At 49.5% G+C, this 111,710-nt stretch overlaps 3 protein-coding genes across 6 annotated transcripts; 2 read left to right on the forward strand and 1 right to left on the reverse strand.

The window, feature by feature from the left end:
• Positions 1 to 997: 997 nt before the first annotated feature.
• On the forward strand, positions 998 to 31,805 carry LOC125440026 (broad substrate specificity ATP-binding cassette transporter ABCG2-like). 4 transcript variants are annotated; one of them, XM_048509541.1, is made up of 16 exons: positions 998 to 1,062; positions 7,760 to 7,977; positions 11,568 to 11,627; positions 12,993 to 13,107; positions 13,401 to 13,553; positions 15,468 to 15,625; positions 16,428 to 16,579; positions 17,361 to 17,462; positions 18,365 to 18,609; positions 20,864 to 20,946; positions 21,358 to 21,447; positions 23,862 to 23,986; positions 24,938 to 25,092; positions 28,839 to 28,928; positions 30,031 to 30,131; positions 31,653 to 31,805. In XM_048509541.1, the coding sequence occupies exons 2-16, from the start codon at positions 7,781 to 7,783 to the stop codon at positions 31,798 to 31,800; spliced, it is 1,974 nt and encodes a 657-aa protein (XP_048365498.1). In that variant the 5' UTR covers positions 998 to 1,062; positions 7,760 to 7,780; the 3' UTR covers positions 31,801 to 31,805. The 4 variants fall into 4 exon arrangements, with proteins under 4 accessions (XP_048365498.1, XP_048365496.1, XP_048365495.1 ...); XM_048509539.1 differs by lacking the exon at positions 998 to 1,062 and adding an exon at positions 3,341 to 3,563 and having other exon boundaries at positions 7,744 to 7,977; XM_048509538.1 differs by lacking the exon at positions 998 to 1,062 and adding an exon at positions 3,341 to 3,563.
• An 11,019-nt stretch (positions 31,806 to 42,824) lies between these two features.
• Positions 42,825 to 72,238, forward strand: LOC125439636 (broad substrate specificity ATP-binding cassette transporter ABCG2-like). The gene is made up of 15 exons (XM_048508752.1): positions 42,825 to 43,027; positions 44,214 to 44,273; positions 46,407 to 46,521; positions 47,872 to 48,024; positions 49,277 to 49,434; positions 52,065 to 52,216; positions 54,365 to 54,469; positions 57,597 to 57,838; positions 62,284 to 62,366; positions 63,814 to 63,903; positions 64,870 to 64,994; positions 66,212 to 66,366; positions 67,857 to 67,946; positions 70,942 to 71,036; positions 72,091 to 72,238. The coding sequence occupies exons 1-15, from the start codon at positions 42,825 to 42,827 to the stop codon at positions 72,236 to 72,238; spliced, it is 1,974 nt and encodes a 657-aa protein (XP_048364709.1).
• Positions 72,239 to 75,497: 3,259 nt separating this feature from the next.
• PKD2 (polycystin 2, transient receptor potential cation channel) lies at positions 75,498 to 104,726 on the reverse strand. Its single transcript, XM_048508753.1, has 13 exons — positions 104,216 to 104,726; positions 88,883 to 89,133; positions 87,895 to 88,119; positions 86,654 to 86,882; positions 85,365 to 85,535; positions 84,273 to 84,454; positions 82,739 to 82,859; positions 81,490 to 81,588; positions 80,370 to 80,491; positions 79,845 to 79,962; positions 78,804 to 78,967; positions 77,389 to 77,536; positions 75,498 to 76,670 (listed from the first exon to the last, which is right to left on the reverse strand). The coding sequence occupies exons 1-13, from the start codon at positions 104,657 to 104,659 to the stop codon at positions 76,431 to 76,433; spliced, it is 2,514 nt and encodes an 837-aa protein (XP_048364710.1). The 5' UTR covers positions 104,660 to 104,726; the 3' UTR covers positions 75,498 to 76,430.
• Between the last annotated feature and the right edge of the window lie 6,984 nt (positions 104,727 to 111,710).

Genomic DNA, 111,710 nt, shown 5'->3' on the forward strand with positions numbered 1-111,710 from the left:
CAGTAACACATTGCTAGCATAAAACTCTCCTGCCATTGTCAACATGGTCTTGCTCCTGCCCAGTCATCTCTTCCTCAAAGCAAAAGTTCCCGAAGCTTTCCTTTTCTGCAGTGGAAAGATGCTTGGGAACCATCCAGGATACTTTCTAGGGAGCACTCATTTAGGAACGGTTGCCTCATTTAGAAACGGGGGATACCTACCCTGGAGGCTTCCAATATTTTGAGACTGGCCCTGTACCCCAAGACAAAGACTTTGTGCTGGCATCTACTCAACGTTCCAAAAATTCTACAAGTGCCTACAGACTCCACAAGGTTAGGAACCCCTGTGGAACTATATCTTATGAAACAAACATAGGTTAGTTCAGTGTATACACGAAAGCTTGGTTTAGCGTATATTTATGAATTGAGCCAAGCAGCCAGTGGTGGGATTCAAACATGTTAACAACAGGTTCCGATGGTGGTGGGATTCAAATAATGACTGTCAAAAAGTATTAAAAATATATTTTAATATCACTTTTTTATTTTAAGTATTAAAAATATTAATACTTAATAAAAATATTTTAAGTATTAAAAAAGTGATATTTTGAATTTTAACAACAGGTTCTACAGAACCTTCGGAACCCCCTGAATCCCACCTCTGCAAGCAGCCGTTTGCTCTCTGTTGTCTGGAGATCAGTTGTAATTCTGGGACAACTCTAGCCCTCCCCACCCCCCCGCCGGAGGTTAGCAACTGTAGGGAACTGATGTGGATGGGCTCTGCATTTTGTACTACAAATCAAAGGGCTTAGGGAGAAAACGGGATGGGATCAAGCAGATGAAAACAGATTTAGCCAGGAAGGGGTTACAAGGCTCCATATGGCTTGCAGCTGGCCCCTCCTCCATTCCTTCTCAGGCAATAAGACCAAATATGTACATTTCCCATTACAGGGGGGTCTCCAATGTGGTGCCTATCAACTATTTTCCTGTTTCCTGCCAAGTGTTTATATAAACTGAAGGGGGCCAAGTTGGGCTTTTGCTAAGCAGAGCTTCTGATCAGCTGTTAGCAGACCTGACATACTGCCAGGTGAGTGTTTCTGATCTACCTCAATACTTGAATGTATGCAAGGAAATATCTTCTAAACAATATGTTCATTTCTGAAACCATCCTGTTAAACAAAGCTTCTTCCTGAAACGCTGAAGGGCTACAATCAGTGTTGTGCATCTTCCCTCCTTGACTTTTTGGGCTTGGCTTTGGCTCAGTGGCAGCCCACCACCCTGTATCATATTTCCACAGGTGCCTGCTATCTCAGAAACTTTGAGGACTCCTGTCCCATTCAACCTCCAGAAGCAAAAAGGCTAAAGATGGCAGCTGGATGGAAAGAACTGATTATGTGCTAGCCCCTGGGAGGAGCCAGAAATTTGTCATGTTTAACATCCACTTTCTGTTTTTCCTCAGTTGGGGCTTGGGCTGCATGGGAGCAAGACCAAGAGAGCTCTGCAAAATGGTTAACATAAACTTCAAAGTTGGTTCAAAAACAGATTGTGTTTTAATATAATGATAGAAACAATGCACTTTGAAACAAAGAGAGTTCTCCCCCCACTTTTAAACGAAAGATTGAAATTCAGAGGTGAGGTATGAGGTTTTTTGTAAGGCTGGGTGGGTTGCGAGGTGGGGGGGGGGATCTGGAAATGCTGGGAGTTAGTTCAGATGCTATGAATTAAATGAAAGATTCAGTTAAGAATTTCAAACAGATTGGGAAGGGCAGCCATGAAGGAGCTAGAAAAGATTCTTAAGTGTAACCATGTGTTGCTGGCAACCAAGACGAAGATAATTCATGCCACAGTATTTCCTATTACTATGTGCATGTGTGAAAGATGGACAATGAAGAAAGCTGACAGGAACAAGGTTGATTCCTTTAAAATTTAGTTTTGGAAATGCTATGGACTGACAAAAAGATAAATAAGAGGAGGGTTAAGAACATAAGAACATAAGAACAAGCCAGCTGGATCAGACCAGAGTCCATCTAGTCCAGCTCTCTGCTACTCGCAGTGGCCCACCAGGTGCCTTTGGGAGTTCACATGTAGGATGTGAAAGCAATGGCCTTCTGTGGCTGTTGCTCCCGAGCACCTGGACTGTTAAGGCATTTGCAATCTCAGATCAAAGAGGATCAAGATTGGTAGCCATAAATCGACTTCTCCTCCATAAATCTGTCCAAGCCCCTTTTAAAGCTATCCAGGGTTCTAGAGCAACTCAAGCCTGAACTCTCCCTAGAAGCTAAAATGACTTAGCTGAGGTTGTCGTACTTTCTTCACATTATGAGAAGAGAAAAGTTGCTGGAAAAAATGATAATGGATGCCATGGTCCTCAGTATGCCAAATCTGAGCAGGGGTGTTAACAATAGGACATTTGGGAGGATATTAATTCATGGGACTGCCGTGAGTCCGAACTGACTTAATTGCACTCAACACAATGCCAAATACCGGAATAACCATTGTCCTCAGTAAATATGATGAGAGTGAGATCTGGTTTTACTCTCTCTGCAAGCTCTTGGTCCTTTGAGGTGCCAATGGCCAGAAGCCTTATCTCAGGGCCTCTTGTGTCTCTGTGTCTTCAACACAGAAGAAGAAAGACAAGGCCATTATAACAGAAACTCTGCTACTTTGAATAACTTATTATAGTTTTCCAGTTTTTATTGACTAAACCAGACAGACACATCAGCTTTGCCAGTCATTCTACAGAACTTAGCCTGAAAACCTTTAAAAGTTCTTACAATCATTTTTGCTTTGCAACAGGTGCCTTTTACCATCTTCGCTGTATTTTCCCCTCTTGTGCTGACTGACCTAGCAGTGCAGCCTCGTGCTTCTCTAACTTCCAGGGTGGACTAACTTCCCATTTTCTTTTTGGGGCTGTCTGTGAAGGTATATGGGAAACTGCAGCTTGCACAAAATGTGGCAACTTTTGTCTGATATTAAATGTCAATTGCATGTGATACTGAGCTTACAACAATTGCTCTGGATTCTCATTTCATGGCCTGGATGCTCCTTTGCTTTATCTGGCTGGTGGGAAAGATTTAAACCATGCTAGTGAGCTTAGAGGCAGGCGTAGATAGCTAATCTAATACAGCGTGTTCGTTATTAAATGTATATCTCTCTGGTGCAAGACAGAACTGAATCCAGTTCTGATCACCAGTGAGTTTCACTTCCTATGGAATGGTTCTTGCAGCACTGTCAATTATCAGCTATTAGCATAAGGCTAAGAGAAAGTCGGCCTCTGTGCTTGCCCCTCCCTAGAAGAGACCTTTCACCCTCCCTTAATTGGAGCTGGAAAGGGGAGGACTGAACAGTCTTCTTTACAAGGCCCTTTAAGAAGACTTGTCCGCTGTCCCCTCTGTGGATTAACTCTTTATGCTGCTGAAACTGGTCCCTTGGATGACCCAGGTGGTGGAGTGGGGAATCTGTGCCTTTTTTCAAGTTGTCCCAAAGTTGGCAATTGCAACTTCTCCACTTAGTCCCCCTCCAACAAGCTCCAGTTTTGTTTCCAGTGTACTCTTCTGTCCTGTAGCTGCCTCTGAGATCATTAAAAGGGTAAGTCCAAATTGGGAATTTTGGGTGGGGTGGGGCAGGGGTTGCTTGGTAGTTTCGTCCTGGATTACATCCTTGTATGAAGAGCTAGATCAGGTCCAAAGTACTCTAGTTGACAGTTTTAAATGTCTACTCAGATTCCACAGCTGTTCTGTTCGGTTGCCGAGGAAGCCAGTCTGAGCAGTTGTTACTGGTTACTCTTCACACATACATTCTGTTTTAATTAAAAGGTAATTTTTCAAATGAGAACATGATTCGCCGTACGCTTGCAGCCAGCCTTTAAAGATATCCATGTAGTGAGGGAGAGAGCCACACCATGACTTAAATAAGAGGGATATACACATTTGTGTAATTGGGATAAGCTTATGCAAAGACAAGGTTTCAATGGTCCAAGTCTGTCTGAGGCTGATACAACCACTGAACTTCGGCCGTGCTCTGGTTTCAGTGGAAACCAAAGAACGGAGCTGAATCCAGAGGTCCCATTGGTTTCAGCACAATTTAAGGGCAATTGGCTCTTTATTATTGAAAATCCCATGGGGGAGGAAAATAACTACAACAGAGCTGGTGGCTTTCCCCCCCAAAGTCATTTCAAGGTTGACATCTGGCTAAATGCCTTACGTTTGAAAAATGCTTTATATTTCCCACAATTGTGCTCTTTGCACAGGTAACGCGAGTGTCCTGAGAAGTGATCCACAAACTTTGTCACATGGAACCCATTTCTAAACTTGCTTTACTTTTTGGATCCATTTGCAAACTGCATCCGTATTATTTTCCCCCGCCCCAGCATAAAATCAAGAATAAATATGAATTTAAAATGTACAGCTTCATCTTTATGAACACTTTATGAACACTGTACACCGCCCAGAGCCCCTAGAGGATGGGGCGGTATAAAAGTTTAAAAATAAATAAATAAATAAATAAATAAATAAATACACACACACACACACACACACACACACACACACACACACACACACACACCAGTGGTGGGATCCAAAAATTTTAATAACAGGTTCCAATGGTGGTGGGATTCAAACAGTGGCGCCGCCGCACACACGCACCTCCAGTCCATATTGGGCAGGGAGGTTGCTTTAGTAAGCCTTTCTCGGCACTCAGAAAAAATTAGTAACCACTTCTAGAGAAGTGGTGAGAACTGGCTGGATCCCACCTCTGAAGCAAACCCAAACAGGTCATAAGGCTTCTCAGAATATCTTCTCTCATCCTGTTTCTTTTCCTTTCTCCCGGCCTTGCAATGCACAATTTGAGAACCATTGTGTAAAAATCTCTGTCTAAACTGCTGCGTCTGTTGAACGGTAGCCACACTTCCATGTTTTATTTTGTGGATGTTATTTACTTAATTTATATCTCATCTTTCTGCCCAAAGTGGAATACATTTTTCTCCTCTCCTCCATTTTCTCCTCACAACCCTGTGAATTATGTAAGCTAGGCTGGGAATGTGTAACTGGCCCAAGCCATAAAGCACGTTTCCACGGCAGAGTAGCGATTTGAACGGAGGCCTGCCTTCCAATTGCTAGTCTGGCACTCTTAACCACAGCATTATATTTGCTCTAAAATAGTAAACTCAGTTGTAAACAACCTCATTGATTACACCAGTATAGGCAACCTTTTTTGGCCTGAGTATTGAAGATGCTCTGGGAAACAAAATTGGGAGGGTGGAATTGAGGATAATTATTTATTAAATTGCTTATAATCTTCCTTTCACCTGTGGCTCGTGGCTTATGTTTCCCAGTGTGAAGCCATGCAAAGTGCAATGAAATCCCATTGAAAACTCCCTTTCCCAAGAAAATCTCTGCAGCCGATGCCCCATTAGAAGCCACTGTGCTAGGTACAGAGGCTTCTGCTATTCTGTGTATTATTAACTATCTAAATTCTGGATTTTAATTTTCGCCTCTACATCTCCATGATTCCTTCCCTGCTGTAGCATGCTTGATGTGTGCTTCGTACAGTTTTTAGAATAATAAGAAACTAAAATGAAAAAGTAGCAAGGGAATTAAATGTTCTCAGTTTTTTCTTGACTGCCCAAAACCAAACTTGTCTATATTTCATCTCCTCTCAGAAATAATACATGAAGTTGATCTGCCTGTATTTTGTCATGGAAGTAGAAATGTATCTTGGTCTCAGAGAAACAATTAGAGAGGGGGAAAAATGGCCCAGTTACAGGACAAAACATTTTACAATTTAACTAACCGAATAACAAAACCAGCCGTTGAAACCATCCCACCCATTTTAAGAAATTTATACTGTTTGCCAATTTTTTGAATCTGGTTCATGGTCTTGGTTCTTAACCTTTATAGGTCTTCAACAGAATCTACTTAGGGACAACCTAGATGTTAAAAAGTATATAAGTTTGTCATAGGCAGATTCCGCATGAGCCAAAAACAGCAGAGTGAAAACGGTGTAAAATGGTTTAAAACGGTGTAAAAGGGTTTACACTGTTTTCACACCGTTTTCACACCACTGTTTATGGCCCATGCGGAATCTGCCATAGTGATTTGCAGCCATGTTGTAGCTGTGAGTTCCTGGTGGAAGCTTCATTTAAAAGTGTGTGGGAGCCTGATTTGTACTGGGACCAAGACCATGAACCAGATTCAAAAAATTGGCAAGCTTTTGAGTTTTTCAGAACGCTTCATCAGACTGGATTTTGAACTCATGAAGCTGCCTTGTATTGAATCAGAATCTCGGATCGTCAAGGTCTGTATCTCCTACTCAGACTAGTAGTGGCTCTCCAGAGTCTCTCGGGTCAAAGTCTTTCACATCACCTACTACCTGACTCTTTTAACTGGAGATATCAGTGCTTGAACCCGAGGCCTTCCACATACCAAGCAGATGCTCTGCTACAGCACCACAACCCTTTAAAGTGTCTTCGTCAGCATCATGTGTAGAATGCTCTGTTGGCTTCACTGAGCACAGGATGTGGCTGTCTGGTGTCATGATGAAGGCACAACCTGATTCTCTCCTCTTCATCATCCCAGAAGTCTAAAGGCATAACTTGATATCAGTTTCACCTATCTAGTTACTGGATATGATACAGTAGCAATTTCGTTATGGTAATCTAAAAAATGTTATCTCAGGCTCATTCCGCACATGCAGAATAATGCACTTTCAAACTGCTTTCAATGCTCTTTGAAGCTGTGCAGAATGGCAAAATCCACTTGCAAACAGTTGTGAAAGTGGTTTGAAAACGCATTATTTTGTGTGTGCGGAAGGGGCCTTAGTTTTTGGTTGCGTTTCCTTTTACGTCCAAATAATGTATTTTTTCCACATTGATAATCTATCTGGGGAGCGGAGAAAGGTATAGAAGGTGCTCCAGTTGTTGTTTTGTGCTGCGCTTGCTCCACAGAAGAAGAAAAACCACGACAAGACGTAACTGTCCACACAACTATATTATTTTTTGGCTGGGAGTGGCAGTGGCTCAGTGGGAGAGCATCCATTTTGTGGGCAAAAGGTCCCAGATTTGATCCCTAGCACTAAAGGATCAGGTGATAGGTGACATGAGAGTTTTCTGCCTGCCAGATAAAGATATTTTGAGTCCTCTGCCTGTCACTCAGCATAGACCATAGTTGACAATTAAGTCACAGCCAACTTGTGGCACCCCTGCGAAGTTTTACCTCACGGGGGTTTTAAGGCAAGAGATGCCATTGCTTGCCTTGGCACAGCACTCCCAGTTTTCCTACCATGGTTTTGCATCCAAATGCTGACTGTGGTCAACCCTGCTTAATTTCCAGGTTTGGACCAGATTGGGCTAATCTGGGTTGTTAGGACTGCTAAATTTTCATTTCATTTCATTATCCGATTTATACCCTGCCCTCCCCTGTAGGGCTCAGAGCAGCGAAAAACAGCCATAACAGCAAAAATAATAAGCAAATATCAAAACAGCAATAAACATAGTATCGTAAGCATAAAAAACATCAGTAATCATGACATAACATAATAATATTTCATAACATAATCACATAATGACATCATAACATAACAGCAGAATAACAGATTATAATATAATAAACATAATATAATCCAAGGTCTGCCACGGTATAAAGCAAGATCACGTGTACACATTTTGATTTACAATGACAACAATCCTTTGAACTTTGCTTACACCAGTTGGCCCATGTACTGAGGGATTCTGTGAAATTTATTTTTTTCATACATGTCGATCACTCAGGTTTTGTGATTCCCAGGGGTAAAGAAGAGCCTCAGGGATGGCTCACAAAGAACAAATCAGCATTCCAATATCAGAGGCCAATGCAAATGGCGTCCCAAGCAGGAAGCAGTCATCCCAAGACATGACAAGAGCCACCACTGTGACTTTTCACAACATCTGCTACACGGTGAAGACCAAGAGTGGCTTTGTATGCTGCCGAAAAACAGTCAACAAAGACATTTTGAGAGATATCAAGTATGTATATTTAAACATGAATCTCGTGCTCCTTTCCTTGATGGTTCTTAGTATTTGTTCTGGGCCTTTACGGCTGTGGTTCTCAACCTGTGGGTCGCAACCCCTTTGGGGGTCGAATGACCCTTTCACAGGGGTCGCCTAAGACCATCGGAAAACACATATTTCCGATGGTCTTAGGAACCAAGACACAAATAATTTTATGGTTGGGGGTCACCACAACATGAGGAACTGTATTAAAGGGTTGCAGCATTAGGAAGGTTGAGAACCACTGCTTTACGGTATATTAAGCGCTTCTTTACAGACGTCTTCTTGGGAATCCTCACAACAACTCTGTAATAACCCATATTGCAGAATGCTTTGTGTGGCTGGGAGTGGGAGAGAGCCAGAGGATGAAACAGTAGTTTATTTTAAATGTGTTTACACACCTGCCATGTTCTCAACTGAAACCACAAGGTTTAAATACAAACATAACTGTTAAAATGTAGAATAACCAGTTATCTGAGCCATCTGGTGAGTTCGTGGGAGCATGATTGAAATTTGAGGCATGGGCTTTGCTATATCTAGACAAGATGTGAAAGATCCTTAGTGAGAATCTTCTGTGGAGTTTTTTTTAAAAAGATAATAACTCCTGGTGATTATTGTGAAGATCTGGGAAGGGTCGCTAAGGGAAGAAGGTATTTAATAATTCCTCTCCATGTGCAGTCTAAGCATCCCCTCCTGTTTGGCTCCAAAGTGACAAAAATACCTCTGCTTTGGAGGAAAAGCTACAGCTTGTTCTTTGGCCCTTTCCCCACTTACCTTTGTGGGCCCTTTGCTGCGTGCTGTTGCCTTCAGCGACGGGCATCTCTGGCGCAGTGCCCGGATGCCAGCTATGAGAGCGGCAGAAGGCCGTTGGCATCTCTGGCGCATGCCAGGGATGCCGCTGCTGCTGAGGGGGGGGGGGGCGGGAGAAGCTGCAGCTGCCGGGCAGCTGCGCCTGTCACCCCTGTAGTGGGGAGTGCCCCAAGACCCCGCGCTACGTGAGGAGAGTAGCGCAGGGCTTAAGGTAAGTGGGGAAAGGGCCTATGTCTTGTCCATGGAGCTAATTGCAGCTTAACACGGGGTTCTTTAAATTGTGGAAGAAGCCCAAAAGAAGATCCTTAAACTCCTTATTCTCCTAGTAATTCCCTGTGATCTTCTGTGCAGACTCCTGGTGCTGCTAACTTGCTATTTAGGATCTTGCCTGTGTGTATATTTGTGTATATGCTTTAATTCCACAGTCTTCCATATTTTGTCTAGTTCAACCCTCAGTTCCCTCAATACACAAGTTTTCTCTAAAAAAATAATAAGCCCGGCTCAGTAAATGTTGCAGCTTACGTTGCACTCATAATCAGCCTTGCGCCTGATGTTTTATATTTTTTAAACTGAATTTGCATCCCGCCCTTTCCCCACAGGGCTCAGTTAAGGTGGGGCCCATCTGTTATCTGTAGTGAACAGTACCATGTTGACAATTGCTGAAAAAAGAAAAAGGCACCGCCCAGTTTTAACAAGTGTCTTGTCTTTTTCAGCAATTAGAATTGCTAGTGGTAGGGAACCCTCAACAAGAACAAGAAAACTCCCAATACCTGCACGTTTCCCCCTTCTGCTTGTGTGTTGCTTCTTTGGATCTCAGCCAGGGAGTTTTATTTTTCTTCATAGCTAGGTCTTAGGCGTCTATTATATGACCACCATTTGTAAGAGGCCTATAAATAATTAACTGAATTATATTGCCTTGAGTGCAAAAGGTAACAGGGCCACCCTGTAGCATTACGGACATCTTATAGTTCAAGTTAGCCCCGTGGTATAGAACAGCAAGCTGCAGTATTGCAGTCTAAGCTCTTCTCATGACCTGAGTTTGATCCTGATAGGAGTCAGTTTTGAGGGAGCCAACTCAAGGCTGATTCAGCCTTTCATCTTTCCAAGATCAGTATAATGACTCCCCAGCTTGCCTGGGGTAAAGCATAGCTGACTGGGGAAGGCAACAGCAAACTACCTGTAAACACAGTCTGCCTAGTAAATGTCGTGATGTGATGTCACCCCATGGGTCAGTAATGAACTGGTGCTTGCACCTTTACCTATGGTTTGAGAATTTAAAGTGAGACAAATGCAGCAGCTACCAACATACAGGGCATACAGGAGCAGCAGTGGCGTAGGAGGTTAAGAGCTCGTGTATCTAATCTGGAGGAACCGGGTTTGATTCCCAGCTCTGCCGCCTGAGCTGTGGAGGTTTATCTGGGGAATTCAGATTAGCCTATGCACTCCCACATGCCAGCTGGGTGACCTTGGGCTAGTCACAGCTTCTTGGAGCTCCCTCAGCCCCACCTACCTCACAGGGTGTTTGTTGTGAGGGGGGAAGGGCAAGGAGATTGTAAGCCCCTTTGAGTCTCCTGCAGGAGAGAAAGGGGAGATATAAATCCAAACTCCTCCTCCTCCTCCTCTTCTTCTTCTTCTTCTTCTACAGTGAAATTAATGTTCATGTTTAAGGAAACGTCTGGTGATTTTGCACCCAAAGCAATATCTCAGCTCAGTCTCCTGCTATATTTTAAGATTGGCTTCGCCTCCTTATTCCCTTGATTGTTTTTCAAAATACTTTTTCAGGGATGTGCACAAATTCTACATTGCCGTATTTGGGCTTAATAGATTTCAAACGGTAAAGGTCACAAGTTAAACACTTTCAAATAATGGTATCTAATGGCTTCTATGTTCTGGAGAAGCCCTGGGTTTTCTCGGAGGCTTATTAGGAGTTCTTCAATAAGGAGAGACAAACTTCTGTGACAGACAGCTTGCCCTCTGTTACAGCTTTTCCTCAGTAAAATGTGGCTGCAATGAAATTTACTCTGCAGCTTCAAGGGAGCATTGGATATACAAGGCCCACATTTAATTTCTTTCTCTGTATTATTATATATCTAACGATGCAGAGCTGGCCTCAATTTGAATAATGAAGCCCATTCAATGGGGCCAGCTGCAACAACCAGTTATAGTTCTGCAATTCTGAGGGAACCCATGGATTTGCATGAAAACCATGCTTTGTAAAACAAAACATATATTTGGAGTAAATCATTCAACTGAACTTAACCAGTGATGTTCCACATGTGCAGATGTCACAAAAGGCAAACTGCTAGACATAGTTTTCATTTGTTAGCCACCTTGGCGGTCCTTATAAAGGCAGAAAAATTGGGTATACATTTTGTAAACCAAGTATGTTCACGGCTGTTGTTAAAACTTCAAATGTACGTTGGGAGATTTAACTGTGGATTTGTACTATCTAGTTGCAACCTTTGCCTTTCCTTCTGCTCGTTGCAATACAACTGTGGCCTGCGCAAGTTATTTTCAGCCGTTCTAGGTACAACAAAGCATTTCATTTTGTGACAGCTGGTACAGAGGGACAGACTGCTTGTCCAGCTGGGTTTCACCTCTGCTTGACAGTTGCAATTCCTTATAGAGTATAGTGTACTTAAGAGAAAAGGGGAAGTGTCAAGTTGTTGGACATTTGTGTTAGCGGGCTCTGATGATTAATGGATGTACTTTAATTGAAGTAATGAATGAGAAATATGCTGAGCTTTACTTTACAGTGGGATAATGAGGCCAGGACTGAATGCAATTCTTGGGCCAACGGGCGGTGGAAAATCTTCGTAAGTATTGCAACAATTAATCTATCTACCTTTAAAGCCTTCGCAGCATGGGACCCACTCACTTGAAAGACTAGGCTGCTTTCGCACATGCAGAATAATGCAATTTCAATCCACTTTCAGTGCACTTGAACAATTATTTGCAAGTGGATTTTGCTATTTCGCACAGTAAAATCCAGCAGCAAAGTGCATTGAAAGTGGATTGAAAGTGCATTATTCTGCATGTGCGAAAGTGCCCTATCTCTTTCCATAAGTCCCTGTGTGCCAACTAGTTTTCAGGCAATCATCTGGTGGCTATCTTACTACATAAAGTGGCTTGTCTGGCATTGAGGAGAGATCTTTGGGTCCTGCTTGCTTGCCAGAGGTTCTGAGAGGGTTTGAATTACTGTGCATCTTTTCAGGGTTGGGAAGGAAGGAGTTATTTTGTTTGTTATTTTAATTTGGTTCTAACTGGAAATGTTTTCAAGCTATTCATGTAAGTTGCCTTAAAATTAATTAACAAATATTTATTTCATCCTTCCTCCAAGGATGTCAAGGCTGTATATATAGCTTCCACAATTTTATCCTCCCTATGACCCACGAAACAGGCTAGATTGAGAGACTGTGACAAGCAAAATGTTTAGGATTGGGGGTTTTGCCTTTTGCTGGTAGTTGTGTCCTCAGCTGTGCTTTTCTATGGCCCCTTTCACACATGCAGAATAGTGCACTTTCAATATACTTTCAATGCACTTGCAGCTGTGTGGAATAGCAAATTGCGAAAGTGGATTGAAAGTGCATTATTCTGCATATGCGGAAGGGGCCTAAGTGTAGTCCAGCAGAACTCTGGCTACATAGATCCCTACTAAAGAGTTGGGGGTAGAGTGTGGAGGAGTTCAAATCAATAAAATGACAGCACCCTTGTGGCTAGGTAAACAAATGTGAAATTGTTTCAAACAGGAAAAAAACATTTCAGGGTAACAAATATTTACCATGAACAAAACATAACTTGGCAACTAAAAGTAAAACTAAATCATAACGGCTGTGAACATATCACAACTGAAATAGACAAGATCTTCAAGTCCCCTTAAGGAAGGGCATTCAGAACAATGACAAACTGCAATCAGTGCCCAGTAATACAAAGAAGAGGAAGAGGAAAAAGTCCAAAATGTTAACTAGAAGTGCAGGTCCGCTTCTTCCACATCTGCTCTTCTGTGGCTCCGGATGGTCTACACCCTGTCGTAGCTATGTTCTGTTCTGGATGAAGACTTCAGCCCTGTGCAATTTCTGTTCCTTATGAAAACTGTGCAGGTGTATCTTTCTGCAATTATAAATGTTATGAAGCTTTGGTGCGCAATAGCAAAATGTGATGCTTCTTAATTCCTCTTCTAGATTGCTGGATATTTTAGCTGCAAGGAAAGATCCTCATGGGTTGAGCGGAGATGTTCTGGTCAATGGAGCTCCTCAGCCTGCCAATTTTAAATGCATCTCTGGGTATGTGGTGCAGGTAGGTCATTTCCAGTGCAATCCTACGCAGAGTTTCACCTTTCTAAACCAATTGAAATCACTGTTGTTGTCTCTCCGTTTCTTATTTTACCATTCACAGAAACTCATGATCTATAGACTGATTTTCTTAATTAAAATATCGCACTGCTTCTGTTTATAATGTAGCTTGCCTCATTTTTCTGGCCCTGTGAGTTCTACTTGTTTGGAGCTCCGTGTACGCTCTGGAGGAGCATTGGAGTTGCTGGCTAGGGCTGCATATCTGGAAGTAGCCTAACTTTATTTTCTTTCCATCAGGATGATGTGGTGATGGGAACGCTGACTGTGAGAGAGAACTTTCAGTTCTCAGCAGCCCTCCGCCTTCCAAAGACCGTGAGGTCTCATGAGAAGGAGGAGAGAGTGAATCAGATCCTCAGAGAACTGGGCTTGACAAAAGTGGCAGATTCAAAGGTAATGGCTTATTATCAAGCATCCCTTTTATACTTTTATGCAAAGTAAGCCTATTTAAACCAGACTATAGCCTATATATTACTAAGAAGAATAAGAGTTTGGACAGTGGTGGGATCCAAAAATGTTAGTAACAGGTTCCCATGATGGTGGGATTCAAACAGTGGCGGTGAAAGCACCACTGGGGCTAAGCGGGGCACTCCATCGGGAAGTGGGCCGGCATTCCTGGGAAGGGGCTGTGGTAAGGGACGCATGGCCATGCGCTAATCCTCCCAAGGGAAACGAATGCACGCAGGCTCAGGCTGCCATGCACGCCAGTGCACCTCCTGCTAGACTGCTTCAAGTTCTGCCCGCTACTGCTGAGGAGCGGAGGAGGGGCGTAACTAAGGCAAAAATCACGTGGCAAAATCACCAATTAGTAACCCCCTCTCAGCACACACAAATAATTAGTAACCTACTCTTGGGAACCTGTGAGAACCTGCTGGATCCCACCTCTGAGTTTGGATTTATATCCCCCCCTTTCTCTCCTATAAGGAGACTGAAAGGGGCCTACAATCTCCTTTCCCTTCCACCCTCACAACAAACACCTTGTGAGGTGGGTGGGGCTGAGAGAACTCCAAAGAACTGTGACTACCCCAGGTCACCCAGCTGGCATGTGTTGGAGTACACAGGCTAATCTGGTTCACCAGATAGGCCTCCACAGCTCAAGCGGCAGAGCGGGGAATCAAACCCGGTTCTCCAGATTAAAGTGAACCTGCTCTTAACCACTACACCACGCTGGTTCTCTAAGAGTAAGAAACAATATTTTGTTCCTTGGTCTATAGTAGTGCTTTATTTCTTATTGGCTGATTACACAGTGTCAGATTACCCCGCACTGGCAACTGAGCCCTAGCACAGCAAACTTCCTTGAACTGATGCAAAAGGAAGTTGCTGCGTGCAGGAAGCAGCAGCAAACTTCCTTACGCCAACATACAAGGAAGTTGCTGCGTTCCTCCTGCTCTTGCTCTTGACTTTCTCTGCGGAAAGCGAGAGCACTGCAGTCACGTGGTTGATGCTGCAGCGGGGCAGAGTGGAGGTAAGTTCCACCATCCATAATTGGCCATGGGTTACTTCCAAACTGATTATAAATGGATGAACTGCTAAAACATCTTCATACAGTTGAGATGTTTAGATTAAAACTATTGATAATGCAACAGGAAGTTGAGGCCCGAGTTTCTGGGGAAGTGCACAAAAAGGGACAGAAATCTTGATTCGACTTTATGAGGCAATGGAATTGTACAGGTTGTACAATGACCAGAATTAACATATTCGTAATGGAACCAAACAAGATGCTATTGATGGAATAGGTGTGCTTGTGCTCTGATTTTTTAACAGAAGGAAATAAGTTTCTGGTGGTTCTGCTACTTCCGCACTACGGCCAGAATGAGAGACATTGCAAGATGGTGGGCCAAGTGTGTAATTAACATTTTCTGTGATATTTGTCTCATTTTTTTTGAGCCCTTGGGTTTCTTTCATCAAGGAAGTATTTAGTGGAAGACAGTTATTGGGTCCAGCTATAGGTTTTTGTATCCATTCATTAAGGAACTTCACGAGTTAAAAACGGTTACATAAAATAAGAGTGGAATAATGTCATTTTCACTAGTCATTCTGCTTTTGGGAGTGAGAAAACCATAAGTATCAGTTTTCAAGAAGGAGTAAGAAAACACTACTGAGCAGTTGAGTTGTAGGAAAGCCTGGTTGTGGTTGATAGGGGAGTTCAGGTAGATCTTGTTCCTAACGTTTTGCCTGCACCTGCATCAATGTTAGGAACAAGATCTACCAGACCACGGCCACACAGCCCAGAAAGCCCACCACAACCAGTTGAATCCGTCTGTGAAAGCCTTCAACAATACAATGCATGTTCTTGTTTTGCATTAGGTTGGAACCCAGTTTATTCGTGGTATATCGGGGGGAGAGAGGAAAAGGACCAATATTGGAATGGAGCTCATTACTGACCCTTCAGTCTTGTTCTTAGATGAACCAACCACTGGATTGGATGCCAGCACAGCCAATGCTGTTCTTCTGCTCCTGAAGAGGTAATCAACTGGGCATATCGTCTTTGACAGGGTGTTAAACTAGTTGTGGTAGTAAAAGGGTGCTACCTTATGCATTTTAACAAGAAGAATTGCGTGACTGTTAGAAATTCTTGCGTGAGACTTGAGCTCAAATCCTTATGCAGCCCTGGTGCTCACAAGTGGACTTCAGGCTGTTAAATGCATGCATACTAACATGATCTCCATGAAGAAAGGGTAGGGATCCACGTGTGGTCAATAAATCCTATGTGTCCAGTACAGTCATCTTCCAGAACCCTGTTTTGGATGCCCCCCCCCATCTTCTGAGGTGGCAATTGGGAACAGGGCCTTCTTAGTTGCAGCCCCCCAACACTCTGCAACTCTGTCTCCCAGAGAGTCTCGCCTGTCACCTTCTGTTGTTGTCTTGTGCCATCAGATGAAGACTTTTTTGTTTTGTGTAGTGTTCCTTCAGTGGTTCCTTTTGTAACTTGTCTGTCTTTTAACTTAGTTTTTATTGTTTAAATGATGCTTTTTTGTTTAGTTTTAACAGTTTTTAAAGACGTGTTTTTATTATGTGTGTTCTGGTCTGTTAGTTGCCTTGTTGCCCCTGGTGAGGGCAGAAAGGTGGGGCTATACTATTTTATAAAGAAATAAAGTCTTAACGAAAAGGTTGCCATTGAAATACAACATTTTTTTTATTTTGCAGTATTTTTTAATCTGGGGATTTTGAATGTATGTTCAATCCCTCCTTTATGCATTGCAGTGTGTTATATGTACATTACATAATATTAAGTCCATTGATCTGAGTAATATCTGCTCTGTGCAGGATGTCCCGGCAAGGAAAAACAATAGTCTTGTCTATCCACCAACCTCGCTATTCTATCTTCAGACTGTTTGATAACTTGACCTTACTGGCTGCAGGAAGACTGCTGTATCACGGACCTGCACAGAACGCCATAGAGTACTTCAAATCCATCGGTAAGCTTTTAGAAGACTCCCTAGCAAAGGCTGTTCAGAGGTTCAGAGGAGAAGCAGCTGTGCCTGTCAATCAGTGCGCCAATCCAGTTTCATTTGTTTGGAACTGTAGCCGTTTGTTGACTCTGTTTTGCCAAGGATGTCTGGTGACATTTGGCACAGTTGATAGCCTCCCACTTTGAGATAGGAGAACCAGAGTGACATTTGAGTTAACTTTCATTTCTTAATGGTGACAGGTGTTCGTTTCTTATTTTGATTCTTGATTCAGTTACCTTGTATGTTGCGAATTCAGGATAAGGCCATTGGGGGAAACAACTGTAGAGAGTGGGGATCTGAACAGGGCTGTTGTTAAATGTGAGAGAATTCACACACTTCAGCATGCGTGAGGGCGCCGCTTTTCGCATCCCCTCCACTCACTTCTCCTTCCAGCACCGCTCTGATCCTGGAGGTCAGAGGGTAGCATGGTGTGTCCCTCCAGAGCAGCCACCATCCCCCCTCAGCCATCCCCACAGCCACCATCCCCCCTCTGCCCCACGGAGCAGGCGGCTGCTCCATCAGGCAGAGGGGGTTTCCCTGTCTGGTGCCGCTGCCTCCCAGCACTGGAAGGAAAGGTGAGTGGAGCCGAACTGGAGCCGCCTCTCTGACTCGGTAGATCTTCGGGGCCGTGGAAAACGCGTCCAAATGGCTCTTTGGGTGATAAAGGTTGCTGCCTCCTGCCCTAAGTATTTGTCAATAGTATTTTTCCTCTACATTTCCATGACCTGGGAGAGCTTTTTCGTTGTAGGTTACGAGTGTGAACCATACAACAACCCTGCTGATTTCTTTCTGGATGTCATTAATGGAGATTCAACAGCTGTGGCTTCGAACAATGTTGAAACAGATGCAGGTATGGAAAATAAATCTTTCATTTTTCTCCTTCCTCTAAAGAGCTCATGGTAGCATACATAGTTGTTTACCTACTTTCTTCTGCACAATAACCCTGTGAGGCTGAAAGAAGGGAACTAGCATAAGATCATCTAACGAGCATGTCTGAGTGGGGACTTGAATCCAGGTCACTCACTGCAGCAGCACAATGGCCCTCTTTGCTTTCAGTGTCTCTGTACAAGCCGGTGCACCTCCTGCTAGACTGCTTCAAGTTCTGCGCACTACTGCTGAGAGGAGCGGCGTAACTAAGGCAAAAATCACATGGCAAAATCACCAATTAGTAACCCCCTCTCGGCACACACAAATAATTAGTAACCTACTCTCGGGAACCTGTGAGAACCTGCTGGATCCCACCTCTGGTTGGCTCCATCATAGAGAAGTCACTCCTGGTGATACAAAGTTAACAGAAATAATTGCATTGGCTACTGCAGAGGCCAGGACACCAGAAACTGCACCCTCCACTAGTACAATAACTATACAGCCTGCCTAAGTTTCCCTGATGTTCACACGGCAGACCCGAAGCACCCACTGTTTAAACAAATGTTAAGATGTGCTAGCATAATTTAGGTTCTGTCTGATAAAAAAGCTGAATTCTAGGAGCCTAGGACAAGGAGTAATGAATTTAAGGTACAGGAAAGATGATTCCACCTAACCAAGCTGATCCAAGATCTTTATTGGTATCTAGGCTATAAAATAATACATAACATACAATGTACAGAGACTTAAAATAAAGACATCATACAGTACAACACTGGATGGAGTTAAAAAGAAACGGGTAAATACAATCATAAGAAGGAGCACAGTAGTCTGGAGAAGGTTAAAGGTTGACTCTCTGTTTCTCTTCCTCCTCTCTTTGCTTTCTAGAGAATATCGATGACCACCTCAGCCGTGACAGGACATTGGCAGAGAGACTAGCAGAGGAGTATTCCAATTCTGCTTATTATAAGGAAACCAAAGCTGAATTAGAGAAGCTGTCTGTGGGGAGCCCACACAAAACTGCCACTTTCAGAGAAATCACATATGCGACATCCTTCTTTCACCAGTTCAAATGGGTCTCCAAGCGCACTTTCAAAAACCTGATAGGCAACCCACAAGCCTCCATAGCGCAGGTAACTGTAACTTGAACTTGCCTGTTTCACAGGTTGTATTTCATGACAGTTTTGCCCATTGTGTAGAGCCAGTCTCAAATTTACCCTCAAGCCTCTCCCATCTTCTCCCAGTTCATCCTATATCTCCTCCTGCCTCCAAGCTTTGTAACTTTTACCTGAGAAAATGCTGTGGTATGGTTTTAGCTCAGACTCCACAGCTGGAGAACCCCTGGCTTAACACTTCCTTCATATTGCTTTTCTCCCTTATTCTCCTTCCCCAGATGTTTTCTCCTAAAGCCCTGACAGAGGTGCAGCTGGGAAGAAAAAGATGAGGAGAGAAACAAGTACAGGGAAAGTGGTGGGCAAGGAAAGGGTTAAGATGTCCCTCCACTTTCAAATATCCAGAAGAAGTGTGGCATCCCAGCCTTGAATGTGTCATTGGTGGTGGAAAGGGCCCTCAATTCATAGCTGATTTATGGCAACCCTGTAGAAATGTCAAGACAAGAGATGTTTGGAGGCAGTTTGCCATTGCCTGCCTCTTTATAGCAACCCTGCATTTCTCTGGTGGTTTCCCATCCGAGTAGCAACCAGAGCTGATGCTGCTTAGCAACCAAGATCCTGGATGGCCAACCTGGACCATCCAGGCCTGGTCTGAATCTCTCATGAGACCCATCCATTCTGATCCAATATTTGTTCACACTGTTTCTAATATTATTTTCTTGACATTTTTAATGTTTGTGCTGTTTATTACTAATAAAATAATTCTTAAAGAGAGAAAGAAACGAATCTGAAAGAACATGTTAGATATAGCTGCTTTCCCGTTAAATCTTTCTTTACAGGAAAATCTCTTCAGAGTACTGATGATTACAGACTTTGATTCTCTGTGTATGTTGATATTATGGAGATCCCTAATAATTGCTTTGTAAAAGCTTGACCTTGTGACAAGAATTATGGCCTTTCAGAACTTTATAATCTCCCAGGGTTAAGGGCCCTGACTAATTTCTCCCCTCAATCGTTTTGATCTCCCTAACGTCATTAGGGACAGATTTGAAATAGGGACTCTGAGCGGCCCCCAGTTCATGTCACCTTTTGGGCTAATCTCCTCAAATTGGTCTTGATGTGATCCTCGTTTTCCACTGCAATTGGCTTAGTGGCTGGATTATCCCTGACATTTGGTCCTTTCGGCAGGTTCTTAGCACTATGGTACCATGTGTGAAGTGCTCTTTAATGTTAAGGTTCAAGGCTTTCTCCTTCTTTGAACAGGGGGGGAAAAGAGGGGGGGGGGAAAGACTCAGCTGTCTGACACCATCATCTGGGCTGCAATTTTAAACATTTCTACCTAATTCAGGGGTGCCAAACTGATTTGTTACGAGGGCTGGACATGACAGAAATGTGATTTGGTCGGGTGGGGTCCTGGGGATGGGTGGGGGGGCTGCCTCAACTGCGGCTGGCCTCTACTCGGGCCAGGGCCTTTACAGCCCTGGCCCCGTCCTGGTGGAATGCTTTACCATCTGAAGTTGTCCGGAACCACTCAAGCAAGTGGACCTTGGTGAGTTCCGCAGGGCTTCCGGTGGGAGACCGGAAGAAAGTTATTCCACCGGCTCCTTTGGGGATGCTACATGCCAGCAGATCTGCCTGCCCCCCCCCCCCCCCGAAGCCCCCATGACAGTTTTGCCATCTTCAGCATTGCCTGATTGCTGATTCCATCTATTTTGGGGCAATGCTGGCCCCCCTAGCCTTTGGGTTGGGCGCCATCTGTGCATGCATCTGTGCATGTATTTTTATCTGTAATTTTTGGAATTGCTGCTATAATATATTTTAATGACTTTTAATGTGTTATCGCTATTGTATTTATGAGATCTTGTATTGTATTTGTTTTATGTCTCATTGTACACCGCCCAGAGCCCTTCGGGGGTTGGGCCGTCTATCAAGCCTAATACATAATAATAATAATAACTGGTGAGTCCCAGCAGGCTCGCCAGTCCAGATCATCAAGTGGCCAACCTCCAGGTGGGAGCTCGTCTCTGAGCTACAGAGATCAGTTGCTCTGGAGAAAATTGCTGCTTGGGATGATGGAATCCATATGCCATTATTCTCTACTGTGGTCCCTCACCAAACTTTGACCTAAAACCTCCAGGAATTTCCCAACCCAGATTTGGCATCCTTAGTCCCCACTGAAATATTTATCTATCCATAGTCGATAACTGATTCCTTTTGCAATGTGTTGCCATAAAACAAGGTCACTGGATAGTACATTGGGTCATTTGTTTTTCAGATGTGCGTGACGGTTTTCCTGGGATTGGTCGTAGGCGCCATATTCTTTGGGGTGAAAAATGATGCTAGCGGCTTGCAAAACAGGTCAGTCAGCTGGCTGCACCCCCAGAATGTACTGTTCTGCACAGTAAAGTCCAGCTTGAAAGTGCATTGAAAGTGGATTGAAAGTGCATTATTCTGCATGTGCGGAAGGGGCCTGAGTGTCACAAGAGCCCTTGCTTTGCAAACCTGCAGTGCAGTAGAAACACAGGGAAGCCAGGATGGGAAGCAGGGTAATGGGGGAGCCAAGTGGCCAAGGAAGGGCAGGATTGGTCCTCTTGTTAAAGAGGGTGTGGGGTTTTTGTTTGTTTGTTTATAGTCCGCCTTTCTAACTTGGACTCAAGGTGGATTACAAAATGTTTGCAAACTGCCAATACCAAACTTCCTTGGTGGTTCGATTTTGTTTAATGGATTTTTACAGTGGCAATCTTTATTTTATTTGCTCTTCCTCTGTAGAATCGGGGCTATGTTCTTCATGACCACCAATCAGTGTTTCAGCAGCATCTCTTCCATCGAGCTCTTTATTGTGGAGAAGAAGATATTTATGTAAGTTGAATGTTCAGCTGCGTGGTAAGGACCACTCTTGGGTCACAGGCTAGTGAGTGATGCTGGTGTTGCTGCATGTGGATTGACATTTTTTTTGTCTGCAGTCTTAAACATGCTTCGTTGTGATGTGGAATGAGGCTCCTGTACGTGATCGATGTCTTCGCTACAGTGCAGTATCTTTCTGAGAATGATGATCCTGTTTCTTAACTCACTTATTGGGTAGAGGCTGTGATTTTCCAGGGCTGCGAGGTTTCATCAGTCAATTGATAGGACTAATCATTTGAAGTTTTAATTGCAGACTAGAAGTGTAATAGTTGGTTAAAACAAAGGTACAGCAAGAGGGAAACAATTAGCAAGGGTTGGTAGAGCCTTCGGTCATAACAGAATTTAGTAGCTTATCAGGTTGGTATCTTTCAGAGATTCCGATGTTAGCAAGTGGAGTATATATCTGTTGGAGTGTCCAGGGTGGGTGGAGAAACCTTGTCTGTGAGTAACAAAGAAGGCAACCAGGTCAATAGTCTTCATTGTTACTCATACTTCTATTCAGATGCCCTCAACTATTGACCTGGTTGCCTTCTTTGTTACTCACAGACAAGGTTTCTCCACCCACCCTGGACACTCCAACAGATATATACTCCACTTGCTTTCCCAACATCAGATCCTCTGAAGATGCCAGCCACAGATGCAGGCGAAACGTCAGGAGAGAATGCTGCTAGAACACAGCCATACAGCCCGGAAACCACACAGCACCCAAGTGATTCCGGCCGTGAAAGCCTTCGACTAAACCAAGAAAGGGTTAGCACGTTTGCAGGTATTGGTAGTTTCTGAGAACACGTAGCTTATACATTTCATGCAGTTCGTATATTATTTACATTTCATAATGAGACCGGTTAGTTATGAAAATGCTGTTTCTGGCTTCTCCTTTAATTACTTCTGTGACATACCAGTTCAATTGTCATGCCCCTCCTTGCTTAAACCTTAGGAATTGTATGTCAGTGGAGCTCTGAGAATTCTGTAGCAGAATTCTTGGTCGTCTGCTCCAGCCACTGTTGCTCAGCTCCCTGGAAAGAAGGAATGACTGTTAAGCCAATTTATATTTGTGGTATGGATATATCCAAAGTCTGTGTTTATTTAACATGTCTTTGTACCACCCAGGAATGGATGTTGAAGGTGGTTTTCCATAAACTTAAAGCCAAAAATGATATTTTACAACAAATGAAAAGAAGTCAGTGCTTATCTAGTTCCCAAATTCAGAGGGCGTTTCTGCATATCAGCAAAACACCTTAATAACCAATGCCACAAGCAGTTTGCAGAGAGTAAAATGGGAGTCTTCGTAGACCACAGACTGAACATGAACCAGCAGTGTGATAGGGCAGCCAAGAAAGTCAATGTAATACTGGGATGCATCACTAAGAATATAGTGTCTAGATTGAGGGAAGTAATTGTACCACTCTATTCTGCATTGGTCAGACCTCACCAGTGTTCAGTTCTGGGCACCGCAATTTAAGAAAGATATTGACAAGTTGGAATGTGCCCAAAGGAGGGCAACCAAAATGGTAAAAGGTCTGAAATCCATGCCCTATGAAGAGAGGCTTAGTGAGCTGGGGATGTTTAGTCTGGAGAAGCGAAGGTTAAGGTGGGGGACATGATTGCTATGTTTAAATAGTTGAAGGGATGCCATGTCAAAAAGGAAGCAAGCTTGTTTTCTGCTGCCTCAGAGACTAGGACACAGAGTAATGGATTCAAGGTGCAGGAAAAGAGATTCCACCTAAACATTAGGAAGAACTTTCTGTCAGGGCTGTTTGACAGTGGGATTCACTGCTTCGAAGAGTGGTGGGGTCTCCTTCTTTGGGGTTTTTTTATCAGAGGCTGGATGAACATATGTTGGCAGTGCTTTGATTGTGTGTTCCGGTATGGCAGGGGGTTGGACTAGATGGCCCTTGTGGTCTCTTCCTACTCTATGATTCTGTGAAATTCAGTCTGTGGGCTTAACAGCTTAAGTCCACAGACTGAAACTACTTGCATACCAAAAGCCTTCTTAAAGAAATCTGGCAGTCAGTGGAATGCCAGTAGGGATGTGGCCAGGCAAATTAAAATAAGAAGGTGCTCTCTTTCATGGCTGCCCAGCATATTCCAGACAATTGGAGCTTCTAGAAGAGAACCTCTGTTGCTTATCTTGGCATTCAGGCAGGAGGATCTCTTCAGACAAATTGTTTGAGAAATGTTTTAGTTTATGGCACAACATGCTCATAGAAGACAGAATAGTTATATGCACTTCTTGCAAATACATTTATTCTGATCATAGTAACATCACGCAACTTGAGGCATGCCTTCAAACTTATCTGAATGATTCCTGTGTGCAAAATGTATGCTTAGTTCGAGGTGACTGATTTTATTCCATCGTTGTATTACAGACACGAATATATCAGCGGATACTACAGGACGTCTGCATATTTCTTCTCAAAGCTAACGGCTGACTTAATACCCATGAGGACTTTACCCAGCATCATTTTCACATGCATCATTTATTTCATGCTAGGCAAGTATACTGTAGACACAGCTGTGGGTAGGATGTGGAATCTGAAGCGAATAGAGCTGAGTTTTGTTAATCGGGTTTGTGCTGGCATTGTTTGACATGGTGAGATAAAAGCGGACCTTGAATTCATGCCCACCCTCCATTCCCCACAACTAAAAGAGAGTGAGCAGACCAGGCAACTCTGTGCTTACTGGGGTGTGGAATCTTGTGGTTGGGTCGTTTAGTTCCTCCTGTGGTGAGCAGAGCAGGTGAAGGGTTGATGGTGTCAGGTCTTAAGATTGAAGTCAATAAGAGGACTCTTGTATTTCACAGGGAAGTCGTTATTGGACCCAGCTAGTACCTGGCTTCAGCAAAGCCAGCTCTGCTGGGCTACTGGAGAACAATTACATTTATCCCTCTCAGAATTCCCACCACAAAACCCCCTCCCGGTTTCCCATGAAATGTGAGAAAGAGAGATGTTTGGGAGTCGAACAAATCAATGACAGTGCAGTGATAGTTCTTCGCCATCTGCCACCTACCCGCAGCTGGTTTGGCATCAGGGTTGCCTCTAGTTCCACTACAGTTGCAAGTATCAAAGGAAAACAAAAGCATAGGAAAGGTCCATTAACATATCAGAGATTAATACGCTTCCCCCCTTCCCACAGGCAGGTGTGAGTCCTTGCACCTAGCCTCGCTGTTGATGTCAGGCTCCATCCTGACAGATGGAGACCAAGGCCTCACTTCCAGTCTTGTCCTTGGTGGGATAGACCTCAAGGACATGAAATGGATGAGGACTGAACTCACACAGAACAGGTTTCCCATAAAGCAGGAGTAATAACAAAATACCTCATGGGGCTGCTGCCGCAGCATATGATTAGAAACGATTAGAAATAAAAATGCATTGTGTTTTGAATGGAATAACTGCAAATATTTAATAGAACATACAAACACTCCCTTCTTTTCTTGTCCTTCCAGGTCTGAAGCCAACAGTGGAGGCGTTCTTCATCATGATGTTCACCCTAATGATGGTGTCTTATACAGCTACTTCCATGGCTCTTGCTATTGCCACAGGACAGGACGTGGTATCTGTTGCTAACCTTCTCATGACCATTGCGTTTGTCTTTATGATTGTGAGTATCCTTGCTTAGTGGTAACTTAGGGCTGCTTTATGAGTTATCACAGCTGGCTGCTAGAATGCTGAACTGGGTGGGTTCAGTCACGCAGCTGGCTGTAGGAAGGGCCAGACTGAGGGGGTTTTGTGCCAACAGAAATGATATATTGGACATCACATCTTTCCTGGTGGCACATGGGAGTGATTTCAAGACTGTGTGCAGGGATACAGCAGTGAGGAACAAGAAGTGTTGAACCCTGCTTTGGAGAAAGAAAATGCCACCATGTTCGATTCACTGAATACTCTCTGTCCTCTGAACAGGGAGTTCTATATAGCAGTGATACGTCTCTTTGTCAAGGCACAGGCTGCACCACTGGGAGCATAATGACAATAAAGTTTTATCTTTATTTATCTTTACCTTTAAGAAACAAAAGGGAAGGAACAAAACACACTTGGGAATGATCTTAGGGCTAAATGCAACGTGACAGTATCCTTGTGTTTGCCACAGGGATGCAGTTGCCGGTTTAAAGTCTAAAATGGGCAGTTTAAAAGTGGCCCCCGGCACTTGAGTGGTTTTTTAAAATCTCCCATTTTAGGCTTTAAAGTGGAAGTGGCATCCCCATGGTGGACATGAAGATGGAGTCATATCTAGTTAGGCCCTTGGCCAATAAAGCAACAACAGGGGCAGCTGCCATGGGCCCACACAGGAGAGGGGCCCTGACCATCCATGGACCTTTCAAAATGGGGGGTAGAAGTGTGGGGTACTGCTTTCACTCATGCCTACTACTTCTGGGACTAAGGTAACAGGCTTCTGGTGGCAGCAACTCCTGTCCGCCTTGCCCAGGGTGAAGGCTATCCCTTGATTGGTGCTAGGGTGACAGTGATTCTGGACTTTTGCATAGGGCCCCAGAATCACTAAGACTTGCTTGGACTCCCTGATGCAGCCTACGAGCTTGGTATGTTCCCTGAAGGATGCTGGGCTCTGCAAATAGCAATCTACTGGGGATCCTTTGCCTGAAAGACCTCAACCCCAGGCCAGGGCATTTTCAGCTCTGGCTCCAACCTGGTGGAACACTGTGTCCATTGAGACCAGGGCCCTGTGGGATCTGGTGCAAATTCGCAGGGCCTGTAAAATCAAGCAGTTCCATCAAGCATGTGGTTGCTTCTATCATTCAAATGGCCTCTCTATCATCTAACCCCCCCCCCCCTTTTATTTCTGGTTATTTGAATCTTCTGGTATTTTGAAATTTTACACCTATGAGTTGTTTTAGTCACCATTTAAGTTTTTAAGAATTGTAATGTAACTTATGTTTTTCCTGTTTGTAATATATTGGAAGCCTCCCTGAGCCAGTGTGGGGAAGGGCAGCATACAAATTATTAATATTATTATTATAATTACTACTAATAATAGGAATCTCAAAAGGATCACTGTTGACCACCGAACACACCCCCATTGCTTAGTCCAGTGATGGCGAACCTATGGCACGGGTGCCAGAGGTGGCACTCAGAGCCCTCTCTGTGGGCACGTGGGCACAGAGTTCATCATCGGGGGGGAATCCCCCCCCCACATACACACACATCTAGGCTGGTCTGGGCTGCTGGACTTGATGTGCGTGCACCTCAGCGAGCAAGGACTCGGCTGGCAGGCCTGGTCCCTGTGCTCCAGGTGGCTGCTTCCTGGGGGTGGTGGGGCAGAGGCGGCAGAGATGCTAGAGAGGCGCAGAGCGGCACATGTGGGACTTGTTGGAGGCTACAGCAGGCTGGCCCCTTCTCGAGAGGGTTATTCAGGTTAAATTGCCACGTTGGCACTTTGCGATAAATAAGTGGGTTCTGGGTTGCAATTTGGGCACTCGGCCTCAAAAAGGTTCGCCATCACTGGCTTAGTCTGATCAAAGGGTAGGACAACTGAAAGTAATCTGGAACAAGGCTGCCCCGTGGCTTGCTTCCCTGTTATGCTGGGAATGTCATGTTTTACTGATGGGATCAAGACAGCAGGAAGCAGCAACTACTTAAGCACAAACAGAAGCTTTTCCTACACGGCTTGGCTCAGTGGTTCTTAACCCTTAATCCATTCCTACCCCACAAATATGCAACATTATCATCAAATTCCCCACCCCTGAGCCACAAGTAGAGAATTAGGACATGAAAACAACACTCTAGACAAAGGTAACTTGTGTCTATTTATGATATATGATTACAGTACACAGATCTTGGGCCGACGTTCAATGAGGCCATTGTGTGTGATGGCTGCCAGCCAACTCTTTAGTCTTTGGCTTGATTCTTATCTGCTGTCTGCCCCGGTTTTAAGGGGCTGGGGTTTTATCCTTGGGGTGCGGTGAGCTACATGAAACAGGCCTTTCCCCTGCTGGTTGTCAGAAACCTTTTCAGGTAGGGAAAATGGGCTGCTTGAAATTCACAAAAACCTCCATATGTGTCCAAGATGATTGAATGCCTTTCGAAATTTGCAGATTGTACTTGCGGGCAGGTAGAGTTAGGATTGGCCCTTGTTGAGAATCAGTGGCCTGGTTTGTGAAACAGCTAACTCCCGTGGCTTTATAAAAAGAAACATTCTTCATAACAGTATGCCATCAATTTTAAATCTGGAAAACAACAATTTTGTCCCATGTATCAAAAGCTGAGGAAATGCTTGGTGTGGCTGCTTTCACTCCCAACACACATGACACTTCACAAATACAGTAAACTGTGTAGCATGAAACCCACGTGATTCGGCATGGGCTAAACAGCGGTGGTTATAGAAACCTAGTGTTACAGTGTACTATAGATCATATACAAATCTAATGTTTTTAAACTAGATATGGCACTAGATTACTGACTAAGATTTAGTTGCCCACAATGTTCCTTGTAAGCTGCATGGCTGCACAAATACAGTATTGGCGCTGTGGAGATTGGCCAGCTGTCGGCAGGGGAAGCTCTCTCGGGCAGCTCAGTTTTGCACAGAGGTTGGGAACATCTGCACAGAGGTACGGAACAGTTATCAGGACTACTGGTTGCAAACCCCTGTCCTAGCCAGTATTTGAGCCATGCAGTATCAAGTGCATTCCTGCTTATTGTTTTTAGAGAATTCATACTTCTTTCCACGTGTTTGGTCAATCTCTAATCTGTCAGCAAAGGTGTCCAGGCAGCGGTGGGGTTCAAATAATGTAACAACCGGTTCCGGTGGTGGGATTCAAATAATTTAACAACTAATTGCATACAAGCACCATTTTAACAACCGGTTCTGCCGAAGTGGTGCAAACCTGCTGAATCCCACCACTGTGTCCAGGGTATTTTCAAGTAACTTTCCACATTCTGACAGCATGGCTCAAGAACCACACACATTCTTTTCCTCATTTACCATAGAGTACATGACAACAGGAATTTAAAACTTTTTAGGTTAAATTATGTAAACAAACATAACATATATTTTATGGTCCACCGCCTATGTTGCTCAAGCGTCCCTGTGCCAAACTACAACTTGGGGATGAGTTTCTGATGCTGTCTAAAAAAACTACAAACAGTAAAAGTTGTGGATATGGTACCTCATTATGACCATCTTTGTTTTCTGCCTTGGTTAAAAGGGGTTTGAGCTTTCTAAAAGCACTACTGCACCTTAGAGGAGAGGAAATGAGTTTAGAGGAGAACCCATACGAGTTTAAAACTGTGGTGGCTGCTGCTCATTGAATCATTGGGAATCGCTGTAAAATAAACCTCAGAATTTTGCTGGAGATTGGATTTGGAGTTTAATTGTGCTTTTGTGGGTTGCAGATTTTCTCCGGCTTGTTGGTCAATCTGACCAGTATTCTACCTTGGCTTTCCTGGCTTCAGTACTTCAGCATTCCTCGCTATGGAATGGCAGTAAGTGTTACGGTCTCTTTCTATATGTGTCATCGTCCAAAAAGGAACATTCCCATTGGCATCGGAGTATTGCTGGACACCTTGACCTGGATGGACCAGGCAATCCTGATTTTGTCAGATCTTCTCAGAAGCTAAGCAGGGTTGGCCCTGGTTAGTACTTGGATGGGAGACCACCAAGAAATACCAGGGTTGCTATGCAGAGGAAGGCAATGGCAAATCACCTCTGTTGATCTATCTATTGCCTTGAAACCCCTACTCAGTTGCCCTATGTCAGCTGTGACTTGACAGTACTTTATACACACATTGCTGATGTTAGTGAAATCAGCTCACTTGCTTTATGATTCTGTCCCATGATTTTGCATGGTGACAGGGGGAACAGTTCAAACCTCCCTCTTCAGGTTTCTGATGTGGAAATTGCCTTTTTCTCTTTTATCTGACTCTCCCCTGTTTGCAGTTTGCAGTTAGAGTGATTAAGCAATGGATCCACCAGGGAAGGATGAAAGGTTTGGAAATCCACACTGGAGGAGACTTCAGGTTTTGGGGAATAAAAATAATTTATCTCCCATGCAAATCTTTCCTTCCAGGATATTATAAGCTTTCTGAAACTTGAGCAGCCAATTCCTGTATCTCTCTGGTTATGTTTAAAATATTTAACTGACTTTTAGTATTCTGTGTTTTCTGACAATAGCTGGTCCTCATCAGGCTGGGGTTTTGGATAGGAGGTGTCTTTTGGTTAATTTACAAATAGCCCAATCGGGGGGGGGGGGGCGGGCAACAGCTTTGGGAAGCAGCACTGCCATGCACTCCGCCAAGTCAAGGGGGACCCTCCCTAGCAGAGGGGGCAAAGATGCTTGTAGCTGGCTGCCAGAGGCGTAGCAAGGGGGAAAGCGCCCGGTGTACCAGTGCGTCCTCCGCGTCCTCCGCCCCGGAATGCCCCCGCCACACCCTTGTTCTGTCTCACTTTGCTCATTGTTCATCCTACACAATCCAGAAAAAGAGAAAAATACAGTGTTGTGCTTTAACATCACTGTAACAATTATACCCAAAATATCTTGTTTAGAGAAGTCTTTGTATCATTTTGTTTTGCTTGTTATCATCTTAGGCCCTGCAGGTAAATGAATTCACTGGACTACAATTCTGCAACATTAGCACAAACTTTAATGTGAGTGATCCTAACTGCATGGAGATCAGCAAATTGCAGCCGTAAGTATTAGCTCTTTCTTTTAACCAAATTGGCCTCACTCGGTTAGAACCACGTGCAGTCTCCAATAGCCACATTCATATATTGATTAGAAGGTCTCCAAAAAGACACTAGAAGATGCAAGTCCACATCTTTCTTGTGATTTTCCACAGCATTATTATAACTGGATGCAGTGTGGAACGAGCAGTCTGCAACTGGAAGGTCTTGGCCCAAATTACACTCCCTCCTCCTTTATGAACATTGCCCTATGCCATTGATGGTGAACCTTTTCGAGACCACGTGCCCAAATTGCAATCCAAAACCCACTTATTTATCGCAAAGTGCCAACACGGCAATTTAACCAGAATACTGAGGTTTCAGTTTAGAAAAAAGGTTGGCTCCAAGGCATGTGTTACTCGGGAGTAAGCTTGGTGGTAGTCGGTGGCTTTGCTTTGAAGCAACCATGCAACTCTTCCAATGGGTAAATCATGACCCTAGGAGGGTTTACTCAGAAGCAAGCCCCATTGCCAGCAACCGAGCTTACTCCCAAGTAAAGGATTGAGCTTTAGTTCTTCGCATGAAAATTAGTGGGGTTTCACAGTGCTTAACAGGGTTACCTACACTGCTTCCCCAAAACTAGGTCTTAGGTTTAATGCTAATAATCGAGCCCAGCGGCCCAGGCCAGCCTAGATGTGTGTGTGGGGGTGGGGGGGTGGGGGGGTGGGACTCTGTGCGTGCCCTGCTCTGGCACCCGTGCCGCAGGTTCGCCACCACTGCCCTATGCGGAAATGCCAAAGAATAATGCAACATTGAAAGGCATTTTCAAAAATATACTGAATGCAATAATTGGTGTCAAAGAGGAGGTATTGAAGTGCTATGGTTAGAGTGTTTGAGGAGGACTAGAGAGAAATGAGTGGAAATCCCTGCTCTGTTGTGAAGCTCATGGGCTGCTTTGGGACCGTATCACAGTCTAACCTACCTCACAATGTGGTTGTGAGGATAACATGGAGGAGGGGGAGAACTGATCTCTGTGCAGCGTGGTGTAGTGGTTAAGAGCAGGTTGATTCTAATCTGGAGATCCGGGTTTGATTCCCCACTCCTCCATCTGAGTGGCAGAGGCTTATCTGGTGAACCACATGTGTTTCCGCACTCCTACATTCCTGCTGGGTGACCTTGGGCTAGTCGCAGTTCTTCAGAACTCTCTCAGCCCCACCTACCTCACAAGGTGTCTGTTGTGGGGAGAGGAAGGGAAAGGTGCTTGTAAGCCACCTTGAGTCTCCTTACAGGAGAAAAGGTGGGATATAAATCTAATCTCTTCTTCTACTACTACTACTTGCCAGCCCAAGCTCCTTAGGCAAAATAGTGTAAAAATAATAAATTAGTAGCCACAATACCGAACTTTCTTCCCTCAGCACATTTTGAGATATTTATTTTGTAATTTTGCCTTCTCCAGGCTGCAAAGCTTGTAGAATTTCTATTCAAATGACAGTAATATACAGAATAGCAGACAGATTCCCAAAATGGTGTCTTGTGTTTCTTTGCAGGTGCACTGGAGAGCAGTATCTGGAGAGCCAGGGGATCGATGGAACATCCTGGGGCCTTTGGCAAAATCACCTGGCGCTGGCTTGCATGTTCTTCATCTTCCTTACGATTACATACTTGAAGTTGCGTTTCATGAAGAAGTTCTCTTAAACTGTACATGGAAATTAGGATAGACCAGGGGTGTCCAACTCTGGCGCTTCAGATGTTCATGGACTACAACTCCCATCAGCCCCTCCCCTGCTGGCATTAGGCCATGACAGTTTGAAGGGAGCGGGGGCTGATAATTGTAGTCCATGAACATCTGAAGCGCCAGAGTTGGACACCCCCGGGATAGACTCTTTCTTTTTGGTTTTGTTAAATAGAATTTGGTAAACTAAATGGAAGAAGCAGCTATATCGTTAGGAAAGAAACAGTGTGGCCGTGCGTCTTCTTGTGTAACACATCTAATGATTAATACTGTGTTTAGTGGCACCTGAAGTCTGAACCAGCAGTGTTCTTCAGAGTTTGCTGTTTACAACTGATGTGGATGACTCAAATTAAGAACTTCTTACACTCCATACAATTCAATGGAAGAAAGAGGCTTTAATTTTCCCTTTGGAACCAAAGGGACATAAAATGTATCACCCAGTCTTGGTTAAGTCTGCCCCCCCCCCCCCCCCCATAGTTGGTATCCCAGTAGTTGCTAAAATGCAAAATAGTTTTGTGGAAGTCTTTTTCAGAAGTTGCCATCACAGATATAATTTAATAAGATTCTTTTTGTTTGGCTTTTTTAAAAAAACACCTGTTTTTGTACATCCACTAGTTATATTAAGCACGGAAGACGCATATCTCTAGAGTATTTCACATTGTTATTGCTTGGCTGCTTGTGAGGCATTATTAAGCCTGATTGCTGCCATTTGGCTCTGCTCCTGCTCAGACTACTTGCAACCAACTCTAGATGCCCAGCCATTACGGTCCTAGTTAAACTCTGCCAATCCACTTTACTGAGCCACTCCATTTAACCTGGTTCTATTTGAGTCCACCTTAGAGACCAACAAGATTTTTCACGGTATAAGCTTTTGAGAGTCAAAGCTCCCACCAGGTACCTGACGAAGGGAACTTGGACTCTTGAAAGCTCATGCCCTGAAAACTGTGGGTTAGGAAACTGTTGCAGATTTGGGTGTGGAACCTGGCGAGGGAACTCAATAATTCACCCTCAAAGCAGCAATTTTCTTTATAATATGGAAGTCAGTTGTGATATTGGGGGAACTTCAGGCTGCACCTGGATGTTGGCAACCCTGTAGGTAAAGGTTTTTTGCATCACCTGATGCTTCTAAGGGATGGCACCCGGGGCATTATGAACCATAGTCTCTTTGAAGACCGACACAGCCATTATCATAGAAAGGTTAGCAACAGCCACGTCAAGCTTAAACATTATGTGCAATTATTACAATAGAGTATGTTTTTTAAATAGCAGCTGGTTTGGGTGGGAGCACAAGAGAATGGAGAAGAATTTTGAGGAAGGAAAGAAAAGGATCCCTGTTCTGATCCATTTCTAAACTCTAAATCATCTCTTTGAAGCCTCACTCACAATCGAGACATCAAACACGTTTGCTCTTTGGTCCCTATATCATTCCAACGCTAGCTCGTATGCAGCATTGTATTACTTTTTAAGCTTAGAAATCAATCAACGGGTTCACTCTTGAAATATTATCTGGAAACAAATTTGTGGCACTGGTTAACAGTGAAAAGGTTTAGCCTGAAGTGCAATCTGTCGTAGGCAGCCAGTATTAATGCTTCTGATTTTGGGGAGGATTTAAAAAGACTCACGGCTAAGTCAAAAGCGAATCCCACTTTGTGCAATAATTTTACTCCCTGTTAAGTGGTGTGTATGATTTGCAATCTTTGTGTAGTTTCTCTGCTGCGTTCTGAGGCCAGACCTGGGTGCGACATCAGACCATGGAGGGTGGGGGGGTGGAGAAGGGGGGGCTTCAACCTTCCCTGTGCTGTTTCTGGAGATGAAATGTCCTCTGGAGCTGCATGTACCATTTCTTGCAATTGCTGTTGGCTGTGGGGAAGGTGAGTTGGGTCAGAAAAACCTGGACACAACCTGTGTATTGCCTTGTTCAGCCCTGTGTGCAGAATGAGTGCAGATTTTCACATGCTCTGTTAAGATATTAAGTTAGCATGTGTGCATAACCTCAGCTGCCCTTCTGTCTGTGTTCACTCGTCTTCGTCTGCTCTGTTCTTCCCTTATGTGTCCAGTCTCTCATTTGAATTGTAAACCTAAGGACAGAACTGGCTGTGTCTGTTTTTGTTTTATGTACAGTACACCATTTCTGTAGATGCACTAGAAATAAACATTGGATATACTGAATTAATGCCTCCAGTCCCATGAAAAACTTTGTGCGCAACAACGAACGCATTCATGCAGAATGCAGCAGCAGTGGTTAAAGAAAATGTGCCAGTACTCAGTTGTAAGGCTATAGCAGTTTGCCCCTCAGGACTTGGGACAGCCCCCTAGTGAATATGTAATTTAAAAACCCTGCTAGAGAGAAAACATCTTGACCTGGATAGCCTAGGCTAGCTCGATCTCATCACATTCTAGAAGCGAAGCAGGGCTGGCCCTGGTTAGAACTTGTGTGGGAGACCACTAAGAAGACCAGGGTTGCTATGTAGCAGCAGGCTATGGCAAACCACCTCTGAAGACCTCCTGCCTTGAAAACCCTATGAGGGTGCAGTACGTTGACCATGACTTGATGGAACTTTCCATCACCATAACAGAGACTCCAGGCATCCACGCTGGCCTATTTGTGCGACCGCAGCGGTCAGCGTGGAGCGAGGCAGACGGAGATAACATCTGGTGGAATGCGCCAGCAGCGGGGAGGCAGTCCGTGTTCCTAAGCGAGTCTCGTCTGCGGTTCCTGGCGCTTTGTGTTACTCTGTCAGTGTAGGAGGGAGGACTGGGGAGTTCGAGGCGGGGAGGCGGAGGAGATCATCATGTGATGCATGATCTCATCTGGCTCACGTCGCGAGGAGGAAGGCGTGCGTCTGGAGCCTAATCCTCACCTGGGGGCAAGACCATTGTCCCAGCGCCGGTGGTGAGCGAACAGTTCATGACCCGTGACGCTTCGTGGGGGGGATGAGGTGGGGAGTGCGTCGACCCGGCAAGGCCATGTGGCGTCCCGCGTTCTACTCACGGTACTGCTGGAGTGCGGCGGTGCACTACCCATCTCCTCCTTTTTTTACATTTTAAAGCGCGGGGCAGCTAAGGCGATTTAAAGGGGCCAGCTTGTCTCCTCCGCCCGTTTAGTCAAGTTATTTGACCAAGCTGCTTGTGTAACATTAGAACTTGGTTGCGGGTAAGGAAATTCGAGGCTTCTTACACGTTGCAGGCAATATTAGACGCGCATTGGAGCGAAACAAGATCGATAATAAGGCACACAATTAAACCAATGCAGAGCTGTACAATAGCACTCAACCATCCTCCGGCAGCCAGCTCAGAGGGCTGATGACCACCAATGAAAGGGCAAAACATCATACTTCAGATTAGATACCAGCTGCGGCTCCGCTTTCATGTGAATCAACTGGGAATTATCAAGAAGATTAAAACAACACGCCAATAGCCAGCGCATTCTCACAACCTTGGTGGTGTAACAACAACAAGTAATCCAATAAGCGACACGATTGTCTGGGTAAACGAGCGAAGTTCCTGCTGCTTTCGGTAGAGAGGGCGTCCAGAGCGTTGGAGGTAAGTTGATGTGGACTTAGCAAAGGCACAGGCCAGCCCGGTAATAGTCTCTTAGCATTGTAGGAGGCGAGTCGGGGACTCCCACTAGAAGTTGCGAGAGCGAACTCGGCAGGAGGCGACAGCGTGCGTACTCGACAGGAGGGTTGAAAGGCAGGCGGAGGCGGCGGCGGCGTCGGGCTCGAGGTGGAGCCTGGGGTAGGACAATGGTGGCGACTGAGGCAGCAAAGAGTTCCGGCAGGGAATTGGTGAATGTAGTTAAGCGTCCTCTCCCGCGGAGTCCAGAACCAGCCCCTGCGAGGCAGGATGTTTCGAACAAGGGAATGTCACTCCATGTATTGTGCGGATTCCAACCGGCGAGCGAATGGGCCGGAGTGGTTCCCGTTGACTCTGCGCCCGATTGATCGCGAGCGCGGAGTGTTGGAGCTTCGTGGTTAGCGACAGTCGTGACAAGGAAGGCGCCAGCGGGAGGTTTGGGCGGCGGGTCTGATGCGAGCTCATAAAATATCTGATGGATGAGCATTCATGAAGGGGCTCAGCCCAGACTCCGCTAAAGGCTCGGTGCTTGCAGGCGAGGCAGGCAGGAGCTTAGCAGGCTCCCGACTCTAGGTACTGACAGGCAGAAAGATGAGGCGTTGGCAGCGGCAGCAAACTGTACTCCAGATGTTGGTCTGGTGAAAGCTTCGCCAGGGGTGGCGGTCGCCATAGAGCAGGGAGGGCAGCAAGAGCAGGCAAAGGATGGTGGTCGCTGAGTTGGTGGTGATGATGATGTCGCCAAAGAAGCTGGCGGCACAGAGGTTCTCGAAGGTGTCGGGGTGGTCTTGCTGGGCGCCTTTGGCGCTGGAACCTGGCTGGTGATGCATGTAGCGTCTCCCCAGGTCATTCGGGTCTTTGAAGTTGGCGGCGGTGTTCTGTTGGGATGGCTGGTGGGATCCTCTAGAGATGCGTTCCATCTCGGGATGGGGTTGGTTTCCTCCTGCCGCCATTCCATGGGTTGGCCTGTCATGGCTGAATCCCGAGTCCACGGGAACCTGTAGGAAAGAGGGACTGAAACCACCCCCTTTCCCAGGTTACGGGGGGGTGGCGAATCCCGCCAGAGCTCAGTTCTCAGCCCGGATAAGGTGGGATCAGTTAGTGTTTTAGATTTAAATATGGAAGGAGAAGAAGGCTTGTTTGCAGCCTGTGAAGGTTGCTGTCTGGCCCTCCTGGGGGCATACACTCCTCTTTCTTTTAGTTGTTTGACAGGAGGGCAGGAGGTGGCGCGACCCTGGTGGAATTAGCTTCAAATCATCAGAGATTAGCGTCAAGGCCGAGGTCGAGCCTTGAGGAACAGAAGTCCTGGGGGGGGATTGTGGAGTATGCATGCTTAATCAGCAACACAAAGGGGGCTTTGGAAGCACCTTTGGGGGGATGGAGTGCATCGAGGGGGATGAAGCAATCCGGCAATTAGAGGCCAAATTCCTCGCACACAAAGGAAAAAAAAAGAGGAAGGGGGGTTTCTTTGCAAGGGAGTTGCACCTGCATTGACCTTGGTGGCTAATGCAGAGCTGGATGGTGCTAAATTTTGTGTCCAATTATCGGGGGTTGCGCCCGCCCGAGACCGCTCGCAGAGCCCGGCGGCGTGGCAACACCCACAAATCTTGAGGAAGGATCTGTGTTTGCAGCAACCCCTTGTGGGTATTAAGGGGGGGCATAATAGGCGGCAGCCTTTTTTTAAACTGGGGCCTGTCCTGACAGTGCTACGGTATCAGGGCGGAGCCCAGATTTTAATCAGGGAGGCCAGTCAGCCAATTGGCCCTCCGCCTTTACTGGTCAGAAAAACAGAAGGAAAAGAGAGGAGGAGAGGAAACAGATTTCCTGCGGAAGTAGAAAAATAATTCGGAGGAGCAGGTGGGATCAGCGACCTGGCCGGCTCTACCGTCCAAACCAGAGTCGTTTTGACCTGACTCATGAGGTCCCTTCCCAGAGATTGTATGGATGTCCAAAATGATGGGGCTGTGAGCTACGCTTCGAAAGTCCTAGGCTGTTGACCGTGATGGCGGGATACTCGTCTGGCGGTTTGTCTCCCCACCCCCCAGATGTCGCGGGCAAGAAGCCTCGATTAGAAGCCACTGGTCGAGACCCACTTTCGGCTACTCTGATAGCCAGTAACATCAAGCGCCGGTGTCCACCAGGCCCTTGAACTTACATCCCTTCTATAGCGAGCTCCAGATATGGGCGGGGAGCTCGATAAGCGTCTCCACTGCTGCGGCCGGTGGTGTAGGCTGCGCCATGTTGGCTGCCTGCTGGGGCTCGTAGCCTTTATTGGAGTGCGGCTTGGCGGGTAGCGCATGGGGCAAGAATCAGCTGGCGCCAGCTGGCTCAGCGGAGCGCTCCTGTGGGATGTTGTCCAGACCTGGAGGTGGATGGGTCTTAGTGCGTCGTCGATCACTCCGGGGACGACAGTCCCTGTTCAGCGGCAGGGCCTTTAACGCTTGCTTAATTGTCGAGTAGGGATAGACTCGTCATACTGGGTTGGGAGTGACAGAACCTGGGTGGGGAACTTAAAGGAGATGGGCTACAGGTGCATCTTGGCGAGATACCCTGAAGGGGGTGGTTTTAGTAGGGAGCCTTGGCGTTGCAGGTCTGCTCTAGTACTCTCCTCCTTGGTCCTGGGCTGGGGAGGCGCCGGGCGGGGTACTCTCCCCGGCCGAGGCAATCGTTTCTCCCAATGGAAGCCCTTCCACAGCAGGGCACCCGGGTTTTAGGTGGCCTTCTCACTCCTCGGGGAGGACCCTCCTCCCGCCGAGTTGTAAGGCCCCCCACGGGCTGCCTACACTCCCTTCCGGGAAGTGTCGGGTCTGCGCCCAGTTAAAGCAGTCATCCTGAGACTGTCTCCCACCCGGTGGAGAAGTGCTGCGGCCGAGGAGGCTAACAGTGGGCGGAGGACCCGATGTCCTGGCAAGCCTTAAGCATGTCGGCCAGTTCAGGATTTTTGAGCCGTGATTGCTCTCGCGGCACTCCATTAGAGCGTTCTCTTTCGCGGCGCATAGAGGCTCCCGTTTTACACGGAGGCCTCCATAAAGCTATCTACCTGCCTCTTGGCGCTTCCTGGAGCCTGTTCTAAATTGGCATAGGGCTCTGGGGTTTTGCGGATGGAGGAAAACTCTGGAGTTGGCTGGCGGCATTAGGACTTTGACAAATGCCTTATAGAAGCACTCAGAAGGCGACGTAAAGGTGGCCTCAGGCAGGACAATCTGATAGTTAGGATTGGCAAAGCATCGAAGCCCGTAAGCTGGCGTGATTGTAAGCGCCGCCAGAGGTGGCTGCTCTGTTGAAGCATTGCTGGCGGAACTCACTTTCCCCAGACCACAAGTGCGCGGGGCTCAGGGCATCGCGAAGGTGGTCTTCAGTCATCTGGAACCATTAGGTGGTTCCCTTCGCGATAACTTCCAGCATGCCTCTCCGCGTGAGCTGGTAATCCCTCGTCCGCATTGCTGGGCTTCGGTAAGAGGATGTTATAGCTTAGGGGCGGTACTTCGACAACCCGCCGGATATACATCCTCCCCTCAGTATCTGTAAGTGGATGGGGCACAATGCAGAATATCGGCGTCGTCTTCCGTCAGGGTTTCTTTCTTCTGCAGATGCATTGGTATCGTTCAAAGAGTTTTGAAAACCAGCGCCGTGCGGTGGCTAATGGAGGTGCAGTGGCCCGGAAAATGAAAGCGGGCAAGGGGCGAGCAGCGGAAGTTTGGTGGGTGAAGGCGAGGGGCAGAAGGAGGACGAAGCGTCCAATTTAGTGGATAGAAATTCGAGGTTGAAATTGAAGGTGAAAGATCGAAAGAGGCCTACAGCAAAGGGAGCCGTAGGTCTGCGACTGATGGCGACAAACATTGTCTCCGATCAGTAGCAGCGACGTGAGGCTCTGTTGTCGCGAAGAAGTCGCGTGATGTTTTTTCCCAGTCATAAGATTCAATGTCCCCTCTGGAGTACCATGGACACTGAGCTTCAATCTCCTCAACCAATTTCGCGCTCCCTTCTCTTCTGGGGACCCTGCAGCATTTTAGGTGCGCTTTCAGTTAGATCGCGTGCTTGTCACCAGCCCTGCTTTGCAAGCTCCCATACTCACGGTGTTCCGTCGGACTGAAGAGAGTGTACAGGGCCAGCGTGTCTCTGGATCGCGCCCGATCAGAAGGACAGCGATACCCGGCAGTGTGGTCCCTGGATCGCCCGATCCAGCGGACTTCCGGTATCAGCGCGACCCTTCAAGCGGCGGTAGGCAGGGTGGAGGTTCGAGATTCCGGGTTTTGAAGCACCAACATTTATGCGACCCGCGGTCAAGCGTAAACGAGCGAGACGGAGATAGCATCTGGTGGAGATCGCCAGCAGCGGGGAGACCCGGAGGAGTCCGTGTTCTAAGCAGTCTCTCGTCTGCGGTTCCTGGCACCTTTATTGTTACTCTATGCTCGAGTGTGGGAGGGAGGGACTGGGGAGTTCGAGGAGGCCGGGGAGGCCGGGAGATCATCATGTGATGCATGATCTCATCTGGCTACGTGCGGAGAGGAGCGTACGCGTCTGAGCCTAATCCTCACCTGGGGGCAAGACCATTGTCCCAGCGCCCGGTGATTGAGCCAGACAGTTCATGACCCGTGACTCGTGGGGGGATGAGGAGTGGGGGTGCGATGCGATGCGTCCGGCAAGGCCGCAGGTCCGTTGGCGTCCCAACGTTCTACTACGGCACTGCTGGGTCGGCAGTGCACTACTACACTGGCCCAAAGCGCCGGAACCAAAGGCCATGACATAATTTTCATTTGGATCAACCAGAATAGCATGAGCTTTTGTGGTAGATAAAATGCACCCGGGAGGAGGAGGGGGGAGATGTTTCAGACCTAATCTTGTCCACATCCTGTGCAGAATGGCAGACAGATGTGAAGAGAAAAGGGATTCTGAGTAGAAGGAAAAAAGTCTCCCTCCAACTGGAAAACATCTTCATTAAACTCTACCAGACACACAGATCTCTTAAAAAGCTCAGATATGAGGAAACAACAACATTGGAATGTGATGTAGGGAAAGTGAATGGCAAGAACTTATTCCTTTTGCTCCCACAATTCTGTAATGTGGGACACGCCCAATGGACAGTAGAATCTCAAACAACACATGATTAACTTGTGGAACACGTTGATGCCCAGCATACAGTAACTGACACTAGCGTAAAAGAGGACTGTACAAATTCATAGACTCATCAACAATGACTAGATGGAACCTCCCATTTCAAGACAAGGTATATTTCCGAATGGTTCTGGATGGTCCAGATTAGCCTGATCTCATTAGATCTTGGAAGCGAAGCAAGGTCAGCCTTGGTTAATACTTGGATAGGAGACCAACAAGGATCTTCAAGGTTGCCTCTTGTCTTGACATCTCTACAGGGTGGCCATCAGTGCACTGTGACTTGGTGGCACTTTCCACCACCAGTTGTGGAGGGGAGGAAGGGGAGCATTCAGGTTCTCACAACAACCTTGTTGGGCACAAACATTCCAGACTGCCAGAGAAAGAGTGTCCCAAGTTCACCTGCAGAGGATCATGGTAGAACAAGGAGTCAGACCTCATCATTACAGACCCTTGCCTGACACTCTCCACTCAAAGGCTGCATTAAACGATAAACTGATCTCAACTCATAGGGGATTTACGGTAAGGGTTTCAAAAATCCAAGAGACTTTCAGAGGCAGTTTGGAATGGCCTGGATTTCTTCCGCACATGCAGAATAATGCACTTTCAATCCACTTTCAACGCACTTTGCAGCTGGATTTTACTGTGCGGAATAGCAAAACCCACTTGCAAACAATGGTGAAAGTGGATTGAAAGTGCATCATTCTGCATGTGTGGAAGGGGCCATTGTTGCCCATTCAAGTACTAACCAACTATTTAATCCAAGGGCGGTCTCCACTTAGCTTCTGAGATCTGATGAGACCAAGCTATCCCTGGTCATGAGACAAGGTTCCTACTAGCAACAAGTACCCATGCTGAGGTGCACCAGTGACACAACTGCAGAAAATGCTTCCAAAGCCGCCCACGCAGCGCCAGCCTGGCGCTACCCGCGGTCTTTGGGGCAGCAGCGCCCCTTCACACGTGCGCTTTGACCCGCGCCTGCCTCCGAAGCCCCGCCCACCCTTCCTCCGCCCCGCCCACCTGTGTACACGGGAGTCTGATGGAACGCGCCGGAGGGAGCCGTTGCTCAGGGAGCGCGGCCAGATGGACAGAGGCGCGCTGGGCGTTCCAGAGCATCCTCGGGGATGGTGGCCGGACGCACCTGAGCACCTGCCCTGCCACGCTCACCTGAGCCCACCTGAGCCCCTTTTCGCCTTTTCCGACGCACGCGCAGCCCTGGCGTGGTCTGTTTATATCCTTCCAGCAGCATCTCCGCCGGGTAAACTGGGGTTGGAGTGGAAGAGAGGAGAAAGCGGTGGCTGTCTATGGGGAACGCTTCCGCCTCCACGATTTGTCAGTAGATGGGAATTTTCCTTTAAAGACGGGAAATCAGGAAGCTGCAGAAAAAGAAACCTGCCCATGGGTGGGTGGTCCTATGAGATACGCTTTATGTTTTTCCTGTATTCAGTGGATCTGAAATGTACAGGTGGGCTAAAGGTTAGGAGCTGCCCATAGGGCGGCCACGTTTTCGGCAGGTGCAAGCGATTGGTTTGAAACTGCTTTTTTAAACGATACAGTAACGTTAAGAGGAGATTTTCATTTGCAGTGTGTGCACCTGTGCACATATGGGTTTTTTAATTCACCATCAGGGAGACTGGGGTCGCAAATCTGGTTTTCTTTCCAAATACGATCCTTACATGGTAGGTTAAAAATAGTAATTAGTCCAAGATAATCCCTGACGTTTTGTAGCTGATTGGGGGGGTGGGGGTGGGATTTGAACCCAGGTTAACATGACAGTAGCATCCTGTTTATTTGTACTTATTTATTTACAAATGTACATCCAGTTTCTCTTTCGATACATTCAAGGCAATTAACAAGGCTACTTTGAAATCCATCACTTTAAAATATAATGTATTAACAATGACAAGTGCATTAGAAATGTTATGTATATATGTTATATATTAGCCCCAGACAGATATTCTTCACCCCCAGAAGAGCACAGTTTTCCATTGCCTGCTGCAAACAATGAGGGCTAGGTCCTTATGGTTCCTCTTACAAAGAACTGGAGCCATGACTCAAAAGATTCTTAGCATCACTGAAGAAACCTTCACCTGTCAGGTGGAGGGTTCTGTCATAGGAGGTTGGTCTGGGGACCAATGGAGTTCCTTTCCCACCTCCACATTGCCCCCATGTTCCTCAAGAACCTGTTTCTACTTTTGGAACTAGTACAGTAACAGACATGCCTCAGTCTCTTCTCAATGAAATTATTGTGGGCTCGCTGTGATTTTTTTCATCGTTTACACAGTAGCACCATTCTCCCAGAATGAAAAGGTTTACGCAGATCTTGAACGAAGACCATGCAAAACATGCAGATGAACCAAAGAAAAGAACAGTGACGGTTTCAGAAAACATGGTGGCCCCTGGAAGCACCGTGACATTTTACAACATCAGCTACAAAATAAAAGTAAAGACAGGCTACTATGGCTTCCGAAAGACCGTTGGAAAAGTGATTTTAACAGATATCAGGTAAGAATTAATTGCTTGCTGATGCTTCCTGACCTTGAGTACCTTTCTACTGTTTCCTTGCATGGAACAGAATGGGTCTGGTATAGTCCTCCTTTCTTCACTATGATTCTACAATGCCCAGCTGGTGATATCCTCTCCATACATATTACATTACAGCCGGAATGGGCACTGAAAAATAAACCCTCCTGTGTTCTGCACTGAAACATTCAATGACATCTACCTCCCCCAAGCCCTTTGAGTTGTACTCAGGATATAGGCTTTCTTGGAGCTCATGATTTATAAAAATATCATGTATAATCAAATCCAAAAAGAAGATCGGAACAGCAAACTCACAATAAAAAGAACACTCTATCTGATCAACATCTGCACAAAAAAGGAAGGAAAAATGCAAAAGTAATATATATAAATAAACATGTATTTATTTGTTGGGGGGTTAACTGTACATAATCACTTTTATTAAGTTGTATTGGTTCACATTATTGTTATTTCCTTTTTTTGTGCCAGTTATGTAGATGATGTTCAGACAGATTGTTCTTTTTATTGTGAGCTCATGATTTATGTTCCATCCATAAATGATGAACTCTTAAAAGGGGATATGTGAATATGAAAGTTAGCTGGAATTCAGATCTAGCACTAATAAGAACACCTAAGATCCTTGTAAAACAGAAAGCACATGTAACAAGGACACAGTGGCACTTCCGTTAGCAAAATTCCAGGCCATAGCTACACATTACATTGCTGTCAAAGCAGAAAAGAGTTGTTAGCATCTTAAAAACTGGCAAATTTGTCATGGGAGGAGCTTTTCATGAGTCAGCACCTGGCTTTAAGGCTCCCGTGATAGTAAATTTGTTATTCTTTGAGGTTCCCAGAATTCTTCATTATATTAGCAAAGCTGGAGATTAATTTTAAGTGTTGCATTAGGTTCGTTCAAGATATAGAATGCCATCAAGAGACCATTTCTGAATTCTTAGGTTCTGTTTTTTTGTTGAAGAAACAAGAAACTTTTTTGTGAATAACCTTGGTTCCCATCAAGCATCTCTTGAGGCAAAAATCATTCTGATAGATACCTTCAAAGTAATGAAACAAAGTAGTGAACTCATAGCAGTATCTATAGGAAGGGGATTTGATTAGTTGAGTGTGTTTAGATTAAGTAATGAACTTGCGACAAATTCATTTTATTTTACAGCGGCGTCATGAAACCTGGTCTCAATGCAATTCTAGGACCCACAGGTTCTGGCAAATCATCGTAAGCAATTAAATAAGAAAGAAAGACAACTTGGTTTCTTGTTAACTGTAAAGTGTAATATTATTACATTCAATGCCAACAACTGAAGTTGTGCCACAAATGTGAATGTGTATATAGGTGAAATGTGAGATAGATTTTCAGAAGAGTTTTAAGCAAAAAATAAAGATAAAAGTGTTTTGTTGTGTAACAAACTCTCTGAATTCAATAGTTTTTGCTTTGGAATGTACAGGTTATCTTGCCTATATAAATTATATAAATTAAAATCTGAGTTGGTTTGACTTAATTTCTTACGAGAAAAGTATCTTTTATATTTAAGGTCTCACTTGGACATCAGACTTGTTTGGGAATTTGTTTATCTAGTGATCGTGATGTCCTGTATAATAATAACCATTTAAAATTATGGTACTTTTAAAATAAAGATTTGCCAAATTGGTCTAGTTTGTATATATACTGTCTTGTCTAAACTTTTATACCAGTTTGAAAATGTACCAATTGCTTTGTCCTAGAAAACAATACATAATTGGTGAAAACAACTAGCAAGATTTATATAGCGTGATGAGAAAGGTCAGGTTGTGCTTTGTGTTATACAGAAACAAAGAAGGGTTGGAGGATTATCTCTTTTGAACCTGATAATCTATTACCAATTCTCGAGAGGTTGAGGATATTGCATAAATAGCTTTGCAATAGTGAAGCTATATCACGGTCTCATATAGGAGGCAGTTTTGAAGGTGTTTATTGCATGGGGGTGGGCTTGTGCGTTTCCCTGTTGTTGCTGCAGTGGCCAATTCAGTGCAGTGACAACACAGGTTCCACAAGACAGATTTCCCGGTATTTTGTAGCCTCAGTCTACCAGCAATAGCCCCCTGCCCTGGGCACCAGTGGCCCTTTTCAGGTTTTTTAAAATTGGCAATTGAATATTTGTTATATCATAATATTATGCAGATCTGTCCACGAAGTTCTCTGAATTCTCAGTTATTTTCAAATAAGTCAGTCTCTAGCTCCCTTATTTGCAGTGACGTAAGGGGAAAGGAGTATCTCTGAAATAAAACTGGTTAGATATATATGTATGTGTGTGTGTGTGTGTGTGTGTGTGTGTGTGTGTGTGTGTGTATGTATGTATATATATATGTATGTGTATATATATATGTATGTATGTATGTGTGTATATATATATATGTATGTATGTATGTATGTATGTATGTATGTGTATATATACATGTATGTATGTGTGTATGTGTGATGTGTGTATATATACGTATATATATATGTATATGTATATGCATATGTATATATATTTTAAAAAATAAAGCTGGGGATACAGAAAGTTTCATATATAGATTGTTATAACCTTGTGACCATATTTGAATTTGGTTTTTTTTAACTCACTGGTGGCAAGGGAAGTGGTCACAGGGGAGGGTGGAAGGAAAAATTGTGCCCTTGTTGGTGGGACTAGGAAGATCTGAAGTTTCCCAGGGTCCTACCCTGGCTCTGTTTGATCAACCACCACCACCCTGCCCCCAAAACCAGTTTGGGAAAGATCATAGGAAAAACAGGGAAAATTCAGCAGGTGTATGGAAATCTTAAGATGTTTTGTTGAAGCAGGAAAAGCTCACTACCCAGTAGTATCCAATCTGGGGCAAAAAACACACATTGAAATTGCACTAGAGTGCTAAATTGGGTTAGTCACAGTTCCCTCAGAACTCTCTCAGCCCCACCTACCTCACAAGGTGTCTGTTGTGGGGTGAGGAAAGGAAAGGAGTTTGTAAGTCACCTTGAGTCTCCTTACAGGAGAGAAAGGTAGGGTATAAATCAAAATTCTTCTTCTAAATAACTTAACTATCAAAACTGACAGAAATGGTCTGAGACGGTAGACTGGGGAAACCCATCCTTCATCTAAAGGTAGATACCTTCCTTGATTAACAACTGACAGTGAATTGGCAATATTTTTGTAATTATGAGTATATTTTTAAAAACTTTGATTACTATTTATTGTTGAGAGTCTTCTGGTGTATCTTTTTCTTCATGATGTAAATTTTAAAAAATCATCTTTCAAAAAGATTCAGATGTCTGATCTGTAAAATGTATATATGCATAACAGCTTCTTTCCACCAAGTAATTTTGTCTGTCTTCTAGCCTATTAGATATTTTAGCAACAAGGAAAGATCCTCATGGACTGACTGGAGAGATTTTGATAAATGGGTTCCCTCAACCTCCACAGTTTAAATGTATGTCTGGATACGTAGTACAGGTAAATGTCTTTTTTTGTGTGTGTGCCATCAAGCCACAGCTGACTGATGGTGACACTGGACCCTTCCGCACATGCAGAATAATGCACTTTCAATCCACTTTCAATGCACTTTGTGGCTGGATTTTACAGTGCGGAATAACAAAATCCACTTGCAACCAATTGTGAAAGTGAATTGAAAGTGCATTATTCTGCATGGGCGGAAGGGGCCACCGTAGGAGCTCCCCTTCCTCCCAAGGCAAGACATATTTGGAGGTTGTGTGTTGTTGCCTGCCTCTGCATCATACCCCTGGTATCCCTTGGAGTTTGCCCATCCAAATACTAAAATAGTGACCCTGCTTGTCTTCTGTGGTCTGAGGAGACCTGCCTCACTTGGGACTATCCAGGTTAGGGCAAATAATGTCTTAATTTTTTAAACCTTCCTTTTCTGTCCCACATTTTGCACCATTTACTGATATCATCTGATGTCTTTGAGTGGACTGTATTTTGAAGTTCATTATTCTATTACATAAATATTATTGTTTAATCAGATTTTAGCCAATTCATTTTCTTAGGACAGCTCAATCCTAAAACCCGAACGACTGATCACTGCCAATGATGGCATAGCTCATAGCATCCTGTGCTTTCTCAGTAGAGGAGGAGGAGGGAATTTGAAAACTTCTGGGTCTGTTTCCTCATAAGGAAAAAGTGCAGAAAGCATATTTGTTTACAAATATGCAAGCAGACCAAAGGAAACAGGCATTTCTCTCTTTGCAAATGGCATATGGTTAAGTATGAGCTCTGATCCGGTTAGTCTAGGTGGCGTCTGCAACCTGCGGCTCTCCAGATGTTCATGGATTACAATTCCCATCAGCCAATTGGCCACGCTGGCAGGGGCTGATGGGAATTTCAGTCCTTGAACATCTGGAGAGCCGCAGGTTGCAGACCTCTATGCTTGATCTTGTCAGATCTAGGAAGCTAAGCAGGCTTGACCCTGGTTAATATTTGGAGGAGTGACCACCAATGAAGATCAGGATCATGACACAGAAGAAGGCAATGGCAAACCACTTCTGTTTGTCCCTTACCTTTAAAACCCTGGTTACCATAAATCAACTATGACTTGAGAGCACTTTCCACCAACAGCGGTAGCCATCGACCACCAATAACAATTTTGTGAAAAAGTCCGTTAACTGTCAATCATTTGGGAAACTGGGGGAAATACAGTCACCTTCCTTCACTTGGTTCAGCAACACTGTTATGCCTGCCATGGTATCCATGCGCACGAACAAGGGTGTAATAGTGGATGTGGTGTAGAGAAATTTCCAGGTGAAAGCTTATTCTTTTGATTTTTACTCTTACTGTTTTGTCTGAAAGGATGATATCGTGATGGGAACCTTGACAGTCAGAGAAAATTTAGAGTTCTCTGCAGCGCTTCGGCTGCCTTCTTCTATGAGCTCAGAGGAGAAGAAGGGGAGAGTTGACCAGGTCATTGTGGAACTGGATTTGACTAAAGTTGAAAACGCCAAGGTATAGATGTTACATGGCAGTGCTGAATAAATGCCGAAATGTCAGTTTCTGATAGCAGATTTGCCTGTTGTAGAAGGAGATGGCTTTCAATTGTGCCTGTGAAACGTTATTCACTATTTGCCTTTGAGGAAAAATTGAGAGGTGTCCTGTCGCTGATTGATGGAGGCTGTATCAGAAATCTTATAACCTCTGGATGTATATATCCAAGCACAATTCAAAGTGTTGCTACTTACCTTTGAGGCCCTTAACAATATGGGGACCAAGGTGCTTGAAAGAGTGGCTACTCTTGTACCATCAGTTAATATCCTGTTTCCAAGCTCTGCTCTCTATGTCCATGCCTGCAGAGATCAGATGGATGGCAACCCAAGAAAGGACTTGTTATGCAGTGGCGCCTTACTTACTCCGCCACAAAACTCACTGAGCACCTTCCTGATTGTCCTTGGAGCATGTGCCCAGGGGTTCTGTCTTTGAAAAATGTTTTTATAGTATGCTTCTAGACTAGGAATTGTTTATCAATGCAATTTTATGCTGCTGAATGTTCTTATGCCCTGACTTGTTTACTGTTGTTGCTATTGTTAGTATTTTATTTTATTGTTTTTAATTTGGGAGCCACCTCAAGCAGGTCTCTGGGAAAGGTTCTGCAAGACCTTTTTGTTTTTAGTTTCCACTCTAATTCCCTTTGTCTGGATCAATTTCTAACACATTAAGCCTTCTTGGGCACCAGTACTAGTAGAAGGATGGGATGTCTATATACTCTGAATCACGGGTCCTCAACATGGTGAACACTAACACCTTTCCCAGCAGCTACCAAGTGTTTTTAGAAAGTGGGTGGGGCCAGTTTGGACTCCTGTCCGTCAGAGTTTCCGATTGGTCAATGGAAATCTGACTGGTTGGGCAGATTAAAATAATTTGTTTCAGTGGCAGCTGCCACCACAGTGTTGGTTTTATCCTTTCTCCGTTTCTCTTTCTCAGTGTATTTTTAAAAATCAGATATCTTGGGCCCTTCACTTGAGCTTCATCTCTGTGTATATGTATGCACGTGTGCCTGTGGAGGAAGAGGCTCCGCCTCCCAAAGCAGCCATTTTGTGGTTGCACTCAACACCCCATTTTAGAATTCCAAAGGTGCCCACAGACTCAAAAAGGTTGGAGACTCCCAATCTAAATCATACTACAATGAAATATTTCCCCAGTTTTTAATCGTTTTGCTACAGGCCAAAGAATTTCACTTTTGAGATTTTTTTCTCCTGCATAGGTTGGCACTCAGTTAACTCGTGGAATATCTGGCGGGGAGAAGAAAAGGGTCTGTATTGGACTAGAGCTTATTACACACCCTCCAATATTGTTTTTAGATGAACCAACGACTGGATTGGATTCCAGCACGGCCAATTCTGTCATGGAACTCTTAAAAAGGTGAATTGCCCTAGATTTGTTGGGGGCTATAGGTTTTCCTGAGAAAATGCGTATACATCTGTTACAGGCTTTTTTTTAACCAACTGAGGGGACTCACACAGCCTCCTATGATTCTGGGGAAGCAGGTTTGTTTTAACTATAAACCTTCCCCTCAGTTACCAAGTGTTCTGCAGGTAGCAAATGTGTGGGAAGGGGTTCGCTGCTGTGAGGTATGTTTTATTTATTTATTTGTTTGGCTCGCTACCCTACCTTTTTCCCAGCCGGAGCTGAATTCAGGGTGGCTCACATACATAATAAAATTCAATTTGTAGTGCAAACATTGAATATGGCTTTTTATATAAACACAGAAGATTTGTGGCTGGCTGGTTTCAAAGAACAGATCAACAGCACAGGTATTCTGGTAGACAAAGGAAATACCTGGCTGAGGGACATAGGTTTAAGATAGTAATGGCTTCAGAGCATGATTTGAATTTTTCATTAATGCTTTCAGGCACAAATAGCCTTTAGCTGACTAGCAACTAAGCTGGATCGTCTCTCACACACTATATTCCCCACAAACCAGCCTGCCCTTTCCCAAGGATCAAACTGAATTGTGCAAGGTCTATTCATTACCAAAGACTGGCCTAACAATCAAACACTCTCTTTTCTCCCAGAGATAGAGGTAAACCACTCTACCACTGCACCCGTCAATCTGTTCTTTTTCCATTGTCAGACCAGAACTGTCATTTCCGTCTCCCTGAGGCAGATCTCAACTCAACCATTGCATAAATGAGAACCAAAAAGGCTGTGCCGGGATCTTGGACAAAAGCCATTCATGGCAAGAGCTGTAATAAGTAGGGGGATTAGGTGGAAGTGAGTGAAAATATTAGCTAGATCCAATCCGTAATTTTTTCTGTTTCCTCAAGGCAGTACTTTTTATATATATATAATTTTTATTGTATCATTTGAATATTACATTTTATATTAATGCTTTTCTTCATTCGTTTTAAAACAATACATTTTTTCCCTTTTCCCCCTCCCCCCTATATTTTTTCATAGTTTTATCAAACAAACAGCAGTAAGTTCATTCTTTGTAATCTCTTCTCCCATTTCTCCTCATTGACTCCAGCTTCTTTCATCCAGTCAGCATATATGGTCCATATCTTCAAGATTTCGCTCTGTTTATCTTGCCACAGTTTATTCTTTGTTATTATTTCGAAAATGTCCAGTGTCACTTGTTCCCAGATGTATTCCAACCGTTTCTGGATTGTCCATTTTTTCTTTTCTTTCCAGCCTAAAGCTATTGTTACATGTGCTGCTTTGATCATTATTTTTTATCTACCTCCTATCCTCCATTACACCCATGAACATTAAATCATTATTTATCCCAATATTAATATTCACCAGTTTCTCGATATATAACATTACAGTTGTCCAAATTTTTTTCACTTCTATGCATTCCGTCCACATATGACTATAATATCTCAAGGCAGTACTGGTTGTTAATGGATATATTGGCTTTTTCAAGCATAGAAAGTACAATATATGATCCTTGAACAATATATGATTCTGCAAAGACAAAGCAGCCCAATATATGTCATGTATAATTATGTCACTAGTGTTTATCGATAAGATATGCCGTGAAAAGCTTCCACTGGCTATTTCTGCATATTAAAGCTCTGTTTCTCTGGTCATTTGGTAACCTGAAAAAAAACCACAGGGAGAGAAGAAGAGCCTTTAACCTTTGTGGCTGTTTTCACGCTGGATAAAGATATTCCAAAGATGCTTTTATTCCTACTTGGGAAAACATACAAGTCTGACCATTTCAGAGGATAGCTGCATTGGTCTGCAGTAGAACAGTTAGTTTTGAATCTAGTACTACCTTGGAGGCAAGCAAGATTTTCAGGGAAGGAACCGTCTAGAATCTAAGGTCATACTGAATTCAAATCAAACCTGCGAGTACTGTCAGGTTTCCCCAATGTTAGGTCTCGAACCTTGAAGAAATAAACGAACTCTGTATCGTTGATCAGCAGCTTTTATTGATAGGCATCGAAGAACCCAGCTGAACAAAGCCAGTTCTGGGGAACCTGGCTTTTACTACCCATTTTATTCCGATGTTAATCCCCCCTCCCATTTTCCCAAAGAATGTGAAAAAGAGTTAGTTTAGAGCAAAGGCACCCCAAGGTCGGTGATAGATAGAAATGGAGAGCCACCTGGCATCTGGCCCCCAAAGGACAACAGAAACAATCCCATTTCCCATGAGTCCAAAGTGTCAGGGGAAAGCCTAGTTATCTACTCAGTGTGTGAAGCCATAAAGCAAAGATCAATGAAATAATGTCCCAGGATGGCAGTGGTAACAGACTGGTTACCTATATCTTGTAGCTAATACATTGAGCTAGGAATGCAGCTCAATCAACTAGATACAATCCCCCTGACACCCAGGCAGGAGTAAAAACAGCTGAGGGTTGTTGTTTTTCCTAGTGAAAGGATTTTAGGGGAGGAGAGATTTAGATGGCATCCCTTCCTGTGTATTCTCTACCTGAAATGTAGTATTTTTATTTAAAGTCTCACATAGATATTATGAATGGTTCAGAGTGTTAAAAACAAAGAGTAACTGCATCAGTTAATTATCTTTCCTGTGTTGCATTTAGGATGTCGGTGAGTGGGAAAACAATTATTTTTTCAATCCATCAGCCTCGGTACTCTATTTTCAAATTGTTTGACAGCTTGACATTACTTGCCGCTGGGAAACTTGTATATCATGGCCTGGCTGATAAAGCTCTGTCATATTTCTTATCTCTTGGTGAGTTTATGATGCACTGACTGGGGTATGTTCAATAAGAAAATGTTGCATAAATGTCGTTTTGTTGCAAAAAGAAAAGAAAAGAGAAACCCAAAGACTCACCTGTACATAATCTCCATAATGGTGAGAACTGTGAGAAGAAATGTGTGATTTCTGTGTGATTTCTAACCAAAAGAAATTCAAGAATAGGTTCAGTGTAATGATCAGAGGGTTATGAAGGTTACTGGCTGGCAATGAGCCAGTTAGGCCCTTTCCGCACGGGCCAATAAACATGGGTTAAGGGTGGGATAAAATCGCAGGGATCCCACTCCTAAAGTGAGTTTGCTTCGTGTTTCCCCCCACCCCCAACCTGGAATTTTCAAGAATCATGTTATGTGCGATTCTTTTGTTTTAATGCACTTCGCAGCCGAGCAAACAGCCACGGCGGTGAGGCACGTTAGGCGGCTGCGATCCAACAAGAGAATCGCAGTCCCTGTCTCCCATCTGCACAGGGACAGGAGGCTGTTTCATGGCCCTGGGGCTCAGTCATGCGTGCCTCAGAAGCTGTGCTTCAGAGGGAGGCAGGAAACCCTCCCCAAAATGCGCCTCCGTGTGAAGGCGCACACCCCGTCCATGGGACAGACAGCCATCTGAATGTGCCAGGGCGAGGACTGGTTCGTGTAACCTGCCTTTCACACATGTTTATAGGCCTGTGCGGAAAGAGCCTTCGTCTATCTCAGCGTACCTTTGTAAATCCTGGAGAGAAGCTAAGATTCAATTATTAATATTTCCTTCTGAAGTAGCTTTATTCTTTCCTATCATATTCAAACAAGCATAAATTGGACAAACCTTAGAAATTATCCCAAACTTATATTTGTCCCGTGACTGAGATGCAGTCTTTTCAAAGATGATTCAGAAGTTTTTTTTTTTCTTTAGAAAAAGGAGTATAACAGATAGGGAAAAAACCCTAGAATTTAAAAATATTGATCTCAGAAAACTGAAAACCCTTTGCGCACATGGAGAACATGGATGGGGGAGAGGGGAAGAGAGATGTCTTTTTAGTAGAAGAGAAATAAGTCTCCTGGTTCATTAGAGCTTACTCCCAGGTAAGCAAGACCACCCTAAGCCAGCTACACACACAGAGATGCATTCACTCACATACACACACTAGGGCAGTGGTGGCGAACCTATGGCACGCATGCCAGAGGTGGCACTCAGAGCCCTCTCTGTGGGCACGTGTCACAGTTCGTCGTGTGTGTGTGTGGGGGGGCAGAAAATCCCCTCCCCACACATCTAGGCTGGCCTGGGCCCCTGGGCGCAACGTGTAGGTAACCCGGTTAAGTGCTGTTAAAACCCCACTGATTTTCATGGGAAGAACTAAAGTGCGATCCTTTACCTGGGAGTAAGCTCAGTTGCTGCCAATGGGGCTTGCTTCTGAGTAAACCCTCCTAGGGTCGTGATTCACCCATTCGAAGCATTGCATAGTTGATTCAAAGCACAGCCACCGACTACCACCAAGCTTACTCCCAGGTAAACACTCGCCTCGGAGCCAACCATTTTTTTCTAAACTAAAACCTCAGTATTCAGGTTAAATTGCTGTGTTGGCACTTTGCAATAAATAAGTGGGTTTGGGGTTGCAGTTTGGGCACTTGGTCTCGAAGAGGTTCAGCATCACTGCACTAGGGTGGCCAGGTTCTCTCTAGCCACCAGTGGGGGATGAGGGGGATAGGATTTCCAGATCCAGGTTGGGAAGCTGCTGGAAATTTGGGGATGGAGCCTGGGGAAGACAGGAATCTCTGTGGGGTACAGAGCCATATGCACCCCCCAAGGCATCTCTGTGGTCCCGAGACTGGGTGAAATTCCAAGGGATCACCATGTCCCACCTGGCGGCTGTCATACCTAACAGCTGGCCCAAGCACACTGAGCCGCCAGCTGGCCATCCAACCCCACATGAGAGCTCTGGCGTCTCTGCTCTGTGGTGCCACTGGTAATTGGCTAAGGGTGCCTAGTGGACAGGCCGCCTCTGCTGGTAAGTGTGTGAAGGATCATAGCCGCACTCCATTAGCTTTTCAGAAGAAGCTTCGTAAACATTAAATGGTGCATATTTATGTTTTCAGGACAGGCTTCCACAACATGCTGTTTGAGGGATGACCTGCCATTTCTTTACAGGTTTTGACTGTGAGGCGCATAACAACCCGGCAGATTTTTTTATGGATATCATTAATGGAGACTCTACCGGTTCTTCATCTGGTAAAATTGACATTCGCTCTTCAGGTACGGATGCCAAAAGCCTTTGTGACATCTTTTGGAAGAAGAAGTTGATTCTGTGTGCATCGTCAACTGCCGTAACTATCACCATAGCTAGCGGCGCACAGGGGCCTTGCTTTGAGGCAGGCACGGGTCCAAGCAGGTTTAAATCAAGAATGAGGCCATGCTGTGCTTTTGTTTATCCTCAAAGATGGCTGGAGAATCTCTGCCCAAGGCCTCTTCCGCACATGCAGAATAATTCACTTTCAATCCACTTTCAATGCACTTTGCAGCTGGATTTTACTGTGCGGAATAGCAAAATCCACTTGCAAACCATTGTGAAAGTGGATTGAAAGTGCATTATTTTGCATGTGCAGAAGGGGCCTAAGAATAACATGCTATTCTGCCTTAATTACAACTGATCTTCAGGCAGAGCTCAGTTGAAGAAAATTGGCTAATTTGAAGGGTGGACAATATGGCATTAGACTTAGCTGATGTCCCTCCCAAATCCTGCCCTAGAGGTTTCTCACCCAAATCTCCAGGAATCTCCCGACCTGGAACTGGCAACTCCAGAAGATGGGAAAGTGTCATCGGATGGAAACTACACATTCCAGACCCTGGGAGGTAGAACAAAAGAAGAAGAGTTTGGATTTATATCCCCCCCTTTCTCTCCTGTGAAGAGACTCAAAGGGGCTTACAATCTCCTTTCCCTTCCTCCCACAACAAACACTCTGTGAGGTAGGTGGGGCTGAGAGAGCTCTGAAGAGCTGTGACTTGCCCAAGGTCACCCGGTTGGCATGTGTTGGAGTGCACAAGCTAATCTGGTTCACCAGAAAAGCCTCCACAGTTCAAGTGGCAGAGCAGGGAAACCCGGTTCTCCAGATCAGAATGCACCTGCTCTTAACCACTACACCAAGCTGGCTCTCAAGCAGATTTAAAGCAAGCAAGCAGTGGGTGGAGAAGGAAAATGTTTACTCCGTGAACATGTGTCTGGAAGAAAAGAACTGGCAGGAGAAAATACTGGGGCTGATTCACAAGTTACAAAATTGTACCCGTTGAGGAAAATTCCTTATCCTGGCAGCAATACATCCATTTCCTCAGATAGTGGCTTCCCAGACCCTTTTCAGATCAGGTAGACAGTGGGGGCGGGGGGCTGGCGGCAGCTCCAACCTCCTCTTTCTATCACAGACTCCTGATCTGAATCAGGAGGCCTTCCCACAGCTAGGAATTAAGTTCCCAGCCACAAATTTGCACAGCATGTTTCAAAAGTGGAGTTTCCAATTAGGATTGCCAACCTCCACATGTGTTGCCTGGAGATCTTTACAACTGATCTCTAGACTACAAAGATCCTTTCCCCTGGAGGAAATGACTTCTCAGTTGTGTAATGTCCGGTTGAAATCCTTTCCCTCTCCACTTCAGACTTCGCCCCAAATCTCCCAAGATTTTTCCAACCCAGAGTAGGAAACCCTATTTGTAATGGATGAATTGCCCCCCATGGTCTTTGGACAACTCTGTAGAAGAATAGCAGCGTTGGGGACCAGGGACATATACTTCTCCGTTTCCTATCCCAAGCCCATATTTTTAATTACACTGAATTATTTCAGTATGAAAATATTTATGTTTCCAAAATCCATAAACCACCAACTGTTCATGGAAGAGCCAAAGGTTTTCAGTGAGTGTTAGGTCTCGGACCTTCAGTCAATAAACAGACTCTGGATTCTTGATCAGTAGCGATTATTGAAAGACACCGAGGACCCTAGCTTGAGAAGGGAACCCTTTCTGGGAACCCTTTATCCCCAATTGATTCCCCCCTTCTTGTTTCCCAGAGAAAGTGTGAAGAGAGTTGTTCAGAGAGTTGAAGAGAGTTGTTCAGAGGCTTAGGTGCCTCAAGGCTGCAACATAAATAGATCCAGCCACCTGGCTAGCCTCCCCTCTTGAGCAACGATTACATCCTGTTTCTCTTGAATCTGTGTTAAAGCTATAAAGATCAGAAGAGAGAGGAAGAGAAAGAGAAATCCCTTTTTGCATATCAAAAGTTGCATATCAGTCAGTTTACATGAAAGGTACAGTCAAGTTACATACACCAGGCTTTGTTCCTGACAGTGAGTCATGTGCTAATGCACGAGCGAGCATGCTGTGCAACTATCTAGTGTACATGGAAATTTCTTTCAAGCCATTGTCTCTTCCTTCCCCTTTCAAAGGTCTCCACAAGGGATTAAAAAATTAAAAATTAAATCATCTGATTACAGAACAGGTGGTGGTGGAGATAGACCAGTCTGGTGCAGCGGTTAAGAGTTGTAGACTCTAATCTGGCAAACCAGATTTGTTCCCCCTCCCCATGAAGCATGCTGGGTGATCTTGGGCTAGTCACAGTTTTCTTTAACATTTCTCAGCCCGAGCTACCTCACAAGGTGCCTGTTGTGTGTGGGGTGGGAAGTTTGAAAGGCAGTTGTAGGCCACCTTGAGATTCCTTATGTCAGAGAAAAAGCAGGGTATTTAATCCGACTCTTCTTCATCTTCTCGAGGGATAGCTCAAGAGGTATCTACAAGAGGTCATGGTAAAGTCTATGGAGGTCATCATGCTTGGAGCAGGGTGCAAACCTGCCTGCAAAACCAACTGAACCAGATATCATAGGCAGGAAACTGCTCTCCACCGGCATAATTCATTCCAGTGGAGCTTCATAACCGCTTGCATGGTAACATGTGGGCGGCCCCAAAGCTGCTGCGACCTGCAGAGGCGGCTCGTTCCTTTTACTTACCTCTCCTCCTTACGTAGCTCTGGACTGCTGGAGGGACACGCCCACACTGCCCTCCGATGTCCGGGGGTCAGAGGGCAGCGTGACCATGTCCCTCCAGCTGTCCAGAGCTGTGCAGGGAGGAGAGGTAAGTAAATGGGAAACCAGAAGGGCCAAATCGGCGCCCTCACACTGGTGCAGTTTGCACGGTGCCTGCGGGAAGACACCGCTTTTGAAAAACCTCGCTCAGCTGCTGTTTGCTCAGCAGCGCCAGCTGTGCAAACTGCGCCCCAGGGACAATGTTTCTACCATCCCTTGGGCGCCGTTTTCTGGCTGTGCAGAAACAACCATACTGTCTATCACTGACTTGCAACATGATAACCTGTTGTTTTCATTCCTCCCCTCCCAATTTCAATCAGACCTGGAAGAAACCGAAGGAGAAGCTCCGTCTATTGCAGAAATATTAGCCAAACAATATTCTCAATCTGCTGAATGCATAAAAATGAAAGAAAAATTGAAGCAGCTGTCTTTAGAAAATAAAAATAGAAAGACCTCTTTCAATCTTATTCCGTACTCCACCTCCTTCTTTCATCAGCTGAAGTGGGTGTCTAGGCGCACATTTAAAAATTTGATAGGGAATCCACAAAACTCCATAGCGCAGGTAGGCCTTTCTTTTCATCATGTTTATTACGAGGAAGTAATACAGCTGGGTTCTGTATGAAAATGCTTTGAATTTAAATAGCAAAGGGTTGTGAGAAGAATTGTGCTCGATATGTTATGAGATGCACAATGTGTTTTCTCTGAACTGTGTTTGGGGCATGTCTACACGAACAGCGTGAACCCATGTCAAACCAGTTTAAATGTCACAGTGTTCAGGGCCACAACAGTTGATTTGTGATAGGATCTGTAATGTTTTTACTCTTTCCTGTGTGATCTCTTATATGTAACACATGTCAAGGTACCTCTTTGTCGTATTGTGTGTTTTGCTGCTTCCTTGCCTTCCTTAACGTCTCCTACTTATAGTGCTGCTGCCAAAGGCCAGAGCCTTAGAATTCTTAGTTGGACCAAGAGAACAAAAGACCAAAAGAATTCGCCACACCCTCTCTGTTCCCTCATTGGTTAAGGGTACTTAGAGTCACAACTTTCTGTTCCTCCTATTTACATGTTCCTCCTTAATATGTGCCCCTTCCCATATTCTTCCTGTATGTTCATTTTAATACCGTTTGTCATCAGAGCAGGAGGAGAAGTTAATATGCATTAGCCTATTAAGCATGTTCAATAAATACAATCTGACACAAGTTTTGCCCTTCAGCCTAGTCATCCAGCAGTCTTATCTTGTCCTCCCTTATGACTCATCTCCTCATTCCTAGTAGAAAACACATTTCTCGTTTATCACACTACTTAGAGACTGATAGCTTCCATACAGAGCACAGATTTCTCTCACATTCTACAGCACCTTACTCATCTCTCATCTCTCCACGCACACTCTACTAATGGTCTCTCATACAAAGACTTACTGAACAAACCAGTCAGCTCCACCCCCTAGGTACAGCTACCATCCATTCATAACATATTTCATTCACCCATCCAGCCCCTATCTTTCTCAGTCTATAGAACTGCATTTAAAATCACAACGTACCATACATAAAATGCCACGGTTAAACACCGAAATAAAACACACACGAAATATTTACATAGTAAAAAAAATCGCTTTGAAAGAACACATTAAGTTGGGTGGTCTCTGGTTTGGATAAGGGCCATCTGCAGAGGAGAGAAAGAGTGTTTAATATTCTCATCCATGTGAGGGTGAGAAAATTAATCTCCCCTTTCTCCTCCCTGCATGGCCACACTCTGAATCACCATCCTGTATAGCTGCAACTGTTCTTAAACAATTAGGAAGATCCAAGATCTCTACCTGTATTCCAGTATGTTCCCCCATTCAGAGAGTTTGGGGGATTCTGGAAAGGCCCTGGACCTCCAACAAATCATGATCTATATAATATATTTTAAATGTACCATTTCATTATATTTTATGATTATTTATAATTTTGAATATAATTATCTAAATTCATTATTTAATTTAAATAATCTACATTCAGAATGGATGTGCGCCCACTGCAACTTGTCAGCAGGGCTGGTATGAAAGAGATTTAAGCACCCAAAACATGAAAGAGATATTTACACAATGTCATACTTCTTTGGCACCATTCATTTTTGAGCTTGCCTCATCTCTGATCAAGGGAGTTGGAAAAGTAAGTTGGGCTGGCAAATCATGTCTGTGTTGCAGTCTGCAACATGCAGAGTCCTACAAAATCTGTGACAGTTTGAAACAAAATGCCAGGTGATAGCTGACCATCTCTTCAGAGTGTGTGAAGTTAAAGGCTTTTTTTGGGGGTGTATGTTGATATTATTGGGATCCCTATTAATTGCTTTGTAAAAGCTTGACCTTGTGACAAGGATTACGGTTTTAATAGCAGTACAAACGCCCAGGGTTAATGGCCCTGGCTTTTTTCTCACCATAATTCATATCTCCCTAACCTCATTAAGGGTGGATTTGCAATGCAGTCTTGAAAGACCCCACATTTCATTAAGCCCTGTTTGCCAATCTGCTTAAATTGGGATTGATGTGATCTTTGTTTCCCACTTCAATTGGTTTAGCCGCAGAATTATCCCTGACATTTGGTCCTTTCAACAGGTCCTTAGTGCCGTGGTACCATGTAGGCGAATGCATTGCAGTGTTAAGATTCACGCAATCCCTCGTGCCTTAAACAATGCTGAACAGCCTGTTACCATCCTCTTTTCTGAGATTTCTATCACTCTTCATTACTTTTAAAATGACCCAGAATCTGGTATAATATTGTCAATTAAAGCAATTTCATACAGTGAATAAGATGGGGCTTCTTGTGAAATTCAGCAAACGTTCTATTGGAATTTTACTTTTTCAGATATTTGGATAACTTTATGGGGGGTGGGTTGAGCTCAAATTAAATTATAAACATTTTAATTTAAACAACATGTACGTTACATTTTCAAGATAAAAATCGGTTTAGAACTGATCTTTATATCCTTTTTTATCACTTAATTTGCAATCCTGAACAATGACTATTTGCTGCTTCCATTAAATTTTGACGATCTGTTTTTAATACTGTTTAAAATGTTTATGCTGCCATTTATTTTTGTATCTGCGATAGATAGGATATACCGTATATACTTGCGTTTAAGCCGAGTTTTTCATCCCTGTTTTAAGGCTGAAAAATGCCCCCTCAGCTTATACACGAGTCACCACTTACCAGTCGGCTCTTCAGGCCTCTGCCAAGGCTGGGGGCGTGGCCGGGACGACCTCCCAGCGGCTGCACAAGCCGCTTGTTGCTGCCCCCCTTGGAGGGTGAAGGGGGAACCCCGAGGCACCCTGGCTGGCTGGGCTTCGTCAAACTCAGCCGGCAGGCAGAGGGAGCTCCTTATTTGGGCAGTGACTCCCCCTGATGTCACTGCCCAAATAAGGAGCTCCCTCTGCCTCCCGACTTCCCACCCTTGGCTTATACGCAAGTCAATAAGTTCCCAGGTTTGGGCAGTAAAATTAGGTGCCTCGGCTTATAAACGGGTCGGCTTATACACGAGTATATATGGTAATTGTGTCATTTTGATGTTTGCCTCCTTGGATAGTTTTGGGAAGACAGAATATAAATGTTTAAAATAAATATCACATTTTTTAAAAAAAATCCTGTCAATTCATCCAAAGATTTCAGTGTGGTATCCCCCCTGCCCAACTTTAACCTCATGACAACTCTGAGAGGTAGGTTAGCTGAGAAACAATGACTGTACCCAAATTCCTCAGCGATCTTCATGTTGTATTCCTCAATAACAGCTTCGCTCATGAGAACAATTGCTTGTTCATGCAGATTCTTTGTGGTGGCTCCAGCAGCGTGGAAGTCTGTCAAGACTACTTGGAAGGCCCCCACGCTTCCATCATTTCACTAAATGTGCCGAACAGAATTGTTCAGGAGGGTATTCTTATAGAGCAGGGGTAGGGAACCTGCGGCTCGAGAGCCGCATGCGGCTCTTCTGCCCTTGCACTGCGGCTCCACGAGCCAAGCTGCCAGCTTCATCCTTGCCTGCCCTGCAGGCAGCAGGGCGGGCACACCAACTGCCCGCGGATGGCTGGGCTGTGCCATGGGCTTCCCCTCTCGCCCGCCCCGTTGGAGCGGGGCGGGCACTTTCCCGGTGGCCGGCAAGGCCGAGCCGCCGGCTTCATCCTTGCCCGCCCTGCAGGCAGCAGGGCAGGCGCATCAATTGCCCGTGGCCGGCTGGGCAGTGCCACAGGCTTCCCCTCTCGCCCACTCCGTTCGAGCGGGGTGGGTGCTTTCCCGGCGGCCGGCAAGGCCAAGCCACTGGCCCCATCCTTGCCTGCCCTGCAGGCAGCAGGGCGGGCGCATCCATGCGCTTCTCAGAATGAGTGGAGTAAAAGGTAAAAAAACCCAATATATACAGTGTTATCTTTATTTTAAATGTCAAAAATTATTTGCGGCTCCAAGTGTTTTCTTTTCCCATGGAAAATGGGTCCAAATGGCTCTTTGAGTGTTAAAGGTTCCCTACCCCTGTTATAGAGGGAATAGAGCTATGCTGTCATGGGTTTTTTCTTCCCTTCCAGCTCTTCAATCCCAGCCTCTGCAGTATATTATCCAGAAATCTCTGTTAGACGCAAACTTTGTTTCTACCGCTTTAGTGAAAACAGCTGTTGGCCGTATGGTACAGCACCACACATTCCACTCCACAAAAGTTGGGGCCACAACTCCATGGTAGAGCAGCTGGTTCCACAGAGAAAGACCTGGTGCCAGTCCCTGGGATCTCCATCTAAAAAGAACAGGAAGTAGATGTTGTGAAAGACTTCTTGGGACCCTAGAGAGGCACTGCCCGTTAGAGGAGACTATACTGCCATCCACAGGCCAATGGTCTGTCTCTGTATAAGGTAGTTCCATATGTTCAACCTTTTCAGAAGTTTAGCTATCATGGTAGCAGAGGAATAGATGCTGATTATGATGCTCTCACAAGTTATGGGCATTTTCAAAGTTAATTTTGTTAATTTGATTTTTTTTACCCCCTTCCTAGATTTGTATTACAACTGTTCTGGGAATAGCCATTGGAATTCTTTTTGCAAATGTTGAAAATGATGTCACTGGCATTCAGAATAGGTTAGTAAATGCGAGGAATGCATGACCAATAAATTAACATTTGCAGTGTAATTTAGCTGGTATGTTTTTTAAATTAACATTTGCAGTGTAATTTAGCTGGTATGTTTTTATGTAACCTTTCCTCCAAAGAAGCCAGGGCAAAAGGTGCATGATCATAATAATATCATAACACTATAATAATCTATTGCAAAAATGTATCAGTTCCACTTTTTAAAAAGTATGGCGGATTCCGCACGGGCCAAAAACAGTGGTGTGAAAACGGTGTAAAATGGTTTACACTGTTTTCACACCATTTTCACACTGCTGTTTTTGGCCCATGCGGAATCCGCCTTTTGCATTGTGGAGTTATAAGGAGAAAGGTATGAAAAGTTTGGAACTGGTCCATTGTTGAGATAGATTTGTATAATAGTATCCTGCTGTAGCAATCTACTTACATTTTTGAATGCCTGGAAAAGCTTACTTCGGCAGCAGGCAGGAAATGGTATTCATGGGAACTGAGGTAATGAAAATGGTACTGATGTGAGTGGGACCAGCCAAAATTCTCATCTTTACAGTGTCCAAGGCTACTTTTCCTGTGTTTTTTCCCCTCAAAAATGTCATACCTAACCAGTTTGAGAGAATCTTGCAGGAAAGTGGGGGGGGGGGGGGGGCCACTGACACAAGATTGGCTGACAGCAATAGCATGTGGACTCTCCCAAAATAGGGCCATAGAAAGGAACCAAAATATCAGAGTGCAAGCATTCGAATTAGGGCTCTCTTTTGGAAGGAGCAAAATATCAGTGGGAACGATTTAGTGTGGAGTAGTGGGGAGATGGTTAAAGTGTTGGACTAAGCTTTGGGGAATCCAGGTTCGAATCCCAACTTGTGCCGTGGAAGGTTGCAGGGTGACCTTGGGCCAGTCATAGATTCTCAGCCTAACTACCTCACAGGATAAAATGGCGACGAAGAGAATGGTGTAAGCTTTGGGGCCCCACTAGGGTGAAAGGCGGGATATAAATAAATAAAATTTCCTTGGCGGATTCCACATGGGCCAAAAACAGCAGGGTGGAAATGCTGTGAAAACGGTGTAAAGGGGCTTACACCGTTTTCACAGCATTTTCATGCTGCTTTTTTCACACCGTTTTCACACTGTTGTTTTGGGCCCATGTGGAATCTGCCCTTCCCCCACAATTTCTTCTTTCCCTTTTCTGAAAGCCCCATATAGCCTCTTCCCCTTTCCTGCTTCCTTCTCTCCTCCCCACACACCAGACAACCTACATTTCCTTAATTGCTCAGGACAGCTTTCCAGTGGATGGTGGCCTTCGTTTTCACAGTTCTGTTCAAAGGGTTTCTAACAACTGTTAACAGTTCTATAATGTGATCCGCTCTCTATTTTGTTAGTTAAAAGGTCTGTGTCACAGTTTTTTCTAACCTTCGGTTTATGTTTGTGTGTTGTTTTTTCCTCTAGAGTTGGAGTTTTGTTCTTCTTGACAACCAATCAGTGTTTGAATAGTGTTACGACTGTTGAACTTTTTATCACAGAGAAAAGGATATTTATGTAGGTAAATTTGTTTGTAGCAGGATGCCATCCTGCTGCTGATCGATCTTTTAGTTTGTTCTTTTACCGTACATCAACACTCAAAGGGGGTAAAGTCCTTCTTTCCCCTTTTCAGGGTGACAAAGATGTCCTAGGTCAGTGATGGCGAACCGCACTCGGAGCCCTCTCTGTGGGCATGCGCGCACAGAGTTCGTCATGTGGGGGACGGAAAATCACCCCCCCACACACACACATCTAGGCTGGCCTGGGCCACTGAGCATGACGTGCACACACCACGGTGAGAGCAAGGACTCGGCTGGCAGGCCTGGTGCCTGTGCTCCAGGTGGCTGCTGCCCGAGGGGGGGTGGGGGGCGCAGAGGAGTCAGAGATGCTAGAAAGGCACAGAGCAGTGCGCACGGGACTTGCTGGAGGCTAGAGCAGGCTGGCCCCAGCTCAAGCAAGTGGGGCGGAGGAAGAGGGAGCCAACTGTTTTTTTCTAAACTAAAAACTCAGCATTCAGGTTAAATTGCCGGGTTGGCACTTTGCAATAAATAAGTGGGGTTTGGGTTGCAATTTGGGCACTTGGTCTCAAAAAGGTTCGCCATCACTGTCCTAGGTGAAAAAGTGCACCCGGGGTAGTGTGTGTGTGTATTATATCATTCAGAAAATGGTTGCATCAGTGGAAATACAAGTGGGGGGCATAATACTTTTGACTGAGTGCTGTGACAGTCTTTCTCTGATATTCTGCTTATGACTTTCTCTGCATACGTTTCATAAGAACGCGTTTATATTGTATTGTGTGGTACCAGAAGCAAGCAGATATTTTACCTGTGGCTTTGTCAGCAAAGCTATGTTTGGAGAACAGCTGTCAGATGATTCAGGGTCTAAATAGGATTGAGGGAATTGATTAATTGATTGACGGGGTGATTGGATTTTTGTATTCCACCAGTCCCAGTCCTCAGTATTGTTATGTACTTTGTATTTTAGGCATGAATACATAAGTGGTTACTACAGAGTGTCTGCGTACTTCTTCTCAAAGATACTAGCTGATATGATACCTATGAGGACTTTACCTGGGATCATCTTCACCTGTATAAATTATTTCATAATAGGCAAGTATCCCACCAAAATAATTATTCTCCTACCTCCTTGTGATTTACCTTAGACTTCTCTTTCTCCCTTCCCTGTTCTCTGTTTGATACTTTAATTCTGAACCAGTGAGTATTCTAGCTCTGATCTAATGGGCCCCCAAAGCGGCTTATACCATTCTTTTCTCGATTTTGTCCTGTGAGATAGTTAGGCTGATTGTCCATGACAGGCCCAAGGTAACCCAGCAATCTTCCATGGCACAAGTTGGGATTCGAACCTAGATTTCCCAGAGATTTAACCATCTCACCACTACTCCACACTAAGAGAGCTTGATCTTTCCAGGGCCCTTGTCTTCCAGAAGGAAGACAAGGGAAGACTGTCACACATACCTGTTGGGTAATTAAAACTAATGGCTGGATACTTGGCTTAATGTTCTAAGCCTGGGAATGCCTGAAGATGGGACAAAGTTGACTTAATCACAACTTCTAGACAAAACTGATGTAAATTAAAGTGGTCTTTTGGAGGAGTTAGTCAGAAATTAGAAAGATGGGATAAGTTTTTTTGAAGAATGGCTGAAAAGAATTCCTCAATGAGTTCATATTAATATACTCTTTGTTCCACAGAAACATATCGACTAGGGCTGGAGATGGGAACTAGCTTTCCCAACCTGGGGTATTGCCTCTTCCTAATCTCTTTAGGAAGAGAGAGGCAGGTCATTTGCAAGGCTGATGTTGGTGGGGGCACTTCCAGGCAGGTTCTTGTACCTGTGGGTGACACTGAGCTAATGTGGAGAATGGGCAACTCCTCTTGGCACTGCACTTCTAGGACAACCTGCAAGGTTGGTGGGATGGGTAGGAGCACACACTTCGAAACCAGAGCCTCCCACCCATCCACCTGGTTTGAATCCCCGCTCTGGCATGGAAACTTACTGGGTGACCCTGTGCCAGTCACATATTTCTAGCGTCAACCCTGGCAATTATTTCCATGGAAGACCACCAAGGTTGTGAAGTGGAGGTAAGCAATGGAAAACCACCTTGAAACCCCAACTGGGTTGCCAAAAATCAGCTGTGACTTGACGGTAACAAAAAAAAAATCAACAATATCAATCAACAATACGACATGATGAAGTTACTCTAAACCCACTGGCTAACTCTGCAGAGGATTGCATTGCAAATGGGTATCAGCGCATGCTCAGAAACCCCTTCTTTTGTGAATTATGCTTTCCCCCCTGTTTGTTTAGGATTCAAGCCTACCGCAGAAGCCTTCTTTATCATGATGATTACCCTCATACTGATCGCCTACGCCGCTAGTTCGCTATCTCTCGCCATTGCAACCGGACAAAGCGTCTCCTCCGTCGCCAACCTCCTCATCAACATTTGCTTTGTTTTTATGATTGTGAGTGCCCTCCTGACAAACTAGAGTGTGTTGTTGCCTGGCTTAAGGATTCGGGCGTTGCTTTGCTGCTGCTTAACAGGGTTCTGTCCTCAAGGGTGGATTGCTTGTTTAACCCTCTGAAGAAATTCCTAGTGGGCCTCTTCCCTGGAAGGCCACTGGCCACCAGGGGCAAGCAGAGCCAAGGCCTGGCAGCGCCACCAGTGCTGCAAGAGTCGCTTGGCTTCAGGGGCAGTGTGGTATAGTGGGTAGAGTGGCAGGCCTAGGACCCTGAGTGACTCAGGTTCAAATTCCCCACGACTGCCGTGGAAGCTCTCTGGGCGATTTTGGGGTCATCCCAAACTCTCTGCCTGGCCTACCTCACAGGGTTTTGCTGTAAGAGAGTAGAGGAGTAGCGAATGATGTTATGAAAGTTGCTGTGTATCCCACCTGAGGAGAAAAGCAAGATACGAATAAACACATAAAATACATGCAGGTATGCAACAGTCAGTGTCAGCTCACCAGCTAGCCAGTGTCGTGGTCATCTTGACTAGTTCCTGACCCATTTGAATTTCTCAGTTTGCCCCTGTTCGTTTTAATGTGTTAGTGTTTCAGTTCTTAAAAACAGTTTCAGTCTATGTTCACGTTAGATGCATCCTGTGGAAAGTCAAGATTTTTGTCCTAATCCTCTCCCGCCCCTGCCAAGTCTCCCAGCATTCCTTTCGTTATCCAGAATTCTGCTGCGTTCAGATGCAGCCAAGAAACAGAATCAAGTATGCAGCTTTGTACCTTGGAGCATGCTTGATGCTTCATGGCTGTGGCCACCAGGGGCAGCCAGCAAGTATAACCAGCACCCTGGTAGCACACCAGTCTAGTTTCTCTCCTGTAAGCAAAGCACCACCCTTCATTCCTGTAGGGGAAAGTAAAGTGCTTTGCCTTCTGGTGCAGGCAGAGCAGAGGTGTATCTTGGGAAAATATAACCCGGTGCAAAATCTGAGTCTCTCTCTCTCTCTCTTTCTGTCTCACAGACACACACACGCACGCGCACAGACACACACACAGTGTATGGGAAGTCGCCCTCCCCCTTCACGACCAAACAACTTTTTTTTTGCACCAGGTCTTGAAGTCAGTGTATTGGACCAGGGGGAAGCAGGAGGAGTGTGGGGACAATTTTCTACCCCCACATGACTAAATGGCCACAGCCCAGAGACATTTAACCCCATATGTCCCCCTGGGCCGTCCGCCACTGAGGCGGAGCCTTCCCCGCAGAATAGTCCTTGCCATGTGTATGCAAGTGGATGGCACAAATGTGACTTAGTTGAGTCAGGAAATATCGGTCCACCTAGCTTGCTCTGGCCTCCTCTGGCTGGTGGCGGCTCTGTGGCAGCTCTGATATGGAGAGGTCTTTTCTTTGAAGCCTTTGAGCTAGGACTACCAGGGATTGAGCCTGAGGGAAATTCTGTGTTCTGAAGAGTTCTGCTCCCCCCCCCCCCACCTTTTTCCTGTGTTTGCAGCTGTTCTCTGGCTTGTTGGTAAATATCACAACCATTTCTCCTTGGTTGCTGTGGCTACAGTACTTCAGTATCACTCGCTATGGGTTGAACGTAAGTATTTCATTTGTTCGTTTGCCTCCATTCTACCTTACAGGAATTCAAGGCAGCTTAACAATGTATTATTAAATTACAATCAAATGCATAAAAATCACTACGTAAAATTGAAAGTTTAAAACCGGCAGTAGGCAGAAGAACAAATCCGACGCCATCACAAGTAAAACTGTATTTTGCTGCCTCTCAATTTGTCAGTATATGTAATTTTCAAGATGGCTCCATTTGTGGTTACATAAATCTGCAGATGGGGGCCACAGACAGATTGGGAGTGAAGTGGCCAGGTTCATGTCCCTCAGAAGGCTGCTCCATAATCAAGGGGCTGCCACTGAAAAGGCCCTCATTTGTTTCCCCACCAATGGAGCTTCTTTGATTGATGGGACCGTCAAGAGGGCCTCTCCCTGTTACCTTCATTCCTGGGCAGGAACATGTGGGAGATGATGGTCCTTCAGATTCCCTGGCCCCAGCCTGGTCCCAAGTATTGAGAGCCTCCCCCGTCCTGCCATAAAAAAAAGTTTTGCAAGAAATAATCACTGTAGCGATGTCCACCAAACAGTGTCCAGCCTGCAACATCCTATCACTGAGAGGGACAAGTTTTCCCTTGTCCATGGGAAAGGTCATAATTGTTGTTACTCTTCTGTACTCCCTTGAGGTTATCCTGTGGCTTTAAAAAAACCCAGGAAAAACTTGGGAAGAAACTGGGAGAGCAATGACTTGCAAAAAATACTATGTTTAAAAGAGAAGGGACCCCCCCCCCCCCGATGCAGCTAAGAAGATGAACTGCAGCAAAAATGTGGTGTGGGAAAACCCTCCATTATTCAAAACTTTCTGTCTCCAGGAAAACTTTTCAGACAGCTGCCAAGCCAATCCTGTAGTCGGGTTTCACTCTCACTTCTTGTGAATCATTGGCGTGTGTAATTTTCAACATGGCTCCATTTGTGGTTACTTAAATCTACAGATGGGGTCCACAAACAAATATTTCTACACACTTGGGGAAACCCCCAGGTTTGAAAAAAAAAAGTACAAAAAGTTTTTTCAAAAACGGAAGTGGGTGAAATATCTTCCGAACGTGCCTTGGCCCAACCTTGCCTATTCATCCTCTTTACAGATGGATTACCATACCTGGCAGATGCTGCTGCAGGCGGACAGGTTAACTGAGAGGTGAAGAGGGCACCGACACTGGCCCCCTTGCCATTTGAACTGCAGAGTATGATGCCAGTGGGCACCACTCCCTGTCACCATAGGAGCTGTGGAAGCAGCAGTGAGGAGTGTGTGTGTGCGTGCGTGAGGGGGAGTGGTAGCTGCTCCAACCATATGAACTAAGAGGGTGGCCAGACTGGAGGAGCAAAAGATAGCACTGCCCCGTTCCACTATTGCTTGAAATGCAGACTCAGGGCTAAGGCAGGTAGGTGGGGAAAGAGCAAGACCCAGTGATTGAGCAGCCTGACAAGCCAACCTGAGGAATAGGAATTCTCCCCTACCTGTCTGGCAGGTCCCCATTTGTATTCTGTAAAGGACCATCCAGGCCCCTTCCGCACACGCAGAATAATGCGTTTTCAAACCACTTTCACAACTGTTTACAAGTGGATTTTGCTATTCCGCACAGCTTCAAAGAGCATTGAAAGCAGTTTGAAAGTGCAGTATTCTGCATGTGCGGAAGGAGCCCCAGTCTCTTCTGCAGCTGTGCATTGCAGGCCCCAGGAGCAGGAAAAGAGTCCTGCTGGATCAGACCAGTCAACTTCTTGTTTCCCACACAGGCCAACTATTTGCCCAGAAGCAGCAGCCCGGAGGCGAAAGGCTCCTACCATTGTTGCTCCTTCCACATGTGGCATTAAAGGACTTAATGCTGCTAAACACGGAGCTTCCATTTAGCCGTCCTGGCTGAATAGATACTGGGTAGACTGCTTTTCAGTGAAGGTTGTCTGCTACAAATGTAGTTTCCTACAGAGGAGGCTCTCACTCTAATAAGAATCTCCATTTTGACATGAACCACAGCTTCGAAGAGATCTGTTAAACATTGACCCCTAGTGGGTCATTTTTTGAACTGCATCCCAGTATCCGTTTCTAGACCTCAAATTCCATTGCTTGATGTGTGCTGTTATTACTTACTAGCAGTAAAGCCTGTTGTACGAGCAAATACAATGGGCTCTAGAAAACTCTTGGTGGGTTAATGGCACCCACCAAAGGGGCCAACCCCTCCTGCCTTTCCTCCTTCCTTGGGACAACATCACAAGCTCCCTCCTCTTCCTCTTTTTCCTGGATGTCTGCATCGGCATACAAGGGGTGATGGTACCCACTGAAGAGGGCAGCCCTTCCTGCCTTTTCTCCCCTTCTCGACCCTGTGTCACCTTCTTCTTCCCTTCCCGCATTCCTGTATCACCACACAATAACAGTGGAGTTGAGGTCACCAGCAGACACAGCCCTCCTACAGGGTGAGGCCAATGACTGCTGCTGCTGCTGCTGCTGCTGCTGCTCCTCCTCAGGAAGCTGCAGATGGTACAGTGACTGAAGGAGCAGCCTGCTGGGCAGGGCCGAGGGGAGGGGTGGGGGTGATTCTCTGCCCCCCCACATGACCAACTGCCATGCACCTGGGAACATGTGGCCCCCACATGTCCCTGTGACTGCTCCGCCCCTGCCCTGGAGGCACTGCTATTCACCGAGTGACAGGTTAGAAGTCAACTCGTTTTCTGAGTCTCCCACACCCCTGCCTTGCAGCTGCATACTTGGTGTGACCCAGGGGGCAGACCTTGGCTTGCACACTTCACAGCCAAACTGGGGAAGCCTGTGGTTATGAGTTTGGGATCTCCTCTCGCCATGCGGTATTGAAAATCACAGTGGTCTCCAGAATATGCTGGGTGGCACTTGAGTCTGCAAGTGATTCGCTTTGTCTGCCTCCCAATCCTTTGCTTTGTGAAGCCACAGAGTTTAGGAATAAGGAAGCCTTTTCGCCTACATGCAGACGTAAGCAGGTAATTCAGTCTGTCTCTCCCCAAAGGCTCTGCAGATCAATGAATTCACTGGCCTGAAGTTTTGCAAAAACACCACAGCCGGGCTCAACGTGACCTGCATCACTCCTAGTCCGTTCACAATGTAAGTGTTTATCCAACTGCACAGGGAAGCTAAGAAACTGAAACCTAAATGTCTTTACAGTTTTTTTTCTTGTGGCTGTGATGTCTTTATATGCTCATCACTGTCCTATAGTCTTGTGTGATGTGCAGCGTTGTTGCCAGACCTGGGTTGGGAAACAGCTGGTGATTTGGGGGCTGTAACCTGAGCAGGGCAGGGTTTGGGGAGGGGAAAGACTTCAGCGGCTTTTAATGCCTTAAGAGTCCACCTTCCAAAGAAGCCATTTTCTCGGGATGAACTGATCTCTGTTGTCTGGAGACAGGTGTACAGGATGGGGGTGGGGAATGGTGCCCAGGGCAACCCCTGCTCTGGGCACCCCCCCCCTGCACTTTTTGACTCTCTTTTACCCTTGAAATCTTGGTCTTCAAGGTGCTATTGGGATCGACGGTTTCTCTTCTTCTGCAGATGAGTGCAGATGCCTACCTAAACTTATTGAAAAGGAGAAGAGTTTGGATTTATATCCCACCTTTCTCTCCTGTAAGGAGGCTCAAGGTGGCCTACAAGCTCCTTACCCCTCCTCTCCCCACAACAGACACCTTGTGAGGTAGGTGGGGCTGAGAGAGTTCAGAGAGAACTGTGACTAGCCCGAAGTCACCCAGCAAGACTGTAGGCATGTGGAAACACATCTGGTTCACCGGATAAGCCTCTGCCACTCAGGTGGAGGAGTGGGGAATCAGACCCAGTTCTCCAGATTAGAATTCACCTGCTCTTAAGCACTACAGCAAGCTGGGAAACCGCAGATATAGTAAGTCTGGTAGTGAGAATTGTGGGCTGATAAATCACCTGTAAAGCAAGGAAATGAACAGCTGCGGGAGACGACACTTATTGGGGAGAAAGCTGCTTATAACAACTGTAGTGGGGAAATGGCACTTGGATGGGAAGAGGAATTCCATCTCTGCAGATTCTGTATTATTCTTTTGAACTGTCCCAAGCACCACTATTTGCAAGAATATTTTTTAAAAATCAAGGGTTGTGCATTTTTAGTAATCGATTTTTTTAAAAAAAATTCTCTTGTTAGATGTACCGGAGAAGAGTATCTGAAAATACAAGGCATCGACATAACTCGTTGGGGCGTTTGCCAAAATTATGTGGCTCTTGTATGCATGACAGTCATTTTCCTTGCAATCGCATACACGAAGTTGAGACTTCTGAAAAAATATACTTGAGCAAGTTAGGAAAATTTTTTTGCTAACTTGGCACTATGCTGTACTTTTATAGTAAACACCTAATATCTGTAGTGTTGAGTGGTTTATTTTATTTACTTATGGAAGCACACCGCATTCACTTCCAGCAGTTTCTAGTGGGACAGGTAACTGGCAGAGCAGAAGGTGGAAATTGGGTGAAGAGAAACCCCCTCCTTTTGGTCTCGTTTGAGGCTGTGTCCTGCAGCACTTATCCAACTAAAGCCATCCTGGGAGGTGAGGCAGTTCTGGACTCAAACCCAACTCCAGTTGAACTGAACAGCAACCCTTCCGCTTTAGTCCAAAAGTGGTACAGGCAGGACGCCGCTTCGTCGCCTTCTCAAATGCACCTGTGAAACTGGTACATTGTCATTCTCACTTGCCTTGGAATGGTTCTGGCTCTTACTCCCTGGTTGCTCCTAGGCACACCTTTCAAACGCTTCCTCAAGGGAGTGCCAGCCCTGGGCTCAGCCAATCCTCCCTTCCCGGCCCAGCCCTGGGGAGTGACTTGCTTTGGACACTCGCTTTGGATTGGCCAGCTCACCGACTCTTCTCCCTGAACATTTTAAAAGATCTGGATGCTCCGCCCAACCTCCTCTAAGGTCGAATCCCCACTACCGTCTTAGCCAGGTTTCAGAACACAAACTAACCAGGTTTGAGGGACGACCTCCCCAGTCGAGTCCCCACTACCGTCTTAGCCAGGTTTCAGAACACAAACGACCTCAAACCTGGTTAGTTTGTGTTCTGAAACCTGGCTAAGACGGTAGTGGGAATTCGACCAAAGAAGGTCAATGCTGGTGGCGCTCCCTATGCCTTTGCCAGAGCTCTCCTGTATCTCCCTGCCAGGGTGACCTCTGGTAGGAACTTGGGTGGGTTTGCTTCTGTCACCGAGCTCACTGCTAAGATCTGGCTGGGCTCCTTCAAGCACGCTGACTCCCGAGTAGATTCCATCAAGGTCAACCTTTACTGTGACCTGAAAGACAACTTCTCCAGTCCCTGAATACAGGGCGTTTTGTTGCTGTTTCTGCTATGAAGGGACATTTTGTCAGGCAAGTGATACAGGCCAGGCCCAAATTTTCACCACTTCATCGGTTGTTTGTAAGCCCTGTGTGTAAATATGAGCTTCTCTGAGGTGGAAGCTGCATTTTAAGCACGGAAGGTCCCAGATCAGAAATGACAATAGGAGCCTCAGTGATCCTCAGGAAGATGAAGCAGGCACACGACCACAGAGGACAAAAGGCCTTCCAATCTGGGCATCTGATTTATGCCATCCAGGAGGAGAAACTGGTCAACATATTCAGAGCTTTTTCACACCTTACAAGAACAGCAGTGATAGCAAATGCAGTAAGGAAAAATCTTTGCATTCTACTGTATTTTAGCCCAAAGGACATCGTCCTGGAATGTCAGATGACACCCCCCCCCCCCAAAAAAAAACCCTGAACTCCATCTGTAGAATCCAGTATTAAAGGTTTATTAGGTGATGACGCATTCACTATTAATTCATTACATGTTTGATCGTTAAGGAAGACTTGTATAACCAACTTCCTAAAACAAGCACTTGTATTTTTTGCTCAGAATCAGCATGATTTTTACAAGTTCATGCTTACGCTGCAGAAAGCAGAAAGGATGCAAAAGAGGTATTTTGGTGGCCATACCTAGTATGGTACGTTGTCAGTATGCACGGATAACCCATGAACTCTTATTGCACTTCAAAATGAAGCTTGTTATTAAGTAACAACATGTTACAGAAATATAAAGACGTATGATTATGAATACAAACATTCCGATTTTCATACAACATACTGCAAATTAAAGATGATGTTTGTGCTGTCCCTTAAAGACCAAGAAGGTGCAACTTAAAAAATAAAAGCGTATCAAGACATATCACAGCGGCGGATTCCAACCGCATCGGGTGGGCAACGTAGCACTTACAAACGTTTCCCTGGGGGGCTTCCAAGTTCCACTGTGGAAAGCCAGGGGGATTGGCCCTTTAACTGACCAATTGGATCACTGTCCTGGAAGATAGCTGGAAGATAGCTGGTGGCCAGAGGCGAGAAGCCGGCGACTCCACAAGGGCTGCTTGGCTCAGACAGACACGCCTCAACTCATCCTCCTTGCAGGCTTGATTTGCGCCAAGTGGCCCTTGTGGGGGATGCTCAGTTCAGCTTCCTTCTAAGCTTTATCCCTGGGCTGAGTTATTATTAATAATTTATTTTGATGCAGCTCAGCTTCTTCGCTGCACTGGCTTCCCCCCCTTCTTTGGGACAGTATCCTTTGCTGGTGCCTGTATTCCCAGTTTGTTTCCCCCCACACCACTGTAATGATTTTAGTGTGTCTGTGTGACTTTAAGATGAGAACTGAGTCTGAGAGAGAATGTTATGACTGGTTGATTCTGGAGGGTGCGTGAGGGATGTCTGCGCTGGAGGTGACAGGATTTCAGGGTGAAAGGACTGGGAGTGTCAAATCTCTGGTCAGAGAGAGTTAAAGCTCTGTGTGAGCAGGACAGATTGTGTCATGGCTTCTGAGTGAAAAGACCCAATGTTGAGAGTATTAGCCAGTGAGTCAGAGGGTATACAGGAAAAGTCAGAGCCTCAATGAACTGTTAGACAAAATGAAGACAGAGAGTCTGAGACAACTATGAGAGAGAGATGCTGTCAGAAAGTGTCAGAGTGAATTCATGTTGAGTGAAGTCCTCAATGTATTTGTTGCCTCAGTTTGATTTTATTTTGTAAATATTTTGCTTGAAACTTTGAAGTTACCTATCAGTTATAAATAAAATCTTACCTTGAAGAAACATTGGAATCCCACCCTATTTTCCTTAGGACCACATAAACCATCCACTTTGTCTTACGAGCTTGCACACATGACTGAAAGGAATAATAATAATAATTTGGATTTATATCCCACCTTTCTCTCCTGTAAGGAGACTCAAGGTGGCTTACAAGCTCCTTTCCCTTCTCCCCCGCCACCCCACAACAGACATCTTGTGAGGTAGGTGGGGCTGAGAGAGCTCCGAAGAACTGTGACTAGCCCAAGGTCACCCAGCGGGAATGTAGGAGTGAGGAAACACATCTGGTTCACCGGAGTGGGGAATCAAACCCAATGCTTCAGTTAGAATCCACCTGCTTTTAACCACTACACGACGCTGGCTCTCATATAGGACATAAAGGTTTTTTTGGGGGTGGGGGTGGAATTTACATTCCTGGTGGCAGCTATCACATGGGGAAGAATTAAGGGAATAATATTAATTGGCACTCATATTTTTATTTATAAACAAAAAAAGAGTGGACATTGCTTCTGGTGGCTGCAGGTAGTAGGGTCACTGCATTTCGTGGCGGCTGTGGGATCAAACATTCTGAAGAGAGAAACATGTTTTGGATGGGATAGCATCCAGAGGACAGAAACCTATTGAGGGGAGGGCAAATGGGCTGGTGCATGGTTGTTGCCGCTCCCTGAAGCCTTTTTGGCCCACTTTCCCATTGGATGGGGCTGTAAGACTACAATCCTAAAAACACTCTCCTAATTGAATAAAATGGGACATACTTCTAAGAGCATGCGTCCTCTTCTATAATCCCCTTATCATAGGTGCTTGCTGTATGATTGTTTTTTTAAATGTCATAATCCGCCTGGAGTCTCAGCAAGAAGGCAGGCTGTAAATGAAGTCCCATAAAATATAAAAATAGACCGGTGGCTTTGGGGGCACCTCGAGGCGGCCACAAGCAAGCCCCCGGGGTTTGCCTTGCTCCCAGCAGGCGTTGGGATCAAAGGACGTGGCCAATGTAGCTTTGCCGCCCAGACCTGTGCCACTGGTGAGGTCTGAGTGGAGTCCCTGAGGGATGGAAAGCCTCCAGGACCTGCGCCACCAGCTGTCACTTCTGAGCTGAGACCTTGCTGCAGCGCTGTCACCTCGGACTTCACTTGCTCCCGCAAGAGGACGCAGTGGGTAATGTAGCTGTTGAGATTCACAAGGACTGGAATCATATGAACACTTTCCTGGAAGTAAACCTTGGTGACTAAAATGGGGCTTACGACTGAGCCTGTTGAGGATCATGCCCACAATACCGTAAATTGCAACTTTACAGTCAAACAGTTTTTTCTGTGAACTGAATCTACTGCCTCCGACCACCAAACTAGTTCGCTAAATGTCCATCAGTTTGGAGGCAACAGAAACCTGCTTCTAGATGTGGACGTTGCTCCCGCCATTTCCAGCCCCTCCCCCATCCATGCCTTCTGTGGACTGGGAGGAAGGCGGCCGGGAATTCCTAGCCCGTGAGTGACCGTTGAGTCCCATGGGAGTCTCCAACCGGTGGCTCACTTGGGATGCCGTGTCGTCCGATTCCCAACGCTCCAGCTCCTCCCGGACAAGTCTCTCCATTTGATCTCTGTGGATTTCATTGTCATGGCCCAGCCTTTCATCCTAGGCACAAAGATCGTGGACCAGAGTGAGGTTAATCTCTACAAAACTTGTAAAAACACTATGTGGCGGTAAAGCATGACAATCTTCTTCAGTCAACCCCGCTGGAGAAGAAGACAAGGGGCAGAGGCATATGGGGAAAAGGCACGCATCGGCCCCAGGCTGCCTGCTGCTGACCTCACCCTCCACTAAAAGGAACAGCAAAGGAGAAGAAAAAGAAGAGGAGGAGGAGGAGTTTGGATTTATACCCCACCTTTATCTCCAGTAAGGAGACTCAAGGTGGCTTACAAGCTCCTTTCCCTTCCTCTCCCCACACAAACACTTTGTGAGGTGGGTGGAGCTGAGAGAGCTCCGAAGAACTGTGACTAGGCCAAGGTCACCCAGTAGGAGTGCAGAAACACATCTGGTTTACCAGATAAGTCTCTGCCACTCAGGTGGAGGAGTGGGAAATCAAACCCGTTTCTCCATATTAGAATCCACCTGCTCTTAACCACTCCACCCTGCTGGCTCTCAAGCATAGAGCAGGGGCAGAGGCGCATGGGGGAAAGGCATGCACCAGCCCCAGGCGGTCTGCTGATGTCCTCATTCGCCACTAAAAAGAACTGCACATTATTAGAAATCAGGAGTATCCACTTGTCTGAAGAAAACAAAAATGTCCCAGCAGCAACATTAAGCGACATATTGCACTGGCTTATCTGCCTTACAAAGCGAGCGAGTTTACCTCTGTGACCCCATCAAGTAGCCTCCCCAGCACGTCTCTCCTCTTCAGTTTCACTCGCTCCATCGCTTCCAGCTTCACAATGACAGCGTCTATCTTAGAAACAATGCTGCCTATGGAATGCTCCATGCGATCCACTCGCCGCACCAACCTGGAAACAAAATATTTTAAAATGGTGAATAAAGACACACACACACACGCACACACATTTTGCCTGGTTCGATCTCTAGACTATTCCACCACAAAATTTGCTACGGAACATATCTGACTGAGACCAGGGAGAGCTGAAGCCAGTCAAGGAAGACAGGACTGAAAGCAACTAGTATGGTGTGACGGGCTACAGTGAACTATGAATCAAAGAGTCCTGAATTCAAATCTCACCTCTATTTAAACTCACTATGCACTCTCAGACTCAGGCCCAATCTGCAATATGAAGATAACATCATTGGTCTGTTTTGTGGGGTTGTTTATAAGCATTTCAGCCAGCTAATACGCATGAAGTGTTTTGAATGCTCTGAAGCACTACATAAACTCAACATATTTCCATCCAACAAAATACCAAGTTAGCAAAGACATCATAGACTTTAACAGTAAAGTTAGTTAAATACTTCCAAAGAGCTGAAGCATTTCTAATGGTATTATATGCAACCCTATATACATGAGTTTATATCATTGTTCATATTTTTTATATTTCATTAGCTATAAATACAATCATTTCTTGTCAACAACATCCAACAGGTAAGTTCAACTTATTTTTAACAATTATAACAGATAGATTCAGGGTCATCCATATTAGTTCAGGTAAGTATTTAGTTCATACTCTCCCATCAGTTCAACAGCCATAAGGTAAGTATTCAATCAATGCGAAAACATATACACATAAATATATATTCAGTCCATCTTGATTCATCAACATTTTATATAAATCCACTCAGGTAAGTATTCTGTATGTATTCATTAATAAGTCCAAAATTATGCACAGGCATATGTTGATGAATCAAGATGGACTGAATATATATTTATGTGTATATATGTTTTCGCATTGATTGAATACTTACCTTATGGATGTTGAACTGACGGGAGAGTATGGTAAATACTTACCTGAACTAATATGGATGACCCTAAATCCATCTGTTATAATTGTTAAAAATAAGTTGAACTTACCTGTTGGATGTTGTTGACAAGAAATGATTGTATTTATAGCTAATGAAATATAAAAAATATGAACAATTATATAAACTCATGTATATAGATATACGCATTTGAAAAATTAGTTATAGCCAGAGTGCAACAGTAGTTGTGGTCCTATTACTAATATTTACTGCTGCACCCCTTTTCTTATGTGATTATATGCAACCCTACATATCTACATATCTGGGGAAAGGGAATGAAACAAGTTAATTGCTGCTGCTGCTCACACTTGGAATTCTTCAAATGAAACTCCACTGGAGCTGTTCCCTCTCCTCCTTGAGCTATGGCCGCTGTCGTCATCATCGTCCTCTTCCGAGTCATCCAGGCTTCGTGGGAAGCTGCGGCCGCTCAGTGGGCGTTTCAGAGAACTTCGGTCTAGTTCCAAGTCCTCCTTGGTGAAAACAACCGAGGATGTTAGACTTCCAGGTAGGCACAAGGTCAAACCACACAAACTCTGCTCTCTCTCACCCCAAACCCATTACAGCTAAGGACTTCTGACAGTTGTAGACTGTATTTTGTATACATTATTCTTTGGCCTTTCCTATTTCAGTGTTCTACACTGCGCTTTACCATTCTTCTTTATTGTGAAAATAAGAAAGTCGAGTTTATAGTTGAGCAAGATCAACCCAACATTTGTACTGTTCTGCTTGCAAATCCCTCCAGGATTCAAAGAAATATCTGAAGCCACAAACATTTCTGGAGCCTCTGTGGATATGGTGGGGTAAAGTACTGTCAAGTCACAAGAAGAAGAAGAAGTTTGGATTTATACCCCACTTTTCTCTCCTGTAAGGAGACTCAAGGTGGTTTACAAGCTCCTTTCCCTTCCTCTCCCCACAACAGACACCTTGTGAGGTGGGTGGGGCTGAGAGAGTTCCAAAGAGCTGTGACTATCCCAAGGTCACCCAGCAGGAACGTAGGAGTGTGGAAACACATCTGGCTCACCAGATAAGCCTCTGCCTCTCAGGTGGAGAAGCGGGGAATCAAACCCGGTTCTCCAGATTAGAATCCACCTGCTCGTAACCACTGCAGCGCGCAGGCTCTCCTGACTTATGGCGACCTCAGCAAATAGCTTTCAAGGCAAGTGATTAAGTAGACGTGATTTGCCATTGCCTGGCTCTGCAAGGTTTCCCATCCAAAAATAGACCCTGCTTAGCTTCCAAAGTTTGACAGTTTGACATGCTGCTTTTCTTCCCTTCTGTGTTAAGTAGCAGCCAATATAGTAAAAAATAACCTCTATTCCAGTCAGCAACATCTAAAACACAGCTCACCCTCTCCTTCTCCAAGTCATCTCTCATTTGTTGATGCTCCAGCTCTGTCAATTCCTGATCCCCGTCTTGGTCATATTTTGTAAAGATGGCTTCAATCTCTGCATCAGTGTGCCCCTTCCTAAGGAAAATAATATATAACCCTCTTAGTTTTAATCTAATTGTCTCAGATATCTGAACAAGAAGTTGCCAAAAGATACCACAGGAGAGGACACCAAGAACAGAATGAATCCTCATTTTAATACTGATTTTATACTCCTCATGATGCTCAGGCACAGATGGCCGTTGGGCCGTGCATCTTCACCCTCTCCCACACTGATTTCAGTTTTGGGAATGCCTTTTATCTTCCAGGTAACGGCACTGCTACAGGTACTTGTGTGGTCTCACGGAACGAAAATCTCCAGACACGTTGGAGCATCCTCTGTGGTCTACTCACCACCAGCGTTCTTGAAGTGGGTCCACTGAGAACCTCTTCGGGGCAAAATATTTTGTGCGCACAGGAATACAGATGAATCTGTCCGGACTCACCCCTTCAGATCTTGTCGCAGTTCGTCAAAGTTTAATTTGCCTCCACTCTGTCGCAGGCTCTCCGAAATGTCATCGACGGGTGTTTTTTTCAGTTTTAACTTCACCATGGCTTTAGTGTATCCCTTAAAAGAGGAAACAATTCTCTATTTAGGGGTATTCAATGTTGCTGTTAATATTATTTAAGAGCATTTCATACTGGCATTTTGCTGAATACCATCAGCCCTCATATGTAAACGTACTTGCAACTTCAGTAGGCGTGTTAAGAAAGTGCTCGCATCCACGCCCAAGGCAGCAGGAGCAAGAAGCCTACCAGATGTACTCAGGTGGACACACGGGCAACATGCTGTCAACTGACAACTTGCAGCAACTGCAGCTTCCTAGAATAGCCACATTCATGGCTTGCACCGTATAGCAGATCCGCCTGGTGCTAACTGTTGCTAGGAACCTGGGTTGGTGCGTGCATGCAGGTCAGCAACAACTGGACAGCCCAATACGAGGGGGGGCGGGGGAATCCCTTTCTGGAGCCTGCACAGCCCAGGACCTGCGTGGGTTCCCACCCTGCTGGCATATGGGGCAAATGTGCCGGTAGAGGGATAACCTCAGTGGCTGGGCGCCGTAGCACCTGACCCGGAAGACGCTGCTTTCGCCCAGGCCTGCTGGTGCAAAATGCTAGCATGGCGGGGACCAGGCCACTTCCTGGCTGGGCCCAGTGTGCCTGTAGAGCCGCAGGCGGAGATATGTCACATTTTCTGTGGCATATTTTTATTTTCCCCTAGGGGGGAATCACAGGGCTTTTTTCCCCTTTTTAAAAAAATGTTTTTCGACTTTGAATCATTCAGTCATTACTGAACTAGGTGGCCACTCTGCCTGTCTACCTGGAAATATTTCCAGCCTCCACTACATGACCCCTGGAAGCAGCAATCCCAGGGGAAACTGTGGGACTTTCCTTTCTGCCAGGTCAAAAGGCTACATTCATTCCTGAGGGAATATAACTGGAAAGGGGCTAGTTACTTATCAGTTACTTATTCACAGAGGAGCTGGATTTTACTCAAAAAATTGTAGAACATAATAACACAGGACAGCTAAAACTCCGGCTTAAGCAGCCCATAAAGGTTTTTACCTTTTTAATAAGATCAGACAGTTCCATCTCGGGCTTCTGCTGCGCCATATCTGATTTGACTTCTGAGTAGGTATCATTGATAATGGCCAGGAACATGTTCTGTTTAAGGCACAAAAATTCAAAGGGCAGCTTTAAAAAAATATGTTCAACTTCAAATCTGAAAGTGTGTTAGAACTTCTGCAGCTATTTTTGGATAAAAGGAACAGGGGAGGGGGCACAAACCATGCTGGAGAAACCGAGCAGAAAAACTGCAGGGAAACCTGCTCTCGAGAAGTCCCACTGTCCTTTCCCTGCAGCAGCAATGGGGAAACCATATATGTGCCTCCCCAAACAGAAGCCCCCTTAGAATGGAATACAGGATGTGTTGTAGACTTAACTGGATTAAATAGTGCTGTGTGTTAATAGATTTCAAGCTCCATTAAAGCCTTGGGTTAAAGGGGGAAATGGCAGTCTCCCACAGCCCTAGGCCGTTTCCGCACGGCCCAAGCAGCGGCTTCCCACCAGTTTAAATAAAGCCAGTGGAGCTCACACAGTCCCTTGCGGGCAGTCGTGATGCCGACGCTGTCTGCAGGGGCAGCTCCGCAAGGAGCCACCCAGGGTGTTTGCGAGGCACTTACCTTTCCTTCCTGTGCAGCTCTGGATGGCTAGAAAGACACGCCCACACTGCCCTCTGACCCCTGGGGGTCAGAGAGCAGCGTGGGCGTGTTCTTCCAGTTGTCCAGAGCTGCGCAGGAGGGAAAGGCAAGTGCCTTGCAAACACCAGAGGGGCCAAAAGCGGCGCCCTCACGCCAGTGCGGTTCACACCGCGCCAGTGGGAAGACGCCGCTTTTGGAAATGCCGTCTTCCCACTGTTTCAGGGGCGGCAGTGCCAGCTGTGCGAACAGCACCCCAGGGTCGGCGTTTTTTCCATCCCTAGGGCATTGTTTTTTGGCCGTGTGGAAACGACCCTAGAGTGCTTATTCACGTGTTCTAATAGCTGTATAAATCCTTTTGCTGCTACACCCAAGGGTTTGTACCCCAAGGATTGTGTGATGAGGGCCTGATAAGGTTGACAAGATTTAATTTCCAACTGCACTGAGAAACCAGAGACCCTTAAAACCGTAAGCCCATTCAAGTTGATGGGTCCATTATGATTCTGGGGTCTTCTAGGGCTCTGGCATAGGGAAGACGACAGCTCAAAATAAACAAAACTGACGTGACGTGACAATGACAAGCAAACAAAAACTTCCATAAATAAATGTTTACATACCAAAAGAATGAAGAACATAAAGAACACAAATGTAGTGAAATAAATGGGTCCCAAAACTCTGTTAGCTTCTTCAACCTCTGTAAAGTCAAAATCTCCCAACAGGATGCGGAACTGAGAAAAGCTTTAAAAAGAACAACACAGTTTAAGCCAACTGCACGGTTTAGGCCAAGTGAGATCCTGCTCAAATGTGGACATGATCTATGCTTTCAATGCATTCAGAATACCCTGTTCACTGCAAACTAACAAAAAACACCCCAACGGTAGAAAGCAGGTCTGCTTCACAACTTCTTATAGAGCCTATAAGTTTCTCCTTGAAACAAATTCTAAGCAGATATTATGATATCAACTCAGATTATGGCTGCATTAGTGCATCTCTTTTGTTCCCCAAGACAGCCCCACCATTTACTGAAAAATATCATCTGCACGATTGTAGAAAGATATGGTGAAGCTGCTGAAAGGTTACTGCGTTGATGATGGGAGATGCCATAGCCAAGAGATGACAAGACGACCTTTTGGAATTCCTTTGAAATGCGGGATGAGTCATACAGAGATAAACTGAGAGGCTCACTAGTGAGCTGAATCTACCACTTCTGGACTTCCTCAGTATTGAAATACCACTCTGCGATTGCCTTTTTAAAAAAAGCTGCGTTTCTTCATTTTAAGGTGTAAGGAGGCAGCTCCCAGGTATCACAATGCCTTGGCAAAACAAGCAGAGGCCATACTGCACCCACTGTGCACTCTTTGTTTTCCCCCCTGCAGCGCCCTGCCCCACCTCCCCCACTTACCTTAGTTCAGCCTGGAAAAGCGGCCTGTTCCCTTCAGGTTGAAAATGGCCTGGTGGGAACTACACTTCCCAGGAGACCTTGGGGCTCGCAAGGTCTCTTGGGAAGTGTAGTTCCCACCAGGCCGTTTTCAGCCTGAAGGGAACAGGTCGCTTCTCCAGCCTGCACTGTTTCACTAAGGTAAGTGGGAAGGGGGCACCACGACAGGGGCGATTTTCACGCCCCCAGGAATGCGCCCCACCCCGGTAGCTCCGCCTCTGAAATCAAGACACTATCTCTACGTTCATCTGTTCACTCTTTCCCTGGACTCAGCTATACTATCTGCCCATTGACTTTCTCCACCATTACACACCTGCGATTAAGCCCAAGATCAGTGGCTGTTTTCTCATCATTGTGAAAAAGGGCTGGGAAGCATTCGTGGTTCAAGTTGGAAACTTCCAGCTAGCTGCCTCCCTCCTGCAAACTTGAAAGAATCTGAGCTATATTCTCATGATCTATGACTGCACACAGAATGACAGTCTAGGGGGAAAGCACCCTGAATTTTACTCCTTACAGATCTAGCTTCTCATCTAACATACTTTTGCAATATGTCAAGGAAACGAAACATCTCTGCACATCCACCCACACACCCAGAAATTTACTAAACTGGTTCAGATTTTAAATTGCAAACTTGGTGCAAATTTCTCTTTGCATGGAGGACATTTGGCAATTCAGTGGTGGCCTTTCAAGCATCATTTTATTGTGGTACTTACAGACTGTCTTGGAAGGTACTGAAATCACTGACTTGAGTTCCAAACACAAGATACGCTAGCTGAGCATAGGCTATGAAAATGATGAAGAACATAATGGCAAAGCCAAGGATATCTTTGGCACATCGCGACATAGTGGTAGATAACTGGTTCATTGTCCGGTTGAAGCTGATGAATTTGAAGAGCTGTTAAAGACAATGAAAAAAAGATTCAGGAGATGGGTAATTCAGCTGGGAGAATAAGAGCGCTGACTTCTTTGCACTGACACAAGCTATGAGCAGGAATGTTAGAATACAGCAAGTGATATATGGCCAGAGCCATTCTAAGCAGAGTTGTACCCTTCTAAGCCCAATAATCCAATGGCCTTGGAATGCTTTGGATGGCACTTTGAGCAGACAGGAGCAAGAGGAAGAGGAAATCACAGCCAGAGAGCAAGAAAGATACAGCCACAGAGTAGCCAAACACTGTTTACAAAGGATAGGTTCTCTGAATCAGATGATTCTTTGACAATGCATTTTCAGCTTCCCAGTGCAAAACATCAGCGACATCCATTTTACTAGAAATTACATTTAAGATAATGAAGAAGTAGCGTTGGATTTATATCCCCCCTTTCTCTCCTGCAGGAGACTCAAAGGGGCTTACAAACTCCTTTCCCTTCCCCCCCACAACAAACACCCTGTGAGGTAGGTGGGCCTGAGAGAGCTCCGTAGAGCTGTGACTAGCCCAAGGTCACCCAGCTGGCGTATGTTGGAATGTACAGGCTAATTTGAATTCCCCAGATAAGCCTCCACAGCTCAAGTGGTCGAGCGGGGAATCAAACCCAGTTCCTCCAGGTTAGAGTACACCTGCTCTCAACCACTACGCCACTGCTGCTCCTCCATGAATGTTTAATTAATCTTGTTTGGAAATCCAAATTACGATGACTTTTGCTCATTTTTCAACAAGCCTCCTCATTTACTTCCTATCTTAAAACAGGAAGTTTCAAATGAACTCTGGGTGATGCACGAGGGATATGCCATACCAAAAAGAGTCAAGAAGTCAGGATGCAAGCCTACCATTATACTTATATAAGTATCACAATAACGTTCAAATTACCTTAATCCATACAAAAAACATCGTGACTGCGGCAATATTGCTGAACTCTGTTTGCCAGTATGCCAATACCTCAAAATTTGGGAAATGATTTTGATTCTCTAGCAGTCTCTTCAGTAATTTGTCCACAGTGGATGTTTGATAGATGTTAACTCCTATTGCAGCCACTGACAACTGAATACCCCCCCAAGAAAATATGATTAATCTCAGTTTTTATTTATTATGATCATAGAACAGCCAAGACTGACACAAAAGATATATAAACAATATGGAGCCTCTTAGTCAGTTTCCAACTTCCCTATACACGGATGTTGTAGTTCTAAAAACAATAAGTTCTGACCAATCCAACTTAATTTTTCTATTCGTATCAAGGCAGCACAACGTACAGTACAGAATTCTTAATAGTATCTTCAGAACTATAAGAAGAAAAGATCTCTTGCAGGCATTCCTGCCATTCCTCCTTGAACCACACTCATTTGGTTCTCATGTCTGAGGTAATATTCCTAGCAGGAGTCCCCCTTGGAATTCTGGCACCGCATTGTGGGTGTAGCCAAAAAAGGTGGGTGTGGCCATAAAATGGCTACTGAAGGTGGAGCAGGCACAAAATAGCTTATCTGTGGCTTATCTTCAGTCACCCTGTGAAGACTGTTGTGAAGTGGTGGCAGCTGCAGCAAAAGCAACCTTTTAAAAATCTGCACAGCCAATCAAATTTCCAATGGCCAATCAGAAGCGCTGCTGGGTAAAAGCCCCTCTTGAGTCCTACGATTTTCTAAAAACACTCGGCTAGCACCATGGCCCCCACGGGCAGCACATCGGGAACCGTTGCTTTAAAGCAGAGGTCTTCAAACTATGGCCCTCCAGATGTTCAGGAACTACAATTCCCATCAGTCTCTGCCAGAATGGTCAAGTAGCAGGGCTGATGGAAATTGTAGTTCCTGAACATCTGGAGGGCCATAGTTTGAAGACCTCTGCTTTAAAGAAATGTTTTAAACTCAGTTCCTTCTACCATGTAATCACACAAATTCCACAAATATTATTCCATTTTGTACTCAATTCGCAGGAAAAAATGGTGCCACTTAGTTATTCAGCCACCACAAATGGACCTAATGGACATGCCCATTTGAACTAGTATTACGGAACTCGAAAAACTGCAAGTTAGAATCATAGAGTTGGAAGAGACTGCAAGGGCCCTCAAGTCCAACACCCTGCAATGCAGGAACACACAATCAAAGTTCAAAGATGTTCCACCAAAAGTGGCTGCGAAGAGCTCATAGTGATTAGATTTCACTCACCACAATGATGAGCACATCAAGACAGTTCCAGAGACTCCTAAAATAATAAAGTCTGTGAATGTGAATTTCCAGGATTTCTTCCACCACATAATACAGGATAAAGAGACAAAATACAATTTTGCAGGCAGCGAGGAAGAAATCGAAAGAGGAAATATAATGAATCAACTTCACTGGCTGAAATTGCCAAGAGGTAACCAAGCCTCCTGTTGGTGCGAACTCCACCAATAACCTGCATTTGGAAAACAAATGAATGCACATTGTTAAATAGAAAAAGCTGAAAATGTGCTACAAGGCCATTCAAATGTTATCAGTAAGAACATCTACAGGGTTTCTAACATTTTCCATGGTGGAAATTATTTTATAAAGGGTTGTTTGACAGGACTCTCAGGATTCAAACAAGTATCTAATGTACTTTTCAGGAATGCATGTTATATATGCAGAGATTTATCCTCACAATAACCCAGTGATGTGGATTGGAAACTTGCCCAAGGTCATATCACAGAGAGAAGTCTGTTGGATAACGTTAGGAACAAGATCTGCCAGACCACGGCCACACAGCCCGGAAAACCCACCACAACCAGTTGAATCGGGCCATGAAAGCCTTCAACAATACATTGTCCTGAGAGAGAACAACTATCACCCAGTAAGTTTCATGAGTGAGCAGAGTTTTGAATACAAGTCTAAAAGTCTGCAAAGAACTACAGAACTGGAATTGAAAAATTTACAAAAAACAAGAAGCACTCTCCAGTCACTCTCAGGACTTTCAAGTTGTTCTGATGAAAAAATCGAGAGATTTTGGGAATCAGTGAATACAAAAACTCCTAAGATTTGTTTTTCTTTTAGAATGAGTGAAATGTTTCTTGAGGCAATTTTTTTTTCAGATTCAAATTTATGAAATTCAAAGTGTAAACAGTCCAAAGGGAAATACTGAAAAGAAAACCTCCCTATGAGAGACTTTCTCTTTTGAGTGAGAAAAAACTCCCCCACAACAAACACCCTGTGAGGGGGGTAGGGCTGAGAGAGCTCAAGGTCACCCAGCTGGCACGTGTTGAAGTGCACAAACGAATCTGGTTCACTAGATAAACCTCCACAGCTCGAGTGGCAGAAGGGGGAATCAACCCGGTTCTCCCGATTAGAGTGCAACTGCTCTTAACCACTACACCAGCGTTAGGCTGCAGTATTTTCACAGTTATGCAAATGTACATGAACACAGTATTCAGGTGGAAAAATTTGGAACATACCTTATAATACAGAAGAGGTTGATATTTGCATTGTACACTGAAAAATCGATGAATGTTGCTCTTGTGCCCCTATCAAGCCACAGGTTGTTCTTAAGGACACCGAGCAACGCAGAAGTTTCCTCTCTACTTCTGGACAGATCCTGGTAATATCCCCCTCCGCTGTATGTTGCAAGCAGCCCCCAGTGGCTGCTGCAATTCATATCTTTTTCACTGGTGTAAGTCCAGCTGAAAATATCAAAGGTACATCAGTGATCCCACTGGTGAATACAGCTGTTCCATATGCAAGAAGAAACTCTTGAGTAAACAATTCCTAAAGGTCTTTAGGAAGAGGCATGCACGTATCTGAATTGCCTGAGCAAGATCATCTTCGGGTCATACAGTCAAAGAATGAAAAATAAGTAATTTAGAGATGTCAAATGAAACGGAATACTTTCCCGTGCACATTAGCACACCGAATGCAGAGAAGTCAGAATTCATCAGGAATAAGCATAAATAATTCTCAGAAGAATGGGAAGTTGGTACTGTTAGGTCTTGGACCTTAAGACAATAAACAGACTCTGGATTCTTGATCAGTAACATTTATTGAAAGGCAGCAAGCACCCAGCTTGAGAAAGCCAGTTCTACTCGACCTGGCTTTCCTGGGCCCTTTATCCTTGCCCAGTTCCCCCCTCCCACTTCCCCAGAGAAAGGGTGAAAAGAGTTGTTTGGAGGCTTAGGTGCCTCAAGGTTACGATAGGGATAGATGCAGCCAGCTGCCTCGCCTCCTCCCACAGGGCACATCCTGTTTCTCCCTGGCAGAGAAGCTCTTCCGGGTCACTTAGCCTAGTTATCTACAATCGGTGTTAAAGCTATAAACATCAAGGAGGATGGAAAGGAAAGAGAGAGAAAGGCCCTTTACATATCATTCAGGTTACACTGGAGCACCCTTTGCTCGCCAGGTTCTGTTCCTGACAGGTACTGGTTACCCGCATGCTGGAGAGATACCTACGCAGTCCCATTGCGGAGGCCAAACGGAGCAGTCTCCTCATTACCCACAGAGTACATATCGTAACACTCCTTGATGTCATCCTTTAAATCTTCGGGTATTGAACACGAGCCGTTCCTCACTTTAAGCTGTCTGATGCGAGGCACTCCCAGAAGCAGGTTCTCATAGTAGATTAAACTTCTGTTTTCTGCCATTGTCTTATTGTTGTACCACATTTCCCAGTAAAGTCCGTCCAGCAAGGGACCCTCAGTGAACTGAGACAGAAAACAGGTTGAAAGAAATTTACTGTATAACTTTTTGAAAAAAAATACAACAGACTTTCATAATTTCCTACACGCAGCTGAAGTCGGAAGTTTCTAGAAGAAGAAGAAGAGTTTGGATTTATATCCCCCCTTTCTCTCCTGTAGGAGACTCAAAGGGGCTTACAATCTCCTTGCCCTTCCCCCCTCACAACAAACACCCTGGGAGGTAGGTGGGGCTGAGAGAGCTCCGAGAAGCTGTGACTAGCCCAAGGTCACCCAGCTGGCATGTGTGGGAGTGCACAGGCTAATCTGAATTCCCCAGATAAGCCTCCACAGCTCAGGCGGCAGAGCTGGGAATCAAACCCGGTTCCTCCAGATTACTGTATATACTCATGTATAAGTCGAATTTTTCAGCACATTTTTAATGCTGAAAAAGCTCCCCTCGACTTATATGCGGGTCATTAAAAAAATTGTGTTTTTACTTTGCTGGCCAGCAGGGGGCGCGGTTTTTATGCTAGCGACACCAAATTTTCAGGGTACCCTCAGAAGACACTCCTGATGATACCAGCCAGGTTTGGTGACGTTTGGGTCAGGGGATCCAAAGTTATTGATCCCCAAAAGGGTACCCCATCCCCCATTGTTTACAATGGAAGCTAATAGCAGATTTTCTATTTCTGATAATATCCCTCTTAAAAACTAAGTTGGGTTACATTTGGACATACAGATGATGATGAGGAATCCAGTTTTGAAGGTTTTAACTCTTGTGTTTTAGCTTGGTTGCTGATTGAGCTAAGGTTTTTGTACTTTTAAAGTTATTGTTGATACCATATTTTTCTTGTTGACCCTCTTTTCCACTTACAGAGCCAGTTTACTGTTTTTCTTTGAAATAAATATTCAAAAGCATTTAACCTACTGATGCCTCAATTGATGTAATTTTATTGGTATCTATTTTTATTTTTGAAATTTACCAGCAGCTGCTGCGTTTTCCTCGACTTATCGCCGCGAGTCAGTAAGTTTTCCCAGCTTTTTGCGGTAAAATTAGGTGCCTCGACTTATATTTATTTATTTATTTATTTATTTATTTATAATTGGTTTTATATACCGCCCCTCCCCCGAAGGGCTCTGGGCGGTGAACAACACAATAAAACAATAGTTACAATAAAAACCCCATTAAAACAACAATCAATAATATTATATTGGCATCCAATCATAAAAACAGAACTTCATAGATCCACCCCGGAAAATAAAACAGAGAAGCCGAGGAGAACCCAGAATGTAAAAGAAAAGGAGGGGGGGAGGGGCATCAGCGGCCCGGCCCCTCAAGCGCCCGGTGGAACAATTCGGTCTTACAGGCCCTGCGAAGACTCTCCAAGATCCCGCAGGGGTAAGATAGTAGCGATAACGTGTTCCACCAGGCGGGGGTAAGAACAGCAAAAGCCCTGGCCCGGGTGGGGGGGGGGGGGGGGGGGGGGGGGGGGGGGGGGGGGGGGGGGGGTGGGGGGGGGGGGGGGTGGGGGGGGGGGGGGGGCTGGGTGGGGGGGGGGGGGGGGGGGGGGGGCGGGCGTTGGGGGGGGGGGGGGGGGGGGGGGGGGGGGGGGGACGGGGGGTTTTTGGGGTGGGGGGGGGGGGGGGGGGGGGGGGGGGGGGTTGGGGGGGGGGGGCCGTGGGGGGGGGGGGGGGTGGGGGGGGGGGGGGGTGGGGGGGGGGGGGGGTGGGGGGGGGGGGGGGTGGGGGGGGGGGGGGGTGGGGGGGGGGGGGGGTGGGGGGGGGGGGGGGTGGGGGGGGGGGGGGGTGGGGGGGGGGGGGGGTGGGGGGGGGGGGGGGTGGGGGGGGGGGGGGGTGGGGGGGGGGGGGGGTGGGGGGGGGGGGGGGTGGGGGGGGGGGGGGGTGGGGGGGGGGGGGGGTGGGGGGGGGGGGGGGTGGGGGGGGGGGGGGGTGGGGGGGGGGGGGGGTGGGGGGGGGGGGGGGTGGGGGGGGGGGGGGGTGGGGGGGGGGGGGGGTGGGGGGGGGGGGGGGTGGGGGGGGGGGGGGGTGGGGGGGGGGGGGGGTGGGGGGGGGGGGGGGTGGGGGGGGGGGGGGGTGGGGGGGGGGGGGGGTGGGGGGGGGGGGGGGTGGGGGGGGGGGGGGGTGGGGGGGGGGGGGGGTGGGGGGGGGGGGGGGTGGGGGGGGGGGGGGGTGGGGGGGGGGGGGGGTGGGGGGGGGGGGGGGTGGGGGGGGGGGGGGGTGGGGGGGGGGGGGGGTGGGGGGGGGGGGGGGTGGGGGGGGGGGGGGGTGGGGGGGGGGGGGGGTGGGGGGGGGGGGGGGTGGGGGGGGGGGGGGGTGGGGGGGGGGGGGGGTGGGGGGGGGGGGGGGTGGGGGGGGGGGGGGGTGGGGGGGGGGGGGGGTGGGGGGGGGGGGGGGTGGGGGGGGGGGGGGGTGGGGGGGGGGGGGGGTGGGGGGGGGGGGGGGTGGGGGGGGGGGGGGGTGGGGGGGGGGGGGGGTGGGGGGGGGGGGGGGTGGGGGGGGGGGGGGGTGGGGGGGGGGGGGGGTGGGGGGGGGGGGGGGTGGGGGGGGGGGGGGGTGGGGGGGGGGGGGGGTGGGGGGGGGGGGGGGTGGGGGGGGGGGGGGGTGGGGGGGGGGGGGGGTGGGGGGGGGGGGGGGTGGGGGGGGGGGGGGGTGGGGGGGGGGGGGGGTGGGGGGGGGGGGGGGTGGGGGGGGGGGGGGGTGGGGGGGGGGGGGGGTGGGGGGGGGGGGGGGTGGGGGGGGGGGGGGGTGGGGGGGGGGGGGGGTGGGGGGGGGGGGGGGTGGGGGGGGGGGGGGGTGGGGGGGGGGGGGGGTGGGGGGGGGGGGGGGTGGGGGGGGGGGGGGGTGGGGGGGGGGGGGGGTGGGGGGGGGGGGGGGTGGGGGGGGGGGGGGGTGGGGGGGGGGGGGGGTGGGGGGGGGGGGGGGTGGGGGGGGGGGGGGGTGGGGGGGGGGGGGGGTGGGGGGGGGGGGGGGTGGGGGGGGGGGGGGGTGGGGGGGGGGGGGGGTGGGGGGGGGGGGGGGTGGGGGGGGGGGGGGGTGGGGGGGGGGGGGGGTGGGGGGGGGGGGGGGTGGGGGGGGGGGGGGGTGGGGGGGGGGGGGGGTGGGGGGGGGGGGGGGTGGGGGGGGGGGGGGGTGGGGGGGGGGGGGGGTGGGGGGGGGGGGGGGTGGGGGGGGGGGGGGGTGGGGGGGGGGGGGGGTGGGGGGGGGGGGGGGTGGGGGGGGGGGGGGGTGGGGGGGGGGGGGGGTGGGGGGGGGGGGGGGTGGGGGGGGGGGGGGGTGGGGGGGGGGGGGGGTGGGGGGGGGGGGGGGTGGGGGGGGGGGGGGGTGGGGGGGGGGGGGGGTGGGGGGGGGGGGGGGTGGGGGGGGGGGGGGGTGGGGGGGGGGGGGGGTGGGGGGGGGGGGGGGTGGGGGGGGGGGGGGGTGGGGGGGGGGGGGGGTGGGGGGGGGGGGGGGTGGGGGGGGGGGGGGGTGGGGGGGGGGGGGGGTGGGGGGGGGGGGGGGTGGGGGGGGGGGGGGGTGGGGGGGGGGGGGGGTGGGGGGGGGGGGGGGTGGGGGGGGGGGGGGGTGGGGGGGGGGGGGGGTGGGGGGGGGGGGGGGTGGGGGGGGGGGGGGGTGGGGGGGGGGGGGGGTGGGGGGGGGGGGGGGTGGGGGGGGGGGGGGGTGGGGGGGGGGGGGGGTGGGGGGGGGGGGGGGTGGGGGGGGGGGGGGGTGGGGGGGGGGGGGGGTGGGGGGGGGGGGGGGTGGGGGGGGGGGGGGGTGGGGGGGGGGGGGGGTGGGGGGGGGGGGGGGTGGGGGGGGGGGGGGGTGGGGGGGGGGGGGGGTGGGGGGGGGGGGGGGTGGGGGGGGGGGGGGGTGGGGGGGGGGGGGGGTGGGGGGGGGGGGGGGTGGGGGGGGGGGGGGGTGGGGGGGGGGGGGGGTGGGGGGGGGGGGGGGTGGGGGGGGGGGGGGGTGGGGGGGGGGGGGGGTGGGGGGGGGGGGGGGTGGGGGGGGGGGGGGGTGGGGGGGGGGGGGGGTGGGGGGGGGGGGGGGTGGGGGGGGGGGGGGGTGGGGGGGGGGGGGGGTGGGGGGGGGGGGGGGTGGGGGGGGGGGGGGGTGGGGGGGGGGGGGGGTGGGGGGGGGGGGGGGTGGGGGGGGGGGGGGGTGGGGGGGGGGGGGGGTGGGGGGGGGGGGGGGTGGGGGGGGGGGGGGGTGGGGGGGGGGGGGGGTGGGGGGGGGGGGGGGTGGGGGGGGGGGGGGGTGGGGGGGGGGGGGGGTGGGGGGGGGGGGGGGTGGGGGGGGGGGGGGGTGGGGGGGGGGGGGGGTGGGGGGGGGGGGGGGTGGGGGGGGGGGGGGGTGGGGGGGGGGGGGGGTGGGGGGGGGGGGGGGTGGGGGGGGGGGGGGGTGGGGGGGGGGGGGGGTGGGGGGGGGGGGGGGTGGGGGGGGGGGGGGGTGGGGGGGGGGGGGGGTGGGGGGGGGGGGGGGTGGGGGGGGGGGGGGGTGGGGGGGGGGGGGGGTGGGGGGGGGGGGGGGTGGGGGGGGGGGGGGGTGGGGGGGGGGGGGGGTGGGGGGGGGGGGGGGTGGGGGGGGGGGGGGGTGGGGGGGGGGGGGGGTGGGGGGGGGGGGGGGTGGGGGGGGGGGGGGGTGGGGGGGGGGGGGGGTGGGGGGGGGGGGGGGTGGGGGGGGGGGGGGGTGGGGGGGGGGGGGGGTGGGGGGGGGGGGGGGTGGGGGGGGGGGGGGGTGGGGGGGGGGGGGGGTGGGGGGGGGGGGGGGTGGGGGGGGGGGGGGGTGGGGGGGGGGGGGGGTGGGGGGGGGGGGGGGTGGGGGGGGGGGGGGGTGGGGGGGGGGGGGGGTGGGGGGGGGGGGGGGTGGGGGGGGGGGGGGGTGGGGGGGGGGGGGGGTGGGGGGGGGGGGGGGTGGGGGGGGGGGGGGGTGGGGGGGGGGGGGGGTGGGGGGGGGGGGGGGTGGGGGGGGGGGGGGGTGGGGGGGGGGGGGGGTGGGGGGGGGGGGGGGTGGGGGGGGGGGGGGGTGGGGGGGGGGGGGGGTGGGGGGGGGGGGGGGTGGGGGGGGGGGGGGGTGGGGGGGGGGGGGGGTGGGGGGGGGGGGGGGTGGGGGGGGGGGGGGGTGGGGGGGGGGGGGGGTGGGGGGGGGGGGGGGTGGGGGGGGGGGGGGGTGGGGGGGGGGGGGGGTGGGGGGGGGGGGGGGTGGGGGGGGGGGGGGGTGGGGGGGGGGGGGGGTGGGGGGGGGGGGGGGTGGGGGGGGGGGGGGGTGGGGGGGGGGGGGGGTGGGGGGGGGGGGGGGTGGGGGGGGGGGGGGGTGGGGGGGGGGGGGGGTGGGGGGGGGGGGGGGTGGGGGGGGGGGGGGGTGGGGGGGGGGGGGGGTGGGGGGGGGGGGGGGTGGGGGGGGGGGGGGGTGGGGGGGGGGGGGGGTGGGGGGGGGGGGGGGTGGGGGGGGGGGGGGGTGGGGGGGGGGGGGGGTGGGGGGGGGGGGGGGTGGGGGGGGGGGGGGGTGGGGGGGGGGGGGGGTGGGGGGGGGGGGGGGTGGGGGGGGGGGGGGGTGGGGGGGGGGGGGGGTGGGGGGGGGGGGGGGTGGGGGGGGGGGGGGGTGGGGGGGGGGGGGGGTGGGGGGGGGGGGGGGTGGGGGGGGGGGGGGGTGGGGGGGGGGGGGGGTGGGGGGGGGGGGGGGTGGGGGGGGGGGGGGGTGGGGGGGGGGGGGGGTGGGGGGGGGGGGGGGTGGGGGGGGGGGGGGGTGGGGGGGGGGGGGGGTGGGGGGGGGGGGGGGTGGGGGGGGGGGGGGGTGGGGGGGGGGGGGGGTGGGGGGGGGGGGGGGTGGGGGGGGGGGGGGGTGGGGGGGGGGGGGGGTGGGGGGGGGGGGGGGTGGGGGGGGGGGGGGGTGGGGGGGGGGGGGGGTGGGGGGGGGGGGGGGTGGGGGGGGGGGGGGGTGGGGGGGGGGGGGGGTGGGGGGGGGGGGGGGTGGGGGGGGGGGGGGGTGGGGGGGGGGGGGGGTGGGGGGGGGGGGGGGTGGGGGGGGGGGGGGGTGGGGGGGGGGGGGGGTGGGGGGGGGGGGGGGTGGGGGGGGGGGGGGGTGGGGGGGGGGGGGGGTGGGGGGGGGGGGGGGTGGGGGGGGGGGGGGGTGGGGGGGGGGGGGGGTGGGGGGGGGGGGGGGTGGGGGGGGGGGGGGGTGGGGGGGGGGGGGGGTGGGGGGGGGGGGGGGTGGGGGGGGGGGGGGGTGGGGGGGGGGGGGGGTGGGGGGGGGGGGGGGTGGGGGGGGGGGGGGGTGGGGGGGGGGGGGGGTGGGGGGGGGGGGGGGTGGGGGGGGGGGGGGGTGGGGGGGGGGGGGGGTGGGGGGGGGGGGGGGTGGGGGGGGGGGGGGGTGGGGGGGGGGGGGGGTGGGGGGGGGGGGGGGTGGGGGGGGGGGGGGGTGGGGGGGGGGGGGGGTGGGGGGGGGGGGGGGTGGGGGGGGGGGGGGGTGGGGGGGGGGGGGGGTGGGGGGGGGGGGGGGTGGGGGGGGGGGGGGGTGGGGGGGGGGGGGGGTGGGGGGGGGGGGGGGTGGGGGGGGGGGGGGGTGGGGGGGGGGGGGGGTGGGGGGGGGGGGGGGTGGGGGGGGGGGGGGGTGGGGGGGGGGGGGGGTGGGGGGGGGGGGGGGTGGGGGGGGGGGGGGGTGGGGGGGGGGGGGGGTGGGGGGGGGGGGGGGTGGGGGGGGGGGGGGGTGGGGGGGGGGGGGGGTGGGGGGGGGGGGGGGTGGGGGGGGGGGGGGGTGGGGGGGGGGGGGGGTGGGGGGGGGGGGGGGTGGGGGGGGGGGGGGGTGGGGGGGGGGGGGGGTGGGGGGGGGGGGGGGTGGGGGGGGGGGGGGGTGGGGGGGGGGGGGGGTGGGGGGGGGGGGGGGTGGGGGGGGGGGGGGGTGGGGGGGGGGGGGGGTGGGGGGGGGGGGGGGTGGGGGGGGGGGGGGGTGGGGGGGGGGGGGGGTGGGGGGGGGGGGGGGTGGGGGGGGGGGGGGGTGGGGGGGGGGGGGGGTGGGGGGGGGGGGGGGTGGGGGGGGGGGGGGGTGGGGGGGGGGGGGGGTGGGGGGGGGGGGGGGTGGGGGGGGGGGGGGGTGGGGGGGGGGGGGGGTGGGGGGGGGGGGGGGTGGGGGGGGGGGGGGGTGGGGGGGGGGGGGGGTGGGGGGGGGGGGGGGTGGGGGGGGGGGGGGGTGGGGGGGGGGGGGGGTGGGGGGGGGGGGGGGTGGGGGGGGGGGGGGGTGGGGGGGGGGGGGGGTGGGGGGGGGGGGGGGTGGGGGGGGGGGGGGGTGGGGGGGGGGGGGGGTGGGGGGGGGGGGGGGTGGGGGGGGGGGGGGGTGGGGGGGGGGGGGGGTGGGGGGGGGGGGGGGTGGGGGGGGGGGGGGGTGGGGGGGGGGGGGGGTGGGGGGGGGGGGGGGTGGGGGGGGGGGGGGGTGGGGGGGGGGGGGGGTGGGGGGGGGGGGGGGTGGGGGGGGGGGGGGGTGGGGGGGGGGGGGGGTGGGGGGGGGGGGGGGTGGGGGGGGGGGGGGGTGGGGGGGGGGGGGGGTGGGGGGGGGGGGGGGTGGGGGGGGGGGGGGGTGGGGGGGGGGGGGGGTGGGGGGGGGGGGGGGTGGGGGGGGGGGGGGGTGGGGGGGGGGGGGGGTGGGGGGGGGGGGGGGTGGGGGGGGGGGGGGGTGGGGGGGGGGGGGGGTGGGGGGGGGGGGGGGTGGGGGGGGGGGGGGGTGGGGGGGGGGGGGGGTGGGGGGGGGGGGGGGTGGGGGGGGGGGGGGGTGGGGGGGGGGGGGGGTGGGGGGGGGGGGGGGTGGGGGGGGGGGGGGGTGGGGGGGGGGGGGGGTGGGGGGGGGGGGGGGTGGGGGGGGGGGGGGGTGGGGGGGGGGGGGGGTGGGGGGGGGGGGGGGTGGGGGGGGGGGGGGGTGGGGGGGGGGGGGGGTGGGGGGGGGGGGGGGTGGGGGGGGGGGGGGGTGGGGGGGGGGGGGGGTGGGGGGGGGGGGGGGTGGGGGGGGGGGGGGGTGGGGGGGGGGGGGGGTGGGGGGGGGGGGGGGTGGGGGGGGGGGGGGGTGGGGGGGGGGGGGGGTGGGGGGGGGGGGGGGTGGGGGGGGGGGGGGGTGGGGGGGGGGGGGGGTGGGGGGGGGGGGGGGTGGGGGGGGGGGGGGGTGGGGGGGGGGGGGGGTGGGGGGGGGGGGGGGTGGGGGGGGGGGGGGGTGGGGGGGGGGGGGGGTGGGGGGGGGGGGGGGTGGGGGGGGGGGGGGGTGGGGGGGGGGGGGGGTGGGGGGGGGGGGGGGTGGGGGGGGGGGGGGGTGGGGGGGGGGGGGGGTGGGGGGGGGGGGGGGTGGGGGGGGGGGGGGGTGGGGGGGGGGGGGGGTGGGGGGGGGGGGGGGTGGGGGGGGGGGGGGGTGGGGGGGGGGGGGGGTGGGGGGGGGGGGGGGTGGGGGGGGGGGGGGGTGGGGGGGGGGGGGGGTGGGGGGGGGGGGGGGTGGGGGGGGGGGGGGGTGGGGGGGGGGGGGGGTGGGGGGGGGGGGGGGTGGGGGGGGGGGGGGGTGGGGGGGGGGGGGGGTGGGGGGGGGGGGGGGTGGGGGGGGGGGGGGGTGGGGGGGGGGGGGGGTGGGGGGGGGGGGGGGTGGGGGGGGGGGGGGGTGGGGGGGGGGGGGGGTGGGGGGGGGGGGGGGTGGGGGGGGGGGGGGGTGGGGGGGGGGGGGGGTGGGGGGGGGGGGGGGTGGGGGGGGGGGGGGGTGGGGGGGGGGGGGGGTGGGGGGGGGGGGGGGTGGGGGGGGGGGGGGGTGGGGGGGGGGGGGGGTGGGGGGGGGGGGGGGTGGGGGGGGGGGGGGGTGGGGGGGGGGGGGGGTGGGGGGGGGGGGGGGTGGGGGGGGGGGGGGGTGGGGGGGGGGGGGGGTGGGGGGGGGGGGGGGTGGGGGGGGGGGGGGGTGGGGGGGGGGGGGGGTGGGGGGGGGGGGGGGTGGGGGGGGGGGGGGGTGGGGGGGGGGGGGGGTGGGGGGGGGGGGGGGTGGGGGGGGGGGGGGGTGGGGGGGGGGGGGGGTGGGGGGGGGGGGGGGTGGGGGGGGGGGGGGGTGGGGGGGGGGGGGGGTGGGGGGGGGGGGGGGTGGGGGGGGGGGGGGGTGGGGGGGGGGGGGGGTGGGGGGGGGGGGGGGTGGGGGGGGGGGGGGGTGGGGGGGGGGGGGGGTGGGGGGGGGGGGGGGTGGGGGGGGGGGGGGGTGGGGGGGGGGGGGGGTGGGGGGGGGGGGGGGTGGGGGGGGGGGGGGGTGGGGGGGGGGGGGGGTGGGGGGGGGGGGGGGTGGGGGGGGGGGGGGGTGGGGGGGGGGGGGGGTGGGGGGGGGGGGGGGTGGGGGGGGGGGGGGGTGGGGGGGGGGGGGGGTGGGGGGGGGGGGGGGTGGGGGGGGGGGGGGGTGGGGGGGGGGGGGGGTGGGGGGGGGGGGGGGTGGGGGGGGGGGGGGGTGGGGGGGGGGGGGGGTGGGGGGGGGGGGGGGTGGGGGGGGGGGGGGGTGGGGGGGGGGGGGGGTGGGGGGGGGGGGGGGTGGGGGGGGGGGGGGGTGGGGGGGGGGGGGGGTGGGGGGGGGGGGGGGTGGGGGGGGGGGGGGGTGGGGGGGGGGGGGGGTGGGGGGGGGGGGGGGTGGGGGGGGGGGGGGGTGGGGGGGGGGGGGGGTGGGGGGGGGGGGGGGTGGGGGGGGGGGGGGGTGGGGGGGGGGGGGGGTGGGGGGGGGGGGGGGTGGGGGGGGGGGGGGGTGGGGGGGGGGGGGGGTGGGGGGGGGGGGGGGTGGGGGGGGGGGGGGGTGGGGGGGGGGGGGGGTGGGGGGGGGGGGGGGTGGGGGGGGGGGGGGGTGGGGGGGGGGGGGGGTGGGGGGGGGGGGGGGTGGGGGGGGGGGGGGGTGGGGGGGGGGGGGGGTGGGGGGGGGGGGGGGTGGGGGGGGGGGGGGGTGGGGGGGGGGGGGGGTGGGGGGGGGGGGGGGTGGGGGGGGGGGGGGGTGGGGGGGGGGGGGGGTGGGGGGGGGGGGGGGTGGGGGGGGGGGGGGGTGGGGGGGGGGGGGGGTGGGGGGGGGGGGGGGTGGGGGGGGGGGGGGGTGGGGGGGGGGGGGGGTGGGGGGGGGGGGGGGTGGGGGGGGGGGGGGGTGGGGGGGGGGGGGGGTGGGGGGGGGGGGGGGTGGGGGGGGGGGGGGGTGGGGGGGGGGGGGGGTGGGGGGGGGGGGGGGTGGGGGGGGGGGGGGGTGGGGGGGGGGGGGGGTGGGGGGGGGGGGGGGTGGGGGGGGGGGGGGGTGGGGGGGGGGGGGGGTGGGGGGGGGGGGGGGTGGGGGGGGGGGGGGGTGGGGGGGGGGGGGGGTGGGGGGGGGGGGGGGTGGGGGGGGGGGGGGGTGGGGGGGGGGGGGGGTGGGGGGGGGGGGGGGTGGGGGGGGGGGGGGGTGGGGGGGGGGGGGGGTGGGGGGGGGGGGGGGTGGGGGGGGGGGGGGGTGGGGGGGGGGGGGGGTGGGGGGGGGGGGGGGTGGGGGGGGGGGGGGGTGGGGGGGGGGGGGGGTGGGGGGGGGGGGGGGTGGGGGGGGGGGGGGGTGGGGGGGGGGGGGGGTGGGGGGGGGGGGGGGTGGGGGGGGGGGGGGGTGGGGGGGGGGGGGGGTGGGGGGGGGGGGGGGTGGGGGGGGGGGGGGGTGGGGGGGGGGGGGGGTGGGGGGGGGGGGGGGTGGGGGGGGGGGGGGGTGGGGGGGGGGGGGGGTGGGGGGGGGGGGGGGTGGGGGGGGGGGGGGGTGGGGGGGGGGGGGGGTGGGGGGGGGGGGGGGTGGGGGGGGGGGGGGGTGGGGGGGGGGGGGGGTGGGGGGGGGGGGGGGTGGGGGGGGGGGGGGGTGGGGGGGGGGGGGGGTGGGGGGGGGGGGGGGTGGGGGGGGGGGGGGGTGGGGGGGGGGGGGGGTGGGGGGGGGGGGGGGTGGGGGGGGGGGGGGGTGGGGGGGGGGGGGGGTGGGGGGGGGGGGGGGTGGGGGGGGGGGGGGGTGGGGGGGGGGGGGGGTGGGGGGGGGGGGGGGTGGGGGGGGGGGGGGGTGGGGGGGGGGGGGGGTGGGGGGGGGGGGGGGTGGGGGGGGGGGGGGGTGGGGGGGGGGGGGGGTGGGGGGGGGGGGGGGTGGGGGGGGGGGGGGGTGGGGGGGGGGGGGGGTGGGGGGGGGGGGGGGTGGGGGGGGGGGGGGGTGGGGGGGGGGGGGGGTGGGGGGGGGGGGGGGTGGGGGGGGGGGGGGGTGGGGGGGGGGGGGGGTGGGGGGGGGGGGGGGTGGGGGGGGGGGGGGGTGGGGGGGGGGGGGGGTGGGGGGGTGGGGGGGTGGGGGGGGGGGGGGGGGTGCGGTGGGTGGGGGGGGCGGGAGTGCGGCACGGGTGTGGGGGGGGGGGGCGGCGGGGTGGGGGGCGGGCGGGGGGGGGGGGGTGGGGGGGGGGGGGGGCGCGGGGGGGGGGGGGGGGGGGGGGGGGGACGTGGGAGGGGGGGGGGGGGGGGGGGGGGGGGGTGGAAACCACACAGCACCCCAGTGATTCCGGCTGCGAAAGCCTTCGACAACCCTCCAAAGGTTTTGTGTATGAGCCCAGTTTCCCCTATTGGACAATGGCCAAACCAGGATGCAATATCTAACAGAAATGAAATATACAACAGGCAGCACAGAGTTCTTCAGTATTACCAGACAACGATTAACACACATTTTAGCAACAACTGCCCCCCTAACTGTATGAACAGGTGGTCTCAAGCTCATATCGCAACACTCCTGTCGGATCTTGCATACATTTTCCAAATTCGTATAAAAGGCTGGCCAATTTTAAACTATGCAAGTTTTGAGGTCAGTGTTGCTGCAGCAATGTGGAAAGTTTTCTTAAAAAATACAAAGTGGACCGTGGAGAAGAAATTTAGCACTATTTGCTGCCAGATCAAGCCTTCAGCCAGAAGCAAAAGCTTTTTTCAGACTAGTTAATGATATATGGTGTACTGGATTGGCTCTTGCTCCCAGCCTCCATGTGCTGATCTGCTTTATACCGAGAGCCAGACAGTCTGTGCATTTGGCAAATACTAATATTTTTCCACCAGCAGGCACTTTTGAAAATACAAAAATTCTACCCCAGCAGTTTCTTAGCTACAGGAGCAAACAGAACATCGGTCTGACGTAATGCAAAGGCAGTGACACGGTACTAAAAATAGCTGTGTGATTCCCCTTGACTAGATGCAGAGAACCATACCAAAAGGAAGAGAAAAGAAAAAAATCTGAAAGCCTACTTTGAACGCAAGAGGCCACACTTTTAGGACACATCTCATTTAGCTATAAATAATAAAGATACCAAACTTCTCAAACCACAAGGGAAACAGATTTACAAAGTCACCCTAAATAGAGGCTCATTCCGCACATGCAGAATAATGCACTTTCAAACTGCTGTCAGTGCTCTTCTTTGGAAGCTGTAGTAGGAATGGCAAAAAATCCACTTTGCAAACCAGTTGTAGAGAAGTGGTTTTGAAAATGCACATTATTTTAGCGCATTAATGCAGGAAGGGACCCAGAGTTATAACCATTAAGTCCACAAAAGCCAAAGTAGCTAGAACAGTGTACTTCTGTTTAGGACAGCACTGTTGGATCTCGAGACACTTCGGACGTGATTTATACTCTTGCAGAAGTTTTTTTAGCACCAAAATATGTGAAGTGTGTTTTAGTGAGGGAGGGGCTTTGTAATGATTAGGGCTGTGACACAAAAGAAAGGTGGGAGGGTTAATTTTTCATGTAATTTAAAAAAATTAAAAATAGTTTTATTCCACTTTTCTCTTGTAAAGCAAAACTCAAAGCAGCGTACCAATCGAAAATCCCAAACAACCTAAAAATGCAATAACACAAAAAACTTTCCTTGATTGCCGCATGCATAAATTCTATTATTCACAAAGTGTCAAAATATTGCCTACATGGTTTGGCTTTACGTGCATTTGTGAGCCATCAAGCTTGAACTGTCCTAGAAGCTAAAATGACCAAACTGAGGCTATCGTATTTTGGCCACATTATGAGAAGCCAAAAGTCACTGGACAAGACAATAATGCTAGGAAAAGTTGAAAGCAGCAGGAAAAGAGGAAGACCCAACTGAGACAGATAAACTATGTAAAGAAAGTAATGGCCTTCAGTTTGCCAGACCTGAGAAGGGTTGTCTAAGGCCCCTTCCGCACATGCAGAATAATGCACTTTCAATCCACTTTCACAATTGTTTACAAGTGGATTTGGCTATTTCGCACAGCTGCAAAGTGCATTGGAAGTGGATTGAAAGTGCATTATTTGGCATGTGCAGAAGGGGCCTAAGACAGGATGTTTTGGAGGACATTGATTCCACACCCTCCCAGGCTGGAAGACAAGAAAAAAACCTTGCTTAACCACTCAGGCTTTCAAAAGGGAAGAGATATTCTGAAACTGTCACAATGGAACTCCGTAAATCAATATAATACATGTCCAATCTCAAACAGGTCATCTCAGTTAACATCCCAAACCCAAAGCACAACCCACTATTATTAGGACCAACCACAGTGACACCAATGGTGTGTAAGCTTTTGAGTTCTCCAAGAAATTCAACAGGATGGATGTTAAGAAATAAAAGGAGAAAATGACGTTACCAGCATCCCTGGGTTCATGGTCAATGGACCAGCACAGCACCCCTTAGATGCCAGGATAGTCCTGAAGTGAACTGTGGTCCGTTTTGGCATTTTGGGCCAATTTTGTCATCTCCGTTTATGGCTGTTATTGTGGGATGGCAAGGGGGGCAAGACAATGTCTTCTGCTAGCCTTTCATGCCCCGTGCTAAGGGACCTCTGAGAAGCATCATACACCCCTGCTGCTGATGCAGTTGGCTTCAAACAACACGAGGGAAGCCGGTTCCGTTCCCTTCTCCTCCACACCTAAACAAAAATATCTAATTTGCAAATGAAGGACAACCCTTCACTTCAGACATGATCAAACACATGAACTCAAAGTAGATTACATTATACTGAGGTTTGATTTGTTTATTTACATCCTGCCATGGGACCCACCCTTCTCCATCTTATCCTCACAAGAACCCTGCAAAACATTATTATTATTATAGGTTAGGCTGAGAGTATATGACCAACCCAGCGAGCTTTCACGCAGCGTGTGGATTAGAACCTCAACCTCCCAGACATATATACGATTTCTGTTGGAAAATATTACCATAGATCTTGGCATGGGGATGAGATCAAACCTAGTGGTTAGAGTGTTGGACAAGAATCTGGGAGTTTCAGGTTCTAATCCCTACTCTGCCATGGAAGCTTGCTCGGTGGCCTCGCGCTGGCCATATCTATAATAACAGACATATATTGCTGGGTTCTTGTGAGGATAAAATGGAGAAGGATGCTGACTGTTTTAGGTCCCATGGGGAGAAGGCAGGGTGTAAATGAAGTTAAATAAATACTGTAAACTGAACAGTTCCGGGCAGCCTGACCTGGAGACCCTCACAGCCAGAAGTGATGATAGGAATGGGTGAGCATGTTTGGGAATGGGATCACAACCCCTGGCTCTACTCTCAACAGCTGGCTCGGCGTGCCCATTTCTATGCAGAATATCCATGATACGAAAGGGGACATAACTGTTTCCAGAGTCCCAGATAATGCCTGTGTCAGGGATGGCAACTAGTTGATTGAGATGCATTCCTAACTCCCTGTAATGGCTAGCTCAAGGAAAGAATGTCCCATTACAGCGGTGGTAACCTATAGCAGGCTAAGTACATGTATCTAGAAGCAGTTACATTGATAGGAATGCATCTCAACCATCCAGATACAATCACCGTCCATATATTATGTACCCATTACAGGGAGTTAGGAATGCATCTCAATCCCCTTCAGCACTTGCAGAATAATGCACTTTCAATCCACTTTCACCATTGTTTGCAAGTGGGTTTTGCTATTCCGCACAGTAAAATCCAGCTGCAAAGTGGATTGAAAGTGCATTATTCTGCGTGTGCGGAAGGGGCCACCGTGCCATCCCATTTCTATGCAGCATATCGAGGTGGTGCTTGAAGGGAGAGGGGGCACACAGAGTCCCGAGAATGAGGAAGTGCCCACAAGGGCCACTTACGGCCGAGTGAAGGCAGGCAGGAGCCAGGCTGGCTGCTCACGCCTGAGGAGGCGCCGCGCCAGCCCCTTGTGAGTCCAGGCTTCACCTGCGGTGATGAGGCGGAGGGTCCGGCAGGCTCTGGCCGGAGTGCAGGGAACTGAGGGGGCAGCCCGCCTTCATCGCCCTCCTCCTCCTCCTCGCCCTCCTTCTGGTCGTCCGCCTCCTCTTCCTCCCCGGCTCCCCGCCGCCGCCTCCTCTCGCCGTCGGCGCCTCGGCTTCGCGGGCTGCGGCCCCACTCCACGTCCATCTGCAGCACCGGCCCTGCCGCGGCCGCCCCCGCCGCCCTGGCCGCCGCTTCTCCCTCCTCAGGCTCGAAGCCCGGGTTGTCGCGGCTCCAGGCCTGCCTCGAGCAAGACCCGCCCGACAGCGGGTCTCGCAGCCGGCCCAGCTCCAGCTGCTCGAAGCCGCCGGGGGGGCACAGGCCCGTCCGGTCGCCGGCCGCCATTTCGCATCCCGCCCCCTTCTCCCCCGTTCAGGCGCCGCCTCAGAAGTTTCCCCCTCAGCCCGACCGAGTAGCGGGGCGGGAAATGGACGCCGCCTCCTCCTCCTCCGTCTCCTCCACCCCTGTCCTCAGCAGCCAGTTTGAGACGGGGCGGATGGAAGGGAGAGTTTTATTGCTGGGGTCTGACTAGATTTGCACAAATGAGCCCCCCTTGCCAGATAAGAAGGACCGAGGCCTTTGCAGAAAAAGGCTTCATTTGGGAACTGAAACATAACCTATCCCATTTTGCAATGAAAGCCTCGAAACAGCATAATGTGTGTGCTCATTTGTGGAAATTTTATTTTTAATTTCAGCATTAGTCATTGCATGCATTACAGTATTACAATGGTTGATGGATGGATAACACAGATGACTCCTGTTTCCCTTTTTTATGTATTCATAATGACAACCACCACGAAATAGATCAGGAAGCAATGCAGCCAAAGCCTTCCTGAGGTTTTAACAGTATAGATTTCAGATTATTAATTTAATGAAATGGCTATGTTTGTCCCGTTAACCGTTTGAGATCAAACTCGCCTTTACATTCATTTTGGAAGATAATGTAGAATTGCTATGAAACCCAAGTTATCTATTTTGCTAACCCAGAAAAAGGATGTGATTGATTTGAGTACAAATTTTAAGCTCACTTTCCCTCAATGTTAGGAATAGCAGTCTTCAAAAAGTTTCAGGAAGCTGTGTTTCTAATATCAACCATTTGAAGTTTCCTATTCTTTTTCAGCATCAAGGTCTTCATTGCTCATGTAATCCTGCAAGTCATCTGTTAGTTCTAGTTCATCATTGACTTCTGTGACCTGGAAAAAAACCCCTTTTAAATAGGTTTTATAGGGTGACTGTAGATTACTCTTTTATACAGAAAGAGGATATGTCCTTTGTATAAACCTAAGTGCCCCAAGATATGCCAAAAAAATTTCAAAGAAGGATATGGATCAGCAGAGGTGTACTGGGGGTAAATGGTGGCTGGAGACAAATTGCCTCCAGGCGCCCCCCGCCACCTGGGGGCGGGGACCCCCTCACTGCCACCCCCCCCAGCTGGCAGCCAGCAGCCCCTTATACCCGGCGAAGGGTGGTGGAGGGGGGGCGGAGCCAGGCAACCGCAACCCTGCCCATGTCCATGTTGATGATGACATGGGCAGGGTCGAGGGCGCTTGGAGACGATGGCAGCAGAAAGTCCTCGTCGTCTTCGAGTGCCCTCAACCCGTCCCACGTGTCATCGACATGGGCAGGGTCAAGGGCGCTTGGAGACGACGAGGCAGCAGGAAGACCGGGCAGAGTAATCGACATCAGCAGGGTCGAGGGCGCCCAACTCCGCCCCCCAGTGCCATCTTCCTGGACATGTGGGAGCCGATTTTGCGCCCCCCACGTAACCAGAAGAGTGGCGCCCGGGGGCAAGGGGTACCTAGGCAAATACGCCACTGTGGATCATATCCTCAGGCAATCTATATTAGTGAAAATATATTCAAATGCCTGGATTTATACAAGTGCGTTAACTTCTTCAGTTGTCAGATGTTCCGGGTTCCAACCCGTCTTACCCTGCTGTCACTTCCCCCGAGTCAGCGAGTGACCAAGACGAATGGCAACACTTGTTCACATTACACTTTTACTAGTTTAATCTTTGGGATCCAACCAGCAAGACTGCTGTTAGTAAAGCTACATGAACTGATGTTAATCCTTCTAAAATCAGCTAGGGTTGCCATCTGGAGTTTTTGGGGTAGAACTTGAGGAGGGTGCAGTTTGGAGTGGGGACAGACCTCAGAGGGGTATAATACCATAGAATAAGAAGAGTTTGGATTTATATCCCACCTTTCTCTCATGTAAGGAGACTCAAGGTAGCTTACAAACTTCTTTCCCTTCCTCTCCCCACAACAGACACCTTGTGAGGTAGGTGGGGCTGAGAGAGTTCCAAAGAACTGTGGCTAGCCCAAGGTCACCCAGCAGGATTGTAGGAATCCAGAGCAAGCTGGTGTTTTAGATGGATGCTGAACAAAACAGTTAGGCATGTCCCTATTCATCACATGTACCCAGGGCTCCTTATCTTTGTGACTGACAGACTTGGAAGTAGATCAAGTAGACTGTATGCTATACGTTTCCTAAACCCTTTCCTCTCTAAACTTGCTCATCTTGCTAGTTGGATCCTAAAGACAAGATGAAACTAGCAAAAGTATATGATAAACAAATGTTCCCCTTTTGATACACCTCTACTCATTGGCTGAGCTGCTATGATGGCAGAGTTGCGTAGAGTCAAGGCATGATCACCTTTCTATATCTTTTGGCTGAGTTACTTCACTCCCATCCATGTCTATCATTATCTTATCTATGAAAGAATTAGCTTGTGGGCACAAAGGCAGAAAAAAAGCTAAGCATTGTTGGTGAGATTGTGACCAACCAGTTGAAGACCAATGGTCACTAGGCTCAAAGAGAAATGGCAGGGCTGCTCTGAGATCCCTGAGGAGCAGGGAAGGACATAAATGCCCAGATAATGTTATTTATGTTTTTTTTTTGCAATTTTGTATTATTTGAACACTGAATTCAAATGCATTGCCTCCTGTCACATACTCTGAGCATGAGTGTGTTTTTTAAAGGCGATCATCTTTTAAAAAGCATTTTTTTTCCTTCAGGCAATGATAGTTTATCTAGCACCACAATAGTCCTAGCAAAGGGCTTAAATTTATTATGAACTTTCCTACAACAGAAGTGAAAATGTTAAATGACCAAGTGAAAACAAGCGGAAAATTCAGTATATAATTTGAGTTCTCTCATTTTTTTACCTCATCTTCTAGGATGTATTCCTTAACTTCTCCTGGAGAAAGCGAGATCTGAAATGATAACAACAATAAAGAATACCATCGCCATTCACAGATTTCCTCCAGTCTATGTATCTGACGTTTAAAGTTCCCTGCTTTAAGTGGCTTTCAGCTCTTCTGAGAACATTCCTTATTAGCCATTTGGGTGGGGAGGTTTTTTCTACTTTTTTTTCCAATTTATAAGCTGTCCAGCTCCCCGCCCCATATACTCCAAGTATTTAGAAATTCCGGAGGTATCTGGAGGTATGCATGGCATTCTTTTATTATAGGGAATAATAGCCAATGGTTACATAGACTAGGTATTTCTGAATCACATGGATCTCAAAATACTTAAACTTCAGGAAAAGAAACAATACCAGTATGCAAAACAAAACTTTCCAATTCCCGACACTATTCACTACACAATAAAATTCCCATTTTGTTGAGTGCTACCATTTTCCCCCAAACTTTTAGGTTATATTAATAAGTGAGCATGAGCGTGTTTTTTTTAAAGGTGATCATCTTTTAAAAAGCAATTTTTTTTCTTCAGGCAATGATAGTTTATCTAGCACCACAATAAGAACATAAGAACTAGCCTGCTGGATCAGACCAGAGTCCATCTAGTCCAGCACTCTGCTACTCGCAGTGGCCCACCAGGTGCCTTTGGGAGCTCACATGCAGGAGGTGAAAACAATGGCCTTCTGCTGCTGCTGCTCCTGAGCACCTGGTCTTCTAAGGCATTTGCAATCTGAGATCAAGGCAGATCAAGATTGGTAGCCATAGATCGACTTCTCCACCATAAATCTGTCCAAGCCCTTTTTAAAGCTATCCAGGTTAGTGGCCATCACCACCTCCTGTGGCAGGATATTCCAAACACCAATCACACGTTGTGTGAAGAAGTGTTTCCTTTTATTAATCCTAATTCTTCCCCCCAGTATTTTCAATGAATGCCCCCTGGTTCTAGTATTGTGAGAAAGAGAGAAAATTTTTTCTCTGTCAACTGGTCCAAAATGCAGCTGCGCGTCTGCTTACAGGCAGTGCCACCTGGGATCATATCCAGCCTGTGCTGCGCCAGCTGCATTGGCTCCCAGTAGAGTTCCGAATCATCTTCAAGGTGTTGGTGCTGACCTTTAAGGCCTTACGCGGCCTGGGGACCTGCAGATCTTCGGGACCGCAGCCAGCCACATGTCCCTTATACGGCCTCTTCGCTCTCACGAGGCCAATCTACTGGTGGTCCCTGGCTCCTCGATGATACGGCCTGGCCTCCACACGGGCCAGGGCTTTTACAGCTCTGGCCCCAGCCTGGTGGAACACTCTCCCACCAGCTGTCCGGCCCTGCGGGATCTTGCACTGAATTCCGCAGGGCCTGTAAGACGGAGTTGTTCCGCCAGGCCTTTGGAGGATCCAGCCGTTGATGGTGCCCCCCCCCCCCCATGGCCTTTACATCAGTGCCTTTGCCATCTGGGGTTTGCTGATCTTCCCCCTGAAAGAGGGTTTGGAAATGGATCTGTCGGACGCCATTGCGTGTTAGTTTTAATCTTTCTACTAGTTTTTATTTTACTGCTGCTTTTAATGGTTTTAGTTATTTTACTTGTATACGTGCATTTTTATCTGTATATGTGCATTGTATTGTACACCGCCCAGAGCCCTACGGGGATGGGGCGGTATAATAAATCGAAAAAAATAAATAAAATAAATAAATAAAACATTTTCCAGCCCATGCATAATTTTATAGACTTCAATCATATCCCCCCTCAGTCGTCTCCTCTCCAAACTAAAGAGTCCCAAACGCTGCAGCCTCTCCTCATAAGGAAGGTGCTCCAATCCTTCAATCATCCTCGTTGCCCTTCTCTGCACTTTTTCTATCTCTTCGATATCCTTTTTGAGATGTGGTGACCAGAACTGAACACAGTACTCCAAGCGCGGTCGCACTACGGCTTTATATAAGGGCATGACAATCCTTGCAGTTTTATTATCAACTCCTTTCCTAATTATCCCCAGCATAGAGTTTGCCTTTTTCACAGCTGCCATGCATTGAGTTGACATTCCCATGGAACTATCAACTAAGATGCCCAAATTCCTTTCCTGGTCTGTGACTGATAGCACTGACCCCTGTAGCATGTATGTGAAGTTTGGATTTTTTGCCCCTATGTGCATCACTTTTCATTTTGCTACACTGAATTGCATTTGCCATTTCTTAGCCCACTCACCTAATTTATCAAGGTCCGCTTGGAGCTCTTTGCAATCCTTTGTGGTTCTCACCACCCTACATAATTTGGTATCATCTGCAAACTTGGCCACCACGCTACCCACCCCTACTTCCAGTTCATTTATGAATAAGTTAAAGAGCACTGGTCCCAATTCGGATCCTTGGGGGACACCACTCCCTACATCTCTCCATTGTGAGAACTTCCCATTTACACCCACCCTTTGTTTCCTGTTCCTCAACCAGTTTTTAATCCATAGGAGGACTTCCCCCCCTTATTCCTTCATTGCTGAGTTTTCTCAACAGTCTCTGGTGAGGAACTTTGTCAAAAGCCTTTTGGAAATCCAAGTAGACAATGTCCACTGGTTCCCCCTTATCCACATGCCTGTTTACACCCTCAAAGAACTCTAGTAAGTTTGTCAGGACTTGCCTCTGCAAAAACCATGCTGACTCTTCCTCAGCAGGTCTTGCTTTTCTACGTGTTTAATAATTTTATCTTTAATGATAGATTCTACTAATTTACCAGGAACAGATGTCAAACTGACTGGCCTGTAATTTCCTGGGTCCCCCCTAGACCCTTTCTTAAAGATTGGTGTGACATTGGCCATCTTCCAGTCTTCAGGGATGGTCCTAGCAAAGGGCTGAAATTTATTATGAACTTTCCTACAACAGAAGTGAAAATGATAAATGACCAAATGAAAACAAGCAGAAAATTCAGTATAGAGAGTTTGAGTTCTCTCATTTTTACCTCATCTTCTGGGATGTTTTTCTCAACTGCTCCTGGAGAAAGCGTGATCTGAAATGATAACAACACTAAAGAATACCACCGCCATGCGCAGATTTCCTCCAGTCTATGTATCTGACTACACGACATGTGTGACGTGGATCAAGTGATTTCTGACTGTCGCTCATTAGCACGGCGCAAAAAGAGGAAGGAATTTAGCTTTTCCTACCATGGAAATTTCCCTAACAGAAATGGCCGTACACAGGAGGGGGTAATGTTTGTACTGCAGTCACACATCCTGGGATCATTGTGACTGATGACAAATGGAGCTCTGGAATGGCTCCTGGAGATTTCCCAAGTTACAACTGATCTACAGAGTACAGAGATCACTTCCCCTGGGAAAAAATGGCTGCTCTGAATGGTTTATTGGGGAGGAATCTCACCAGGGTCAGGAATTCACACCCTGGTGAGGTCTTTCCCCAATAAACCCCACCCTTTGGAGGCTCCATCCACTAATGTCCAGGAATTTCCCAACCAGGTATGGTCAACCCTGCATAGATCCAACAGCATGGCAACATCCCTCCAGCTATGGTTGTCTTGTCTCAGAAAAATAGTATGGAAGGGAAGCCTGAAGTGCCTCCTCCCCTTGCACACAGCTCCGACACTGCAGCAAGCAATAGAGAGCATTGGAAAGAGCATCTGTCAATCATGCGTGTGTCTTCAAAACTGGCTCAACCTGACTCATATCGCAGGTCCCATTTAGTTAAACCCTAAGCCCACCCTAACCCATTTAGTTAAACCCTAAGCCTTCACATACACGCTACAGGGGTCAGTGCTATCAGTCACAGACCAGGAAAGGGATTTGAGCGTCTTAGTTGATAGTTCCATGGGAATGTCAACTCAATGCATGGCAGCTGTGAAAAAGGCAAACTCTATGTTGGGGATAATTAGGAAAGGAATTGAGACTAAAACTGCAAAGATTGTCATGCCCTTATATAAAGCCGTGGTGCGACTGCACTTGGAGTACTGTGTTCAGTTCTGGTCGCCACATCTCAAAAAGGATATTGAAGAGATAGAAAAAGTGCAGAGAAGGGCAACGAGGATGATTGAGGGACTGGAGCACCTTCCTTATGAGGAGAGGCTGCAGAGTTTGGGACTCTTTACCTTGGAGAGGAGACGTCTGAGGGGAGATATGATTGCAGCCTATAAAATTATGCATGGGGTAGAAAATGTTGACAGAGAGAAATTTTTCTCTCTTTCTCACAATACTAGAACCAGGGGGCA

This window comes from Sphaerodactylus townsendi, linkage group LG10 (genome assembly GCF_021028975.2).
Source record: "Sphaerodactylus townsendi isolate TG3544 linkage group LG10, MPM_Stown_v2.3, whole genome shotgun sequence".
Taxonomy (NCBI): Eukaryota; Metazoa; Chordata; class Lepidosauria; order Squamata; family Sphaerodactylidae; genus Sphaerodactylus; species Sphaerodactylus townsendi.

Bases quoted from the DNA above. Each gene is read 5' to 3' on its own strand.
- PKD2 (XM_048508753.1), bottom strand. From the start codon at position 104,659: ATGGCGGCCGGCGACCGGACGGGCCTGTGCCCCCCCGGCGGCTTCGAG. The intron at 79,963-80,369 runs GTGAGTCCGGAC...TATTTTCCTTAG, and splicing joins CTGCGACAAGATCTGAAGGG to GAAGGGGCACACTGATGCAG. The intron at 77,537-78,803 runs GTGAGCAGCAGC...TTTTGTTTCCAG, and splicing joins TCATTTGAAGAATTCCAAGT to GTTGGTGCGGCGAGTGGATC.
- LOC125440026 (XM_048509541.1), top strand. From the start codon at position 7,781: ATGGCTCACAAAGAACAAATCAGCATTCCAATATCAGAGGCCAATGCA. The intron at 7,978-11,567 runs GTATGTATATTT...TTTACTTTACAG, and splicing joins GACATTTTGAGAGATATCAA to TGGGATAATGAGGCCAGGAC. The intron at 11,628-12,992 runs GTAAGTATTGCA...TTCCTCTTCTAG, and splicing joins ACGGGCGGTGGAAAATCTTC to ATTGCTGGATATTTTAGCTG.
- LOC125439636 (XM_048508752.1), top strand. From the start codon at position 42,825: ATGAAAAGGTTTACGCAGATCTTGAACGAAGACCATGCAAAACATGCA. The intron at 48,025-49,276 runs GTATAGATGTTA...TCTCCTGCATAG, and splicing joins CTAAAGTTGAAAACGCCAAG to GTTGGCACTCAGTTAACTCG. The intron at 64,995-66,211 runs GCAAGTATCCCA...CTGTTTGTTTAG, and splicing joins TATAAATTATTTCATAATAG to GATTCAAGCCTACCGCAGAA.